The sequence below is a fragment of the Apodemus sylvaticus genome, chromosome X (assembly GCF_947179515.1).
Source record: "Apodemus sylvaticus chromosome X, mApoSyl1.1, whole genome shotgun sequence".
NCBI classification, from domain to species: Eukaryota; Metazoa; Chordata; class Mammalia; order Rodentia; family Muridae; genus Apodemus; species Apodemus sylvaticus.
The window spans coordinates 90,681,022-90,825,200 of NC_067495.1; the positions used below are offsets into that span (position 1 = coordinate 90,681,022).

At 38.4% G+C, this 144,179-nt stretch overlaps 1 protein-coding gene across 2 annotated transcripts; it reads right to left on the bottom strand.

Moving 5' to 3' along the window:
- Window positions 1–15,443: 15,443 nt before the first annotated feature.
- On the bottom strand, window positions 15,444–113,728 carry Pcdh19 (protocadherin 19). Of its 2 annotated transcripts, XM_052171722.1 has the most exons (6): window positions 111,473–113,728; window positions 108,438–108,578; window positions 107,436–107,763; window positions 59,082–59,140; window positions 51,508–51,677; window positions 15,444–16,377 (listed from the first exon to the last, which is right to left on the bottom strand). In XM_052171722.1, exons 1-6 carry the CDS (start codon window positions 113,617–113,619, stop codon window positions 15,788–15,790), a joined length of 3,435 nt encoding a protein of 1,144 aa, XP_052027682.1. In that variant the 5' UTR covers window positions 113,620–113,728; the 3' UTR covers window positions 15,444–15,787. The 2 variants fall into 2 exon arrangements, with proteins under 2 accessions (XP_052027682.1, XP_052027681.1); XM_052171721.1 differs by lacking the exon at window positions 108,438–108,578.
- Window positions 113,729–144,179: the final 30,451 nt, after the last annotated feature.

Below are 144,179 nucleotides of genomic sequence, written 5' to 3' on the forward strand. Positions count from 1 at the left end.
TCTTCTGACTAGGGTGTCCTTGGTTTTCTTTCTCTCCCTATGATAAACATGATGGACAAAAGCAATTTGGGGAAGTTTATGTCACATTACATCTTATAGTTCATCATGAAGGGAATCCAGTACAGGAACTGAAGACAGGGACCTGGAGACAGGAACTGAATCAGAGTTCATAGAGGAACACTGCTTAATGGATTGCCCTTCATGACTCACTCCCTCAACTTACATTTTTTAAAAATGCAACCCTAAAATGTCTCCCCAGGGGTAGCAACATCACAGTAAATTTGACTCTATCGCATCAATTATTAATCATAAAAAACTCACAAGCTTTTCCTATAGATCAATCTTGTGGGACAGTGGACGATACAAATCTGATAGAGGTGTGTTCTCAACTGAGGTTCCCTTCACCCAGTTGGATCTATCCTGAGTCACATTGACAAATCAGTAACCAGCACACAGGGAGATCAAAATGTCAGAAACACAAAAGGCCATCTTACCCAAAGAGTCCTCTTCCCCCCATTTCTCTGTGACAGTCAAGATTCTTAAGTATACTGAAAATTAGTAACTCTATGTGTGGATGCATTACATGCATTATACCATTCTTTTGAAATATATTATTCTTTACACAGACCTTTTCAAAATAAACTTTAAAAGCTTAAGGCCCAGTTTTCAGAATCTACTTGACTTTTGCTAGCCTTCTAATAATGGAAAGAAATTCTAGTCCGCCATCTACCAGTAGATACTTTAGCCTCACAGACGGGTGTCCCACCCTTGGTAATCAGAAAACAGACCAGAGATGAGACTTGCCCATGTTCCACACATGTGGATAGTGCTATTCCAAATGTGGACAGGGCTGTGCTAACCAATTAATTATTTACCCAGAACCAATTAGAATTCCCTTTTGCCTCATTGAGCTTGAAGAAGAACAAGCATTTTTCTACTCCAGAAATATAAAAGAGAACAAGTTCATTATTCAAATACTGAAAATCAAGTTATCTTACATGATTTCAAGTAAAGAGGAAGGCACAGTGACTGTCTGATCTATGTTATCAGAAAGACTTGACTCTGAAAAATGGATTTAAAACATTCTGTAATTCACAGTCTTTATCTACATATAGGCCTCTTACCATTTCTCACCATATCTTTTATCACCTCCCAATTATCTATTTTTGCTTAACACACCAGGACATTGAGCCTCCATAGTAGTTTACTACTAACCACCTCTGTCTCTCCCTTCCTTTCTCCCTCCCTTCTTGTCTCTCTAGAGCTGCCTATCACATGCTACTCAGCCTCCTCTCAAACTCCTAGCTTCAAGACATTCTCCTGCTGCAAGGGCCTGATAAGTTATACAATAAGGGCAAGTCATCATCTAATATCTTATCTGTATTTCTACAGATAGTAGATACTAATATCAGCATCCATGGTTACAAAGAGGTCGTGAAATATAACTACCTTGGACCCCTTCCTATCCCCCAACAGGCGTCACCTTGGTTCAGCTTCCCATCATATCTGCCTAGAGTATTGTAATGTTCCCTGATTTGTCTTCCCACTTTTACATTGCATTAGAGAGACACAGGCAAAAGTCTGCATCATGCCACTGCCGTGCTGACAACATGAAGGTTCCTCCTTTTTCTTGACCTCAGACTCAACTCAGGTTCTCACACAGAAATTATTTTGTCAAGATATAGCATCTGGTTTAGTGATGATAATGACACTTATGGGAATAAGCAATAACTTTCTGATGGGGTTTGAAGTTTACTCCCTAAGAGAGAATACATGCCTATTACTGTAATCTGAGTTAAATAGTTGGAGAGGTCATAGGCCCATGAGGAAACACGCTATCATTTTGCTAAGTGAGCTTGTTGTCAAACTGCCTTCTAAATATCTGTGTTTATATCCAAAGCCCTCATCTAAGAAGCTTCATATTGCAGGGGACAAAAGGCATTGCAGACATTCAAAACTAGTAAAATGGCCAAATATAAATGAGCATGAATTACTTGGCCCTAAGTTAGACATTAATCTCATGGACTCCAAGATTTAGAGAATATCATGAAAGAAGGGGCAAAAAGAATGTAAGAGCCAAAAAACAGCAAAGATATCTCTTCTGTATATAACAGCCTTTTTACTCACTGCAGCTGTGGTTATCTGTACAAGACTTGTCTGTATAAAATGGGCCCATCAACATTTCCTCTTGGATGGAGGAGAGGCAAATGGAAACTCTACCCCTTTCTGAGGGATCTTGGCAACTAATTGCTTCTCGAAGGTGTCATTTTGTTCAGTGGTATAGCCATTGATCAGGTGTTAATGCTTCAATAAACAATCCATACTTAAACAAAACTCTAATATCAATGTCTCAAGTATCAAAAGGAAATATCAAAATAGACAGGGTATTTATGGGTGAAAGTTTTCATCAAGGAACAGAGGGATATGAGAGGGAGCCATGGGGCATAGAAAAGGATTACAATTCATTATTAATGTGTGAACTTGATACAAAAATTTAATTAAATTAAGAAAAGAAGTTATCTTGCCAGTCAGGCCTTCCTTAGAAACCCTAGCTAAAGAGTCAGCAACCCTTCAGACATTTAATATTCCTATTTTCTGATTGTTTATTTTCCTTTCCTTAGCATATATCACAATATGACATAATGTATTCTATTCTTTTATCTTCTTTATTGTATGCTTTTTTCTACCACTAAAATATAAACTCCACGAGGACAAAGAACTACATATTTGATCAATATTTGTTGAATGAATGAATAAATGAATGAATGAATTAGAAGCTACTATAAGTATGAATATTGGGTATGTATACACAAGCACATTGTGTGTGTGTGTGTATGAGTATATGTGGTGGGGAGAGCCGGTGTATTGTTATTGTAGAACTGTAAGTAAAGAAGATTGATGGGAATTGAACTCAGGATCTCTAGAAGAGCAGCCAGTACTCTTTACCACTGAGGCATTTCTCCAGCCCCTGGGAAAGAAACAACATATCATTAATTCAAACCATGAATTCTCCTACTCATAGTTTTTCAACTTCTCTTCAAATCAAGTAACACAATCTGTGTGTTTAAGATTTTTTTTAATGTTTATAAGTGGTTTGCCTAAACTCATTTATGTTCATGGCATGTGTTTGTGAGGTGCTGGAACAGACCAGAAAAATGGTGTCAGATGCCCTGTGTGAGGCATCATGTGGGTGCTAGGAACAGAACCCAGGTCCTCTGTAAGAACAGCAAGTGCTCTCAACCACTAACCCATCTCTCCAGTTTGGATTTTTAAATATCAGTATTATTGTCCTACTTCAAGACCTCATTTTTTATACATGGATTATAGAAAAACGTATTCAGTTATCCATAGTGTCCACCCTATGGAGATCCATTCTTCAAAAAACCTGTCATGGAGAACTGGCATTTTCTTCCACGTCCTCAAAGTTTGCAATACTTGCAATAAGTTCATGACTAAGGAGGTCAAATTAGGGCATATAAGATCAGAGTAGAATGAGGCTGGGCACAGCTATATTGCTTGTGAAGGTTAGAGACTCATGCTTACAGATAGAAGAAATGTCAAATGAAGAGAAAAGTAATTGGCTTGACATCCCAGATGTAATGCTAAATATCAGTGTGAAAAGATTCATGAAGGAAAATGTTTTTTGTAAAATAAAAAAAAAAGCAAAAGAGAAAGATTCAAACTACAACATTCTCTTTCAAAAGGTATAAGGTAAGGATAATAAGATCTAAAAATGTCATGCTAATGTGCTATGAAATGTGAGTATTTTCTCCTTCTGGGTTGTGTTATTAGAAAAGGTTAGTCTTGTGAAGTGTGGATAGAGATTGCATTTTGTGTTAAATTGTGCTCTAACTGATATACATATTTATATGGATTCATGTAAATGTTATCTATATTAAGAAAGAAAAAGAGAGACACACAATTTGTTTGGTGACTCACTGATTTTCTCCCCATTTTAGTGACTGGAAACATTCTTTCATAGCTCATGGCACTCAAATCCATGTAAAATGCTTCATTTGTATTTCAAGGCCAAACAGTTAAAATAAGAGTATATTTATCTATATAAAAGGGATGTTGATGTGAAAGTGCCCACTATCTGGACCTTAGAATAAGGCACTGACTGCCACTGACTTGTCTCTGAAGCATTCACCACCCAGGGTGGAGGATAGGGTGCTCTCTACTGTGAGAGGCACTGTTTCATGGAGAAACAATGCTTCCTTGGAGGGTTTACAAAGTCCTTGAAGTTATAAGCAACAATGTGATGAAGCCTAGTAGCAGCAACAGAGACCAGGTATCCAGAAAGCCTAATAGATTTACTATCTGGCCCATTCCAAGAAAAGCTGACCCTTGGCGTTCAGAGTTGAAGAGAATTTCCTGTAACAGAGGTAAGTATTTGTGAAATTTCATTTTAGTTGCAAATGTGGTGCAAAATGAATTTCTTACTATAGGATACAGACGAAATAATTGAGAATCACTCTTATAAACCATGTTAAGGAAATTAGATTTCATCTTAGCAAAATCATTGACAGATCTCAGGCAAAGGTGTGATTTAACGGGTGCTGTATTTTGGCAAAATCCCTCTTGCTGCAGTGTGAACAAGTGACAGAGGGAGACAAGGAGAATGAGAAGAGACGAGTTAGGAATCATTTCCATTACCCAGATGAGGAATGTTGATGCCTGGGATAGAGTAAAGTTACAGTGATAGTGAAGAAAGTAAATTGATAGATACTTTGAGGAAGGTTGCTGGTGTTGATTTGGAGGCATAACTTACCTGCAACTTAGTCTCTGACATTATCCATATTTTTTCTGGTATATATTAAAAAGGAAGAGGAAAGAAAGAAAGAAAGAAAGAGAGAGAGAGAGAGAGAGAGAGAGAGAGAGAGAGAGAGAGAGAGAGAGAAAGAAAGAAAGAAAGAAAGAAAGAAAGAAAGAAAGAAAGAAAGAAAGAAAGAAAGAAAGAAAGAAAGAAAGAAAGAAAGAAAGAAACTTGTAATATCATGTACAAAGCATCTCAGTGCTTAGCATTTTGTGTCAGCTGGGAACGGCCGCATTCTTAGGCTATTCAATACTGAGGAAATGATGGAGTGCTGAGGCAAGCTGGACACGGACACATCAATAACAGGAACTATTAAATGAGGTTGTTTTTACTCTTTCTATGCAAGCTCTTTTTACGAAGGTCTGTTAAGGAAGCTGCTCTAGTCATCCCAAAAGCTTGTAAAGTTCTCTTCCCACCTACCTTTGTCTGAGCTCATTTCCTAGTTTAGATGTGTATCAGGATCCCGGATGACTTGCAAGAGCCAGACAAAAGAACCTTGGAGACTCGTAAATACCTCTTCAATTCCACATGAACTGCAAAGCATGTATGGAAATGAACTTGTGTTTCTGATGATCCAGTGCTCACAACTGAATTATCCATTGTTTCCTACTAATTTTTCTATTTTACTATGCCATTTCTTGTAATATCCAGTGATTTCAATTCCTTATTCAAATATGCCTTCTTTCTCAATTACTGCTAGCACTCTGCTTTAGCATTTAAACTTCTCTCATCTTCTGCCAACTTTCTGCATCTAAAAAACTAATCCAGGCATGTTGTGAACATATATTGGGATTGACTCCAGCTGTGCTGACCTGTAACACACATGAATACATCTTTGACAGATTGCTTGAAATCCAGAGGGACAGAAGAATATAGGGTTACCAGACCTTCATTTCAAGGGTTGTTGACTAGCTAGAGTGCACAGACTTTAAAAAGAGCCACAGTCCTGTCATGCATGACTAATGCAACTTGAAAGGGAGGAACTGAGTAGCAAAGAAGTAGGGAGATGCCTGGGAGGCTGATCAAAAGAACCCTGGCCTGAAATTCCCACTGTGACAATCACTTCTTAAAGCTATGACATAGGCTTCCCAAAGATTTGTTAAAACTTCTTTATTTTTTTCCCTAGGCTGAACAAATAAATGTCTTAAGACATCCGACATCAGTACCCACTATTAAAATCTCAAGCCAGAAAAAAACTAGCAGGATGTTTGTTGGTCCCAAAAGAATAGTTGAAGGGAATATTACCTTCGCAGTAGACAGGCATGGCTTTGAATCTTAGCACTGCTATTTAGTATTCATGTCACTCTCAGCAACCTCCCATAAGTACTCTGAGCCACAATTGGTTTGTATATAGTATAGAGATATCATCATCTCCCCTACAAGATTGGTTTGAGGACAAGATGAGAACTGAGAGTGGGGAAATGGTGCAGTAGATAAAGGTGATTTTACCACCAAGTGTGAGGACCTAAGCTCAAGCCCCAAGACAAACACAGCAGAAGGAAAAAATGAAACCCACAATTTTCCTCTGAACTTTACATGCCAACTGCAGTATCCACTCTTGCAATTACACACATACACATGCACGCATGCACTCTCTCTCTCTCTCTCTCTCTCTCTCTCTCACACACACACACACACACACACACACACACACACACACATATATGCATACCAAACAAATGATTAAGCAACTGAGAAGTTAATGCTTGTATACTGTCTAACACACAGTAGTTCTATGCTGGTCCTTGGAGCACATCCATACATACCTAAACTTTAGAGAGTAGAAGAAAAGACAACAATGTAAAGGCACATAAGAAAGGGAAAGCCCTGGTTTGGGGCTTTCAAACAAAAATCCATACTAGAAGACTTGGAAGAGTCAAGGTTTTGGGTATCTGGAGGAAGTTAAGATTCTAAAATGCAAGATAATCTAGTACACTAAGAACTGTGGTAACTGAAGAATCTTATCTTACCACTTTCCATCCATCTTTCTTCTCCACATTAAAGTTGATATTAGCCCAGAAGCTTGGAATACCCAAGACACATTTCATATATTAAATGATGCCCAAGAAGGAGGAAGAACAAAGTATGGATACTCTGGTCCTTCTTAGAAGGGGGAACAAGATACCCATAGAAGGAGATACAGAGACAAAATATGGAGCAGACTCTGGGGGAAAGACCATCCAGAGACCACACCACCTAGGGATCCATCCCATATATACTTACAAAACACAGACAACATTATCAATTCCCACAAGTGCTTGCTGACTGGAGCTGGATATAGCTTTCACCTGGGAGGCTCTGCTAGTGCTTGACAAATACAGAGGGGGACACTCTCAGCCAGCCATTGAACTGAGCACAGGGTCCCCAATGGAGAAGCTAGAGAAAGAACCCAAGGAGCTGAAGGGGTTTGCAGCACCATAGGAGGAACAACAATATGAGCCACCAAGTACTCCCAGAGCTCCCAGGGACAAAACCATCAGCCAAAGAGTACACATGGAGGGACCATGGCTCCACACATAGGCAGCAGAGGATGGCCTTGTTAGACACCAAAGGGAGGAGAGGCCTTTGGACCTGGAAAGGCTCAATGCCACAGTGTAGAGGAATACCAGGACAGGGAAGTGGGAGGGGTTGATTAGGGAACAGGGCGAGGGGAGATGGCTTATGGGATTTTCCACTGGTGGGAGAAACCAGGAAAGGGAACAACATTTGAAATGTAAATAAAGAATATATCTAATAAAAAAAGAAAAGTTATAATGAAGTATGTTGTTTTATATAATTGATTTGCAGATAAAATACAAAGGAAGAATAGGTAATTAAAGTGTCAGGCAGGTTTAAGAGCCATTGCCAATATACAGGAGGATATACAAAGAACTCAAGAAGTTAGACTCCAGAGAATCAAATAACTCTATTTTTTAAAAAATGGGGTACAGAGTTAAACAAATTATTCTCAACTGAGAAATCTTGAATGGCCAAGAGGCACCCAAAGAAATGTTCAACATCCTTAGTCATCAAGGAACTGCAAATCAAAACAACCCTGAGATTCCACCTCACACCAGACAGAATGGCTAAGATCAAAAACTCGGTAGACAGCAGGCGCTGGTGAGGATGTGGAAAAAGAGGAACACTACTCCACTGCTGGTGGAATTGTAAGCTGGTACAACCACTCTGGAAATCAGTTTGGTGGTTCCTCAGAAAATTGGACATAGTACTACTTGAGGACCAAGATATACCACTCCTGGGCATATACCCAGAAGATTCTCCAACATTTAACAAAGACACATGCTCCACTATGTTCATAACAGCCTTATTTATAATATCCAGAAGCTGGAATGAACCCAGATGTCCTTTGATAGAGGAATGGATACAGAAAATGTGATACATTTACACAAGGGAGTTCTACTCAGCTATTAAAAACAATGAAATTCTTAGGCAAATAAATGAAACTATAAAATATCATCCTGAATTAGGTAACCCAGTCACAAAAGAACGCACATGGTATGTACTCACTGGTAAGTGGATATTGGCCAAAAGAAGTTCAGAATACCCACAGTACAACTCACAGGCCATATGAAACCCAAGAAGAAAGACCGAAGTGTGAATGCTTCAGTCCTATTCAGAAGGGGGAAGAAAATAACCATAGGAGGTAGAGGGTGGGAGAAACTTGGGAGGAAGAAAGGATGGGGAGGGGGAAAGGGGGGAAGGATCAGGAATGGGCTGAGACAGGGATGATATACAGAGTCAGGAAATTGAATGGAGGTGTGTATTCATGGGGGATGGGGAACTGGGGGTAGCCACTAGAAAATTCCATATGCCACTAACCCATGTTCCCAGGACCCAACATGGATGACATTAACTGAAATACCCAACAAAGGGAGAGAAAACCTGTAGAAACCATTTCCAGTGGATAGGCATGGCCCCTGGTTGAGGGATGTGGCCACATACTCATCCCAAAAGTTTTAATCCAGAATTGCTCCTGTCAAAAGGAAATGCAGGACAGAGTGGAACAGAGACTGCCCCACCTAGGAATCCATCCCATTTGCAGACACCAAACCCATATGCAATTATCAATGCCAAGAAGCACTTGCTGACAGGATCCTGGTATAGCTGTCCTGTGAGAGGTTCTGACAGAGTCTGACCAATATTAATGTGGATGCTCATAGCCAAACTTTGGACTACGTGCAGGGATCCCAATGGACAAGTTGGGGGAAAGACTGAAGGAGCTGAAGGGGTTTGCAACCCCATAGGAAGAACAACAATATCAACCTACTAGACCCCCCAGAGCTACCCACCAACCAAAGAGTACACATGGAAGGACCCATGGCTCCAGCCACATATGTAGCAGAGGATGGCCTTATTGATATGGGATGGGATGGGATGGAGGCTTGATGACCCAGTGTAGGGGAATGCTAGGGCACTGAGGCAGGAGGGGGACATGGGGGAGCACTATCATAGAAGCAATAGTTTGTTTTGGATTGGTTTATAAACTTGAATATATTTGTTTGTGCTTATATAATATTGCCAGTTTCCCATAGGCAATGGACAAGGTTATGACCTTGAGTGTGTCTTATATATGTGACGACTCTTCATATGAGAAATTTCTCTTTTTTGTTCCTAAAAAGGAATTGACTCTTTTTGTTCTATCCCTCTCCCTGACTCTATCTATCTATCTATCTATCCATCTATGTATCTATGTATCTATGAATCTATGTATCTATCTATCCATTTATCTATCCATCTATCTATCTACCTATCTATCTTGATGGAAAACACTCTAGAAAACTTACTCTGTGTTTTTGATGCAGGCTAACCCAGAAACATTTCTTTGACCTGCTATGTCTTAATAGTTTCCAGGCCAGTGACAGAGCACCCTCTTTTCAATATGTCTGTCCATCTGTGAGGCCATGTGAACATCTGTACATATACCAGTGTATGGAATCCCAGTGCCCCAGCATGTCTGTTTGCATTCTGATAAAACACCTATTAAAATGCAGTACCAAATCTTTTGCTATTGCTTTGACTCTAGGGCTAATTCTGGGGAATAAGATACAATCTCAATTTAATACAGGTGAGCAGAGATAATAGGAAGATGGAGATCCAGGAAGACAGTGGATTTCCTTGAGATCACTTTTAATTGTCTGGAAAGAATAGGTCATGCTGAAGCAATTTAGCCTTTAACCACTAAAGGCACTATTTGTAATAGTCTGATGTGCACGCCCTTCCTCTATTCACCCCCTCCAGCTGCAACCAGAATGAATACCCAAATGTTAAATTCTACAGAGTAATTGTTTGAATAAAGAGTGCTTTTCGGGGTTTTCTCTGCAGCCTCGGTATGTACAAACCAGAATCTCTCCTGATACTTCATTTTCAAACCTGAAGGCATCACGGGGCAGCCAGGTCATCTTTGTTTTACACTCTCTTTTTCCCTACTGACAGCCCAAGCTATAGCTTGCCCTTTAAAAAATTAATTCTACCGAGAAGTCCCACTGTGCAGTTGCCCCTGAAATGATTTAAGGAATAATTTTAGTGTGGTTGTTTAAAGTGGCACATGGGAAAATATTTTGCATCCCCAATGTGAAATGGGTCTCCTTCCTTCTGTAATGGTATTGATGGGGCTGGCAGGAGGAGGGGTTCCAATGTAAATAACTAGATTTGCTGGATCCAGGAAGAAGTCCTCCGTTAGCAAGTTGAATGTTGTATAAAATAGGAATGGCAAATGAAAATCTTTGCCTGAATATCAGTAACTTCACCAAGAACTGGTTAATTCCAAGTTCTGAGATGCTTCCACTTCCGGTCAACGAACAAAAAAAACACTCTCCAAGACACATTTCACCAAAACCTCGTTACTTTTTCCATAATAGCCTTTAATACTAAAATGCATTAAACTTTTGAAGCAGAGAAAACACATTTAAGAGGAAAACAGGGAACCACCAGATAAAAGGAAACAATGTGGCAGGTAACACCATTTAAAACAGAACTGTAATAATTTAATAAAGCTGCTTTATCATCTTCATAAAATAGACAGAGTGGTGATTCTTTTTTGTCTTTTTTGTTTTTACAATGATTCAATCACTGTGAAAATGTACATAACATACAGATCAGCATATACAACCATTTCATCTTCATATAATCAGCAACAGAGACTGCTTAATGAGACATACTGCACTTGCATCCTTCTAAATTGCCACCCTGGTTTGACAGGTAAACAGTAATAGTGTCATCAGGCTCATTCCCCTCACTAGAGGAGCGAAGGCTTAAGCCTTTTGCAACTAATACCTTAGCGTTCAAATAGCACAAGGAGGTATTTGTTGCTGAATTTCTAGCTAGACCTAGTCCAGCTCTTGGTCCTTAGTCTGTATCTTAGCCTTCCTCAGCTGAATGCCAACCAGTGCCAGTAAACATCTACTTAACTGGTGCTGTAAAGAGGTTAGCTGGTTTGTTTGCTAAAGTTGACAGCAACGTTCAGTTAGTAACAAGGTCATCTTTAATTGCTAACACAGCTGGAACACCAGTCAGCCTCATCAGATTTCCCTAATGACCTACAATGCCTTCCAATCAAGGTCAGGTGTTTCTGGGTTGTTCCTTACCAAGAGTGCCTTACAATGTATATTTCAGACAAGGTGGTTGATTTTCTTTGTTTTACAAAAGCAATGTGATTCCTATTTGAAATTAATTCACTTTTGCACAACAAGTGGCCCACAGGCCAATTCCAGCTTCACAAGAAAACAAAGAAAGCTGTAACGACTTCATTAGGACAATGTGTTTTGCTCTGGAATATTTCAATATCAATATAAAGCCACCCAGTCCCAGTCCCACCCCCATACATCCCCTTTGAATATTACTTTGATACATACTTAAACTAAAGAACAACATCTCAATACACTTTAGTGTCAGCAGATACAATTTGACTCATGAAATGACATCCTTAAAATGTAATTTTACCAAGAAGGCAAACACTAGGACTGTATACAATGGACTTCTTCAGCTCATTTATGCCAGTTTGTCAAAGTCAGAAGGGTTTTATTACCCTGTGAAAAGAGCCAAGTGGACCAAACTTGCTGAGAGTGCCTTGGGGGAACATTTGTCATCAAAATGATCCCCATAAAATGGATTATGTACAGTAATAATCCTTTCTCCAACTTGAATGCCCAAAAAAGCTATCCCTTCCATTCCTGCCTCTCCCCAAACTGCCCCTTGTCTTTGCTACTTCAAGTGGACCATTTGTGTTTGCTTTTGAGTGAAATGGTAGGTGTAGAGGAAAAGTCATCTGAATTCCCCTCTACCAGCCATTTGCTGAGATGACTGGATCTGGAAGATACTCTGGGTACTTTCCAGTTTCAGAGTTCAGAGTTACATCTTTCATTAGTGATCAGCTGATCACCACATCAACAAATTTGTATAAATGGCCACTTTAGATGCAGTTAGTCCTATGAGGCAAGTTTCCTCTGGAGCATTGTCTCCTCACTATCTCCTAGGCATCTGTAGATAGGAAAAGAGATCCTACCTCAAAACAACTGAATAATAAACTCTAAGGATTAGGCTCTACAAACCTGTGCTTTAACAAGCCCTCAAACTTGAATGGGCCTCTGAGTCATATGGATTTCCGGGCCAGCTCCTTAGTATTTCTTATACAGTCATTCTAGGCAGGGATAGAGAATTATCATTTCTAACAAGTTCCTAAGTGATGTTGCTCTGAGACAGTATTTCAAGAACCACTGTTCTGCAGGAAGTACTGAATTCCAAAGTCCACTATCTATTCAGTACCACGCTTAACCTTCACTTTTTCTACTGACTTCAGAGGATCAATGGAACACTAAGTTTCATTCTGAACAGGTTCATTTACTAGTCTGCATTGGGAAAAGAAAAGTTTCCACAGAGCACTGTGGATCACTTCTCCCTATTTCTTACTGAATAGCATGTTCCTATGTTTGTGAGAAAGCAATCAATCAATGCAAACTAGATTCCCTATACTGAATAAAGACAATTACCTGGCCAGAGAATTTTTAAGCATGTTACACTTCAAGACCAAGGGACATCAGAATAAGTAGAATAGAACTCCTCCCTAGGAATTGGGAACTAAAATTGCTCCCACTTGTTGAAGTGTGTAACATGTTTGTAGGAAAAAAAAGGAAAAGATATTTGCCCCATTGGCCTAGGTAGCCTTTCATCACATGTGTTAAAAGGGGAGGGGAAGAATCCCAATTTGATGGGAAATTTAAGACCCTTGTGCAAAAGTCCTAGTTGCAAGCACAGCCTGCCTGTAGAACCTGCCTACAAAGCCCTCCTAGGATGCACTTGCACTTCCATCAGACAATTTGAGGGTGGGGGATGCGGGGGTGGGGGGAGATTTCCTTGATGAGAAAAATTCTCTGAACATACTAATTAAAGAGTTTAGAAACCAAAAGAAATCTGACTGCCCACTACAACCAATGTTTTAGATAGTGTAAAAGGATGAATCTAAAGCTTGAAAGTAAATTCTGGGGGTAAAATTTAAGAAATTTAGTTGCTTTTAAAAAAGGTAATAAAAAAGGTCAATGCCACTGCTACTATTTTGAAATGGCTGGTAAGACTCTTGCAGGCAGTGGCTGCTCTATATTTCAACCTTCCATTTCCATCTTCCACAAGCTTTCAAACTCCCTAGTAAAAAATACACCTGTAGAAAACTGTACAGTCTGACTACAAAGTGACCTTGAGGCACTAGCTAACAAGATACTATCAGATGGATCATGGTGAAGAGCAGTCAAAATTCTATAGGCAGTCTTCCTAACTTAAAGGACACTTGTCAAAAGCTGAATGTGTTAATTAAATAGGCATCTGGAAGAACAAAAATAAATACCTAATTCATAATCTACTACACTAAAATAAAGTAAATCAGAATAAGAGAAAATAGATGAGAGAAAATTAACTGAAGCAAGAAGATGGAAGAGCAACTGATCTCTAAGTGTCTGTGTCAGGGGGAAATTTGCAGCCACGCCAATATTTTGCATGAGGTAGTATTCAGTACAGAATAGGAAATAAGGATGGATTTGTAGCTTTATTATAGGTGTCTTTTTTTCCAGAAATCTTCTCCCCTACCTAACCCCATACCCAGTGCCTTCCCCACCCCCACCCTTAAAACCCTCCCACCACCCCCAAAAGAAAGTATTCCTAGTAATGTATAAAGCTAGGAACTCAGGTAAAAATAATGAAAACATTTCAAAAAGCTGACTGTAACTACTAAACTTAAGAAAATAAATTCTCTTTTGAATTCTAGCGCTCTAACTCCTAGCCTTTCTTTCTAAGTATCTGGAATTACAAAAGAGAGAAGAACCAAAAAAAAACTTGTTCCTTTAGAAACAATTCTTTTAAGACAAAGGTAGAGGAAAGGTGACATGTTTCTTTAGTTTATTTTAAATAATGAACTCTTAGGCTGCAAGAATACTATGTTGGCTAGTGAATATTAATAGACATGATAAAATAGGGGCATTTGTGCAGTGTTAAAACAATAACAAAAAAGAATGGACAGTTTTTTAGTGTTAAAAGGCATATTCCTAGCCTACAGAAAAAAAGAGCTAAATCTAAAGAAGTTTTGTCTTAATAATTTCTTGTTCACATTTTTAATCAAAAAAGTATTAGTCATAAAAAGACGAGTTCAAGTGTCTGAGTGTCTCCGTGTAGAAGGCACAGTAATTAGATTAGTGATGTTATTACCTGTCTTTTCCTATGTGTACACTTCATACTGCTTACTCTATCATTATTTATAAGCCTAAGATAAAGAGCAATATGGAGCCCTTGATTCCAGCCCATGATGCACTTTACCATCTAATTCCAATCATGATTGGGAAAACACTGAATCAGAAAGTGTGTGTCTAAAGAGATGGTAATTTAGATCTCAAAATAGACTCAGTCATGTTGCATGAGTTTTAGGTGATTGGAGACAGGGAATTTCTCAGCCTGAAAACTGAGAACTTTGGGAGTAACTTTCCTGTGCAGGGCCTGAAAATTAGAAAAAAAAAAAATATATATATATATATAATGCATCTCATAAAATTTTCAGCACAGTATTTCTGACAACTGCAAATTAGATAGCAGCAAATCCAAAAATGACTTTCTACAATGATCTAGCAACAAACCGAGGCAGAAGACTGAAAGGCAGGAGAAATCCTCTGCAAGGTGGTGAGAAATCACTCCATGGAATAAACCATGCGAGCACCCACCAAGTCCTTGACCTCTCGGTATGGTGTCGCTAACTCATTTGCTGCCTCCATTGTTCACATTTTTTTTTGTCTGTATTTTTATTATTTTTTTAAGAAAAGAAAACATCAACCTTTAAAAGCCTTTTTGCCATCACCACACACATAGCAATTTGCAATATCAAATACAACAACAGCACAGCTAGCAAAAGGGTTCTTAAAGCAGGGGCATCCACAGCAAAGTAGCGGCATTGGAAAGTACTCGAGCTTCAGAAACAACCTTTTAGGGGGCTCGATTTCACATCACTGAATCAATGAATAGTACACAATAAATGACTTGTCTACACTACAAAAAACAGTGGCGAGCTTCTTAAAGGTGTCCAGAGCTTTGTTTGTTTGGGTTTTTTTTTTTTTTGTCTTTTTTTTCTTTTTGCTTTTTTTAAATGTAATTCTTCACAAACAATGGTAATTTATATTATCATTTTCACATATAAAAATATATAAATTCAAACACTTCATACATAATACTTTTTCACAACTGAATTTGCCTCTGTTTCCCCAACATCAAGGCCCCATGAACAACTCAAGCCAAAGCTAATTTGCTCCAACTGAACACCCCTACTGCCTGTTGAAACGAGAGGGATTGTCACAGAATGATAGTCACTTATACACAATACATTTAGGGAAAGCTCTGAAATGCAGCTACTCAAGAACCAACCATTGTAAGCAATTAGAACGAGCAGCTGCTACATCTTCACTAGCCAGTGTGGTTTCGTTCTCTCTTCTTCAAACCCAGATGGGCTTAGAGAATGATATCCTTCAGACGCTTCACGCCAGGAGATTCCTTGTCACGACCTTCCTTCAGAATAGGGTTGACCTCATGCATGACTTTCTCACTGTCGGCTCCACGGGGCTCAGCTTCAGAAGGACGAGAGGCGCCATTGTTGGCATGGTGCTCCAGATCATGGGCTGGAGGAGCCAGGGCAACGGTGTAAGACATGGAAGGCTTGGTGGGCAGAGGGCTCTTCAGATGGAGTGGGGAGGTGACAGGGCTAATAGCTTCACACCCATTGCCCGCCTCCCGGATAGCGCTGTTGACTTTGGGGCTGCAGATGGTTACATCGACAGTGCGCTTGCCTTTCAGGATGGACCGCTCCTCAACCCGGTGGCTACTGACATCTTTTCCAAAGGTCGCGAAAGTCCGCTTGGTGGGGCCGCAGTCGTCATAAGCCTCAACATCAGCAGCAGTAGCTTCAATGGACAGAGCGATGATGTTCCTCACGTGCTCAGGGGACTTGGAGCGGGTGGGCATGGGATTCCGGGGCATCCAGCATCTATCAGAGTGGCCAAGAATCCGGCATTCTTCCCTGCAATGAAATCCTTCATTCTGGTCTGTAAGAAGAAAAGGAAGATGTTAATTTTATCAGCTTTTCCCAGGAATCACAGCAACAACCCAGTTCTGGTTTCTCAAAATACACAGGTCCTTTTGAGAAATAGCACTTTGGATAGTCCTATGTTGTCTATTAGGACAGGTGTGGAAAAAATGGATTTTAAAAAGCTATAGGTCTTCTAAACACTCCCTTTCTGTCCATGCTTGCTGTTCCCACTGCTGACAAAACAAAAGTCCTAAAGAGAAACAAGTTATGATGAAAAAATATTTTTAAATGTCTGTCCTAAGTGCTAAGGTGTGGAGAGTCAGCAATTTAATCAACATTTCCTGCTGAAATTCACCTGTGTTTGAAACTGCATTCAGCAGAAGCGTGGAAGAAGCAGTGGAGGGAATCCAATGCTCACTTAATCAAAGAAACTTGCCCATAATTTTTTAGGGAACACTGTCAACCACTTTTCCACCTTATCCAGTGATACACGCACATTAATTGAGATTGCTATGCATTCTCTTTGAAAATCTAATACATGATTTCTTTCTTACCATCAGTTACCTCCAACAGTCACTTCATTGTGACATCTCTATGACTAGATTTCCCAACAGAAACAATACAGTATGACCCCTTCCTTTCCAGAGAACTCATGAGCTTCAATTAGCCCCACCCACCCACGTTTTATATGTTGGGAATCATTTAATTAGCCACAAATAAGCTATTTCTCCCTATTTGCTTTAATCTTCACTTTTATTAAAGACCTGCTTACTAATGAAATACATATAGCTCGTAAGAATACAAATTATAACAGTTATTAGAGAGAAAAATAGAATATTCCTAAGAAATAAATTAAAAACAGAAAAAAACCCCTCTAATCTAGCTCTCATTTCTGGACATATATTCAGAGAAAATAAAATCATAAGAACCCTGAAAAACCAAGTACATTATTTTAGTATGACATTAGCCAAGACACAGAATCACCTTAGTTACCCATCAACAGATGAATGAAGAAAGCATGGTGTGTATGCTTACTGGAATACTGGAATTACATAGCCATCAACAAAAATGATATTCTATCCTTTGAGACAAAGTAAATGAAATTGAAGTACTACACTGAGCAAAATAAGCTAAAACGGGAAAACCACGTGCTATATGTTGTCCTTCATATATGGAAACTACAAAAAGAGAAAAGTAGCCATTAGAAACCAGGAAAGGCAAGGATGAGGAATGATAGAAGTAGGCAAAGAAGCATGACAAGTGGGACTACAATGTACAACCACCTATTGTATATTTTAGAGGCTCTGGAAGAGACAGAGGAAATGAAAGCTCTAAGGAACGAGTATATCAAAATGCTTATATTGATTTAAATAATACAGATATTAAAATATCACAGTTCACACTCAAAATATGTACAGTCCATCTTATGATACTAAAAAATGAAGATTTTGTTGACTGCTTTAATCCTACCATAGAAGATCTCAATAGTTAGAATTCACAATTATTAGAATAACATATTTTTATCTTTTCAGCTCAGATATATTAAGGGTCAAGTTTTTCCTTTGGCTCTCACAGTTTTCTATAAAAATTGTTTTAGCAAAGCATGGATGCAGGGTTAACATCTGCCTAACCACTGAACAAACGTGTACTAAAATGGTTTGTTTATAGCCTTAGTTTTCCAGTTTAATTGATGCTTAAGATGGCATTCTTGTGTAAGGATGACCTAATAAAATTTTTCATTACATTGCACAGTGCTTCACAATATGATCAGCCTAACGTTTACAAAAGGAAAACCTTGGGGTAGGATTGGAGGAAGTAAGGAGACTAGAAGAAATGCAAAAGCAAAAGGTATTTATATGTGAATGCATATAAATTAAATATAAGGTGTGTCTATGAGAGAGAGACAGACAGACAGACAGACAGACACACACACACACACACAGAGAGAGAGAGAGAGAGAGAGAGAGAGAGAGAGAGAATTAGAACTGTATGCTCTGGGTCCACTTTTGTAACATATAAGGAGCTTGCCTGAAATGAGTCTATGGATAACATACCTGCCTATGTACTTGTATATGTATGTGCATGTATATGCATGTGTGTGTGTGTTTCTTTAATGTTTTAAAAGTCAAATAAAAAGGCATAGGAGAGAAAAGCCACTAGAAGAAGTTAGATGACAAAGACTTTAATCTGTGCTAAGTCCAGATTTGAAGACAACTGTGGACATAGCACATAACTTCATTGAAGCTAGTTAAAAATCAGACTAAAGAAAAAACCTTGGTAAAAATATTACCAACATCTTTAATATGGGTATTTTATGAACTACTTCAGTACTTAAGAATGAAGCACTCAGAATTTTGCATATTTGAAAGCCAATAACAACTGAGCATCATCACCAACAAGAAAAGTGCCTTAGCCAGGGAGAGGACAACTCTTCAGATGCAAGCACAGTTTTAGCATGAATAGCCATGCGTGTGAAATTGTGAAGGCTTTATCAAACCCCTTTCTCTGCCTCTTCCTTATAAGTTCCAAAGGTTGCCATCTAATACCCTAGCACACTCAACATGCATATGTTCATGGGGAGGCATAAAATATAAAAGGTAATGGTAATGTGCCTGTACATGCAAAGAAGGCACGTTGTGTAAACCCAAATACAGGAAAGAGATAGCGGCTATGCCTCATGTCAGTTTCATTTAAATCTGTGCTTTCATATATAGGATTGTAATAGTACTACCCAATTTACAGCTTCTGAGTTTACTTAATAATAAAACTTTATCTCATAACTGTTCAGATAATACCTATAAAAATGACTGTCATATTTTGGGGGATGGGAAACATGGGGCAAAGAAGTGAAAAAACAGTTTAATAATTGACTTCCATTTGTATAAATCAAACCAAGTATCTCCAGAAGCCATCAGGAAAAAAAAATCCTGAATGATATGGACATTCTATTATTTTTGTTCCTAAATCAATACTTTTAAATGTGTCAAAATTATTAAAATAAAGTCTACCAGAGCTTAAAATATTCATACCTATTTTCTATAGATCATGATTTATACTGACAGATTAAATGTACTACAAATCATAATTTAATTTTAGAAAAGAAATTCAATGTAATATCAAACAGGAGAACAGCACAACAAAATGACCCCCTATTGATACCAACAAAGATGGATTGCATAAGAAAAAGAAGAAAACAAATAAAAGGAATGAAAAAAAGGCTAATGTGGGAAAAGATTATGTACAGACAATTACAACAACTGGGTGTAAGACTGAGTTATGAAAGTAGAAAGGAGCCATTTTGTATCACCCATTCACAAATAGGCAGAACACTGACTCTTGCTTAAACACCCTAATGACTTACCAATTCTCTCTTAGGGTTCCCCTAAAAAATTTATATGTGTCTTGATATTTTCACTAATCTTTATCTGAAAGTATTGGCCTAAAAGTAGGGAAAAGTGTAAAATTCTAAAATATACACATATTTGTGATAATTCAAACACATTGTCATGTGCAAATGAGTGAAGGTAGGTGGCATTTTTTCATATTTTTATTGGAATATTCTTTATTTACATTTCAAATGATTTCCCCTTTCCTGGATTCCCCCCTCCCCGAAAGTCCCATGAGCCCTCTTCCCTCCTCCTGTTCCCCAATCAATCCCCTCCCACTTCCCTCTCCTGGTATTCCCCTACACTGCAGCACTGAGCCTTTCCAGGACCAGGGGACTCTTCTTCCTTCTTCTTGGTCATCATTTGATATGTGAATTGTGTCTTGGGTATTCAGAGCTTCTGGGCTAATATCCACTTAAATGAGTCAAGATAGGTGGTGTTTTTTAAAAGATGGATTTCTGTTTATGTTACATGTTTGAATATTTTGCTTCTCTGTATGTAGTGAATTGTGTGCATGCTTGGAACCTGAGGAGGCCAAAAGAAGGTTCCAGGCTAGCCCCTGCAACTTGGATTACAAATGACTTGAAGGTACCCTGCGGGTGCTGCAAGTTAAATGTGGAGCAACTGCTCTTAACCACTGAGCTATCTCTCTAGCCCTAAGGCAAGTGGTTTTAATTCAAACATAGACATGACAGTTTACTGATAAGTTTGTCTGCTAGTTCTCCCTACTCCTGAATTTATCCCCAGGACTTACAAATTTCTCTCTCTCTCTCTCTCTCTCTCTCTCTCTCTCTCTCTCTCTCTCTCTCTCTCCCTCTGTCTCTCTCTCTCACACACACACACATACACAGACACACACACACAGACACACACACACAAACACACACAAAGAATCAAAGTGTGTGAAGAAATTTGGAAGAGGGACATAAATCATGATGTCAGAGACGTCTTTACTTGAAAACTTAATTGCTTTAAGCAAAGAAGGAGGAGGAGGAGAAGGAGGAAGAGGAAAGTAAGAGATAAAGTTCCTGAAATCTACATAGTAATCAATAATTATGTTATTATTTTTGTCAGGACTTTGATGAGAGAATTTTCAAGCAGCTGGCAGCAAATAAATAAACAATAAATAAATATCCAAACATCAGTCTTGCAAAGTTGCAGGAGGCATAACAGACAACAATAATTATATTGAGATGTATAAATAAGTAATTCAAATAGAAAAAGACCAGAATATGTTGTTTTATACAAACAGTAAAAGTTTGTACAGCAATAGCTATTGTCTTTGAGACATAAAACAGCTGTCCTTTTAAATAAAGACAAACAATGTGCTTCAAAAATAGTCTATCCATGGTCTCATCCAAAGTAATAAAAGCCAACTCAGGCTTTGCTAAAAGTTTCAGAGTTCTGGAACACTAGAGGAGATGAGAGGTCCTGTTGGATTTCTATAAGTGTCTAATCACAATGAATGTGGCCAACAACACCATTAGTTCTTTATTATGATTCAAAGTTTGAGTGCATTATTTCAAATATCTTAATGATCAAAGACTTCAACACTAAAGTAGTTTAAGGCTATAGTTGCAAGAGCATTTTGTTACCTCTTCAGAAGTGATTTTCAAATAGGAAAACATGAGTTCCACCTACCACAAGTTCTAAGTAGCAACAGTAATTCAACATATAAGCAAGTGATCTGTTAATCAGAAAAGCTCCCCCACATAACTCTTCATCAGTCCATGAGCAAGACAATCTACAACCAAAACACGGTCAGTTTCTGGAAAGTATAATGGAGAATACTGTTGCAAAGATTATGAAGAAGGTAAATGTCATTAAAATTCGTCACATTTCCTTAATCAAGAATGCACAATTTGGAGTGGACAAGAGAGATGGACCAGTAGTAAAAAAACATTCACTGATCTTCCAGGGGATGGAAGTTTGGCTCCCAGCACCCATACCAGGTGTTTAGAAGTGACTGTGACTTCAGCACAAGGGAATCTGATGCCTCCTTCTGTCTCTATAAGACCCTGAAAACCTGTGGCATATACTCCTTCACATACACCCAAATAAAAAGTGGCTTTAAATGAAACACAATTTTTGATAATTGTCACCACTTAAGTAACTTCTATTTATCTGATGCAGAGATTTAAAAAACTGCTTACACATAACTTTACCGATTTTTATCATTAGAAACAGAGTCCCACTTTCATTAGGAATGACAAGGTGCTTCATTAAAAAAATCACTGCATTTCCTTCTAGACAGGCATGGTCATATACCTAAGATCAAACCCAACCTTATAAAGGAGGATACTATGAAAACTTGAAAGAGAACTGGTTTATCTGTGATATTATATGTCCTTATTTTTTCCTGCTTTATCCTATCTGGAACAGAATAGTGACTACATAGTGACTACAGCTCCAATATCTATCTTAATAACAATGAAGTAACTCTAAGGATGAAAATCATGAGCCTATGGTTGTAAAACAGGAAAATATAAGGACCTCAGGATGCTACAAGTATATAGCTATTGTATCTGAGCTGAGCTCCCCTTATGTAAGAGGCAAAATAAACTCCCCTTTATTTAGGCCATTTATTTTCTTTGTTTGAGTCCTTATTTCCAATAGATGAACACAACTCATGAGGGATAATATTATTCCTGAAGTCACAACTAGAATTTCACTTTCTTAAGGAATCAATCAATGATCTGGTAGACTAAGATAGGGTTCATAGAAGCTCTCTGTCATAGCATTCATCCCACTTGTAATTACTTATGTCATGTGTGTTTTGCTTGCTTTTTAAAGCTCTGGATAAGCAAAAATTATGGTAGTCTGGTTTTTCTGCTACCTACTAAAACTAGCAAAAAAAAAGAAAAAAAAAAAAAACGCCACTACAGAGTAATTGTGGATAACAGTTTAACTTAATGGAATGATTAAAAAGTGCAGACAGAACAAAGAAATCTAGATTGATTCTCAAGATACCAGACCACTGATGCAACTCCTGAAATTGGAAATAAATGTTCTAGCTAATAGAAACAGTTTAGAAACCTGTGAAATATTCTGTGTCACTTTGTCAAAGGCAATAAAAAATGGAACTTGAGAAGCATTAGTCAAGTTACAAGTGGTTTGGGGTAGTTTTAAAGTCATCTAATATGCATTTGATATCCAATTGAAAATATAATTGCTTCAACATGGAAGCTTTCTATCCTGAAAATAGTTAGCAGGGACCAGACTGTGATAAATTAAAATTTTTAACATAGTTTAAAAGTGTTTTCTCTGAATTGAATGTGTTGTTTAAATATCAAAAGCTGTTTTCTTACAAGTCAGCCATTGGATTGAGCCTGGGGATACCAATGGAAGAGATAGGGATGAACTGAAGGAGCTGAAGGAACTTGCAGCCCCATAGGAGGAAGAACAATACGTACCAACCAGTACCCCCCAGAGTTCCCAGGGACTAAACCACCAACCAAAGAGTACACATGGAGGGACCCATGGCTCCAGCTGCATATGTAGCAGAGGATGACCTCATCTGGCGTTAGTGGGAGGGGAAGCCCTTGGTCCTGTGGAGGCTGGATGTCCCAGAGAAGGGGGATGCTATATGGGTGAGGCTGAAGTGGGTGGATAGAGGAGCACCCTCTTAGAGGCAAAGGGTAAGGGTATGGGATGGTGGACTCATGGAGGGGAGATGGGAAAGGGGTATAACATTTGAATTGTAATCAAATGAAATGATTAAACAGTAAAAAAAGAAAAAGTCATTGATTCCCATAAAATAGAGACTAATATGACCTAAGATAAGCCTTTCATGTCGATAAGAGAAACTGATTTACTCTGGCAAAATTGATTTAGATATTACTGAAAAAATATTACAAGACTTCATAATGAAGTTCACATGCCAATTTATTCTGTGGGAGAATTACCAAAAGGAAAATTTTTTTTCAAGAAAGAATTCCTGAAGCACTTTCAAGGCCTTCAGAATCTAAAGAAAGGACATCAATCCTGTGTCTATAACTCGACAAAGCACTCAGAGTACTAATGAGCCCAATGGAAAAAGGAAGCCAGGACAGGAATGTTGAAAAGGGGATATGAGCAGGAACCACTGTGAGGGACTAGGATACTCTGTGTTTGTTTAGATCTGATTGATATTTTGAGAATTGGCTTTCCTTGGATGTCAAGATACAAGGAGCAAAGTACTTCTTCTAATTATCTAGCAAAAACTTCAATGAAGACTTAAGAAAAACTCAAAGCCATAAGGGAATGGAATTACAATTATTTCATAAAGTAGAAATTTAGCCATACAAGACAATATTCCTTCATAACAACATGCATCTGATATGCGTAAAGACAGAAACAGTTTTCCAGACTTAGGAACCAGTAATACTAACCCATCCTGCAGTCAGTCTAATTCTGATACAACAGCTATTTGTATCTTACTCTCTTCTTCCTTTATTCCTTTAAATCATTCATTTTTGTTCTCCACTTACCTAGCCTCCTACTTCTTAGAGGCTCTTCCCCTAGCACTATACTCAGATACACAGCAGACAATCAGTAGGGTGGCAGAACTGCGACTGACATTTGAAAATACTGATGTGTTATCATTTAGTAGATATCAAAATGTGCTCCTCACAAACCAGTTCTTAGGACATTGAGACCATTCTCTACTAATTTTCATTTATCTAAGAATGCATATTAAGAAATTCGGGGTAATAAGAGGCTCCTTTGTCAAACTAAGACAATCTTTTTCCTTTTGTAATTTTGCAGAGCATGCAGAAAAGGGACCTAAATATGGAGTAAGGAAGAATAGACACGGCTTCTGATGGAGAAGGATCAGGGTGGGAACAGGGTATCAAAACAAACTTACTGAACATGGCAAAGTGATGCTGCCCCCAAACAGTGACAAAAAGGGGAAATAAGACAGTCGTAACTATCCTAGCTTAGCATTTTCAGGATGGTTAATATACATTGAGAATTCTCGAAAGATTAGTTTTGGCTTTACACAGGAAGGCAGCTGAAAAGACTGATGAAGCCCAACCTTGCCCCCAGACAATTTGACAGATCAGCACTAGTTATCAAGTGCCACCCAACAGACAACCTTTGGTGCCAAATGGTACATAAACTCTCTCTCCTCATTCATGGTCTGTTCACCTGGAATTCACTTACCACCAATGGAACAGAGAAATGGATTTAGAAGATGGACCTTTCAAAATGCAAAGCAATTGAATCATCTTCAATGGAATCTTTAGTGCTGAGCTGGTTGAAGAGACAGAGTTAAACATATTGAAGGATAAGTGCTTGAGAATTTAATATTTATGATAGATGACAGTGTGGCATGCGCAGTTCATACAATTTAAGTTGCAATTTTGGCAGTCACAATAGTTCCTGGCATTTTCATTTTTGTACTGGTGCTCAGTTCAATTCCGTCCATAAAGAACAGATATTGAGATGCGTATAAATATAAATCATTTATGCTGATTCATGGGGAGCAAGAAACTGGAGTAAAAGGCTACCCAGAAAACAGAGACAGAGAAATAAGAAGTGGTGACAGTGACTGAGATAAGCAGAGACTGAGCAGACTGGGATCTTTGTGTTTGTCTTCTATGATGGAAAAAATTATGTGACAAAGTGCTGGCCATCATCTAAATGCCTAGACACCATTTAAAAAGGCATTTTTGAAGATAAAATATGAAATGACACAGAAGGTCACTGAACTATCCCTTACAATGTGAAGCACTGAGATGCTGCAACTCTGAATAACATGAGGCTATTTTCAAGGGGTTTGCTGTAAGGTTCTCACAGAATTAAGCCCCTTAGCCCTTGCCAGTGAGAATCTTACACCTAGTCAGGTCTCTGAAGAATTCAATCCATTTGTTTGATTTTGTGTAGATTAAACACAGTCAGATCATTTCACACATTCAGAAAGCAGTTATGCTCTTGGCAAAGTGAAATCTTTACATCATGCTCACCAGGAGCTCTGAGCCTAAACTTGGCTGTAATTTGGTTTCATTGGTTTGCAGAAAAATAGAAAAACTACTAGTATATGATGAAGTTGGGCAAAAGCTATATTGGAAGCTTGAGACAAAAAGCACATAGTAAGAATAGCATAAGTAATGTTGGCAGATGAAGCAAGAAAAAATAGGGTTGTTAACCAGGAGAAAAACAATTACCCCATTGCAGTTTGGGATATAGCTTAATGATGACAGTGCTTGCCTAGCATAGAGAAGATGTGGGTTTTACTTCCAGCACTTAAAAAAAAAAAAAACACTTCAATTTTTAAATGAAAATTTAATTTGAACGTGAGGGGGAATATCCAACAACAGTGTTCCCCTTAACAGGAACTGACACTCCCTTTAGTTAAGTCCCAGGACACCAAGTTTTGTGGAAAGTACAATACTGGCCATGAGTCAATAAACATATTGCAATTTTAACTTCAGATTCCTTAAAGTTTTCTTTTACTGCCAGTTTGTGGGACTGACTAGGGAAGTTAAAAGACTGCATTAGTAATTATCCAATCACTCATTCAACTTTGAAAATAAAATGTTCAGTAAACCAATCATTGTCTTTTGCAATGATTCAAAGGGCTAGTGTGCCATGCCTTTAGCTGCATAGCAGCCACTGGAAATGGTCACTGGAAGGAGGCAGAAATGCTGAGGTATTGGTGGCTGTTAGCTACCAAGGGTGGTATCTGTTTATCTGTTACCAACAGAAGCCTGTAGAAAACATTAGCATTATCTTGATGGTTCAATGTGACTTCAGCTACCATCTGGAATGCTATAGTATGATGACACTGCTTCTGGGTACAGCAAACAGCAAAATCATTAAAAAATTCATTTCAGATATCTTCCTGCAAGCTAATCAATTTTATAGCAGTTTCAATCCTTCTTTCTTGCAACAAAGAAAAGCTTAGTTCCAGACAAATTAAAAGTAAATTGATTGCCTTAGGGAAATATATTCAAATATTACTTTTCTGTGTTGGAAATAATTTGGGGGGGAATCTTGGGTAGAATAGTGAAATAGATGGTATAGATGATAATGTAAAAGACACAGAAGCAAGTGTATGAAAATGATAAGCAACAAAGGAAGAGCACCCAACTCATGAAATCTTTGTTTGCACAACTAAGTGGAAGTCAACTTTAAATAAAATGCAAATGTGTCACTGGGGTGCAGACCTAACATTTGTGCTAGAATTTATGAATAATAACTATGAATAATGAATAGTAAAATTGGAGGGATCAAACATCACCTTCTGTTTACTTGCCATTATCTAGCTCTTATGGACAATGCTCATTTTTGTTCTTTTGCACTCTTCTTTAAAACTACACAGAATTATTCTTTGAGGGTTGTCCACTTAATTACTCAAGTTAGAGGAAAGCAGACTGTATGTTAGTAAGTGCTGTCTTGAAAGCAATTACACAAATTCAGAAGAGAAACCAATTAAGCTATTCTTTGAAGAAGTTTGAAAGTGTGAGGGTCTCTTGCATCTCTCCCATGATCTTATCTGGAAAGAAATAACCCTTATACCTTTAATGCATGTATGCTTCACTATGACCTCCCTTACCATCATCACCTTTGTCAACTCCTCACTAATGCAGAGAATGGAGTTCCATAGAGCATGAGAGAAGCCTTGCTATCTATTTGAGCCACAGTTAATGGGAGTCTTTTCTGAGTTAACTCACACCTGTACCCACACTAACACAGTACCAGAAAGATGTAGGTAGGAACTGATGCATAGCAAGTCTAGATTATAGAAACAAATCTACCCCTCCATTTCTCTTCACTCACACTCGCTCCACACTACCACCTATATCTCTACTAGTCCTTAACCATTACTTGTACTCACAAATTAAAATAATAAAACAAATCAAATGTACCCAATTGTAGATACCCTGGGAATAATATCATTTTTCTGAAACATTGTGGCTACTAAACTCCAGTCTTACTGCATTTTTCCCTTTTGTAAATCTGTATCTTTCATGACTGGATCTGTGAAACATGGGGCTAATGAGGAAATACTATGCAGTGGTAAGAGAAGCCCTAAGCAATCTGTGCTGAAAACAAGATAGCAATGGGAGTAGAGAACTGGAAGATTCGTTGAAACCTGCATGATTTCCATTCTCTGATATTCCAATTTGGCAGCTGGAAGCTGGGAGGCACAGAAGTATTTAACACGAAATGTTGGACTTTAGCATATAAATACTCTAAGAGTAAATTGAAATTATTAATTACAGAAAAAGCTTATTTGGCCCTAGAGCTTCCTTATCTCTTAACATAACTTTGAATTTTTTTATTTTGTTTCTGTCAGTTGACAGAAAACAAATTGCCTTATTGTTAAAAATGCAGATGAAATAATCAGCTTTGAAAATGCAAATGGTAGTGAGTTAAAGGGCTAAAGACAATCACTTGCTCACATATTAACACATGTCCTAAGTGTCATATAATATATATATATACATATATATATATATAATACACATACATATCCATCCATCTATCTATCCATCTCTATCTTAATAGCCATGAATGAATCCATTGGGCTGGAGAACTGAGAAACAAGACTGGGGTGGGAAAAATAATATCCAGAAGACTTCAGGAGGCAGTAAAAATACTCTGAATATGTGTATGCACACAAACACACACAACATAGGAAGGTTGTACTCAGAGTTGCAATGCTGACATAACTTTATGGACAAGATGCTTATAGAACACTAACAAAGGTGCTAACAAATAATTTTCTTCTCTTGGGAATCTTTGAGCACAAAGTTTTGAACAGAGTTTATACAAACTGAAAAGTTTACATTTTAACATGCTATTGCCCATTTCTATATAGCAGATCCATGGTAGTTGAACAAATGAGTAATCATTTTACCAAGGCAAAAGTGGACAAACATTTTGAAATAGAGCTAATTCCTTGTGTAATGCCTGTTAAAAAAAAAAAAAAAAGACACCTGTGAACCCAGGGCTTAAGAAGTATTTTTGTGCTGTTGTTCAACAGGCTGAAATGAAAGATTGTTTTCTGGTCTGCATGACAATTAAAATCAGCTTTTCCTTCTGGACATGTCTGTTTATAAGGGGAATGAAGACTGAGCTGGCCTTCCTTCTGTACCTCCCAACTAGACACAGGAGATCCAGAAAAATAAAACCTTTAACACTGACTAATATTTAAAATTAAAAATAATCACAGCATCTAAATGTTTCAGTGGTTGCCCAGAAGCTTTGATGAAGCCATAAAAATTTAACGAGAGCTATCAGATTGCACAGAAAGTAGATATGACTGGTTGTGCTGGTATACATCTATCATCCAGCATTTGAGAGGTAGTGGCAGGAGGGACAGGATTTCAAGGCCAGCCTCTACTACAGAGAAACTAAATGTGGCTGGCTGTGGTAGTGCTCACTTATAATGAGTGATATCACTGGAGTAAGAGGATGCTGGGTGCTGGCAAGTTTAAAGCTATCTATGCTAAACAGTGGGACTCTATCAAGACAAAACAAAAACTAACAGTAGACGTTAAAAAAAAGAATGCTCACATCTCCCCTTTGTTTAAGAAAGCTCTAGAACTTGCACCAGAGGCAATCACCCATCTGTAGTGTTTACTTTCTTTTGACCACATCCCACAGATTATCAGGAAGAGGGAATAGTAGACTGATTACGCACTATACAGAACAACCCTGTGAATCATACACTGTCAGCTCCCCTAGTGCATTTAAGACTGAACTGCCTTTAGAAAACTTCATCATATTAATAGATATTGCATGAAAGAAGATTCTTCTGCTCAATGAACCTCTTCATCAAACCTGGAAATATTAAGTACTTTCGTGGATTAATTCCCATTGCCTGTCCTCATCTCGTCTTCCTTAGCTCCATTCCACAGCATTCAGCTCCTTTCTGCAGTGACCAAAATAGCCTCTCATCTTCCAGGCTCCCTTCAGATTGTACTTCTCTTCCTTCAGTTTTGTGGCTTTTTCTCATCATAGCAAGACTTTCTACTAAAAAACCTCATACCATGATTAGCTACAGGGATGCAATGATAGGCAATAGCAATGGGTGAGTGTCTGCCAGGAAAGCCACAGATAATGGAAACCGTCCATTTTCTGAACACATTTCCTCCTTTCCACTGAAGCCCCTTCAGAGTATGCCTGACATTTCTATGGGGCCCCTCCTATTATCAGAAACAGCTGTGTCTGGAATGCCCTTAGTAGGATATGTTAGCAGCAACACATACAAGATAAAACTTTAAGGACAGGAAAATTAACTATTAAATTACATAGTCTACATACCCTATGAAAAAGCTCACATTTCCCTATAAGGAAAATTAATGGTCAATATTTGCTATACAACAAACATTTTAAATCTAAGAAGAGTCTTCAATTTCTAAAAATGTGCTATAAACTTTACATTTTCCCAAAAGGGGAAAAATAGACTATTCAATAAACAAGTCAACTATTTGCTCATTGGAGACTTGCAACTTAATGTAACACTGGCTCTCTCTTGCCCTTCACATTAAGATCATTGGGCCATCAGCCAAAGCCTAGAGAAGTTTCATCTCAGTGAATTGGAATCCTTAGTGTCAGACACAGTCAGGCTGACTAATGGGAGCCACAGCTTGCCAAAACCCACAGCCTCCCTGTCTGTTCCACCCATCAAATATGTTTAGAAGTCCATGGCACAAACCCAGCATGCTACAGATCCCAATCAACTATCAATAGCTTAAGTGTAAGTGATTGTAGATGAAGTACAAGCCAAATGTGTTTCCCTTTTAGTTGCAGGAATTCCAATGCTGTTATGGCACCCATAATGCTCACACTTAATGATTCAGACAGGCATACGCCAGCTAAATGTTATGGGATGCTCTGCATATGCTACAATTACAGCATGCAGCACACTCTTAATAGGTGTCCCAGTTTGAAGCTCTAGAGGCAACACATGGCTAATATTGACAAGACTTCCCCCATGCCAGTTGAATATGATGGAAGATGGAGCCATCCATATATTTCCTGCTGGGTGCTCTGCAGGCATGTTTCCATCTCTTTGCTATCCCACAGCTATTGAAAAAAAGAATCTGTGTGTGTGTGTAGTGAGTCTCTGATTTCCCCCAACATTCCAATATTTATCTTCAACAGTAATTTACTAAACTTTCTTCACCTTTCTACCTTTTAACACTTGCAGAATGACTCAAACTTGGTGCTCTATCAACTCAGCATTTTTTCTCAATTCATAGCCTCCAATCCTGTAAATATTTTGAGAGACACTGATTTAAAGTGAATGGCTCAGGAAAATGATCATGCTTTTATCTAAATATATGACAAGAGCCTATGTGTATGCAATGAATTGTGGTCAGGTCCATCCCCATTACTGTCTTATTCACCCTTCCCACTTCTGCTGACTCCTGTCTTCCCAACCAGCTTCTTCCTGCTTTCATGCATTTTTGGTATGTGAAGGTCTTGTGAATGTAGTCACAGTTATTGGGTGTTCAAAACTGTAATAGCCTTGTCATGTCACAAGAGACCATGTCATAGCACTGTTCCCCACTCTATGCCATTTATCATCTCTTCCCCACCTTTTTGTTGATGTTCCCTGGGGTTTGGAGGGGTGGTACAGATATCCTGTTTAGGGATGAGTATTCCACATGACTTATTCTCAGGACTTTGACCAGTAATAAGTCACTGCACTTACCCACTACAAAAAGAAGCTTCTCTGACTAAGGCAGAGAGGATCAGTAATCGATGGGTATAAATAGAAATACCTCAATGAGAATTTGTCCATTTAGCAAAGCATCAGTAGTATGTAACACCACCAACCCAGAGCCTGTGACCTCTTCCTCCATAGGCTCTTAACCAAGTTTGTAACACCAGCCATTAGTTTCTTCTCATAGAGCAAGCTCAGATCAAATCATAAAGAAATCCTTCAAAATCCAGTTGTATCAAGAATGAAGATCACCAACTGGCTCATGCCACATGAGTGCACTGAAAAAAGTAATGTTTTCCTTCTTCCCTGACCACAAATGTGTCCTAAAATCCACACCTGTTAGGAATCCAGCTATTATTGCTTTACCTGCTGATTGCATCCCCCGAATAACAAGATGGAAAGTTTAGGTCATTAAAGCTACCATATCCTCAGAAAGTTCAGGAATACGTATGCCTATGCGCCTCTTCAATGACTAGAACTTAGACTACTGAAGTGAGCAGAGCCAACTCCCTATGCAATTGGGGAGAGAGGCATGGATTAAGGATTACAGGTCATATAATATTTGTATTTATTTTGAAGAAATCACATTTATTTCATAATGATAATGCCCAGATATTAGATATCTGTAAGATTATATACTGATTCATAATTTAAACAACATATCTAATTCCAAATACTGGGTACAACAAGTACATTTCTCCTATCCACTAAATATTAAACAGCCTTCATTCCAGTGACCTCAAAGAACAAATGTAGTGTAAATTCAACTGCAGTTTTAACTGGCATTTTTAGATTTTCTTGTGGTATTTAATATTTTACATTTTCTTAGTTTGACCAATGTCTGCCATTTCTTTGTTTCCTACTGTTGTAAGTGCAGCATCATAAGGATATGATTTTAGATTTTCCTAACCCTAGCCTAGTTCTCATCCCCTACTGATATGAAGCTATAAAGCAGTATAATTAACTCCAGCTGCCCCATCTTCACTTCTGACTCCAGGAGCTGAGCAAGCCGACCCCGCAGGGTGTGGACTAAAGTGGGTGGAAGAATGTCTGGCTCCATCCCAGCCATGGTGTGCCTCACCCAAATTGCAGTCCTCCCCCACTAGACAATACCTAAGTTCTGCAATCATGTTTACACAGCTGGAACTGCACAGCCCTCGAAAATCATGCAAAGAAGAATAAGGCTGCTCCTTGCTCCATTTGGAATTTAATCCCATTTCTTGAAAGAAGAATAAATGAATGTATTAAATTCCCAGTGTCATGATAAGGACTACTGGGAAAGAGTCTGAATGCTCCCCTTCTGAACAGAATGTTCATTATCATGATTGCAGCAGCCCACAGGCGTGAAGCTTTCTATCTGCTCCTAAATAAGCAGCAGTCAATGATAACTTCCTCCAGATGGAACACCAGTATAGTACCAGAAAACACGACCACCCACTTCAAAGTTCATTTTATCATTATCTTTAAAATGACAGAGTAAATGGCTTTACTGAAGCAGGGTTTCTTGCCAGCCTGACACTTGAGAGTATAGATGAGTCTGTTCTCCCCTTCATAGAACCCCTACCTGAAATCTGTCATATTCTTGCTCACCAATGCCAAGAAGCGCCCTCCCCCAGCCCCACCCATCCCTAAGGTAAAGAAAAGAGAAGGGATAAATTTGATCATAGTTTGACAGTATGTCTATTGAGAGCCTGAAGCCACAGAAAGTACTGAAGATTGCAAACTGCTTAGCTACAAAAAAAAAAAAAGGCAAACATTTCTGTTCTAACCCTTTGTCCAAAGGCAAGTTTCTCTCAAGAAAGAAAGAGCCATGAACCATATTTACTGGAGCAGCTCATGACATAACCTGATTCATACCTAGAGGAAGTTTACACCTCCACATAACATCAGAAGGCAGTTTTTCTCAGTCAAAGTGACTGGAGCAAAGGAAAACCTGCTTCTTCCTAAGGGCAGTCTAGCAAAGGGTCTAAAGAATGTGGGCTTAGGAGGAAATGTGCCTCTCAGTCCAAGCTCTAAAACTTTATGTTACTCTCCTGAAAGTTACTTAAAATAACCATGGCTTCTTGGAATTAGTTTTTCCAATCTGGAATAAAAGACTAATAAGACTGAGCTTTGGGGGGTAGGTAGAATAATTAAAAAAAGAAAAGAAAAGTAACTTGAGCTAAAAAGAGTATCTAGCAGTGTGGAAGAATTCAATACACCTTAGGTATGATTATAGACATGTAGAGAAAACCCTAACTCTTTGGCACCAGTGGAGCCCAAGCTTCTTCCATCCTTTACTATGTACCCAAGTACTAGTGGAATACAAAGAAAAGAAAGACCACCTCTAAAGACATTATCACATTAGGCTACACTGATGACACAAATGCCACCAAGGTTATTTGTTTGAGTTGTATTCACATTACAACGCAAGTGCTACTTGCAAAGGGGAGAGTAGTTTGTTTAACAAGTCCCTAGAAACAGAGCATTAAACAGTAAGTTTTTTAGTGGCTAATAGGAAATAATCAAGTAAAGGAGATGAGTACAGGGAGGACTCTGAGTAGAAGGGCCAGTAGAAGGAAGAAGGATGAAAACTTAAGCAGGACGAACAGTATTTGATGCTCGAGCTGCCAAATGTAGTCATAATGCAGGAAGACAGATACAGTTACACTGTGCACACAACTGTTTCAAACGCTGGGCCTTGCATCCCCCAGAGACCATGAGCAATGCTCTTTCACGTGTTCTGTCCTTTCTTCCTGAGCACAGAGCTAATATCTTTGTTACAGATCTCATCATTTAAGGGAGGGAAACACATACACCAAGAATGTGTTCAAATTCAAAAAATACACTTCAGACAGGAAATATGGACAAAATGCCTAAGATGCTAAGTATGCAGAATTAAATTGAATGAGGCACTTGGGATAAGAAAACAAAAGAGGCTGCATCACATGCACTTATAAAGACAGTACTAAGTTGGAAGTATAGAATGTTTTCCCATTGATTAGCCCAGAGCATACACTCTGGGAAGAGAGGTGGGAAGGAACAGGAAAGTTGACTTTATATTGTGAATGCAAGAGAAAGGCATGATAAGTGGATATCCCAATAATGAAAGTGAAAACATAAATTAAAGGCCAGTAAGATAGGTAAAGTCAAAATGCCTATCGAAAAACAGCAATCACTTTCTTAAATAGTGGTACATATAACTAAAACAGAAAGATGGATAGGGAAGAGTGCCCTTTAAAATAAAAGAAGAGAGCCTGTGACAAATAAGGCCCATTTAATTCAAGGACAAAATATATTTATGATGTCTTATCCTCTATTTATCCAATAGGCTAAGTTATCCACATAGATAACTATCTCAAAAGGCTAAGCAATGTAATCACTGGGAATAGTAACAAATGCAGTCCCGAAAGACTGATAAAGCCCAGATACCATATGTATTAAACTCCCAGAAGACTGAAAGACCCCCAAGATAAATTGGAGCAACTCTGGCCATAGAATTTTGATAGGTATAACATACAGGAAATGGGCTAGGAGTCCTGAACCAATGGCCACTTAATAAATCAAAGGAAGGAGCTAATCATTCCATTTTGGGAAAGGCAGCTGCCAAAGCATCAGAGGGGAAACAGCTGCATGCTTCACTTAGGGGAAAGACCTAATTAAGTTGAAAATTGAGAACTATTCAGAAATGGTGGAGGAAGATGAGAACATGAATTGGATGTATAAAAGAAAGAGGACCACTTCCACAAAAATACACACATTTGACAGCTAAACACATGCAAACAAAAGCCAAAGAGGAGCAAGAATCTCACAATGTTTAGTTAACACAAGTTAACACAACTTAAACTGACCGATTTTCACCCCATGTCCCTTACAATATAATGGAAGGATTTTTATATACTAATGGCCCATAACTAAGAGTTGGATTTCCTGACATGTCTTCTTCTTTAGAAACAGAAAAGCTCAGCCTTAGAGCTTTATAATGTTTTAATGCTAAATAAACTATTATATGCTAAATAGGACATTAGCAACAGTGAGCCCCTCTAAATCACTGCAGTAAGGATCCTGCAGTACACATAAAGGAATGAGGGGCTCAAAGACAGAAAGAAGTGCTGGAGATCGTATAGGGAGTTAGTACAGATCCAGGATTTCAATCTATGTGCTTCAATCGGGCTTTCTCTCTATCTCCACAGCTACAACAGCAGCAGAAGGCAAAGCAAAGCAAAACAAAACTAAAACAAACAAAAAACAAAGAAAACACAAATAGAAGGGGGGAATAACACAATAATGATGATTTACAAATTCAAGATGACTGTTGTATGTTTTAACAATGTGAAAAGTAATTTCATATTGTCATTGAGAAATAGTCATTTCCAAGTTACCAATATATACACTATTGCATACAAATAAAGCCCACATGGTAGTCCATGCCTGTATTCATAGCTTTAAAGAGGCTGATACAAAAATCATCCTGAGCTATACAGAACAAGATCTTTTATCAATAAAACAAAAGGAAATCTAGAATGACTATCCCTCAGAAAACCTGTACTCCAATAAGTCAAAAAGAAAGAAAAAGAAAAAAGAAAGGAAGGAAGGAAGGAAGGAAGGAAGGAAGGAAGGAAGGAAGGAAGGAAGGAAGGAAGGATCCAACCAAAAATATAAGAAAGTGAAAGGCCAGGAAATGGTAAATCTGTAGATATGCCTAGTCCTATCAAGCATGCCCCTTGGGGTACTTAAAGCACACCCATTCTTTCCTTCATTTCATAGCAACAGTTCTTATTCCCTGATCTTTCTAGCATCAGTAAAGTTCTGCTGTATTTTCCTGAAGCAAAATGTCTTCCAAACTAGAGGAGTCCCTTCATACCAATAATGAAAGCTTCCTGCCAACACAGTAGACGTTGAGAATTCAAGTGGCAAAACAATTCCCTGGAGTCACATATGTAGGAAGCAGAAACTTTCTTCTAATCTGTGTTTTCTTACAGTAAATCATTTCACAACTAGCATCTCTAGAATAAGGGCATAAATGAGAATTTCCCTGAGGAATGAACCTTGATAGATGACTTACATTGTTGAGTAGTGTTTAGAGAATGGATTGATGAATACTTGATCATTTCTGATCACCTATGACCTGTATGGGAAACTGGAAGCAGTAGTAAGGAAGTGAACTCTATGGTCTGAAGAAAGCCACAGAAATGTTCAATAAAGGACAAAATATAACTAAATCAGGAAAACTGATCAAAAATTTCAATGTCATTGACTGTATCTCTGTTTCCTATAAATGTAAAGTATATGGAGTTGTTCTTCAAAGGAAAGAGCACAGAACAAGGCTAATCTGTAGAGAGGGTGCTTGGATGAAGACCTAAACAAGATATGTCAGGGTAAAAGTGCAAAGGAGAGGGGAGAGAGAGACTTCAGTTAAGACAGCAGTGGCCCCATAGAAGAAAAGGCTTGGAGTATTAGTTTCAGAAGAACAGATGAACTGTAAGAGGTGAGACCTGCTAAGCAAGCAGGAGTTGTCTTAATCTTTAAGGAAAACAGAAACAGTTAACAACTAGGAAAGAGGGAATGAACTGACAATTAAGTCCATTGTACCCTTAAGACTTATTTGCTCCCTAATACCAGGGTTAAAAGCCTCCTCTTTGGTAGACCTTCGACAGTTTTTAGTTTAACTGTATTTTTTGATAGACAAGTAACCTGCTACTTCAATTTGAATTTTACCCCAAGCTTTATGACATTGCCATTGAGCTGCTTCCAACAAATGAATGCCAAAGGGAGGAAATTAAGATGAAAGAACAATTACCCCTCAAAGCAAGCACACCATACCATCTGTTAACTTGAATATGGCACTCATTACAGACCCACTGGCAAATGGCTATGTGCTCAGGAATCTGAAAAGGTTGTGCCCTGAACCCAAAATCAGATAAAAGAAAGCTCAGCAATGGAAGGACCTTATCAATTATCAACCCCCCTCTCTCTTCCTGCATTAGAAAAACACAGGCAAGCCAAGAATTAGCATGGCAAAAAAAAATCATGCACTTAAGTACTGAAAGAGAGGATCAGGTAAAGAAGAAATCAGCACAGCCTGCTAGTCAAGCAAGGCTACTCATAGGACTTCTATTTTACCCATATTATAAAGTGCAATATGATAAGAGGAATGACCCAACAGGATCATTTTGGGTATCTACTAAAGAATAGGTACTGTGTTAAATGTTTGCCATATACTACCATCTCATTCAATTCTCACCACCTAGCTCCCTGGCAAATTCTACCAATACCCTGCATTATACAGATGTGAAATCCAGGCAGGCAAATTGTATGTTTATAGTCACACAGCTATTAATTTTTGGAATGTAATGAGAACCTGAAGCCCCCGATTCTTAGGTCAACCAGTGCCCTCCTTGGTAAATGAGATCACACCGAGATGAAAGCACTCAGGCCAACAGGACATGAAAGAGAAGGGCCCAAAGGGGAGGCAACCTAGCAATCTGATTCATAATTATAGTGTAGCAGCAAGAGGTATGATACATATAAAGGTCACCATGGTTATTGATCCTAGCCATACTGCTCATCATCCCACCGTACAAACATATAAGCTGAAATTTTGAGAGACTATTGACTTAGCCAAGGCAACATGGTAAACAAATGCTACTATGGTGATTTCAAGTCCTTGCTCTCACTGAATCACATGCTATAAAATTAGATTAGGTACTACTTTTAATATTTTCCATATAGCATATAGATTTAGACTTTTAGGTCCAGAGAAGTTATGTACTTTCAGATACATTTATTAGGGGATGTCAAATTATGAAAGGAACATGATTTTCGCAATGAATCAGCCTTTTTAAAAACCATGGTGCTGACCGCTGCGTTTTAAGCTCTTTGTGCAGAGCCTTAATTGTACACAGTTCTCTTTTGTCCCTCCTTTCAATTTGCATATTGACAAATGAAAATACATCATAAGATCTTTCACAGGCTAAAATACTTTATGCTGCAAAATTGCAGCCTGCTAGCTAGATTCAGTAGCATAGAACCAGTAAGGATGAGCCAACTAACTGAAAGTAATACATGACAAGCAACTCTAAGAAAAGCAAGGGTGGAATTATTTTTTCATTTATTGTTTCATTGATACAAATGGCTCTCTCCTGAGATTTTAAGAGCCCGTGTTTGAAGGTTTTCTTTTTTCAATCATTAACAAATTCACTTTTTTACACTACAAAAAAAGGGCAAAAAATCCAGAGAAACATAAATCCCCATCATTTCTCAGATGACAGTATCGCCATAGACCTGCTGTCAGCTCATTCATACGGCAAGAAGATATGACCTTTCAGGTAGGAGCTGGGCATTTTTCAGTGCATTCATAGAATAGAAAAAGAACAGAAGGTATTATTTATATTCTTTATTTGTGGAGTGACTTTTTAGAGGAAAACTAGAAATGAAAAATGTATTTTCTTTTTCTTTCCTTTTTTTGTGAAAGTCTGACCATGATGTACGAACAGCAATAACAGCAGAATCACAATGATATCTGCCACTTAGCAGCCTTTTAAGAGCAATGAGGCACGAGTAATATAGATGATCCTAGGAATTGAGCTGTGCATTGTTTGACCCAGGGAAGGCTAAGTAGAATCAGCACTATCAAAAAAAAAGATAAAGATAAAAAAAAAAACAGATATTTACTTACCTCACAAGGGTTCCAGAATATATGTATTTTTATTTTAATTTTTATTTACATTAGCCCGGACTTCACTTCATATCATTTATGGATATCTTACAATCTCTTTATATCTCAAGAGGGATGATTCGCAAAAATGACTGAATAGGGAATGGAGCTTTCAGACATCTACACATTTCACAATAAGTAAATCATATAATAACTATCAAATGTCCGACACTGTTAACACTGAGCAAACTTGTGAGGTTGTGTGGCCTCCCTTTTCTATGCAGTTCCATCCTCTAAGACTGTATACAGTATCTAGAAAGTCATCTTCTGTTCATTTCTCCATAATCTCCAGTTTGGAACAATATCTAATAAAATTCATTTACAACTTAATATGAATTTGAAGACATATCTTCACTCTCCTTCGGTCTGGTGCCTGTAATTTGAACTATCGTCATGAAATGCAATGCCCACAAAGGATCACAGATATGGAGTTTGGGATAATAGAAATTCTGAGATCAAACAGAAAGGAAAGGCTAGGTCACTGACTCAATCTTCTGTTTATGTTTTGGGTACTTACTATTTGTCAGAAAATAGTCAAAGTGAGTCATCTCGTAGCTACCTTGACAAGTAATTCCTGTCATTCTCCCATTTTGCAAATGAGAAAAAAATGAGTGACTAAACTGAGGACCACAGTCATCAATTATCAAAGCTTAACCTGGGACTTAGACTTGTCCTATTCCATAAAGTCTGTACTCTTTTTTCCTGCTGTGTGGCAAGACTGGCAATGTTGATCTTGAGTATTATAGAGTAGTATTAAAGTATTTGGATTTCATTAGAGCCAGATCATAATGGCTACACCCTATATTTATAGGGCACTGTGTATCTAGAAGACTCCAAAGAGAAGCAGAATTCTCAGGCTTACCTATGAGGGTTACTTATATCAGGCATATCAAAGGAAGTCTTGATTATATCTCATTATATCCCTGTCGATCTTAGTTTCAACCACAGATATGTGGAGCTTATGCCATTGCTCTGGCATCAACTCATTCTAATTTTCTGTACAATTCTTAGTCTACTGAAAGTCTGACTTTATTCCTCACTTCAAGTGACTTTCATTCTTTGGATTTATTTTATTAATTCTATGTTTATCTACCACTTAGAATTGCTGTAAAGAATAAATAATACATTATAGTATCCATTGCTTATCACAATAATTCTAAGAGACTGTAAGGTTTCAAATCTTCCATACTAATGGCAATGGAAATTTAGGATGCCAGAATGACTCAATAATGCTATGGGTTAAGCTCTAAAGGATCCTAGATGATGATTAATATTGTTCCACTCAAAGATGCTCTCTTTTTCAAAATCATGTAAGACACTCTCTGGCTTTGTAAATCTCATTCCTCATCTAGAGATTCAGTCCTCCCACAGGATCTGTAAATAATTTGTTTTAGATAATTCTTATTTAGAATACAAAAGAAAAACCTCTAAGAGGTGCTAAAGAAGGATAAGCAAAGGATAGGGTGCAACACACTTCAAATTCTCACAATGATATTTCCTTAATGATATAGTTACTCCCAAGTGTTGGGCTTACCAAACAGAGAGTGGAATGGGGAACTAACATGGATAAAGAATGCTGCTTCTCAATCTTCTTTATGAAAATGCAGTATTTTCAATAGTGGGCTGGACCACCTGACAACCTATCATTTTGAGTTAAGGAGCACTTGTTTGAAGATGATTCCTCCTTTCAAAAAAACAACACTCATCTTTGGCTCATTATCACACAGGAATCAAAACAGAATTTTAACTTTACTCAAAATTCAGTCCAAAACACTAGGGTAGACAGGCTCTAGCAGGCTCACTGCAGCTGTAGCCTGGGAATAGGACCTGCAGACCATCAACAGATACATGTGTTGATGTCAGATGTAGACATGGTAGAGACTATCAAAGTCCACTTCCATACTATCAGAATTTAGAAAACATTGTAAATTATATGATTACAGAACTTTTCTGGCATTTCACTTGCCAGAAAAATACAGATCAGTCACTCAAATTTTACTTAAATGGCCAGTCATTTTCCTTCACGATGGGAAACAGTATACTAACACAATCCTTAGAGTAAACTGTGTTTCTTTGAAAAAGCCTGAAGGGTTACTACTTGGCATCACAAAGGAAACACCAAAAGAGAAATAGGAGATGATGAGTTTGAAGTGTTGGTTTCTTGGTGCCTGCTCTGGTAGTTCAGGCTCTGTTCAGACTGAATAGATTGATTAGCAGCTGAGTTCAGAAAGTGCTTAGTTGCCATGTTAGGATTTGATACTCCTACCCTGGATTCAACTAGGGCCCAAGGAACTGCTTTCTACAATCAAAAAAAAAATCAAATGGAAGCTTTTCATTCCATTAAATTTCAGCTTAAGTAAATTATAAATCTGAAAATGTTTGGTGAAACTTAGACAGGTACAAGAAAACCGTCTACATTGACAGTCCGCACAAAGGCCTCGATGTAGGTCTCTGAAATCCACTTGGTGCCTAGGCATTGTATTTCTGAGTTCTCATTTTGCCACTAAGCAAAATTACCCAATATACAAAAACTCAGGCTTAAATAGAGAACTCGCAGATAATCACTCAACTTTTTTGAAATGTACAAACACTTTGATGAGCATTGAGTCCAGAGAAATAATTTGTACTTTGTGCTGCACTCTGGACTTTGTCATCAATTTGTATTCTGACATTAATACAGCTGTTCAACTGTTTTGTACATCAGTTTTTCTCCCAGAAAGAAAAAAAATGGAACAGATATTTATATGCAGCGTGTCTGTGGGATGCAATCAATGCTCGAATTAAAAGAACTAAATTTTCTGGCTAGTCATGGCAACAACAAAAGTTGCCTGAGTTTAAAATAATTTGCTTTTGCATATCAGTAAGTTTGGTTTTGTTGCTAGCTTGCCTTGCTTTATCAGCAGGATACAACCTGACTCTTCGAAGCTGGAGGCAGGTTTTTTTTTGTTGTTGTTTCAATAAGTTCTTTTTTAAATTAAATTAAAATCAAAACCATTCTTTTGGTTCATCTCCCAGATTAAAGCTAACTGACAGCCTCATTAATGATTAAAAACAGCAGGTGGTGATGGCTTGGAACAGTTTGACCAGTCTAAATATCTTGGAACCTACATCTCTCCCCTTCTCCCTCTTCCCATGTATTAAAGTGGAAAGAGTCTGTTGTTCACACAGGTTGGTAATTCTACAGACTTAAGAGCAGAGAGCAAAGCAAGTCATCCAACATCTACTGAAGGGAAGAAAAAATATAGAGATTGAGAGAATGTCAGCAAAGAAGTTGGAAAGTAGCTTTCTGGCACAGAATTAGAATCTGCAAACTAATGCCTGGGTAGCTGCCGCGCTATAATCAATTAGGGCTACCAAGTTTTCCCAGGTAATTAGAGCAACGTATGCTTGCAGATTTTCACTTTAAAGAAACAGCATTATAAATTATCCTTTCAGTCAAACCAGATTTCAATTATACTCCCGCAAGACTTGGAGACTAGGTTCTAGGCCCCAGTTCAGAAAGCCACTAGAGCTTAGCCAGTTGATGAAGAGCCCATAAGCTTATGTATAGAGCTCTAACTTCAACCCTGTGGAAACTTTTCCAGTTAAGTTGAGACAGGAATCCAAGGAGTCTCACTTGCTTTGAAGTGGGTATTACTTAGATTAAAAACAAGAAAGCTTACAATTAAATGATGTCTATTTTTTTTATTTAGCAGCCTGCCTGTTACCAAACCTTGTGAAAGGATAATCAAGTAGAAGTATTATTTCTGATTATAGGGATTCTTAAGAGACAGTCTCTCAAGAAGCCTCTTCAATGTGGCAGTGTGAATTCAGAGTTCAATTTCTGATAAACTCCTTTAGCACCTCCTGGATCCAGTGCCTTTTAAGGCACCTCTGCTACATGCCAGCTTGAACATACCTCTAGGCACACAGAGGATCTCTGACCTGCCTATTTCTAAATGGTGTCCAAAGGTCATCATAAAACCTTAAATCTCCCACAATGCCCTTTTGAATTTGTCACCTACAACATATGTGGCTATCCGTAAAAGATATGCTTGATAACTCTAGAGACCATTTCATTGACATTTTTTTCTGTTTTCTTTATTTAATTTCTCTCTCTTGGGGGTGTTTGTGCATACATGTGTGAGAAGGGATGTGTGTACATGTACACAGAGACAAGAGAAGGATTTCAGATGTTCTGTGCCTTGTTCCCTTGAGACAGGGTCTTAAGGTAAACCTTGAGTTTGGCTGGTGACCAGCAAGCTTCAACCATTTTCTGAGTTTCTGCAACTTCCCACCACCGACAGTGCTGCAGGTTTGGGAAATCATACCCAAATTGTTAAATAGGTTCGGATGATTTAAAGTCAGGCCACCATGCTTGAACACAGTGTTCTTGACTGCTGAGTCATCTCCCCCGCCCCCTACTGTGAAGAACAATTTTATATTCTATTCACTTAGCAGAATAATTGGTTTTTGAGATACTATTCTTCCAAGTTACAAAAAAAAAAGTGTTATTTTCACCCACCTTGAGTTTTAGAAGGCCGTGTATGACCAACTTCTAGATGATTTAGGACCTCTGAAAACATCTCTATAAGGGACTGTGGATAGATAGTACCTTAACAAGCAACGTTTCTCATTGCCTTAGAGGCCAACTTAAACACTGTCTGACCTGGTGTTTGGTGCTGTTATTTTTTTTCCTAAGCTGGAGATTTATTATGAAGCCTTACATAAAGAAAAAGTAAAAATATTTCCTTGTAGAAAATTTACTTTTTCAGTGTGGCTATATCAAGTATGCTTCCCCTGGCTTGATGTGTACTAGACACATGATGCAGACAGAGATATAAAACACCAGTGGAAAAACTAAATCTTGATGACTGAAAAACAGGTATGACAAAAGAAAAAAACATCTTGCAAGTGCCTACATACTAAATGATGCTGTATAATTCTGGTATTCTTTAAATTGCTTCTTAAACTGTTAGTATACTTAATTCCCCATATTTATTTCATAGTAAATGTACTAAAGGAGAAAGATTCAAAAATACAAATATTTAAGCACTGTGTTTAGACTTGTGCTTCTCTATCCTAATGAGTTATAATGGTTCATAGTTTTATAACTGTAGACAGAAATAAGTTTATATAAAAGCAGAGTTTCAAAAAGAATAATGATCATCCTATTTTAGTGCATCTTTTAAGCATGTGAAGCCTGCTATGGCCTCTTCAGTTATGGGTCACAATCCCATATAGAATCATGTAACTGAATGTGGTAACTAGAAAAATGACACCAGTTAAATATCTCTGGACCCACCACAACCACAAATTAATTTGAATCAGAGACATGCTGAATCTGAGGTGTTCCGAGTAGTGTTAGTTAATGGTGAATCCTGCAATACTATTGCAGCTCTGGTTCTTCCAACACAACATGCATACTTTGCATTGTGCATACCATGGCACCACATAATACCAAATAACACAACCTGAAGCCTTGGTCAGAATATTGAATGATAGAAAATTCCGTGGTTTTTTTTTTTTTTTTTTTTGCACTGTTGTTACAGAAAACAACAGGACTTAATCACACAAAACAAAGGTTATTATTATTTTTCTTGCTTAATTCCTCAGTATATATTAAATTAGTATATTTTAATTATATTGTCTTAGAATGCTTTATTTTTATATTGTGATATTTGAGTTGCTGACTCAACTTTCATTTTTAAAAAAAATTAAAGAATTCTGTCTTGGGATTAGGATATGATACTGAAGAATTATAATACTTTTTGCCATTTTGTGCTGTGTATTTGTACAAAGCAGTGTTCTCTTCATTGATGGTTATAAAAATCATAGTATTTGTAAACTAAATTTAAAAAAATTAAGTTTCTATAGCCTGCAGTATAAACTATGCATCCAATATTTAACTCTTTATGCAAAAATAAATTAGCAAATTCTCATTATTCATATACAAATTTTCTTTCATATTTAATACATGGTAGAGGTATGCATATACAAAGATATATTTTTAAAATAAGTTTCACTATGATTTATTATTAGGAAATGATTTACTTATATATGTATTTGGTGCACATATATACTTCAAGTACTTGAAACATTTTTACAGGAGAAATAAATCAAGAGTGGAAAAAATTAAGAAGCCATCATTTTGATTTTGCTCTTGTCTGTTACCCTAATGGCAATATATGTATTCATCCTAGCCTACAGAACTTCCTTTTGCATGCAACATCTGGAAAAGATTCACCTAGCAAATCACCCAAATAGAGCATAATTTTATCTAGCATACAATCTTGGGCTTCCTGCTATTTTTCCAATGGGATCCTATTTCACCAAAGTATCTTTTAAAATGCATTTTGCTTTCCAGTTCAAATAATCTTAATTGATTTCTTCACTGATCATATGGCAGTCTATTCCATACTGGACCATTTATGCTACTGGTTCATAAACTTCTACAGACTCAAACTCTAAATTGTTCATTGTGCTCCCTCCTATATCTTACAGTGCTTAAAAACATTGAAATTCATAATGTGATCTAATCAAGATAGCACATGGCATTCTTTGGATGAATACTCAATATTTTAACTGGTATTAATAGTAAATTCACAAATGACCTTGAATATGAAACAACTAAAACTTCCAAACGGATATAAAAATACTATGGTATTACACACACACACACACACACACACACACACACATCTACTTTTCCTATTTGAAAGAAGATAATCAGTTGGTTTTACTCCAAATGTCTTACATGAAGAAAAACTGATGATAAAGCGTAAAAAAGTGAATAACTGCAAATGTCAAAGATATTTCACTAGTTATAGCAAATGTCTATGGAAATCAATGACTGTCTTAATAAAATATAAATAATGCTTCATAGAAATCCTATTATCTAATACAACAATGTAGTTGACAAAAAGATAAGCTCCACCTCTCACCTCTCTCTCTCTCTAGCTTCAAAGTTAAAAATAACTTTTTAACACAGGGAATTAGAAAAAGAGTTGAAGCAGTCATTAAATAGCCATTAACAGCAAAGTAAGAATCCTATCATCCTATGGTGAAATTTAAGATGAACAGGAAATTCAACCTCAGAACAAGTATGTTTTAAAATGTTTTCTGATATTGTTGTTCAAATTAAATCAATAGATATTTTCATAAAGTAATATTTTTATCAGTCTTTTGTATTGGTATAATATTAATAATTTTATTGCTTAGTCATCTCAGTAGACCCTAAATAAGGCAAAGTAAAAACATGGTACTTTAGCAGGTCAGTAACAGCAGAGTTAAGACATTCATTTTCCAGAGCCATACACATGAGCCCTCAAAAATATTGTTACATGAGGAATGGAAGATGGGTCAGTATAGGCTTTTACAATTCAATCTCCAGGACCCATATGGTGGAAAAGAGAACCAATTTTCCCCAAGTTGTCCTCCTCTGACATAAACATGTTTGTAACTGCTTGAACACTCTTTCTCTCTCTCTCTCTCTCTCTCTCTCTCTCTCTCTCTCTCTCTCTCTCTCTCTTTCTCTCTCTCTCTCTCTCTCTTTCCCTCCCTCTCTCTCTCTCTCTCTCTCTCTCTCTCTCTCTCTCACACACACACACACACACACAGAGGGAAAGACAGACACATACAGATACAGATACCCACATACATATATGCAAATTAATAAATGTAACATTATTTTTTAAATTTTTGAATGAAGAATTAGTGTGTTTGTGTATATCTTATGCCTACATAATACTTAATATCAAAATACTATACTGCCTGGGGCAACATTGTAAACCTGATTCTATGTTCAAGTAATTAAACATTTCACTGTGTATATTTGTAAGAAGATTAAGATATTTTTAAAAGTTTCTATATGAACAAAACTAGGAAAGAAATAACCACATGAATTGCAAAACAGTATATCTAGCCTCAAAGATGCTAATTCAGGTCCAGGGGGATCTAATCAACCTCTTTGTTGAAGTAAAGATAAAACTTTTTGACAGCAAATGCTATTCTGATAAAATGGAATTTTCAATTACTCTATGAACATCTGGTCAGAGAAACAATATCTGGAGCCCAGCAGTATACTGCTTTGCAATGTCACAAAATATTCTCCACTGAGAACTCCCTGTTTTGCCAAGAGATTAATTGAAATGAGTGTTTGGAAATTTAGTGAGGTGAAAGGTAAGTCAGGGGGGATAGATAAGGAGATAAAAAGATGTTCAGTCACTGAATCCTAATTTTATTGAAAGACTAGAGACAATGAAATTCCATACTGTTGGTAGACTGTTGAGTATAAACATCTTACTATATTTGTGGTTGAGAGACACTAGTCTATGTATGGAATGAAGACTATGGGACATTTTCATAGCAATGGTGTAGCAGCAGTCACAGTAGGTGCACACCAAGTTCTTCTGATCCATATTTTACACAAAAAATACATTAAGCAATATTTAGGTGACAAGCTTTGTAAATAAATAAATTATGCAAAATATAGAACTTAACACTTCCCTGTTAAAACTTCTTCCCTAAATGAAGCAATGATTATCTTGCACTGGGTGTGCGTGGATGTGAAAAGCAGATCAACATCACTGTAAGTTTCTGTGTATTGCTTCTATTTCGTACCAATTAGTATGGGAAGGAAACCAACTCAGTGTTGTAGTGAACTCCAAATTAGGTGCATATTAGAGCAATTACAGTCAGCTTTTCAGTAGATGAATTTATAATCAATAATTAAAATCATAAGTAAATTGAGTTTGATTTGAAACAAATTACTTGGAACTAGTATGCAGTTCTAAGCTATGATCCCCATAAACTTTAGTTTCATATCTATATTATACATTTAAGCATAATGAAATATCCACATCCCCATAAATGGCTTTGCAAAAAAAAGTAAGAGGGAAGCAAGATATCTACTAAGGCCAGCACTACTCAGCTCAGAGAAAGAAATTGGCTAAGGAGAGATTCAATCTGCTAATATCCTCAATTATGCAACAAAATCAGGAGCCTCAGCCATCGCTCGCTACCCTATTGCCAATTTTAGGCATTAAGGAGTCAATATTCTTATCTTCTCAGGAAAATGGTAAACTTGCTGAATAAAATCAGATAGGGAATGAATTGGTTAAGAGGCGTGATTGTGTCCAATTGATGTCCAAGCTCAGTATCAAAGCACCCCTGGAGCCAAGTCAGAAAAGAAGGTTGCCAAATATGGTAACACTTGTTCTCAAGGTGCTCTGAGACCAATTGAGAGATAATATTCTAAACAGTATAGTGAGTCAAGAGAAAGCTTAGGTTAAAGAACATCTTCTTTTCCAGGAAATCACAAGATTCACAGGACTGGGGACAAACCTACACAAGCCATATTAATTTATGGGCATGATGGACAGCAAATAAAGCTGGAGTTCTGTGGCAACCAGGGAATTAAGCTCAACAAGTATACCTACCTACTGACCTGGTTTCAAACTTGTTAAGAGAGATGCCATGGTTTAGAGTGATGTAGAAAGCAGAGAAGCTCTTCATCCCTTCGTTGGCATTCTGACCCAGATCACAGATATATTTTTGTGAAGTAATCAAAACACAATCCAAACTCTCCAGTGACTAAACATCTGGGTTTTGTCCTTTGAATTTGAAAGTCTTTTAAATAGTCTCCTTCCTTCACTGAACATAGTAATTCTAGAGTTTCTGTGCCTAGGAGGACTTTCACAGAAAAGCTACTAAAAACTAAAACATTGGGCCTTTAACTCAAGACAGAAAATCCCCTTGTCATTCACACTGAGCATTCACATGCTGTAGCAAAGTTATAAAAACAAATACTGAAGGTACTTAAGGCAGTTCAATGAAGCCTAGGACTCCAGTGTCTCTCAAAGGGAGTGAACCAAATATAATCTGCACCATCTTAAATGCTGACAATACAATGAGGTCATATAACAAGCCATTTCTGCCAGCACAAGGCAAAAAAATGGGTACATAAAAATCCTTTTTATTTTGACATTCCTGGGATTTCCCACCAAATACACATTCCCACATGGACAGAGAAAGGAGTTATGCTAATGCTGAAAGTAGAAATGTCATAAGAAAGACCCATAGTTACAACATCTAAGATGAGCCAAACTCCCCCACTACAGGGGCCTTTATACCCTCCGTGGGTTGTATTTGGCATATTGTTACAATGGTTCTCACAAATAAAAAGAAGTATCAGATTCAGAGTTCTGTCTGAAGAGTTCAAGATCACGAATGTATGGTAAATTCTTCTAGTGAGTATATTTTAACTAGTGAGCCTTAGCATAAAATACACATACATGAATGCAGTTTTGAGACAATAAATACTATAAAATGTAAATGGTTGGAATCATTGGTTGTTTTGTTGTTTTTCTTTAGTTGTTTGGTTGGTTTGGGTTTGGGTTTGGGTTTTTTTTCTTGTTATTTTGAGTACTAATAATCAATCCAAGTTAGCAGGTGGAACACTCTTCCAAAAAACCTGACGTTGGCTTAGAATACACAGTTATGTATTATTATAAAATCATCAGAAGTTGTTGGTATCACAAGGCAAAGATTAAGATTTAAACAAGAGTACAATTTCTTTTGTCACTCAAACTCAAAAGGACAAGCTTAAGTGCTGGTTCAAAGTTTAACCATTGCAGAAACAATAAAAAATAAAATTGTAAGCTTGTAAATCAAATACACAAAATAAAGATGTTGCCAAAATGCTATAGCAAGGAAAAATGTGTCTATGTGCATGAGTATGTGTAAAATCATCAATTTTTATGTAAGAGAGTCTTTGGATACTGTCACATATTCATTTTCTAATATTCTTGCTGTTATTCAATCTACACAGTACGTAAGGCAACCCATTTGTAAGAAATATCCAGAACATCTAGCTGCAACCCACTGATACTATTTTCCTAGAGAAATGTGACAAAAAATTAAAACAGATGTTGGTCTATCCAGGCATAAAGTGAGAATCAATTACAGCGATTTTCTTTCCTGAAGTAATTTCATTTTAGAGAGCATCTAAGAGAAAACCTTTCTGATCTAAATGAAGAAAGCCTTTCTTTGAGATACACATGAGTAGGAAATGATATATATCTGTCTGCATCCTCTGAGAATTAAATTGCCTCTGTTTCAGCTATATAAATGTTTAATTTTTTTCATCCTCAGTCATATAGTAAGGTTTCCCAGAAAGTATATTATCTCTGCAGATGTCACCACTCGCCAATTAAGGAAAGAAGCAGGGTACAATTGGAAGTGACCTCTCTATATTACAGTCTTTGACACTTGAATCTCCTGAGGAGGGAATGGATTAGACAATTTAATAGAATTTACACTGGCTAAATTTTTTTCCATGAAAAACATTTTGTTTTTTGAATCAGGCATTTTTTGGATTCAGTTAGAAAACCAAAACAAAAGAGTTTAATGATGTTTACAGTAAAATGAGACAGCTGAAGACCAGCACATAATCACCATATTTTGTTTTCTCATCTTTAAGACTTTTAGCAGTAGGGCTTCCAGCTGAGCATGAGACTAGCTTTTCTCAAGACATAGCCAAGCATCCTGAAGCTTCACTGAGCCTAAACACCAAATTGAATTCATACTTCTTAATTGGAAAAGACAGGCTGGTTGCATACCATGTTTGCATCAGTAAAATATTGAAAATGACATTTGTGCCCAAGTCCATATGAACAATCTGCCTCAGCTAAACTCTGCTAGTGTTTTAATACCCTGGTTTCTGCCTAGCACAGTTTTAAAGAGCACATCTTCCTAAAAAGTACTTGTATAGTGGTTCATAAAAACAGACTGTCTTCATACATGAGGATGTGGCTCCTCACATGGGCTTTGAGACTCATTTCACAATAACATAAGGGTTTACATTGAGTCAGTCACATTCTCTTAGCCTGCCTCCCCTGTAACCAATGAGATAGACTTCTGCAGTAGCTCCGTGGCTTTGAAATAGCAACCCTGTTGGCAAAATGGAAATTCTAGCACTTTGTATCCCCAGGAAAGACTACATAATCTGTGAGCAGAGAACAGACTCTGGGGTAAGTTAACCAGACTAGTAGAGAAAGCAACCCCACCACTCTGGTCTCATTGGAGCTATGTTCTATGCAATTTAATTGATCAGCTGAATCCAAGCGCTATAGCATAAACAGTCATTTATTCCTGGTGAGAAAGCATCTGCTTACTTCCTATGTGTTCAGTGCAGTTATTATTAAAGAGAATGTGGATGCAGTTAGCTTATAAAATTCGCCAATGTTATACAAGGAGATCGACTTATCCCAATAAATGTACATCTCAAAACTCTATAGATGCTGCTAACAGGTGAACAAACTAATAACATACAAGGCAGTAAAGTAGTACATGATTCTAGAAAGACTCTGTGTTCTCTGGAGCACATAGTTTCAACTTAAAATTGTCCAGCTCTCTTACCATGGTCAGGCATCTGAGATCCCATGGAGGTCACACTGGTGTTCAGAACATCATTCACAGCAGTATCGCAGTACAGGCTCCTCTGGACATCATGCTCACTGTCAGTCTGGTCACTCTCCTCATGCCCACTATCCTTCAGGCTGTTGCCCTCTAGGTCCTTGAAGGTGGAGCTGCTGGGTTGAAGAAAGTATGTTAATTTACAATTCTGATAGATCTGACTTTTAAAATCTTTCCTAGCCAGGATGATGTCAGCTCTGTAAGGAGGCCAGAAGTGGCTAGATTGTCCAAAAGAGTAGAAATATGAAGAAGAGACATTTCTGTTAGAAGGTAATAGAATTTAACAGTAAAAAGAGGTTCTCAATATTGTATGCTGATACAGCTAATATGTTCATTTGCTTATTTTTAGTGCTTCACCGCAGGCAAGGTGGCAGGAGATCGAAATCTAAAAACATTTCTAGAGAATATCACGATTTAGGGTTTTTTTCCCATTCTTATACAAGTAAAGTCAAATAGAAATAGTTAATGTTTCCTGAGAAATTACTGTTCATGAGTTACTGTTTTAAAAGATCAACATTAACTTTTTAAGTCATATTGGCTGTATAAAGAAAAGATGCTAATAATATTCTTATTTATACACGAGACGACAGAGTTTTATAAAAGTTAAATAACTTGCACAAGGTCACACTGATGACAAAACGAAACAAAACAAAACAAGTGTAGCACATGTAAGACCAAACTGAGGTTGTCAAATGTCAGTGGTTAAAATTGTTTCTCTAGAGATATCTACTAATCATCAACTATAAAAAGCAAAAATGGCAGAAATTGAGGTAGTATAATTAAAATTAAATGGATGATCAGGGTTGAAGAAAACCAGGTCAGTCTCCTGCTTCTTTGATTGCTTACAGAGTCTCATTCTGTACCCCAGGCTGACCAGGACCTTGATATGTAGTCAACAGTGGCCTTTGAACTTGTGATAAGTCCCCTCTTCAGGCTTCTCCTGCATCTTGGGATTACAAGCCTTAAATACCACATCTGGCTCCCCTGTCAGTTTTGAGTAAAAATAACAAAGGGACCAATTCAAAGAAAAGGATGACTGGCTGGAGCTGAGGATATCATTGATGCACAGAATGGGTTTGGTCTAATTTTATGTGTCTATTTGACTAGGCAAAGGGTGATCCAGGTAGCTAGTTACGCCTTATTTCAGAATATGTCTTTGAGTGTGTTAGCTGAAGAGATTAGCATTTAGATTGAAGAACTGAGTAAAGCATGTATCTTTCCCCAGTGTTGGTAGGATTCATCCAATCCATTGAAGACGTCCTGAAAAGAACAATAAGCAAAAGGTTGAATATCCTTACTACTTGAACTGGGACATCAATATTCTCCCATATTCAGAACTCCTCATTTTCAGGCTTCCAGGCTCAGACTGAAATCTCTACAACTAGGTTTCTAATTCTCAGGCTTTCAAATTATACCATCAGCTGCTCTAGTCTTCTAGTTTATTGGTGACCAAGCACAAAATTTTTGAAAACTCCACAACTACATGAATCAATGTTTTAAACTTTGAATATTCACAGGCCTGCTTCTCAGAGACATTAAAAAGTACACTGCATATGGTGAGCGCTATGCCATGGACCAAGGCATGGACAAATGTCACCCTGTACATTTGTCCGAGAGAAAGCCTCTATGACCAACCAAAATGTCCAGTGCTTGGTGACATAAACATAAAAACTGAAAGATTGAGAAAGAATCTGGAAAGAAGTAACTGGAAAGCCATGGTTATGAGAAAATGAGGAGTCTGGTGATGTAATGCATTGTCCTGTTAGTTAACTATTTCAGAAAATATATCTGAGCATCAAAGTCATTAAAATCCAAATTACTCAACAGGCTAGTTTACTCAGCTCCTTCAAATTATGTCACAATCAACCTATCAGGATTTAAGTATTTAAGAAAATCCTTTAATTCTTTAATGCTCGAAAAGACCAATTGGAAACTCATGATTTAAAGATTTTGTTTTTTACCATCCCTAGCTTCATGGCACAGATTCAATGGTTTCCCATACATACTAATCCAAAATTTAAATAGATTCCAAGTTTGTATTTTAGAAATAAAAATTGGCCCTGCCTACAAGCACTCATAATACCTCAAAAGAGAACCAATGACCTGACTGCATGTTATTACAGACTGTTCCATTTTTATGATAAATATTAGCTTTCAATCTATATTATCTAGTTGTGAAACATAATGAAAAGTTCTTTAATTCTTTAGCACAACAACTGTCATGTTAAGCCAAAGAACTCAAGACTAAATTGAATGCATATCAGTAGTTGCCAAAATTTGCTTGAGTTATATGATAGTGAATGAAATAGTCTAAAGACAAATGTAATTGGCCATCCCTTAGAGTAGGGCTTCTTAATCTTAGTACTATTGAATTTTTAGGTCACATAATTCTTTGTTGTGCGCATCCTGTGCATTATGAGATGTTTAATGGGTCTTTTGGCCTTTGCCCATTAGTTGTCAGTGATGACCACCATGAAGTTTAACAATTAAAAATCTCTCCAAGGAGACACTGCAAATCACCCTCAGTTGAGAGCAACTGTTCTATATTCTTTCACCAATATTTCTGTAACATGATGGGTAGAAAAAAAGCATCAAAGTTGAAGTCATTAGGACAAGTGATAACCTGCAATCTGTCACTTTGTTTGTGTGGCTCTAGGCTCCACATCTAATCCTTGATTTCCTTGCCTTGATAAATGCACTTGGTAAAGTCTCCCTCACAAGACCATCCTGAAGACTCAATAAGATACTTTGCATGAAAAGCCAGATAGAAATAGAAGTCCAAAGAAATTAGCATTATTTAATATGTTCACTATTATGTATTATAATGTTTCATTCACATTACAATTAAATAATATGGCCATGGTATTTTTATGGGATTATTATAAGATTTTTATATTTATTTAATGAATTTTCCTATCTTCTGTAAACACTTGCCAGCCATTGTCCATTATGCCATTTCTCCTAAAATTCAGAAACAGAAAAATATATCTCCTATCAAATATTTGTTCTTACTTTATTGAATGATAAAAACTATATGACCTGATGCACTTTTCATTTTGGCTTGGCTTCTCAAAAGCTTCAAGGTAAGCATAATGTTAATTGCACTGAGTTATCGCCCTGGAAGCTGGTGATCTCTATCTCACTTCTAATTGGTTTTAAATCTGGCTTTTAGAATTTTTGTCATCCATTTTATATGCATCAGAATGCTGCAATCTACCTTGGGGCTTCTGGGGATGGGGGTTCCAGGTTAAAACAAAAGATAGAAATATCAATACTTGGAAAGATTAGCTACTATGGTCTAAGGAACTGCTGGTGTGAGCAAAAGAAGAAAAAGCACAAAGGCATAACCACTACCCCTTCAAACCTCAGGATAGTTAACTCATTTAAAGATCAGTTTGCCCATCTGACAAACTAAGTACCACTTACTGTGATCTTGTAGGGACATTTAGTGGCTTAATGAATGGATTTGTGTAAGGCAGTTTAAGAACCAGTGAGCAAGAAGCTGCAAACAGTAAAACAGCCTGGTAAATGGCTACTCACCCAAAACAAATAACAATTTATGCCCTAGCATAAAAATGCTGATTTCACTTGCTTTATTACCTGTGTACCTCTTGGGAGATGAGACACTTGTAAAACAACTTTTGTGGGACAATAAATTAGGGGCACCTGTTTTCAATGGTATTGTAAATGCAAATGTTTCTATCACTGCTCTGGTGGCCAGCAGAGGGACAAGTTCATCTTAAAATACCTACAACAGAGTTCTATACATGTGGTTGATGAAAGAACATTATACAAATACTAACCTGTATGTGTCCTTTAAAGTATTACTTTGGCAAAAGACAGGAGAATCTGAAAGGATAGAGGTCAAATCTCCACTAGGTGATCCCACATACCTAAAGAATGTCATTTATGTCTAAGAGTCAAAAAGAGTACTGTGACTGACTGGCTTTAAGGAAGTATAATTCAGAGGGCTTTCCAGACCACTTCTGTCACTCATCACCTCTGTTAAATATATGTTAATATTTGGAACTTCTCTAAAAATGGAGCAACAGACTGCCTTTACTATTGTTCAGAAATTGCTGATTTAAATGATAATTTTTAATGGAAAAAATATGTGTCCTTCTGCTCCTTTCTCCTATTTACCTGAAATATATGCACCAAGTCGTGACCACATACATGGAACCATGCCAGATGCTGCAGAACTCTGCTTCTATTTTGGTAGTAAAAGAAAACTACCATGCATAGCTTAGAAGCCAGGGTTCATTTCTTTTCTAAACTGCTTCTGATGTGTTGCTCAATTACTGTTGTGTTTTCTTTGAGCTACAACCTCATGCTCTACTTGATATGGCTCCAAAAGCACTCCAGGAGTTGATATTAGCCAGCAGTGCAGAGAACAGGCTTGAGGAAAGAACGTCGCAGCTGTGGAAAAAAAGTAGCACAGCTGGCCTTCCTTACTTTGAGGAGACAGAAGGGATGCGAACATAGTGGTACTAAAATCCATCAAGAAAAAGTAAATAAAAAAATAAACCCAACTCGCTTAGTTTGCTAATCTAGGTTTCTCTTAGAAACCAACTTGGGTATATTCTCAGATTAAAGATAATGTTACAGGAAAGTATCTAACTTCAGAGATGATATTGTAAATGCAAATGTTTCTATTACTGCTCTGGTGGCCAACAGAGAGACAAGTTCATCTTAAAACACCTAGAACGGGGTTTTGGAGATGTAATGTTGGAATTCTTCCATCCAGAAAATTATGGGGACTGCTAGCTTCAGCAGCACATATACAGAGAATTATGGGGAATATGCCATAGACCTTCTTTGTCCCTTCTGACCCATTCTTCATGGCTTTTCATTGTTAAGTCATGTCTATGAAACATTTTCCCCTTTGGATTTCTATTGAGATTGCCCCCATAGTGGTAAAACAGAAATTTTGACAGTGGGAAAAGATTGATATTAAGGTGCTAACTGCCCTGTGGAATCACCTTATTTTGACCAAAACCCTCAACTGGCCAGAAGGTATTATTATTCCTCCCATGTTTCTCCTAATGAGTTTTTTCTGTAATATTTTCAACTCCTTTGTCCTTATACCAGAAGAATGAAATGCATGTTGTCCCATCTATTTTATTGTTTCATATGGGAACCATGACTGCTACAAGAAGGGACCAGATATGGCCAGTTCTCAACTAGCAAATGCAGACAGGAGTGAAAGAATAAAAAGTAACTGTGTATAAATAGTCTGGCCAGGAAAGCCCAAGACAGCATTCCAAGAAATGACCTTGGATAACTAGAAAGTAAATGTAAGATGAGAAAGATGTATAGGAAAACAAATTCTAAGAACTAGGCTGAACTTCGCTTGACATTTTAGAAATTCTAAGATTTCCTAATAAAATTAAGACTGAGAACAAGATTTGGAATTTCCTGTCCAGGAAACTTTTTTTCAAATAAACATGGGTCTTAAACGTCTTGGTGGACAGTTCATGACTTTTCCCATGGCTTGATACCCTTGGGGACAGTGTTAATATTAGTCATCACTGTGGTTTCCTACCAACTTTACACTTGTAGCAGTTATTCTGCAGAAAAGGATAGCGCATCAAACATCCTGTTTCTTTCTGGGTATTGGAATTTGTTTAAATGCAACTGACCCCAGAAAAACCTTCATGTTTTCCCCCAAACCATCACAGTTCTCTTAAAATGAAACTTACAAAAATGTGTGTGTGTGTGTGTGTTTCCTAGGAATCATGTGCTCACTGGTAAATAAACTACTGTTTATTAGGCCACATCTAGAAATATTTCCTCCAGGAACCCATTCAGTCCCAGGATGTAATTTGTGCACATGTGTGTATAAAACTACATGTAAAGTAATTAATCAAAATCAGAGGCTTCTAGTGAGTCTCAAAGCTGCTGTGGAAATCCATGTATCTCCAAAGCTAAATGCTTTAACAAAAGTCTTTATCTCACAAGTCAGTCTTGTAAGTTGGATATTTGAAGCTGATCTAAGATTTGCAGGTCCCCAGGAGTCTTAGCTTTCTAGTAGGCTATGAAAATCAGGCTTGTATTATCTATTTAACCTAGTCAGAGAATTTCCAAGTACCCAGAATGAGCTAGCTCCAGAGACCTGTAAGGATCAACCAAGCCATTCTTTTTACCAGTTCAAAAAAGAAGCTTTGAAAATAACAGTCCTGGAGCAGAAAACAAAGCCGTGTTTTCCTGCAAAGCCCCTCTAATCAGTACATATAAAGAGGCTTTTTCGTTCTTCCTAAAAGAAATTACTTAGACAGTTTTCCATGGCTTACCTTTTGTTCAGGGATTCTCCCCAACAACTCCAAAATTTTCCAAATTATACTATGACAGGTAATACAAGTGTAATCATTTTTAAGATGACTGATGATCATCACTGAAGGTCACAAGCTATCCCAAGCCAATACAGATAAATCTACCATAGTTTTGGGGGCCAGTCTGCATCATAAATTAGATTAGATTTGAATTTGAGCTTCTTTTTCAATGAGAAAGGATTTTGTTTTCCCTTTGAATCCCACTCTTGCAATGATAGAAATTTATGGGATTACAGCCAACAAAATAATAGAATTTTCAGATCTTCTCCACTGCAGCTCTAATATACTGTTTGCTCATCTGCTTTATTGCTATTATTTTAACAAACATACTCAGTGTTCAATTTTAGCTGCAGAATAACCACTGGACCATTCAAAAGGCTATTTACATGAAACAGCAATAAAGGCATCATCTGAATGGTCAAGTGATATGCTACTTTTGGACATGACGTTCTCTCCTTTGCTTAGTTCTGTCTCTTTAAAGGTTTTCCTAATCTCTTTTTTCTCCCCATTGCAAGAATTTAGGGCATATTATATCAATACAATCTTCTCAATCTTCACCTCTACTCTGTACTCACAATATAGCTAAGTTGCAACCAGCCAATCATACAAATTTCAGATTTCATCTAAAACATTTCAAAGTGTCTTGACAAGTATTAAATTAGAAAATTTTCTTTTCCTCTCTCATCTGAAAAGCATTATAAAAGACATTTCATCTGTCATTTAAATATCTTTTAAATTTTCACAACTGTCAAAATAATAACAATTGCAGAACATACTACAAACTCCATAGGAGAACAAAAAAGTTGAGGCTGCTTATTATTTAAACAGGGTAGCAACAAAAATTTAGATATCAGTTTGATTTTGAAAGTTTTCTATTCTTTCTTATATGAATTCCAAAATTACAAGTAAAATATCTCACATCATCCCGATTTCAGTTTAATTTTGTATATATTTTGAGCGAAATAAATATGATGCAAGGCCAATAGTGACTATCCTTGTGTGATGTAACTGAGAGTGATTCTTACTTTCTATATTTTCTCTAAATCTCCCACACTTCGTAGCAAAGTACAAAGGCATTTGTCACAACATCTAAAAGGACATAGGTCTTGAGAATTAATGTTTTGGGTTTTTTTAAATATATTAAAGCCAGTTCAGAAAAAGGAATGTGAAGGCAAACCAACCTACCTTTTGATTAAATGGGCACGGCTATTCACGTAGTTAGAGTCAAAGGAATAGTTTTCAGTCTGCAATGAAAAAGAAAAAGATTAAAAATGACTCATAATAAGAAGCCAAGTGTTCTACTTAAAAGAATTGTTTGTTGTTTTTTTATTGTGCAAAAAACAATGAATGAACCCAAAGCAAAGCCATTGTTGGGCAGCAGCTTGATGAATGCCTTCTTTGGGGGTCCCCAAGTTCCCTCCAAAAGAAGCAACGTATTCTTGGAGACCTGGGTGGAATTGATACAAACTTCTTGAGAATATGGCTGGCTACTGACCATGTAACCACTTAGAGAGAAGAAAGAGTATGACTCACAATCATTACAGAAACTAATTGCTTCCCATTCCCCAGTAGAGACCATTTTATGCCCATCAAATTGACTATAAGTTCAAAGGTATTTTTATTAGAAGTAGATAATTAACATGTTAAAATATTTATTCCAAAGATATGGAAATGCAACAAGGTAATCCCCTACTGTGGGTTTAAACGCTGCACTTTCCTTTGTTTTAAGACATTTGCTCAGCATCCTTTACACAGGATGGCTTTCCTTTTATCACAGGTATAAAGGCAAACAAGTATTATGCCCAAACCAGGGTGAAGGGCAGTCCACAGGGGGTACAAAAGTCTTTCATGTGAAACATGAAGTTTGCAAGCAAACCTCTGTCTTGGCTCCCATCATTAAAACACCACAGCCTAATCCAGTTACAGTATCTGGCTGCAGCAAGGGCTTTATAAAAGCAAATGCAGGGCACCTGCTAGATGAAAGAGGTGGGAAAACAGCGTGTGAGCACTGGGAATCATGGTAGACTGAAGGGGAACAGCCTGAGAATGGGCAGAAGCCAAGGAAGCATCTAAAGTAAAGTCAGTATCCTAGAAAATGTGATCTTACATCCAATGTTTAAAACGCAGCACTTGTTGAACCTTTGTATGAACTCCAAATGCTCAAACACCCTTCTTCCCCCATCCTGCAGTTCAGCCTTCCCCACCATTCTTTAGAGGCCTTCTGTAATCGCTTCAACTGAAAGTGCCTAGAAATGGAAATATAATAGCTGTCTACAGAACAAAATAGCAGATTCTTTTCAGATGACTACCTGTCAGACATTGCCTGTTCTAGGCTGTTAGATGCAGTCCTGGAATTCAAAGACTCACAGTTTCATAGAGGAGAAAATGAGGCAAGTAACAGCAGATCCAGCTACCACATGGACACTATACAGCCAAAAGGCAGGGTAAGGGCCCTAGAGTAGGTAGGTAGTTGACACTGAATAGTTGGAAGGGGGAAAGGGAAGAGAGAATTGGAAAGGAAACAAAGCTCCACCAGTGTCCTGTAGTTACTCACAGGTGTCCATATTCCCTATACAGCTCTCACTTGAAGACACACTGTGCAACATCTACTTACACCGTTTTTATCTAACTATTTAGATACCCTCTAGCATAAGCACAAGTTTTGATGATATTGGAAGAAATGCCTTTCAAGAATAAAAATAAAAATTGTCAGTACATTTCTACTTTATCGATTGGTAAGTGAATGCTGAGGTTGTGACAACAGTCATTGGTAGAGGACAAGGCAAGCGTGAAACTGTTGGGAATATGACCTTAGTGTTTGATGTGGTAAGTCATTCGGCAGAAACATTTGAGCAAATTCATTTTACCAGCCGGGCAGTGGTGGCACACACCTGTAATCCCAGCACTTGGGAGACATAGGCAGGTGGATTTCTAAGTCCGAGGCTAGCCTGATCTACAGAGTGAGTTCCAGGACAGCCAGGGCTACACAGAGAAACCCTGTCTTGAAAAACCAAAATAAAATTTATTTTACCAACACAATGGGCAAAATGGTGTTGCTTAGGTATGTTTTATTTTTGTTTTATGACAGTGCAATATACAATTTAACAAAAAGTTATCAGCTACTCAAAATCATGCTACCCCTGTGACAACAGAGAACAGACTAAGCTCTGTGATTCACGTCGCTGTTTCACTGTTGTCAAACGACTTAAGTTTTCTGTGCCTCAGTTTTCTTTTTTTTAAAAAAGATGTATTAATTTTATGTATATGACTTCACTGTTGCTGTCTTCAGACACACCAGAAGAGGGAGTCAGATCTCATTACGGATAGTTATGAGCCACCATGTGGTTGCTGGGAATTGAACTCAGGACCTCTGGAAGAGCAGTCAGTGCTCTTAACCGCTGAGTCATCTCTCCAGCCGGTGCCTCAGTTTTCTACTATGAGAAATACAAACCATGAGAACCAAGATTATTCCCTTAGGAGTTAATACTAGTACTAGCAACATTTGCAAAATTATTCTTCTCTGCTCAAAAATGACAAAAGTATGTCTATGGACGTTTTCTTTTGGTTTTGGTTTGCTTGTTTGTTTTCACTTTCCCTGTAAATTTGAACAGATTTTTTTTTTACTTGAATGAAGTAAATTTCCTAAGGGAATAATCTATACCACCATGAGGTATCCCATTTGTGGTCAATGAGTTAGTAGTAGAGAAAATTCTAGAAGTCCTGGTTATAATGACTTTCACAATTCTCCCTTCTCACCAAGTTTCACAGATTGGCTAACCATTGACAGATGCATTAGCTATGATATGCCACTCATGATAGAGAAATGCCATTGTATTTTATCATCTTTCTCTACCTTCCTTCTTCTTTACACTTACTGAGTAAACATCCCAGTGTGAATCCTGAACTTCAAATATAAGTGTTTCATTATTCAAACCACCATATGGACTGTGCTATATTCTAATAAAACACATTGTAGAACCAACTTTCTCAGAATGAATGGGGCTCCAATTCATCCATCATCCATCGTCTTTTACCTTTAACTTCCATTTAATCCCTAAACTAGCTGGGTTGTAATTGCAGGAACACAGCAGAATCATTCACATGAAAACAGAATCCATGATTCTGGTTTCAGTAGTACATTCAGAATAACTGAATTAACTAGACTTATTTTATTATGGGTCTATTTATGCACCAAGAATTATAGCTCAGGACGAGGAGATGCCTTAGCAGGTAAATCATTTACTGCATAAGCATGAAGACTGAATTCTATATGTCCTGAGCCCACCCAAAAGCAAAGTGGGCCAAGCAGCTTATCTGTAATCCTTTGGGGGTTGGATACAGAGACTACCCAGATTGTGCTAACTAGCCAGCCTAGCTGAAACCATCATCTTTATGTTCCATGAGGAGCATGCCTCTATGTGGAGGAGAATGACTGAGGAAGACAACTGACATCAAAGTCAAGACTACACACACATGCAAACATACCACACATACATGTACAAAGAAAGAAGTACTGGATCCAGGTATATTCTCAAATCTAATTCTTGTAAACTGAAAGAATCAATTTGTCCTCATCTGGTGGAGTATAGAGTAATTGGTAGAGAAACCCGAGAAAGAGCCATCTTGTGGTAATGAACTGTAACACCTTGCACATCTGAAAGAGTGTTTCTCAGCTCCCAGTGCACATCAGTATCACTTTGGGAACGTTTTTAAAAGTACCATCTCCCAAAGATGCTGAGATAATTGGTCTGGAATTCATACTACTTTTAAAGTTTCTCCAGCAAATTGAACGTATCTCCATGGTGAAGTCCAAGGGTCATGAACAAGGAACTAGATATAGGCTTTGGCCAAATGTCCCATGTTCGCTAATACAAGATCAACTGATCATATGAGAGCACTTCTGTAAGTTTATTAGTCAAAGTGATCTCAATGTAGAATAAAGAACCACAGAAGAAACAGAATTTTCAAGAAATAATAACAGAGATTTCCTTTTTGTGTGAATATATTAGCTCCTGGTTAGCCTTATTTAATCAAAATTTGCTTGATATTATTCCAGTCCCATCTCTAAGTATTCTAAATGGCAAATAACATGAAACATTTGAGAGAGAAAATTTTCTCTAAATGTCACATTAATTTAACTAGAAAATGTCCCCATCTCTAATGAGACAGCCAGGTTAACACAGAAACGCAGCAAAGAGACAAGAACAACATTTGTTTCTGAAAACGTAATTTTGACATTAAAAATGGGTCAAGAGCAAACTTTTATTTCTGGTCTTGATGGGAAATATGTCACATTTAAAGTCACCCAATACATTCACAAATTCTTTCCCTAGCCAGAAGCCTTTTTCCCTTAGGAATTTATCAAAGACAGACTTCTTAGTTGGTCTTGATTTAGTAAAACCTTGGTTTTTCTACAGTATATAAAGAATGAATATTTCAGGCTAGCTAAGATGTTTAGAGGTTTGGATTTTTTCCCCTTTTATAACTGAAACAACCATACTTCTTTCTTACTTGTTTCTGAAATGTATCACCAAACTGCCCTCTTTGGAGTATAAAATCATAATAATTTAACCTTTCATTTGTTATTTGTGGGTACCCTTCTATACATAAAAATACTAAGAAATGGTGGGTTTAACCTGTAACTTCAGTGAGCCCAAAGCACTGTTTGTAGGTGGCTCTCAGCTTTAACTTAAGAGGAACCCTACATGTTGCTGTCTCTCAAGACCCTTCTGCCATTTTATACATGATGCGTTTACTTCGTTGTGTTCTTGGAAACTATAAAATTATATGCATGAGCACAGTCTAGAAAATAAGTTAATACTTTGTATTTTTAATTTTTTTATTTTTTAATTTTTCGAGACAGGGTTTCTCTGTGTAGCCCTGGCTGTCCTGGAACTCACTCTATAGACCAGGCTGGCCTCAAACTCAGAAATCCACCTGCCTCTGTCTCCCAGAGTGCTGGGATTACAGGCATGTGCCACCACCGCCTGGCTAAGTTAATACTTTGTGAGTAGTGAGCGTGAAAATGTGGTTCTATAATAGAAATTACACTGTCTTCAATGCATGGAGTTTGTGTAGTGGTCTGGGTTTTGTGGATTTTTTTTTTTTTTTTTTTTTTTTTTTTTTTTTGTATTTCGGCTGCTTAGGTACCTTCTTTGTTTGCTACTTTCTATCCTCAGCATCCTTCTGGATATATGAAACTTGGAGTGAGACTTTAGGGTGGGTGATATGTTATGTTTCTATGTTAATAAGTCTGGCACATCCGAAGTCAAATACTTCCACTTTGTCAGGCCCTCGAGGTAGCAGAGGATGCCCTACTTTAATTGTCATTTTGTATTACTTTTACAGTTCACTGAGTTGTGCCCTAGTCTCTGCAAGACTGACTGCAGCTCTCTCAGCACCGCATTTATCACTAGAAGAGACTTAAACCCTAAGGAGAAAGAAGCCCAATAAATGCAAATATCCAGGACTAGACTCTTTGCCCAGTGGCACAAATCCCCAGGCCACTACACAAGCTATAAAAAGGTTTCAGACCTGGGATTAAAACAGAGATTTTTCAGACCTAAAGGTTTGTATTTGAAAAATGAACAATCTTTTAAATTGCACTTTAAAATTCCCACCAAACTGAAGAGCATTACAACTGCAGTTTGCTCCTTTTAAATGGTTAACTCTTAACTCACTTTGCAATATAAACTATGAAACTGAAGCCCCAAATCAGATGCACAGCAAAGTGATTTTTAATTGCTGCTTATTATCTTAACAGCTAACTCCCAATAATAATAATTGTGTCCATTGATCAATGACGAAAAGACCCAGAACCTTTTCCCAAACTGAATACTCCTTGTGATATTCAAAAGACCATCATTTCACAGTGTTTTTTTTAATGAAGTGACAAATGAGCTTTTTCCTGCTTCCTATGCCTAACACATAAAAATGAAAATGTAAGTTCTGCATAGCAGTAAAGCCAAAATGCCTCCAGCTAGAATGTATATTCAAAGACTCATCCATCCACACAGCAACAGATAAAATAGGAATTACTTGCATCAGAATAAAAGGTAGCATACCAGAGTTCCTACCACTAAGAAAGACAACCAGTAACCACAAGCTGTAAATCTGATGCTTTCTATACACTCAAGCCCCAGTTCTGAAAAACAAATGCACATATTTTCAAGCAGACAGGTATGTGTGCATGCACATACCTCAGTTTTCTACACATGGTTGTCACTCACTCCCAGATGACCTTGGATCATTTTACTCCTAAAGAATTTATGTCATCCATCTTCAAAGTGAGATTAACCAAAAAGATCTTAGGGCTTCCTTCCTAGTTCAAAATGTCCTTTTCCATCAAAGGTCTTCTTAAACAAACCTTATAGTTTTCTACAGGAATCTGTACAATTCTAATGCAAAAGTCATACTGAAAGCAGGGGTTAAACTTGATACCATCAGGCAAGCAAATACAAGTCCTTGGACCTGTCACTAAGTCTTTGATAGGACATAATATTATCTGATACAGAATGTTCTCTGGAGCCATTAAATGTCTATTGTTTGTGAAAATACAAAATCAATAAGGCCACAGTATGAGTAAATGCAGGTTAAGAGTAAACAAAATGAAGTCATGGAAGGCAAACTACCTCATTCCCCATAAACAAAACTCAACTCAAGGATTAAGTAGCTATCAAACACATGTGAGCAAATCCCTGAATCGAAGCTCCACCCCAAATATGAAGCTACAACACATTAAGGCTATTTTGCAGGCAGGCACTAGCACAGCGTGCTTTCATCTCCATATATCAAAGCACTTTACAAGCAGGTGCCAACTGTTACCCCTCATCCCTCTATGAGCCAAGAAAACAAACACAGGAATTAAATACTACAGCCAGGTTAAATACTAACTCAGCTGAAACAGGTCTTAACAACAAGGACCACATGAAAACTACCAGGAACACTGTTCCTGGCATTACCTACTACTGAAATGGAAAACAAATACAAGACTCATAACATCAACGGTGAAGTAATTAGCCTCTTTCATGCTTGTTTTTACTCAGAGTGACATTTCTTGGCTGCTTGTAATGAAGGGGTGAGTAGAGTGTAGTCTAGCAGTTAGACAAAGGAAAAAAGGAAAACCTGGCACACCAACTAACGATAGTTCCCCAGAACTAGATGGAGGACCCAGTCATCTGAGCTAAGGGATCCAGGAAGGAGTGATTTCCTTCCTTGGAAAGTTGGTGAGCATTTCAATTGTCATTTAGAGGCAATGGCAACCATCTTTAGAACATGAAGTAAGATAACTTGTGAAAATGTATGCAGTGGTTTCCATTTCAGAAGCTGTGCTGTGATAAAAACTGATATGAGAAATCAATTTGATCCTCAATAAACAGAAAGAAAACAAAATTCATCTCAGACCTGCCATCAGCAATGACAGTGATCCGCAGTAGGAGTTACCCTAGATCCGTCTGATCTTCAAGCACTCTTAGAACCTGTGGTGGTCCATTCTTTTCCATTAAGTTATACTTTACCAGTTCCTCAATTCCTTCCTATTTAGCAGCTATAGAGCCCTGGCTGCCTGCAGAGTACAGTTTCTATTGAGCCAGCCTAGTCAGCTGAAAAGACTTTCAAAATATTTGCAGGATAAGTGGCAGGTGGCCCTGTGCCTGTGCGCCAAAACAACACCCCCAAATTCAGTTCCAACCCCAATCCCATTATTTAGATTATACATCATTTAAAACCCAATTGCTTCCACAAGCTTATTTAAAAGTAAAAAAAAAAAATAAGTCTTTGGCACAGCACTCTAAATCCATGTCCCTTGTCCCAGCTTGTTGCTCAAGCCTACACTATGTGAACATGCTGGCAAAGACAACGGAACAGTCTCCCATCTTAGAAATAGTGAGTGCATTAGCTTCTCATATTGATATTTTCTAATTAGATACAATACAATAGATCATTTCCATGTTTGCGGTCAATAAGACCTCCATGGTCCTCTTTCGCTGAAGATATTTTGACTTCTGCTGTAGCAGAGTAGGCTCTCAGCATCCTGGGATGAATGGAGAGAAACATGGACACACAGAGCGTTCACATGTATTTCCTATCACAAGCAAGTTCATAGATTAATTTTACCTTTTAAGTACTAGTTTAAGGTCTCATGAGGCACAATAAACATTTCTCAAAATTGGGGCTCCACGGTTACTTAACATTGGCAACCTCCTAATTATGAGTGTAGTTGAAATAAAGAGTACTTCCCTCTATGCAAATTATTAGGTACTGAATGAAACCCACAGTAGTGTATCCTCCAGTTCTTAGTGACAAAAGAAGGCATTGCAGGAATTAGAATTAGAGAGAGAAACTTATGAGCCATAAGTGAGAAGAAATAAGAGCATGCAAAAGTTGTGATGGAAATATTAACTCATTCTGTATGGTAGACGGATGAAGAGGAGGGCATATAGAATTTGACACATGTTGAAGACAGCAATTCAAAGCAAAAGGCTACTGTCTGCTGTGGAATACTGGCAGCCATGAACGTGAAGGCCATTATTGCACCTCACAAAATAGCTAAATGTTATCAGCAGCTTGAAATTGTCAAAGCATTAGCAATCTGTAATGCAGTTATGGAAAGAACCAACAGTGCAACAATTACTAAAGTACCTTGTATTTATATGGAACCATTTATCACAAGATTTCCAGAAGGTTTAATGGGCTCTTATAGAAAGGGATCATTTCCCCCCACAGCTGAGACACAATAGTCATTCTGCAACCAGTAACAGTAAATATAAAGGGTTGCTGGAGAGAGGGGAATTACTAAACCTTACAGAAACCATGAAGGAGAGGAATTATTTTTAGACAGGCAGAAAACACATACCCAAGTTGGAAACTACGGCTGACAGTAGCTACATTTTCTACAGAGCTCGTGGCACAGAATTGAAGAATTTTGCTTATCATTCAGCCAGCAAGACTTCTGTGAGGTGCTTAATGACTGTAATAGAGCAGGTGCCTCCTATTAATAAGAATTAGCATTTGAAAATGAACACACTGCACAAAAGTTGCCATTCTTTTCTAGAAAGCCTTTTAGCTAACATGAGCTAGCTAAACCTCCTGCTACCATTATGAACTAAATAAATATTATTAGCTCTCCTAATGGCATGACAGAGGAGGTGAAGGGATTTATCCTCTACTCGAAAGGGGCGTCAAGCATCTGCAAATAGAATTTGAGACTGTTCACACCAGGTCCTATGCTCACACCACCAAAACCACACCTCATTAGGATTCTGGGAAACTCAATGAAATGGAAGTAATTAGGACTGGCTGACTGAGTATACTACTTGGGAGAGGAAAAAAATGTCCCCAGCCTGCTTAAACATGACAAGTCCAAGGGCAGTGAGCACAACGACAGCAATTTACTCCTGAAGGAAGATTAAGAAATAATGAGGGGGAACTCCTCAAAGTCCTTCTACCATCAGAGGTTCTCCCAGCCCAGCAAAACCCAGAATGAATTCCAAACTCAACTGTCAAAAACAGAAAACAAAAACCAAAAAATAGCCTACTGTCAGAAACACAATGCCATGCTGTGTCAGAAAGCACAGCCCTTCAACCTGAGTCAGTTATATCTCCCTTCCTTTCCACCATTCTACTAGCACTCCCCAGCTCTTCCCTGACCCGTGTTTTAAGTACAGCTCCATCTGTTTCATGCATTCATAAGTAGTACTCCTCATTCTCGACAGCCCAATATTTGTGCTTACTTGATTCTATTTTGTTTTGTTAGTTGGTTGGTTGGTTTTGTTTGTTTGTTTGTTTGTTTGAGACATAGTCTCATGTAATCAAAACATACCTTGAACTCATTTTCCTCCTGCCTTCTAAATGCCTGGATAGCAAATATGCTATATTGTACCCAGGTCCTGTGTCCACTTAAAAACAGACATTTGGTCTGGGCTTAAATCAGTAAAAATAGATGTGGCGGTTCTTTCTTTCTCTTTTTTTATTCAATATATTTTTTATTTACATTTCAAATGATTTCCCCTTTTCTGGCTCCCCACTCCCCAAAAGTCCCATAAGCCCTCTTGCCTGCCCCTGTTCTCCCATCCACCCCTTCCCACTTCCCTGTTCTGGTTTTGCCCTATACTGCTACACTGAGTCTTTCCAGAACCAGGGGCCACTCCTCCGTTCTTCTTGAACCTCATTTGATGTGTGGATTATGTTTTGGGTATTCCAATTTTCTAGGCTAATATCCGCTTATTAATGAGTGCATACCGTGATTGATCTTTTGAGACTCGGTTACCTCACTTAGTATGATGTTCTCCAACTCCATCCATTTGTCTAAGAACTTCATGAATTCATTGTTTCTAATGGCTGAATAGTACTCCATTGTGTAGATATACCACATTTTCTGTATCCATTCCTCCGTTGAGGGAAACCTGGGTTCTTTCCAGCTTCTGACTATTATAAATAGGGCTGCTATGAACATAGTGGAGTTCATATCATTATTACATGCTGGAGAATCCTAATACATACACATACACACATACACACACACACAAACACACACACACACACACACACGTTTTTTCATAAAGGAAAGAACAGTATATGTTTTTTTTTATATGTTTAAATGTCTTTTCTTTAGTATAAAAGGTAAAAGGTACCCTGGAGACAGTTTACAGAGATCGTTCTAAGCTTACAAAAAATCATAAAACATTTTTTAATTCCCAGAAAGCTTTTGAAAAAAGTTAGAGAAGGTTCTGTCTACATGTTAGGCCTGCTAACGTCATGGGACCTCCCTGACTCTCAATTTCCTGATTTATTAATATATAAGCTTGGAAAAGAAAATGCCTGTCCTCACCACCTCGAAGGTGCTATTAGGGTCAAACGGAACAATGTCTGTATCAATGCTTTCTAAAACTGACTCCACAGACATGTGACATGTCTTAGCATCAGCTTGGAAACTTGCTTTTTCTTCCATATTTATTTGTATTTCTAACTAAAATTTCACTGAGCATTGTGAATACATTTTATTCCTACATTTTCTTGCTGATATGTATTTTCTTATTCTGGTGCTATTTGTTTTATCAACAAAAACAGTATAAACAATCTTTCTTCTGTCACATAGGATTATGTGTGTATGTATTTATATGTATATACACATACACATATATACACATATACATATATATACATATATATATATATATACACATATACACACACATACACATACACATAGAGAATGTGAGAACTACCTTAGTGTAGAAATGGCCACATACTGTCAAAAATCAAGGCAGGATTTGAGATGTTTTAAAAGCCTTTATAAACTAGTTTTCTTTCGCCCCATTTCATTTCTTTGTTATGATTGAACTGTCACAGAATATCTTTTCCTTAAAAAAAAAAAGTCATCTCAGGGTTAAGTAAAGCACATTAGCATGCATAATTCAGAGCTGTCAGCTGGAAATGAGCTATCATTGCAAGGCTAGTTTAGTCTGTGAGTAGGAAAACAGGATTAAAGAACTGGACAGTGTCACCAAAGCCCACTCAGAACCAATTCTGGGCACCCTCCTTCAGAGTCACACTATCCAATAGCATAGATATATGCAGCAATTTGCATTTAAATTGTCAAAATCACAATTAAGTTTACCTTGTTCTCTTTCATTGGTCATAGTAACCAGGTTTCAAAAGCTCAATGGTCACATGCAGCCAGTGGCTACAGTTTTGTTTCTAGACCATTTGTATCACCACAGAAATTTTTAGTGGCAGCAATAATGTGGAAGAAAGCTGTTGGCTTGTGACTCAGCATTCTCCAGTATTGAAATGTAACACAAAGAATATACTCACCTCTGTCATATCACAAGATACCTTATATTGCTTATTTATGTACTACAGACTGGGCCAAACACTTTTCAAGGCTATATAGAACTATATCTTCATGGTTTATCACTGTTACATGTACAGAGAAGGTACTCAAAGACTGGTGTCAGCTGATTGACCACCATCTTGTATAGGACTATCTCTGACCTGTCTCTTCCTGAGACTGAATCAGGAATTCCAAGTGGAATATGCTCTTTCAAGACTGATGTGTATGTGAACATTGCTCAAGAATTTAAACAGAAGAGACTAATGGCTTGAGTCTAACCATAGATTTTGTATATCTTTATTCTTACTTTTCCATTCTTTTCATTTGTTCAAAATACCATTTATTAACCTAAAAAGAAAAGGAAACTGGTACTCTCTATTTCTATCAACATGCCAGTATGCAACACAAATGATTTTAAATACAAAATAATTCCTCAAAGGGGGCACTTGACAACTTAACAATTTAAAACACTTTTTGGGCTATGGATCTCATTAACTCAATTAAAAATGTTTTCTCATCAAACACCTATATTGATATGGCAATTGTTTTTACAAAATATTATATCAAAGAATAAGTCTTCATTCAGTGAAGAACAAAAAGTACTATTCTCAGTTTTAAGTTGCTGGGGGAAAGTGGGGTTCACAGGGTTTCTGAATACATGATTGGTAGCCATGAGTCATCAAGTGAAAGAGTTTTAGGCAAGAGCCTAAACTCTCTTGCTCCCAAATAAGGGGCGCATATTGGAAATTTGGAAAGAATCGAAAATAGAAGCCCATTTGGTGGAGTTACTGCTTTTGTTTTTGTTCTGCAGTCCCTTTTGAATCCTATCCTTCATAAATTAAAGAAATATATTCTTTAATGCAGTATTAATTATTCTTCATCTCACAATGGAGCCTTCAGTTGCTTGATTGTCAAATGTGATCATTTGGAAAGATTTTAAAATCTTCACTGAATCCATACAATTATGCAATGTGCTGCACAGTGTGGTCTTTGAAGAATTCCTTTTTGGTCTCTGAACCACCACAAAATCACATTATTCAAAGACAACTAAAATTCAGTATAACTTTAACAATTATCTTATCCCCTGCTTCCCTCTTTTCTCCCTGTCCATACCCTCACTTTATCCCCCACCCTCAGCATCTAAATAAATAATAAATAATAAATAATAATAATAATTCCTCTGAGGATCTTCCAACTGCACCAATGCAGCTCCCCTAGTTATTAGAACCCCAGACATGGGATCAAAGCTCATCTCTTCCAACACTGAGGTCATCGCTCATCTCTTCCCACTTGCATCTCTCTCTCTCTCTCTCTCTCTCTCTCTCTCTCTCTCTCTCTCTCTCTCTCTCTCTCTTTCTCTCTTGTTATTTCTCCAAAAGAGCCTCAGAAGAATAAAACCCAATGCTCAAAAATACTCTCAGCTAAATTTCTCATGGGAAAAAGTAAAATTTAGTGCAAATGATATTTATAAATCACATTCTGTCAATTTTCTGTTGTTTAAGAAAACTAATTGTGCCTTAGTAAACTGTAGAGAGAGAATATATGATCCACCCAAGGAAACAAACTGTCTTTAGCTAAGTGATCAGGAGATGTGGAATGACAAAGTCCTCTGAAATACAGCCTCATTCTAGCAAATGACTTGCTTGGTTGCCACTTAAATTGCCCATCTATAATTGCTAGAAATAAACTGCAATCAAAATATAGTATCTTCTATTAGTTTGGCCCACTGGGGATTGTTTGATCAGGGGGAATTTATCCAAAAGGTAAATTTTCTCATTTTTACTGCCTCAGTGGAAACTCTGGCATTAGATGGCTGAAGGGTCTGAACTGGTGGTGAGGGTTGCATTCAGGAAGCCCTTTTTCTTTTCAGAAGAGAACTGGGTGGGTAACTCTATGGGTAACCAACAACTAAGTGGGAAAGAAGTCTGTTTTACCCACTTCCTAATAGCTTATTTGAATCACCATATTAGAGTCCCACCTTTGTGGCTGGGTCCTCATTCATTCATATTTGATGATCCTTCAGATAGAAACAGGCTGCCTTATATAATTTTTAGAATGTTTGCTGGGTAAATTGCGATATAAACAAGATTACATGGGAAGTGTTTAAACTACTTAAGAGAATAAATTAAAGTACTTTAGAAGCAATTTACAAATAATAAATATGTTAATTGCACATCACTCTTATTTATTCATTAAAACAGGTCCAAGGACTTCTACTTGGCAAAATGTCCTGGCAAGGACTTTGCTAGTCTACTTCTTATTACTCTGAACTTGAGAGAAATAAAATTGCATTTCCTTTCTATCTATATTTCCTACTGGCCTTCCCCCAAGTTAGTCTAGTCTCGATTAATCAGATTTGATGTCCTATAGAAAACAAAGTACAATGACAAAGCCATCAGCCTACGTCAAAAGATATAAAAGTCATAGATGTTCCTTCACCGTGTTTAAGGTCTTCATTTGTACAAACTAAAGGCATCCACTGCTACAAAAGGGTAGATGGAAGCAATCAGAGGACTGGAAGGGAAACAAAAGGAGATCAATCATTCCAAGATCTCACGACTGAAAAGCTTTGCTTCATGCTCTCTGACTGCCCTTGATTATTGCACAACAAATGGGAGCTAGGTCAGACTGATGCTGAAAATTTCTATGCAACTTAATAGATCCTGGTGACAGTAGGTGCGGGCTCCGGAGTCAGTACTATGAAGCATCCTTTTCCACTCCTGCCCTCAAAGAGCATACTTGTCCTGTGGCTGAGAGGAAACGAAGAAGCAATAGCAGTGTGATGCTGTGGGTGCTTCTGTGGGTGGCATCTGAGTCTATTTGTACTGCTATAACTAAAGGCCTAAGATCAAATAATCCACAAAGGGCAGATATTTGTTTTCCACAGGTTTTGAGTCCAGAAAAATCTAGTGGCAAGGTGCCAGTAAGGCACATCTGGTGAGAGCTAGTCTCTACTTCGCAAATGGCACCTTGTTTCATCCTCCAAAAAAGATAACTACTGCATCTCCATGCCATGGAAAGTGGAAAGGCAGGAAAGAATAATTAATCCTTTAAGCCTTCTAATAAGTGCACTAATTCCATTCATAAAGGCATGAATTTTACCTCCTAAAAGTGCCACTTGTTAACACTATTGTATAAGGTCTTAGGTTCAAACATGTGAGAAGGGAGCAGGAGAAACACAAACATTTAATCCACAGTTTACAGTATATGCAGAGAAGAAAGAAACAGAGAAGCCCTTGCCCCTAGGAAGCATGTGTCATGGGAACTGTCTTCAAATATGTGCAACCTATGGGAGGACTGAACTGGGAATGACCTTTGATTTGAAAGAAGAGTGTATGTTTGCTCTAGCTCTAATTCTTGTTTTTGCCAGTTTCATATCAGTATGGACGAAAAAGAAAGACCATAAGCCATGCTTAACAAAACCAAGCAACCTCTCTATAGCCACAAATCCAGCTGGATTTCGGTTGGCTCTTCTCTAAAGTTTGGAGAACAAGTTAAACTTTATACTAGTGGTGAAAAAAAATCAGTGTCCAAAGGGGTAGCTAATTAAACCACAGAGATTTATATTTGAGCCAGTAAAGGTTTTCTCTGGTGGTCAAAATGTTCATGACTTTCAAATTCTTTTTCCAGCCTTTGCATAAGGATGAGTCCTGAGACAAGTAGACCCTAGCTTGAATAATCTCTTTGAAAACTGCCTCTAGCCCACAAGTCATAGAAAGAGAGGCATCGAGCCCTTTCTGTCAGTAGGTGGAGACCTTCAGTTTCCTCAGCAGGTCAGAGTGGATGTTAGTTCTACTAGTTAAGACCGCTGTGACTTTGACTCCTTTGCTGCGAAAGAGAGACAGCAGTTTCCTTTCTCTTTATATATGGTTTAGGGATGTGGATGTTATGCTTCCTTTTTTTCTATTTTTCTCGTCATTGGCTAGGTCTGTGTCTTTCCTCCCAAGGAAACTCCAGTGCTATTGAGCCACCCTCATGCACTCCATGCATTGATGGAGCCTTAATCCTGGCCATTGAAGTGTGTATCACATCTACAATCCTCATCCTAAAGCAAAGGAAAGGCACAAGAAGCAAGAGAAATTGTGGCTCACTGGCAAAAACAATCTCTACTCACATGGGTATCTTTGTGTCTTTTCTGCATGAATAGCCTAGTCTGGAAGATTCTGAAGAGATTCTTTATGACCATTAGAAGTCTTAGGCCAACAATATACATACTATGTTGCTGTGTAAACATGGGTTACTTTTGTTTCTTCTTTCCCCCAAGTTTTTATCCTGTGCTTACAAAGACATGAGAAGATAGAGAAGGAATAAATAAAACTATGTGTGACTGTGCATTGTTCTATGATTTCTAAAACAAATAAGGACTCTGTGGCAATTAACTATTCTATTTCATAAAATTTGCTTTTTGAAATTTTAATTTCATAGATTAACATTTCTTCTGTCATTCAGATCTATTAATATTACAACTACAAGTGCATTTTGGAAAGGAACCTATAACACTAAAAAAATCTCAAAATTTCCCCCATAGCGCTACTAGGGAGGTGGAAAAGGAATGTGAAAAGGGTAGAAAAATAAGAAAGAGAATTAAAGGACTCTGAACATGATCAAATACTATCATGTTCATGCATAAAATGAAAACTACTATGTTGTACAGTTAATATACCCTAATAAGAATTGGCACCAGATGTTCATGTTCTTTTTATCTCTAGAAGGAAAATAAGCCAACATCTGAGGTTTTCCTAAGTCGTTACATCACTCCTAGCCCCAAAAGGATACCAGTCTGCAGAGGGTGTTAATCTTACTTTGTTTTATATACCTGAATACCTGAGAATAGGAAATTGTATAAAGATCAGGATTTTTTTATAATTCTGGCAGCAGAAACATCTAAGAACAGAAGGACAGCATCTGCTTATGGTTTCCTTGCTGTACCATAATATGATGGAAGGTATCACATGAAAACAGACAGCAATAGGAGGCAAGTCCATCCTTCTGTAAGAAAATAATTCTTGTGGCAACAAACCCACTTCCACAATAAAGGCATAGATCTACTTACAATAGCTTCACCCTCCCCTTGTGATTTAAAAACTTCTCAAATGCCCCACCTCATAGGACTGCAATGAGGATTATATTTCCAGAACATTAATTTTGAAGAATACATTCAACCTATAGAAGGTGTCAAGAAGATGGAAGATAGTATAACTACCATCAGTCCTATTCCACTAAAACCCTTTTTATTCTCAGTAGTGAATGCTGTTTTTTTAATAAAGAAGTATGATATAGAGCACTTTACAATAGAAGAATAACCCCCCATCACCCAAGGAACAGAAGCTAAGATTTCCAGACTCTTTATCCATTTCTTGACCTTGTTTAAAGTTCTTTCTAGTCCTTGGGTGATCTACTTAAGAGGAAGCATCCAGAAATGAACATCATCCTTTAGATGCATCCTGATCAGGAAAGACTTCAAAGGGACTGATGTCTTCCATAAACACAAGTATATATTTCATTAATGAGACTTAAGACTACATTTGTCTTAGCTGCCCCATCCCTTATAGCATATATACATTTCTAAAAAGCATCATTATCTCCACTCTAAATTGGTATCATAGGCTAATCCCAAAGAAGATCACCAGACAGGCAAGTAGAGACACTGAGGTAACCAATCTCTCAAGCAGAAGAAATGCTACAAAAAAAAATGGGAAAATCAGATCTATTTTCACTTATACACAATTAATTACTCCTGCTCACAAATGTGATTCCATATCACAATAAAAATAAAAATCAGCAAAACTAGTCTATTGCCTACTTAAAAATAAATTGAAAGAAAAAGGGCAGTTGAACTATATTCCACAGTCACCCATGTAGTTGGCCTTTACTGAAAGTCAAAACTCCCCATATGCATGTCCTTTGGCCATGCCTTTTGTTCTTTTATCTCGCCCACTCGCCTCTCTGCACTATTAAGAATTCAGTAAATATAGTCAATTATTCTAAAGGTGCCAAAACTCTCATTTCAACTGGTTTCCCAGTTAATGTACCATAGCAGAGACTGAATTGCTATTACAAGGAACTAAAAATAAAAATGTTTCAGAGTCCATAATTGGCTTGTCTGGTTGGACTTTTTAGGGAGCCAAAGTACCAGTTCCAGACTATTAGCCCTTGGTTTGTAGGAGAATAATATATTTCCTCATTAAAATATTTTGCTCTCCACAGTTTAAATTTTTTTTTAAAAAAGTTGCATTTTGTCCTGTAATTCTTCATTTTTAGGGGGGTTTGAAGCTTTGGAGGCACAGGAAAGAAGAAGAAGAAAAAAGTCACTCTTCTGTGAAAATCAGCCATTACCTTCATTAATGCTTGCCCTCCTCCTAAGTCTGTTTTTTAGCAACTCCAACATTCACCATATCCAAAGGTTTTTTATTTGTATCAAACACAGGCTATGTGTTTGTATAGAGATGCATATGTTTAAAATTAAATGTCAATGATTAGCTGTGTTAGAGGGCTAAGGTAACTATGTGCAATTATGGTAGCCAGACAACTGAAATAACAAAGTCCTAGTTCTTCCCTTCAGCCTTATCTGGTTGGAGCTTGCTGCTTTGCAATCATTATCATGTGACAGTCCTCCCACTGGAGTCCAGTGAACTCAAACATCTGGTGGTCTACCTGTGGCCTTCTGCTGGCCTCGATGTGCTATGTGATAGCACTGTGTGTGGCTTTTTAATCACACTTAGCATGATTGCAAGCAATTATCTGTGTGATCATTTCTAACGTTTTCTGGCTAGTTCTCTGGATCTCTTTTGTACTTAAACAGGCTTAGTGAGGTATAAGAATATATAGGAGCAACACTAATAAGCAAGGAAATCATCATCCTAACTGAAGGAAATAGTTTGTATAAAGTGAGAAGAAACAAAAATAACACTTACTAAAGACTAACCTTTAGTTAGTCCATTTAAATTGACAAAATTTCTCCACTCCTCCCTATCACTTTCTTTTTTGCTATATTTTTCTCCATAGCACTCATTTTACAAAATGTTTCCCTTACTGATTATACTATCCCTGTGTTTCCACTACAACATTTCTATGATGATAAAAATCATTGTTGATTTATTTCTTGCACGCAGAGCCCTGAGAAGGGCTCCTCACACAAATGAAGCATTCCGTAAATATTTATCAAATGAATGAGTATCCTTTATGCACTAGGCAAATGGTTGTGTTTAATTTTTAAATGTTAAATGCACAATATAATTGCCCACTTTTAATTGGATGACAATACATCATAAAAATGGGTCTAGAAATCCCTCCCCATATTTTTCTTGTTTTCAGCTTTCTAAGTTCTAAGATGAACCTGAAGCCAGATTTACTGGGACAGGGAAAGTCAGACAGAACCTAGCCACCTCCACATTTTCTATATCCTGTACAGTCTTACTGCCAAGACACTCTTTGCAACACCTTGTCTTTTCCAACAGGGTGCCTATATGTAAAATAGAAAGATGGACTGCCTTTTCCTGCTCATGAGATTTTAACATGAGGCTGAAAGTGCATTGGCTTATTTCTAAGGCATTAACTTGGAGCCCTTGATAAAAAGCTGGTTAGTAGAATTGCCTCCAAACTTGATTTTTATGGGTCAGCCAGAACACCATTTTCTGGCCTAGAAGTCTCAACTGCCAAACTGGGATAGGGAAAAAGTGGAGAAGGGAGGCAGAAGGAGTAGAAGAGGATATGTGAGGGGTGAATGGGAGGGAGAGAGGGAGGGAGAGAGGGAGGGAGGGAGGAGAAAGACAGAGAGAGACAGAGAAATAGAGAACAAAGAATGCAACTTCCATTCAATGGAAGTTCAATTCACAAGCAAATCATCTGGAATTTGCAAAATCCTAAAAGCTTCTGGTGAGTTGTGTTCAAGCTGGTACAGACAAAGAACTCTAGATCAAAGACTTGTACTCAAGTCCTGTTCATGTGAGACCTCAGAAAAATTACACAATTTACATATATTTTAGTTTCTTTAAATATAAAACTAAGATACTAGTAGTTTCTGGGCTCTTAGGGTCATTGTAAGGATTAATTTTGATAATAGGTGAGAAAAAATTCAAACATCCACTAAGTAACACAGGCTAGGTACTAAAATAAATGTCTTAAGCTCTCTTTGCTTGTCATAACCCTTATTATTTTAGGCAAGGAATAGGAAATAAATTTGCTATTTAAAACCACTACCAGAAGTCTCTAATTCCTTCTATGAACAATAGCATCCTCTGAAAGGATGACCTCATTAAGGGAAACTGATTTCCTTTTTAATCTCCCTTCCTCTTGTCTTTGTACTAATAGAAGGAAAACATCTTAACATGCGGAGATGTACAGAGAAGAAACAGACTTTATAGTCTACTTGGTGTGCAGGAAACAGAAAAAGAAAGATCTTCATAGACACCTCCTGTTTGTTTCTTAGGAGCAAACCCATCATCAAGCAACAGTGGATGACCCATCCCCCAAGGCATTAAATATAAAAGGCCTCCAACAAAATTCAAACTTAGAAAGATTCAGAGGGGCAGAAACCCATGTGAGAAAAATCCACAACTTTCTTGTGAGAAAAAAGAAGAGGGGGGCTGAGGCTGCAAAGAAAGGCAGGACAGTTCCAGATGAGGCCAGAACAAAATAAGACTATGATAAAAGTGGGAGCCAGAGGGATGGTCCCTTGAGAGCCCTCACAGGTGATTGAAAGGAAAGCAGCGGCCTGGGGAACTGACAGTTGAGCTCCTTTTCTTAACTCCATCCCTTTTCAGTGTGGCTTGTGCTTGCTGACTCTGAAACATCCAAAAGTACAAAGAGATCCAACAAAATAAGGCTTTCTCTAGGGGAGCCACTTCTGAAGGGTGAGCAGATTTCATTCATTTCAAAAGTACCTTCCATAGAATGATTCAAACTTTTGTTCAAACTTTATGTCCCCCCTTTTGATAACGTTTAGGCAATACCTTGGGAAAAGGGGGCCAAATAACAGATATTAATTACCCTAATTAACCCAATTCAAAAGACATATTTGTATGGCTGTCATGACAACTGCTTTGACTAACTTGCCAAGAATAGCTTAGCTGTCCATTCAAATAAATCCCTGATAATTACCAGTCTAGTTTACTGGGCTTCGGTGATAATAATAATTAGTGCTACTGTGCAAAAGGTCCCACTAAACAATTTATGAATGATGCATTTTGCATGGTGATTATGTTAGTCTCAGGCAATGTACAGAATGTTCGCCATTATGCTATTAATGTGAAAGGGGGGTTTGGGTTTGAAGTGGTGACTGACTCTATGGTCTTTATAGCTAAAAATGAGCAGGAGAAGAAAAGTGGGAAATTCTGCTGTTAAAGAAGGCATGTCCAAGAAACAGTGGAGGTACTTTGCAACTAAATAATTCTTTCAATCTATAGTCCATGTGTTAGGATCACAAGTCTTGGATTCAAAAGGGAATTAAATATGAAACATGTGAGAGAACATGTCTTGGCAGGAGTATTTGAGAGGTTAAGAAGACACAGCGTTGTACAAAAGGAGCTCAGGGAAAGTATAAGGAAAGGATAAGGTCTGTGTTGAGATGTTCATGTGACGCCTACACAATAAAGCAAGTATCAGAAAAGAAAATCTCCATACCTTACTGGTGATAATTATGGTTAAATGAAAGGGCATTTCATTTGAAGATAAACATGTTATTCTAATGAAACAGTGATATGGTCCAAATGCACCAAATTGTAGCAGACCTTTGGAAAATGAGTTCTGAATGTTGCTGTCATGTTTTATCCTAGCAAAGTCTCTTTATGCTAAACAAAATAGATTAGGAAATATGAACATTATACTCTGTGTTTTGGACATGGACTCAATCAGAGTATTTATAAAAGCTACCTATATTGAAAAAGTGATTGCTTTCTATTTTGTGGTATTTTCTGGTGCCTTTCTTTCCAAGGATTTTTAAAAGATAGCACAGCAGCCTGGGGAGGAATGCTATGGCGAAATATCTTCTGAACTTGTGTACCTATCATACTTGTGAATGCACAGCAATTGTGAACAAACCGGCCAGAATTCTTGCACAGATGGGGGAGGCGGTCCTCGGGCCATACCTATTAACGAGGAGCTATTGGCAATTTAAAACTGTTGGGAGAGTGAAAGAATCATTCTCTTTTGAGGATGTGACCACTGGTAGGTTGCCCATACTAGAGTGGATGGCCCCATACAAATGTGCATATGGACAGCACTCAATGGACTCAGTGGGTTATCAAAAAAGAAATGGAGATGAACTTGGGAGGAATCCTCTTGGGATACAGAAGAGTTGCAGTAGAAAAGAAGGGAGAAGATATGATTCCATTCCATTGTATATATGTATATATAAAGTTCTCAAGAATAAAGAAAAACATTTTAAATCTTTCAAAAAATTAATAAACTGGGTGGTCATCAGTGCCTTAAATCTCAACACTCAAGAGACAGAAGTAGACAAATATCTGAGCTCAAGACCAGTCTAGTCAACATAAGAGTTCCAGACCAATATACATACATATGTGTGTGTGTGTTTTCTGTGTGTGTATGTTCGTGTGTGTATATGTATATGTTTGTGTGTATGTATGTATATATATATATATATATATTATGTATGTAATATTATATATTAGGGGCTTTAGGGGCTGGAGAGATAGTTCAGATGTTAAGAACTGGGTTCAATTGCCACTATTCACATGTCAGTTCACAATTGTAACTCCAGTTCCAGGAAATCTGACACCCTCACATAGACATGCATGCAGGCAAAACATCAATGCACATAAAATAAAAATAAAACACTAATAATAAACAAATGCAACAGATATCCAACCAGTATCTGTGTTTTTATTTAATGTCTATGTCAAATAATTTTAATTATTGCTATGTTTCTTTATAAATCACTATTTTTCATTTCAAGTTCCAGACTAGGCTATGAGCACAGTTCATGTGAAATTAGAAATTTGACATTCATGAAGCACTCCAGTTGAGTTGGCAGAAAGAGACACAAAACACGTCCCTTTGTTGCCAGTAAACTTGGGTGTTTTTTTTAAACTACAGCAAATGCAGAAAAAGGAAGTTTCATGTATGGCAATGACCAGAATGCTACACAATAAACCACCTGGAACAAGATCTGACCCAGAGGTCAAGGAATGTGAAGCAACATGAGGAAGGAATTAGACAATCACCACACTACTCTGAAAGGTGAGATTGTGAATTTACCCCCAAGTTGAGACTCTTGAGTGCTAAAATTACAACTGCTGATGTTTCTTCCACTCCGGGGTGCCCTGTGAAACCGCGACTCACCCTGTTTTGTATGAGTTTTGGATCCTTAACTTCCAGGGATGAATAAAATTGCTCAATATTGTATGTCAAACCATGTCAAGGCATGTTAGAGAAGAGCACATACATGAATTAGTTCTCTCTGCCAGATAACTCTCTTTTAGAGTTCTTAAGGGGTATAAAGTCCTTGAGAAAGTAAGACTATTAGGAGAGTATTTTAAACGACCCACGAGTTTAATCTCAACTCTGTCAGTAACTTCAGTGGACTCTCCTAGATGGTTCGTTTTTTCTTTTATTTAGGGTTTTTTTTATTTTTTGTTTGTTTGTTTGTTTTACTCAATTGTACTACTTAACTTCTTTTCATTACAAGACAAAATGTTGTCATTATAATAAACAAGCTGCCTTCACAAGGGCTTTATGCCAAATACCAAATGGGTTCTAGCAAAGGAATAAGGCCATCGCTTACCCTTCATGGAAGAGTCCTTCGTCTTATGCACTGCTGTGCCCTGGACTCACTCCAGGAGTTTGCACTCCTTGAGGAGTTTAGTCTGCATTCCTTTGTAAATGCTGCAGTCCTCAGCTTGGACCCTGGTGCACAGATGCATGATTCATGCACAGATGCATGATTCCACACAGCTGAAGTAAACAGAATCTGGGAGCAGACAAAACTGCCTGAGGCACTGAAGTGTGAGGTCAGAGCTTGTGGAGAGCTGCACACCAGAGAATGTACAAGAGAAGTGAATGTGCAAGTGTGTAATTAGCAACCCGGTGACTGTTGATGAGATAAAGAATTCGATACTATGCGGCACCAAACACAACTTAACAAGCAGTAAGCCATGTAAACGAACCTAATACCCTACACATTATGGAGAGAAAAATCCTGCTAGGCAGTGAGGTGTAAGGGAATCTAATCTACTATGAATGGAAGACAGCCTAATAGAGTTTGATGTGATTGGAAATGCAATGTACTGGAGTAGAAGGAAACCCAATACAAACTAGTAGTGAAGAAGGAAAAAGCTTTGGTGATTGACCAGACTGACCAGTGGAAGTTTCCTTTGTTCCAAAAGCATAAAACCAAGCAGGATAAGTATTCAGCACAGGACTGCAAGTCTTTTGAGAAAGGCCAAAATGACTCTGACTATACAAACACTTTCTGAAGTTGTTCATTTAGACCAAGGAGCAGACTGGGCCCAGCTCCCAATGCTGCTCCCATCATGTAGAAGCCATCCAAAAGGGAGCAAGCCGGCAGCACCACTTACTCCATCACAAACAGTTACTTGGTAAATGCCCGTTGTGTTTACAGTATTAGCATTTTGCTGGCACACACAGCAATAGTGTTTCTGCTGGGTGCAGAATTTAACATGTGTTTGGCCCAAGAAGATCTCTGAGAAAAAGAAACAGATACCTTAAAGCCCCAAGGGAAAAGTCAAAAGACATAGTGGGAAATAATTGTGATTTTTTTTAACAAAAGAAAAATAGCTTGCCCTGCAATACAACTCTTTTCCAAGCTTGGTCATGATAAGAAAATTTACATGAAAAAAATAGCTTTAGATGACATGACCATTATTTAGGAGAAGCCATGACTATGTTTCACACACACACACACACACACACACACACACACACACACACACACAAAATCTTACCTGTTCATCATATATAACTATCATTATGAAACAGCTAGTTATAAAGCACCCTGTGTTTATATTAATATGCTAGACAGTATAGCAACCAGGCAATTCTTTGTGGTAGCAAACCATTTGAGCAAACTTGAACAAAATTCAGGTTAAGACATCAAAAGGAGATTGGCACTTGGGGCAGAGAGATTTGAAGTGTAGGGGCTTTTGTCAGAACCCTGGACTGAGCTGCATCCCTCCCTACTCTCTGAAGCTGGCCTCTGGGTGTCTTGTCTGATTATGTCATTGACACAAACAAGTCTCCACTTTCATCAGTACTGCCATGCCAAGACATCCTTGTACAGGCTTAAACTAGCTTTCCTCTGCTTCTCACACATCACCCATAGACTTGGCAAAGATGTATGCAGATTGTTCTCGTGGCTAGGGATGTTGGACACGGACAGACCACAGCTGGATACTCTGACCTTGGGCAGAGTGAAAAGGGAACACTGTTAAGAGGAGGCAATCCTCTGTGGACTACAGCAAGGGGCAGATTCAATGAGGAAGTCATACTGGGAAGAAACTGAATCTCCCCCTGGCCACATCATCCTCATTATTAGGATATGTCAGGAAGCAGGGCAGCTGCTAGCAGGACAACAGCCGGGGGAAAGCAAAGAGGAACCCAGACTGTGTCTGCTTTGCTACTGGCAAAAAAAAAAAAAAAAAAAGAGTCCTTTCCAAAGCAGTCACATAGGGTACTAGCAAATCCCAAGATCTCTCTCTCTCTCTCTCTCTCTCTCTCTCTCTCTCTCTCTCTCTCTCTCTCTCTCTCTCTCTCCTCTGTGTGTGTGTGAGATCTGTCATCTGTCTCTCTCTGTCTCTCTCTCCCTCCCTCCCTCCATTCCTCCCTCTCTCTCTCTGTCTGTCGTCTGTATCTCTCTGTCTCTCTCTCTCTCTCTCTCCTCCCTTCCTCCTTCCCTCCCTCCCTCCCTCCCTCCCTCTCTCCTTGTGTGTGACAGGAGGAGGGGGGGCACACACAGAGTTCATTACAGATCTCAGGAACAGATTTTTTTTTTCTGATTATCTATACAGTAGTAGCCTTTACCCACCCTTACAAAACAAGTGGAAATTGCTTTTCCTTGATGAAAATATTACAAAGAGAAAGAGAGGGGGGGCTAGTGTAGATGCATTCTTGTCTCTGCAGAATGTAAAGATGAGATAAAGATGATAAAATTACTGTGGCCAGGGGAATAGAGGTTGGGTTTTTGTGCATCTGGGCGCCCTCTGCTGACTTTCAGGCAGAATTTCACAGAAAAAAAAGTTAAGGGAGGAAAGAAACTGAGACTGGAAACAAAAAACCGAGGGAAAGAAAGACACCTTATTTCTCCAGAGTCTGCTGTTGGTGTTGGTGTGTCTGGGTGGAAGGGGGTGGATTGAAAACTAGTTTATCCAGTTAATATCAAGACTAGCCAAGAAAAATAAAGATTCATAAATCCTGCCTTGCCCCTTTCTGATTCCACATCACTAATGTGTCTTGCTAAGCCTTGCATGCATCACAAATACCTTTCCATGGAGGTCCATACACACAAACATGTTGGGGTGAGGGGAAGTGTCCATACCAAAGACAACTGAGCAGGGAGTGGAAGGCTTGTAGCTACAAATCAGCCAACTGAAGCTGTCTGCAGGCTGCTTCCTTGTCTTGAAATAGATTTGTTGCATGGCTGCTTTTCAGGAATAAATTTGCTTTTTGCAGAATTTGTGATAGACTCTGGCGTTAGCACCACAACCTTCCTGCCTCAGCTCCTTTCCACTTTCATAACCAATGTGTTAGATTCAAGATATCAGCACTCAGATTGAGACACAGGAGGAGAGAATAGCTTCCTAAGGTTGAGCCAAAGCACAACACTACTCCACCTCAGCTAAGGGTGAGCTTAGATATTACTTACTTAATTCCCTAGACCTTTTCCCTTTCATAAGAATTTATACTTTTCTCCCATGCTATTGAAATGTTTTTATTGGTGGTGTTTCAGTGTCCTGTTGCAGGAAGTCAGAGCCATATCAGTTTTGCTTACCACTGTTTAACCGGTATCTAGATTCTAAAAGAATAAAATTAACAATGAAAAAGAGAGGCATAGAATTAGAAGATGAGTATACCCATGCTAAGCAAAAATAACACAATCATCATAAAAGATTCACTGGAATCGATTCAACCCTTAAGAAAGCTTTGTGAAACATTTCCCCCCTAAGTCTCTGCTTTCTGGGTGTCCTTCCTCTCAAATACCCAGATATACTTAGTCATTTTAAGACACGCTGGCAGAAATCTTATACCACAGTCTGCTTTCTGCTTCATTCACCTCTAATTTTGTTTTAAAATTCCAAATCAAAACATCTTTCTCTGTCACAACTTATTACTGCAAGTGTTTATGCTATGTTTCTTTAATTTCACAAGCCAAGAAAGTGATAAAACATTATATTGATAACAGTTTCACTGTATCCTGCAAACAGGCTATCGGTTGATACTGAACCAATTAATCTTGAGCTCCAGGTCCTCTCATTTGGTCTAATAGGGCACATGCAGTATTTATAAAGACTAATTTGCAGCAATAAGAAGGATCAGAATTATATAATCTATCTATATCTGATCTTTAGGTTTTAAGCAATCTTCTCCTTTTCCCCACTTTGAATTCTTATCTCTAAGACAGCTGTCCACACTGGGCTCTGTGTGCAATTTCTAAAGCTCAAGGCCAAAGATAAATATTATTATTTTAAAATTCATCTTCTAGGTTAGTAAATATGTGATATTACTCAGCCTGCAAATGCTTAACAAGCATAAGACAGAACTAAAAGGTCTAAGCATCATATACCCGACTTTAAAATGGGCTACCACACTCTAGCAATGAAGACATTTAAAAACCTTTTGCACACCCTGCATCTACCATCAGAAAAGACAACAAAAACTGTCAAACTTTGAAACACCAGGAAGACCAAAATTCTTCTAGTCCCTAAAAATAGATTTTTTTCCCTCCAATATTCAAGACAGCAATATTAAACTTGATTTGGGTTTGTGTTAACTTGATTTACTCTAAAAGGAGTTTTTCTCCCCTTGGCACTTTGCTTTCACTAAGAGAAAACATAGCCCATGGAACATTTTAGGTAGACTGCCAGTGTTACAGTACACAATGTATATGATCCACTTCTCTCTTGGTACATCATTATCAATCACTAAATTACCTTTGTCCTGAACAAGAAAACAAGAAACAAGTGGAGTGATCTGTTTATTGTAAGGAACTGATTATAAATGGACTTGCAAAAGGAGCTATCCACCTGGTGTGAATCATTAGATAAGCTTTGCATTTTGTACATTTCACAATAGTTAGGATGATGTAATATGGGCAATTACACACAAGCAACTAGAAAGTTGTCGTCGAAAATAGCTACAGCACAGCTGAGGTTTACTCTGGGCCTGTGGTTTAGAGCAAAGCAACAACGTACCTAGTGAACAAAGCCAGTACAAATGCAAAAGAAACCTGGAACTGCATTTGGATAGCATTTTAATCGTATGTGCACAGATTACAACTCTGTAAGCTAGAGACAAAGGGAAAGGCTACCTGTACTTAAATTAACAGAAAGTAGTTAGTGGTACTCAGCAGCTGGATTTGATTAGGAAAATATCTAGTCATTTAAAAGAGAAAAAATTGTATATTAGGACTATGACAAAGCTGATTAGAAAATGATTGCAACAAGCTACCTAACTCTTAAGGTCTTTTAGAAACATTTTATATTTCCTTTTAAAATCTACTAAAGCAAGCTAACCTAAAACTCAATTTGCTCAGATTTCATTTTAGATAATAATTCATGTCTTAAGAATAATTTTCAATTCTATAGCCTCCTTAATTCTCTTTTGGACTAGAATATCTTAAAAGAAACCAAAATCATATTTTACCTTAAAATACTTTGGTATTTCTGATACATTAAAGCCTTCCTTTCTTCTCCTTCAAACACATTTAAATTTATCAAAAAATTAAGATAACATGAAGAGTCTCTTTGTGTGTGGTGCCTAGTGTTATTAGCATCTTCCATTAGTATTGTGCATGTGTTAAAACTAATGAAGTGAACAATATTGACAAATTATTATTCAGCTACCTGTTACTTCATTGGCAGTGATCCATTTACAGTAAAAATGTTTTTCTTTCAGCATTCATACACATTATCCAATGTAAACATTGTAGAAAACAGTCAACATTTTGCTCTTCTCCCTTCACCAAGCATCCTAGCCTTTCCCTAAAGTATAAAGTGGTCCCCAAATGGCCTCACTGGAATTTGAATCCCTGTTCTTGGCCACTGCCATATTTTATCCTGGAACTAAGAACATGATATAAAATATATTTCTAGTAGGAACTCATGTCCTGGGGTGAAGAAAGATGTGTCTGGGAACAGAAGTTCAAAAGGTTTTACCATGAACTAGCTATTTAAAATTCATTTGTAAGTCACTTGCATGAAAGCAAGAAAGAAAAAAAAAAACCAGTGGCCCTGAAACAGAACCCAGGTCTGCAGAAGCAGCAGGTCACAGGAGAAGAAAGGTTTGGAGGCAGTATTTATTAAAGTGCAGGTCACAACCCCAAGCCAGTGGTCCATGAAATTGCCATCTCCAGAGCTTCCTAGCTAATGGAGATGCCCAGGACTGAGTCACATAGGAGAAAGGTTGAAAATGCCATATTAAGGCCTAAATTGATATCCACTGACTCTAGAAAGAAAATACAAGGGTGATAACATCAGAGAAGGGCCTTTGGTTCTCTCACCAGCCCATCTAGCTAACTCTAATTCATGTAGGACCTTCTCCAACTTTAAACTGAGTTATCAAAAAGCATCACAGTAAAGAACAATGAGAAACCATCAAGGAGCCAGTGTGAGCACAATAAATACTGTTATTTCAAAAGGAATTAATCTACCTAATATACAAAGGTATACTGGAATGGAATTTATCTACAGTATCATAAAGGAAGAAAATGGAATTATTTCATAAGTGGATGGTGTCACCCCATTACTGTACATTACTAGGGGATGTACACATTACCTCATTTCAGATTGAGAGTTATATCCTGGATACCCTCTTAAGGAAAAAAGAGATGTTTTAAGACCAGGTACTTATTGAAGACTTACAGAAAGTATATTGCTTCAACACTTACACTGAATGCTCACAAAAAATAGTCTTTGGATCTGCAAGGTAGCAACTACTGTTCTTATTTTATAACTGAGGAAGCTGAGGCAGGGAGAATACAGTTTCTGTTTCACTCGACTACTGATTTTAACTTCTAAAAACAGACATGCAATAAACCACAATAACTATTACATGAACACCTAAAGGGACAAGCAATGTCTAAAAGCAAGAACTGCTTAAGACAAAACGTAGGTGCGTAAGTTAAGACTTCTGCTATAGACTCTGCCACCACCATCTGAGGAAAACATGGCAGGTAAAAGTAGCTGCTCAACAGACCAAACAAAAAATCTTAACAGAAAACATAAATACAACTGTGTAAATATACCAACGCCATTAGAACTGAACATGGCTAAGAAAAATGATCCAATGTCCCCAATTATTCATTTGTCAGACATTTTTAGTCATTAATGCAATAATTTGTAAAATTTAACATTATGACAAATTCTACCTGAGACAATTAAACAAAAAAAAAACTAAAATATATTTTAAAGGACAAAGAATGAAAACTTTCCCCATATGACTTATTAAAATTTGTTATGAAGTATTAATAATTAAAACAGTATGGTGACAGTACAGGGATAAGGATAAAGTATAATAAATCAAAATGAATCAACCCAGTGATAAGTCACAAATAGCTGCAACTGTTAACAATAAATTTCATAAAAGCACTTAAAGAAACACTATATATGGGTTGAGTTTGTGGCATAAAAGCAACAGAAGAAACCACAGATCAAAAGATAAAATTTTCCCTATGTATTCATTCTAAAAGGGTTTAGCTCTCTGAGTGATGGCTCACATCTTTAATCCCAGCATTCACTGAGATAGGGGCAGGGTAGGTGTGTCTCTGTGAATTTGAGGCCAGCCTGCTCTACAAGGAGAGTTCCAGGACAACTAGGGCTACATAGAAAAATCCTGTCTCAGAAAATCAAAAATAAATAAATAAATAAATAAAAATGTGTAACTATATTGGTAACATGGTCTGTACTTTGGGTTCAACTCATAATAAAAAGGCACATAAAAGATTTGCTATTAAACAAGACAAATGATTTACCTTAAATATATGCATATGTGTATATATGAGTTATTACACATTGGTGTGTTTTTAGAAATAGCAAACAAAGCAAAAATTTTAAACAAAAATGAAATCCAAATTGAGACTAAAATTAGATGCACATTTTTTTGTTTTTACTTCTCTTATTGGAAATAGATTATTTTTTCTTATACTATACCTGGTTTCTCCTCCCTCCGTTAGTCCTAGTTTCTCCCTACCTCCCCTCCCCTCTGGATCCACTCCCTTTCTGTCTCTCATCAGAAAATAACAAGATTCTAAGAGACAACAACCAAACACTACAAAAGAGCAATAACTGTCATATCCAAGTCGGACACAGCAAACTGTCAGGAGAAAAAAGAGTCTCAGGAGCAAGCAAAAGATCCTGAGATCCACTCATTCTCACACTCAGGAGTCCCATAAAAACCCTGAGGTAATAGCTATAATGTAGACATAGAGGATCTAGTGCAGACCCATGTATTCCCTGTGCTTGCTGTTTCAGTCTCTTTATGCCTATGTGAGCCTTGCTTAGTTGATTCAGAAGGCTTTGTTCTCCTGGTGTCCTCCATCCCTCTGGCTCTTAGAATCTTTCTGCATCCTCTTCCCTGGATTCCCTGAGCTTTAATGGGAGCAAGTTGGTGTAGACCTCCAATTTAGGCTCTCTCTCTCTCTCTCTCTCTCTCTCTCTCTCTCTCTCTCCCTCTCCCTCTCCCTCTCCCTCTCCCTCTCCCTCTCCCTCTCCCTCTCCCTCTCCCTCTCCCTCTCCCTCTCCCTCTCCCTCTCCCTCTCCCTCTCCCCCTCTCTCTCTGTCTCTCTATCTATCTCTATCTCTCTCTTTCTCTCTCTAATTTTCTCTCTGTGAATAATTTTTAGCTGTGGGTCTCTGCATCTGTTCTCATTTTCTGCAGGAAGGAGGCCTCTCTGATGTTACTTACAGATTTTCATCTATGAATTTAATCATTCCCCCTCCAACTCTTACCTCCTTCTCTTCATTGTTAAACTTTCAACAGGTACCTACTCTAATTAATTGTCCATTTATCATTACATATATTTTCATAGATATGCAAACAAATAAAATATCTTTTCCTACCACTCATTTTACATAAATTTAATTACACTGTATACTACTTAATCTTTTAGTCTTTATATTTAGAAAGCTTTGTATATCAATATGTGATACGCTGTCCTTTTATTTTTTCTACTTCCAGACACAAAGTTTCTATTTCTTATTTCAAATTTTATATACATATATATACATAAAATCATATATTCATACATTATATATTATATACATATTATGCTACACATGGTCAAGCATTTTTGTGTAACGAATTCCCTAAACATAAAATATCTAGGTTAAAGGGTATGTGTGTTTGCAGTTTTGAGTGAGATTGACAAATTGCTTTCCACTGGAACTCATACCAGTTTAACTTCCACCAAGAATGTGTAAAGCTTCCTCTTTCCCAGCTCCCCACACTGGCACTACTACTTACAATAAAATGATGTGACTCGGGGGTATGTAGATGTGCTAGAATGTTTGCTTTGCATGCCCTAGGCTCTGGGTTTGATCCCTTACACTGAAAAATAAAGATGGTAGTAATGCTTTATGATTATAATAAAATCAGATCATAGACATTTCTTCGGGAATAACCATAACTCTTTAAACCTTGAGATCCAAACAACTTCTCTTCTATGGAATTTAGTCTAAGGAAACAACTACAGTATGAAACATGATTTAGGTATAAGGATTTTTATCATGGTTTTATTTACGTAATGCCAATTTTAAAAAAAAACTAAATCTCCTCAAGGTTAAATGTATAAAAGTTATTAACAGAAATTTTTCTAGTTAAATACAAAAGTATATTCAATGTGCACTACAGAACTCACAGTTTTGCTTTGACCTTTGGAAAGGATGAGTAAGAATTCTTGGTTTCCATATTTTAGCAAAGTTAACTTTTCCCTGTTCTTGCAATCTGCATTTTTAAAAACCACATGTGTATTTTAAAAAATTTACAACTCTGTATAAAATGATTTCTCAACAATTAAAACATATGTTTAATGGTTTTACACAAAAAAATTGGTAAATTAATACAACCTACCCTCGAAAGAGAGTTTATATTCTAAGGCAGTGATAAAAGGAACCGATGTCAATATTAAAAGCACTGAAGTTTTCTTATTAATTAAACAAACATTTGCTGAACATTTGTTTTGTCTCAGGAACTGAACGGAATGTAAGTGTGTCTATTCTGGAATAACAGAAGAATGGATGACTTAACAAGGTCACCACATATTACTGAATTTTGCATTTTATTTCACAATTGACATGAATTGATTTCATATTGAAGAACCAATAAAAACAATCATAAAGGATGCTAGGATCTAACCCACTTTCCCCCAAGAGAGCAACATATTCCTTAGTAATTGTTAAGTAAAAACTAGAAACTACAATGTATTCCCTCCCTCGTGATATTAACAGATGTGTCTTCAAAGATGTCAACACATTAAAAATCATCATTTGTTGAAAGAGGCTCTTGTGGATTCATAATTTCTTGCATGCTTCTATCTCCCTTATGTTAGCACTAGTGAACAAAAATCTCTTAGATAGAACATGTAATCACATCTGTTCTTGGGCAACAGCAGCCATGCAGGGTAGCAGATAGATGATGGTGTGGTGAGGCTTTTTGACCTATCCAGGAACCATAAACAGTTTAGAAGTGAGCCTTCATCAACATTATATAGTTATTAACATCTAAGTAACAAATGTAAATAGAATCAAAATCAATAAAATCTTCTTACTTTTTGAGTTTTATATTGACTTAGTGGTGAAACTAATTTACATAATATTACAGGTTTTAGCTGCTGCTTTGCTATATTAAATTCTTCCAAATCCAGGCTTAAAAGCAATTAAATATTTTAATTTCCTGGAAATTCTCTTCTTCTAATCCAAAATCTTTCATCACCCCATCACAAAGAAAAAAAATGTTAATCTTCTCTTTAAGAGAATCTTTAAGAATCAACTTTAAACATTCTCAATATTTCTTCCAAAGAAGAATAATTTTACATTAAGAACTTACAAACAGGGAAGGGTTCGCCTTCAATTTATAGATCCTTCTGTGCTATCACATATGAACATGCAATAATAGATCACTATTTCTATAAAATGCATCTTGTCATAACAAGAACAAACTTAAAATTCAAATCTAAAATCATTTACTTAAATTATGCACATAAAAGCAATAGAGTTCTAATGAAGGCTCTAGTCCCCACTTATGTAATGGGCAGTCTACAGCTTTAGGCTGCAGGTGTTTTCCAGTTTAACAAAATAAAAGGAAATGCTTCATTCATAATCAGAGTGATCCCTTGCAGGCTTCTTTTCTAGCTATGATCTAATGGGTGCAGGATCTGTATGTGGTTTCTTTGTTCCATGATATTTTTTTCACAATATCTCCACATTTTGATGTTCATCTATACAGATCCAATGAAATAGTTTACATTTAAACACAGAGCTTGCCAGGTGACAAAACAAAACCAGTGTTCAAAAGGAAACTGTGCTTTGAATTTCTGGTGTTCAAAACTTCACTGTTAGGGAAGCACTCAAGTGATTTTACTTTTCTTGAAAAGGCTGAACCCATTTTACCTTACTGAAAAGTAGTTGAATTCTTAATTAATTTTCACCATTTTTAGTGATGACTAATTTAATAACCCCCTCTTTTTGGTAAGAAAATGTTGGGCTACCAAGTTATACCAAAGTAATGTGCAAGTCTCAGAAGTAAGGAGCACGGGCATGAAATCAACCAGTACAGAATACAAAAGTTAAAAAAAAAATCTGCAAACTGTCCACTCAGTACTAAAAGGATTGCCGACAAATACTTTGCCTAAAGTGCAAAGTCTATGGTATTAAAAATTTGTACAGGTTGCAGTTAGCAGTTACTATTTTAAAGCTCCTCGTCCTAAAAATAAGACTTAAAGCTTTTAAAGCAGATATCTAAAGATGATGAGAGCAATCTACTTTTACAAGAATATACAGGTGAAGAACAGTATTTTTCCTAACACTATTTCTTACATTTTGAAGGTGAACGTTAAAAGAAAGTATTAGTTTTAAATGCAATACTTCATGCCTGTTATTAATTGGAAGAAAACTCCAAGACAAGAAATATAAGAGGAAAACTGCCAAAATTTGATTGAAAATGAAAATAAGAAATGTATTTGTTCTAGGCCTCCTCAAAATAACTTATGCAATCTGTGTATGTCATCTCTTTGGGCCTTTATACTCACTGTACAGTCTAGCAGTTATTTTTTTTTTAAGTAATTGGCTTTTTCCCAAAAAATTGCATATTCAAATAAATGTAGAAAATTTGGAAAATCAGAAGACTGTGTGTGTGTGTGTGTGTGTGTGTGTGTGTGTGTGTGTGTGTGTGTATGTGTGTGTGTAACCTAACATGATTTCTGGTATCCTATAATATATACCTGTATATTCAGAAAAATTAAAATATGTGGTAATGCCCTTTAGTTTTCTCTCTCAATCTCCCTCAGCCTTAAAACAAATGGGATAATCAATGTGTATGTGCTGATCTCTTTTTATTCTTTTTCTCCAGTTAATATACATTATGAACATTTTTCTCTATCACTAAATATTCTTCAGAAAACTATTTTATAACTTTACACTATTCTAACATATGTGTATACATTTAATCATTCATGTAAGATGATACTTGGATATTTCTAATGTCTTAGTTCTAAGTTATACTGAGATTAACACTGTAACACCACAGATTCCAATGCAAATCTAAAATTCTCCCCTTATGATAAGTTCCAAAAGTAGAAATAGATACTATAGGGCTATTAATGTGCATTGTCATGCATTATATTGATTATACTCTATGTAGCTGTATATCCTATCACACCCTTTGCACCCCCGAGCATTGTTTTCTATAGAGTAAAGTCTGAAATCTTGCTTATCAAATTACTGTCTGCAACTGTTTAAGTTGGTAGAGATACAGTTATGGAGACTTTAGCTTATATTTTATACACTTCTGTATTGTTTGATCTCTTAAGTAATAAGCATGCATAATTTTTGCAATTAAAAATTAAAGTGTCATTCCATTTCTATTACCTGATCAACTTGACTGAAATATTTTCATATGCCATGGCTATTATCTGATTGCTAAAACTGAAATATTTTCACATCTATTAACAGCTTATAGATTCTCTATGAATTCCCTTTTTGTGTCCATCTTACATTTATATGTTAATATTTGCCTTTCTATTGCTTTGTAATAGTTATTCTTATATAAGGGTATTTTGCATTGTCCCTTTAGCTGAGGTATCTTCCCTGACCTTCCTAAAATAGTCCTGCTTCCTGGCACAACACATATGACTTATGCTTTCTTATTTTTAGGCATCACCATCGAAATTTTTATTTATTTATTTATTTATTTATTTATCTATTTACTTCCACTCATAAAATGCACATTCAGTGGGAGCTGGAGATGTCTTTTGCTCACATTTATAGCTCCAGTGCTTTGAGTAGTAATCAGAGTGTAGTATGCATTCTACAAATATTTGAAGGATTAATGAATTAATAAAATGAGGTTTTAGTTCATAGAAGCAAAATAGAATGGTAGTTGCTTGAGGTTGGGATTGGCAAAAGCAGGAAGAAATTGACCAAAGAGTACCAAGTTTTGACTATAAAAATGTTCTCTGTCTGATATGCAGAAGAGTCACTATAGGTGACAATGCTGTATTGTGCTCTTAATGTTTGCCAGGAGCTTAAGACTTAAGTGTTCTCACTATTTTTAAAGTGATAAGTATATGAGATGGTGGATACATTAATTAGAATGATTATGGAAATTATTTCACAATGTACATACACACCAAAATACGAACTCCTGGACCTTACATGTAAAACAAAGTGAATAAATATATTTCATTTAATTGCTGTATAAATATAAAATCTTTTCTCAACATGTGTGTTTTTAAAAATATTTTTCTAATTATCAATCAGCTACATAGCACCATCTAGTAAAGTTTGAACATCTAAGATATGAGGGTAAGCACTTCCTATCCTTTCTCTCTATTTCTCCAAGTTGAGTAGAGGACTGGTAAGGAAAAATGTTTGTAAATATTTAGATTTTTACTGGAGAATTTTGGCTGGAGAATGGATACATGTTTTCAAGACAAATATTAAAAAATATCTTGACTACTAAACAGTACTTCCATTCACTAAACTGTACAAGCAAATCATCATAGCAGGCCACATTTTATCTAAAACAAGTGAATATCCTGTAAAAGTAGGGATCTTTAACCACTAAAGTACTAAACTCATCAGGAACAAAAGATAAATAATAAACATCTGACATTGTACAAATGGAATGATATACAACTGACTTGTCTCTCAAAAGACTACTGAAAATGGTTCTTTAGAGGTTTTCAGTAGAACACCACTTCCCAAATTGCTATCCACTGACTTCCCTAACCCCTGAAGTAGCCACTGACTCTTGGAAAGAGGCTGTCTTATTGCAAACAATGCCACAAGTCCTGCAGAATGCAATCTACCAGCCTCTGACATGTACTGGTTTTAATAATTCTGGAATAATATCCAGTTTGAAAGAAAATCTACCTCATATTTTGGCTCCCAAGTAAACCCCAAGTGTCCCATATTGATTCTGAAAGGCTAAGTTAGCCTCTTCCTAAGGACTGAAATTAAAAATAACACCACAAAAATACATTTTTATTGAATTCTGGCTCTTTGCTGATAATCTATAGAAAACAACAAAATGAGCAAAGCCAAGCTGAACTGCCCATCATGCCAACGATTCCCACAAAGAATGACAATCGGGGAGACATATTGTTAAACCCACACTATGTAGCTAAAATATTTATCTCAGCTGTAAGGTATTAAAATGAGAAAATTTCCCAAGTGGAAGCTTCAAACAAGTATATTAGAAGTTGCATAATTTGGTTAGATTGACCTTAGAATGGGATAAAAGCTGCTTATTTCCATACTCTTGGTTTTTTTGGTATAAAAGGTTAGATATTTTATCAATCAACACAAAAAAACTTTCTCAGGAATAGCTAGCTTTAAAAGGAAAGCTCACTGACTTCCAGCTTATGAATTTTTAGGTAGGGTGATAAGCATCAACAGAATTTATAGATACAAGAATCTGTCCTCTCCGCAAAGTCCTATTTGATCAGGCAAGAGGAATCCATCTCTGATTCATTTCTAGAACAAGTACACGCTAAGTAAAAGAAGATGGGGACACTCATTGCTGCCTTTATGGAAGAACTGGAATTGGACTGAAAGACATACTTAAATGATATTCTCACCAACAATTATATAGAATATGCTATCTTCATTTAAATGCTACAGAGTCATGCCTACACTGTCACTGGCCATAGCTAAGCCCCTTTCCCTCAATACAACTGGCAAAATTAACATTAACATCTATAGATTCAAACCTTGGTGAAATCAGTTTTATGAAGCTCTTCAAACCATTGCTGCAAAACTCCATACAATTGCCCTGAGATGAGGTATATGAAGAGACTGGAGATTCACCAGTGAAGTCCCTTTTCATTTTATTTCAGGTTTGGTGTAAGTTGGTATTTGTTTGGGTTCTTAAAATTCCTGATTCTTAATTCCTCACTTTAAAAACAAGTTTCAAAAAAGTCCTTTTTGTGAGAATTTTAATTTTGTTTCACCTGTTTTACTAGTGAAGTAGTCCCTATTACAGGACTGTAGATTGCTACATTGTCATCGTTGGGGATACAGTGATTCAGGGTCAGTCACATTCTAGAAAGACCTATACTGATGGAGTTTTCCAGGCTCACAGAGTTAGGCAGGCAAAGTGTTATAAGTTTCCAAATGCATTTTTATCAGGTGCCCCCAACTATGAGAGTGTATATTCACAAACCTTTGCAGTTCCAGATTTTTCTTCACTTACCACCATCTGGTCTTGAGGGTACCTGATGATCAGATGTAGATGCCAAGCAATAATTCCCAACATCCCAGCCTTGATAGTGTGCCAGCTTCTAACAACTTTTCTCTAACATGTCACCAAACGGATGCATAGTTTGTGAAAAAGCAATTTCATTTTCTTTCCACTTCAAGCATCCCCATATTACACTGTTGCTGCAATGAAGTACACCCCCTTTTTCCATTTCTAAAGAATTACCAGTAGAGGTGAAATTCAAAAGAGTTATCTTGGGGTATAAGAACACACTAATAGCAAGCAAGGAAATTGGTGTCTCTTCTGTAAAATTTGATATTTGTTTCTAAAAACACAGTAGCTACTTTAAATTGTTTTGTAACTTTAAAAAAATCAGGTAAAATCCCACTCTGAAAGGGAAACATCATTATTTAATACTGATGTCAACATGTTCTCAGTCCTAAACTCTTAGAAACAAACATGACCATCAACATACTCTATCACTTGAGAAATCTATCCTTGAGAAAATGAAAATGCTCTGATCAGTGCAGCAAAATTACAGTTAATGCCAGTCCTATGAGCACAGTGTACCCAGGTCTTCACCACCGTCTCTGTGATTGGCAACACCAAGAAGGAGTTGAGTCTTCCAATAAATCATTAAGCATTACCTGTAGCCAAATGCATCCACTGCTCTCCCAGGTGTCAAATTTCAAATATTAATGTTATAGCACAGAGATTTTTACTTATTAAAAAAAAATTGCTCAAGGGTTAAACCAATCCCTCTGACTGCAGGCAGTCTCCCTACCCTCACGCATCCTCATCAGAAATGGTTTTATAGCAAATTACCTATGCATATTGGCAGTCTAAACCAGTCAGACTTTTTCAAATCAAACTATGGGAATTAATGAGAGGAAGGTATTAAATAAAGATAAACTCAAAAAAGGACAAAATGAAAAACAGTCCTCAGGAAATAATTTCCAAAGAATTAAACAGAGTCACTCTAGGATATACTTTAGCTGAGCTTCGCATTCGCATGCAACAGTGATTATTTGACAGCTTCTCACTCAGAATTCTGAATTAAAAGTCATTGTGGAAAGGTCTGCTCGTGGCCTTACATTAAGGCAATTGCATTGACTTTCTCACATAGGCAACTAGCAGAGGGTACGAGAATGACGAAGAGGGCTCTGATGATGTAAAAATCAAAGATGTGTCTCTTAGCACAGGTACAAACACACACACACACACACACACACACACACAGAGAGAGAGAGAGAGAGAGAGAGAGAGAGTAAAGAAGGATCTAACATTTCTATTAAATTTTTCTCCCTGCCAGCTTACACAGGGAATCCATTTTGTCCAGAAGAACAAACTACAATCTGCAAAGAGGTGCCCTTCATGCTCTGGAAATCAGATTTAGGAGCAAACAATCTAGAAATGTGAGGCCGCCAAGGCCAGTTACTGGTGGTGCTGAAGGAAAGCAGCTTGCCACAGAACAACAGCCAGATGGGGCCCAGTGGGAGAAGCTGAAAACTGGCCACCCTGGCACTCAGAGGCTTAATGGAGCATCAGAAGACTATGCACATGAAGACAGTGTTTAAGCATCCGAGATTAAGGAACTCTGGTCCAGTTCACTAATGCCAGGCTCACGGAGCACACAGGCCTGACACCAAACTTCATGTCTGTTTAAGTCTCAAATATGCACAAGTCTCATGGTGGCTGCTCCTAACACTTGTTTGTCAGTGTGCCAGTCTCCCTTCATCTGAAAATCCATCCTCTCCCTTCCCAAATACTCAATTTAAACAAAAATTATGAAGGAATTCTTTCATATTTCAATGTAATTTCTAGGCTGTACTCAATCCAGGAAATCCTCATTGACCTGAGGAACTTTTACATCCTACATCAAAAAGGGGGATTGAACTCTAGAAGAGACAGTAGGAAGAACTAAAAACATTCCTGGCATTTTTATGCCATAGGCTTAGGAAGAGTATAGTGGGGGTGGGGGGGGGAGAGGAGGCAGGTTTCTATTGGGAAAGCTACCCATTTTTTATTTCAGTGGTTTAGATCTGTAGCAAATAAAAATATTAACAATTGTTAAATCTAAATGACATGAATCTTTCTGATCTGGACTCTCTATATTTTTACTGTTACACAATGGGATTTTTAATTAAATGAAAATCAACCAGAAATTAGCCAGTGAGAATTCTAGAGTCAGTTACCTTCCAAGGGAATAAGGAATTGACCCCAGCTTTAAACACTTATGTAAATCTTACCAGGGTAATGAGCCCCACTTTAAACAAACAAAATATGTAAAACTCCAGACTTCCAAAGAAAATCATTTAAGAGCTCCTGTTCATAGTCTGTTAGGATGCTTCCAGTAAGAAGGAATCCACCGCAGGTTTCTTGAAATATACAGGCCACCAGGATTAGCTAACAAAGGGTCTAATTTGCAAAAACAAACACTATCAGCTTTTCAGGAATCCCTCTACCAACAAAGGTTTGTCTATAGATCCTCCCAAAGACTGATGGGTTTTCTATTCTAAGGGAGAATGCATGAGGATGCTGAAGGGCCACTGCCAAGCTACCTGGAGTCTATTTTGGCCATAAATGTATGAACGTGGGCAAATTATTTGCTTTGGGGTGGGAGACACTTTTCATTGAAGAGAGGATCTCACGTGTGCCCGTGGACTACATACTCAGACACTTTGTTTTGCTTTTTATTTTGACATGAGGGTTCAGCAAGTTGCTTACGGTGGGTCTTTAATTCATACTCCAGGCCAGACTGGCCTTAAATTTGGAATTATTCTTCATCAGGCTCCCTGGAGCCATGATGACACAGCTGCACACCAAATCCTGGACATTTGCTTTTCTATAACCACATTTTCATGATCATAGAGTCCCTTCTAAGAACTATTTCAAGAATTCTATGGTACTTTGTGGTCACAGCCAATGTTTTAAGCAAAACACTAAATGAAAACCAAAACAGCTTCTTCATGGGAAGCCAGTGACAAGCCTGTTGTTCATCATTCCTCTGGGGGACACAAGCAAGCATTAGTAGACTATAAGCTGGTGACTCCACTAAGCAACCCACACAAAAATCACTCCTCATACTCAACAGGAAATAAAACTTGAAGAGCATTTCCCTCTGCAAACAACTGACCCTCTGGGACTTTCACTTCAAACCTCTCAATTGTTTGAAGTAAATGAAGCACACATTAAAGGCCAACCAGTCACACATCAAGATATCCAGCCTCCTCTCAGTGGGGAGAAAGGGCTACTCCAGCACCAGCCTCCCACCTATCAGACACAGAACACTTATAAAGATGCCTTTATTTATCCACATCTGAGACACTATCCAACCGGGCTTGGCCTTCCCTAAGCCACAGAAAGTAAGACTCATAAGCAGAGGTGTCAACATCTGAAAGTTGAAGCAAGTACCTTAGGTCTACTGCAGGGCCATAAATGAAAGACTCTATCTAGTTTTTGCCAGGAGGTAATTCAATCTTTTTTTTTTCATTCCTTTAACTCCTGGTAAGCTATCTGCTACATGTCAAGTTTCAACAGCTGGGTCCAGTATGTAGAGCAGGGCAAGTTAAGGAGGAAAGGGGACTGCCCTTTCACTTGGTAAACCTGACTAACAAAAGAAAAGCAGGTTGGACCACAATGGTCCTGTGATAAGAGGCATTCCAAAGCCCCAGAGCTTTCTCTGGAAAATGTCCTGCCTCCAGATCCCCGGGGAGAAAAATCTCAGGATCATTAGCAAGCACTCTGGCTAAGCTCAACTTTAGTGAAGGTGTACAGGGAGAGAGATGATCTCTCAGGTAACCAGTTAATTGCCAATAAGGAATGATAATAATAAATTAGCAAATACTAATGTAAACTAACTCAGTTCTGCAGCAGTTGCGTGGAGACGACAGAGGAATAGTTTATTCTGGAACACATCTTGCTAGCTGATGCCCGCTGGGAGACGCACTACCTCAGCTAGATGTGAAACAAACGGGCCCAGTAAACATACAGCAGGCAATGGGTGGCCCAAGATTACCCACTAGTAAAAGTAGAGCCCTTGAGATTTGAAAAAAGCCAAAGGTGGTACCGGAATGCATTGTTTTCTACTGCTTCTTTCTGCAGCCTCGGGATTTCTTTTGACCTTTATAGATATGACTTCAGTGAGTCCAAGATCCCATAATAACAAGGAAATGTCTTTTTTTAAACTAAGATCACTGAAGGAAATGTTTGTTGGTTTTAGCATTAGTGATGTAAATTTAGAATTTAGTGATCTAAAACTGCAAGTGGTACTGTGTGGTATTCATACTAGCCAAGCTCCCTCCATCATAGTTACTAGGTTTCTATCACTTTCTGCATCTCTTGTCTGCCTGATTAGCTTGTGGTTATCCACATCCAAAATTTTCTCAAGTCATTGCAAATCCCTAACTTGTTTGTTTTAAGTAAAAAAGAATGCTGAGCTATTTCCTTATTTTTTTTAATTTTTCTTCAAGACCTAAATGATGTGTTTTTTGTTTTTTTTTTTCTGTATCTGCCATAACACGGACATGAACTCAAACATTTTGTAGGACAACTGGAAGCATTCATTATTATACTTCCTGCCACAAATATCGTTGTTCTGTAGATGTTTTTCTTTGCTACATTACTACTTAAAAATATGTTTCACAAACAACTGGAGTAAAATAAGCAAGCACACACACACACACACACACATGCATGCATGCATGCACACACACACACATGCCCACGCGCATCGATGTTTCACATCAAAGATGCTATAGTTTGTCAGCAAATGATTTCAAGTGAAAAAGAAAAAGGAAATTCAACTAATAAGTGGATATTAACCTAGAAAACTGGAATACCCAAAACATAATCCACACATCAAATGAGGTACAAGAAGAAAGGAGGAGTGGCCCCTGGTTCTGGAAAGACTCAGTGAAACAGTATTCGGCAAAACCAGAATGGGGAAGTGGGAAGGGGTGGGTGGGAGGACAGGGGAAGAGAAGGGGGCTTATGGGACTTTCGGGGAGTGGGGGGGCTAGAAAAGGGAAATCATTTGAAATGTAAATAAATTATATCGAATAAAAAAATAAATAAATAAAAGCTTTCACAGTAAAAAAAAAAAAAAAAAGAAAGAAAGAAAAAAAGAAAAAGGAAATTCAAGATTGAGGACAAGCCAAAACAGAAATCCCTTGCGTCTCTATAGGCATCCTGGCCCTTTCTGCCTACTATCCCCTCATGCAGAATTGTCAGCCTCAAATTATTCAGCATCTGAAACTAAAATTTGAAAATGCCTCACAAAACATTAAATGTATTTGGACCATTTACACATGCTGAATGTGAAAAGAGACACACTGTACCCAAATCTCAATTCTTCATAGGAAAAACGAGTTCTATTTGCTCCTTTAATGACCAGAGCCCCTGCTGAGCAAAAGGGCAATACAAGAATGCTAATGTGCAAATGAGTAACATACTTTAGCACCCAGAAGCACCCACTATTCCTGCTTCCATTTATATAACATCAGAAGGAATTAAAAAACATGGCATACTAAGGGGTTCTCAGAAAAAATTCACATATTTTTAGAAAAATATTAGCAAACTAAAACAAAAATCTAAGATATTTCTTCTCCTTTTCAATTACCTTTCTTTTTTCGTCTGTTCTCTTTATCTCTCTGTGTATCTCTGTCTCTCTCTCTCTCTGCCTCTCTCTCCTGTCTCTCTCTTTCATACACACACACACACACAAACACACACACAATCTCATTCACAAATAAACTCTATAAGCTATATAAACTAGGATGCCAAAGAATGTGAACCTTACCTTTGAAGTTAAAATATTTAAAAGGTACAAGGCATCACTAATTCTACAAAAGCCTTCTGCAAACAGTAAAGACACCTTCCACCTTACCTCCTCACATTTGTATACAAAAATCTTAAAATTGCTGTGGTTGACATCCCAAGCAACAGCAGAGGATAGGAAAATATTCATTTCTGGTTCTATAGGACGCTATCTCTGCAGCACAAGAAATTCCAATTTTCTAGACCAGTGCTCCACTCCCTTTACCTAACCCCATCTAAGCACATTCAAAGCCATGTTCCCAGGTTCTTATACCTGACACCATTCAAAGGTAACTAGGTTTACAGATTAAAAAAAAGGGAGTCACCCTCAAGGATAAGGATAATTAGTGGTAGAGCACTTGACTAACATGCACAGAGCTCTTGGTTTGAGCCACACCACCTAAACAAAAGCCACCTTTATTCAATTCAGCGCCAAGCCCAGATAGCTCAGCAGCAAATTTACATAAAAATGATATCAGGGTTGCCTTGGAAGGAGAAATACTAAGTAGCATACAAAGGAAAGAGTGATTAATGCTATCTTTGTGTTGCTTCCTTAGCAGTTGAATCCTTTGAATGATCTTGGCTCCCCAGCTAGACTGTGAACACTCTAAAAGCAGGAGTTTCTTTCCTCTTAAACATATTTGGAATCTCCAAGCTTTCTTCTATATAGCTGGGGACATTGAACATTAAAAATGTACTTAGTAATTTACTTAGTAATTTAGTGATTTATTATAGTGGTGATCCATTTCAAAGTGAAGTGGAGTTGGAAGCAGCAAGGGGCAAGCACAGTGGTTCTGAGTCTTACTTGTGTAATTGCTATTTCAAATAAGCCTTATCACTGTTCAAATAATAAAGAGTGTGTGTCCTAAAAGGTAACACAGCAGAAGAATCTAATGGTTCCAATCTGAAGAGAAAGAATGTCAAACATCATATACTTAGGAAAGAAACACCATTCAGAATTAAAACTGTGTTATCTTTTTCTTTTAAGTTCTCTGATGTTAAAGATCAAGTGTTTTATCTTTGCATCACTAGCAAACAGAAGATGCAATATCTGGCATATTCTATACATGCAATAAATGCATGTATAACAAATAAAAATGGTCTCATGAAAGGATAATTTTAATGTCATAATATAACTTAAGAGAAATTTCCATAGAATCATCTACTTACTACATCAGAGCAGGTATCATTCTGTACTATTTTGCTTCATAAGTGAATTGTTTCTTGGATAGATTAGTTAATTAATGGGAAAATTATAAAGGTAGGAAATACATCAGAGCATTATTATTCTAGGAATTCCACAGCACGAAAGAGTAACATTTAACATCCCACAATGAAAACTACCTGTTTAAATGTTGACCTCTTTAGACTGTGCATTCATTGTATCTTTTATTTATTTTTTTTATTTTTATTTGTCTCTGGAGCTACAGAACATAGAGAAGTACCTTATAAGGAACACACACTCAACAAATGTCAATTGAATAAAACCTCAGGGGCTTCTAGAATGAAAGAAAAAGAAAATTACTGTTTTCTCTATTTAGAACTTCATGATCGATACAGGTTAAATATCTTGGTGAATGCTTGACTATGAACTTTCCAGGACTATGTACTGGTAATACACATAAAACCTAAGCCTAACCCTATACACCAGATCAGTGCACCTTTGTTGGACAAAGTCAGGGAAAGCATCAGAAACTAAGACTAGCTTCCTGAAATTCTTTGTTTTCTTGCCCTTAGAAGAAACTCAGAAATGACACCAAGATATTAGGTGAACCAAGAAATCATAGTTACTATCTCCTGTTTCTCCCACATATTCAATAGATAGCATAGCTCTCTTTTCTCAGGACTTTGAATTGATTGTAAAATGATCATAAAATCTTTAGGATTAAATACTTTGTCCACCTCCCTGAACAATATCAAACCAGCAACAGAATACACAAGGTTAGCATTTTTCAACTTCATTGTTCAAGGATTACTATAAATCAATAGTCTGGTTACAGCATTGTGTATTTATTATCTACATAGAACCAGCCTAAGTTCCTCTTTGGTCCTAGAGACTGGTGAGACATACTCAAGTGAATAGTCCATTGCCAATGGTAATTATCCAATTTTTGATTAAAACAAAATTCTACCTTTTTAGGGACAGTTATAAATCACACCCATTCTTTACAATTCATGTTTTATTTTTCCTTTGAATCTTTCCAAAATAGATTTACTCATTGTTTTAGATGAAGAAACAGGGGACCCAAAAGGGTTCCATAGTAAAAGGTGACTCCTGAATTCAATCATGATCTATTTGATTCCACTACAAACTCTTACCTCTCCATCTCCATTGCTGAACTATTAGAGGTTCATGGTATCTCTCCAAGTAGTATATGAGACTGTAGCAGTAATAAGTGTCATTAATACTTAGAACTGAATTTACCTGACATAACACAAGACTTTCAATAACTCTTTGTTTATAGAGTTATATACTCAAAATGAAATGCTGGTGCTTTTGCCGAGTTGTTCATTAAAGAAAATTATTTTTCCATGCTTTTAATTCTAGTAGTAATTATTTTCCAGGAACTAGGAGATACAATGAAACAACGTAAATGGTTCTAAGCACTGTTTGCCCTACAAAACTGGTACAAACAATATGAGTTCATCTTCTGTTCCCAGGATTGCCTAACTATTTCAGTCTGAATCATTTCTAAAAGCAGGAAGTACACTACTCAAACACTTAAGTACAGAGCAAGATGATCTACTCCTTCCGTTCTGTGTAATCCGCTTTCTGGGTCTGAGCAAGTTCCTCAGCATCTCTAAACCTTTGTTTTGTCTTCCACTGAGAAATCTATCAAGATATCCAATTGTCAGCTTCTAATGAGATGATGCCTATACAAGTACCCTGAAAAACTGTTGAAGTCCACTTGAAATCTACAGAATAGCTTTCATAGTGACTAGAAAGAGCATGTCTCCCAGTATATCAAATTTCCAACCAAAGAGGGACTTAAGGATTTCACAGAAAATGAAACCAACTTAAGGACGTGTTTATAGCCTTCTACACAGTCTCCTCTTCCCCCATCCTCACCACCATCACTTGCATTTCACCCTATTCTCCTAAATTATTTCAATAACCAACAACCATTTGGCCATATTGTATTTGTAAAAACAATACCTCCAGGAAAACACCCACACTGAAGTTAATTCAAATGCATGGCTACTTCATACAATATTCAGGCTAGGGTCAGTTTCAACCTCCTCAACTGTCAAACATTACCAAAACTGCAAAGAACCAGCAATGTGACTTTTCAAACTTTATTGCTTGTATCCTATTGACCACAGTCTCAGCAGAATAGATGGTAGAGAACAAAGAAGCAAAGTGTTGAATGCCTTTAAGATTCTGAACCACAGGAGGAAAATGAAATTGAAACATTACAGGGATTCATTCATTTTCAATACTGCTTGGCAACCCTAAACTGCTTTAGTCTCCAAGCTGATAGCACTGGCTTTTGAGCATGTGTATCTGCAACAGGTGAAGCCATCTTTTTCTATGTTGGGACATTATGAAGGCACATCAAGGATAAGATCATTTGAGTTCAGACTCCCCACCATCACCCCGTACACAAAAGCCCTCTATGTTAAATCACTGTTTGTCCCAAAAGCACTATTAGCAAATGCTGAGTGTGAAAATGGACTCCGACACGGGATGCGCCTCCAGAGTGCCCCATGGTATAGTAAGCAACTCTAGAAGGAGATCTCGATCGATTGGGTTAGACCCCTCAGAACCATGTAGCTGCACTCACCTCAGGCAGGGGCACACCATTGATGATCAGGTCTGGCTGCTGTGGGCCCTGGCTGTTGAAGGAGTGATGGTAGATGTGGCTGGCAGTGGTGTTGCGGGTATTCTGGTTCTCCACATTCAGGAAAGTGCTCTCAGAGCGACGACAGCCCAGGGGCAGTGTCTGCTGGTGGTAGTCGAAATAGTTGAGGGACGAAGTAAGGGAGGAGCAACTGACAACATTCATCTTGTCTGTCTCCTCCACGTCCCGAGGTACAAGGCGGATGTCATTCTTACTAATTTTTTTCTTCTTACTTGATTTCTTTTGATGCCCATAGGAGTACTCAGCGATTCTATGTGACAGAAAAGGCAGCACGAATAGATAACACCTTCCCAGACCATGTACTGACGAATAAACATTAAGCACCCCAGAGGGTTGCACCCCATCTCTGCTCCAGCTCCTTATTCTGGTGCATTACATCATCGTGTTTCTCCCTGTGCTTTTTGCATGCGGAAAACAAGCTGAGGGCCATGAAGTGTTCATGTGAAACATACTAACCTCCCACCTCCCACCAACCCTTCCCAAAGAAAATTTCGTATTTCAATTTGAAATTTTTCATTATGAGTGGCCAGTAAGCAGGGGTGAGGGTGGGGAAAGTTGAGCCTATGGGGGAGAACATGAAAATACTCAAATCTGATGCTTCCCTGGAACCTAAAGGAAGTACTGGGTAAGGTAAAAAGTAAGTGCCAATTTAACAATAAAAGGACATGGAGGGACTTAAGAAAAGCCCTTGCCAATGCCTCCAGGAATTTGCAATGTGGAACACCAGGATCAGCTTCCTCAGTGATTAAACTGATCACTTCTAGACTAGAGTTCAGACCCTGTCCTCCAACAGCACCTAACTCTGTTCATCCACACCCTCCTCCCTGCCCTAGCCCAGCTCCCTTCTACTTTCCACCCTTCCCCCTCCTCTCCTAGAAAAGCTGATAGCCAAACCCATTTGAAAGAGGGGAAATGCCTTTTTACCTCTTTCCCCTTAGGCTCAATTTCTCCTCTGCCTTTTTGTCTTGCTCCTCGCTAATGGGAGAAACCGAGATGCAATGCAGACACTTGCTGTTTTGTCCTTTTATAAAACAGCCGAGGAGACAAGTGATGGTTAAACAATTACTGCAAAGGAATTTAAAGGTTAGTGCATTCAGCATCCTTCTCCATTCAGGTGTACCTAAAAGCAGCTGTGCTGCAACTGGAACATAAAAAGCTCAATTTAATTAACAGTGACACAGACCCAGGAACGTGCACCAAAGACACCAAGCATTAAGAGACTTGTCAAAAGAAATACATTAAAATGTAGTCAGACTTTCAATGTCATGTATTACTTTGCACATAATGATTTCAGCTTATTGCTTAAGAATTCAATCTCTGAGTAATAATCAGCAAAACAACAAGGTTAATAAATAATACAGGTTGGACTTTACAAGTGAAAGTCGGTGTCTGCATTCTCTCACTTGACAAAGGTAAAGTGTCAGAATACAAAAAAAAAGGGAGCCCAATTCAAGCAGCAATTGCAGATCATCTCACAACTCTCATGAATGAATGCATTTCAAGAGGAGGTCCTGCAGAAGAAAAAAACCTAGAAAACCTCCTGCCTAATTACACAGAAGCATAGGCTTCTCCTGAACTTTAGGATTCTAAGAAGTCTGAGTAGATGGTGAGTTTGCATATGTACCTACCAAGGCAAATTATTGTTCTGCCCCCGGGATCTACCTAGAGATAAGCAATTCATTTCACCTCACCCTTCTACTCTCTGCCCAGCCTGTCTTGAAATGATGGCAAATTGATGATACAGAGGCTGAGGGACAGATAAAATTCCCCCAAACTTCAGGACTAGGGTTACATTTCTTTTCTAATCTGTTTACTGAGTCAATGGGAAGTTGTAATCATTTTGTTTACCCATGATGGGCAAATTTGGCAATGCCCCATCCAATTATTCATCAGAGGCATTCAAAGCATGGCCCATTCTGTATTGACCAATGATTTAATTAAACTGTACTTCACTAATCACAAGCCATCACAGGGAAGAGTGCTTTACAAAATACACATTTGGGTGAAGTTGGAGAGTACTGAGATTTGCACTTTTTTTCTCAGTTCAAATGCTCTTCCTTGTTTAATGATGTCCCTGGCAAGCTCTCAGAAAGAGTTCTTACTTCTAGTCATATATCACCAAGAAGTGGCAAAGCCTTCAATATCTTTACTTCAACCTGATTTCTTTTTCATCATGGGAAGGGTCTTATGCATTTACTTAATGCTCAGAAAATGGCTTAAAAAGAGTCCCCTCTGTCATTATCTCCAGATAAATAAAAATTTTATTGAGCCTGCATTTTTCTCCTATAAAAATCGCCACTGGCTGTCACAGGTTTCAAAGGTAAGAGCAATGTTAATTTCCATTTCTCGCATCTGAAGTGACTTGGTTCTGAAGGAAAGAAAAGTCATGGCCATTTCACTAGTAACAGGATTAAAGCATTTATGAGGCATTGCAGCTGCTCTTTTATGGCACCTGATTGATATTCATGTGTGGTTAGCATTTGTCTACTAACTTGTGTAATGCAGAGAATAGTAAAAGGGAAACAATAATTGCATGGCTGTTACATATTCAGGGAAGCTCTGATTCACAGAAGTGTGTATCTCAGATGGTGTCAGATACAAATCGGACCTACAGGAACATATTTTGACTGATTAACATGCAAGCACAGATGGTATGAGATACAGTGGATGTGTAGGTGTGTTGAAAGTACACACAAGCACACACACCTTGGCTGGAAATAGCAGCATCATTCATTTTCAGCAAAATAAAAATAGTAAATAAAAATAACTTTTTTCAACTGTTTCGATGAGACACTGCTGGAAAAAAATACGTGCATTATCCTAAGTAGGATTCTAGAAATTCTTAGACTTATTTCTTCTATCATTGCAATCTTCTATCAAATTGCAACGAAGTCTTCAGCAACAACCTCTAATGTGTTAATCAAGACTTTAAAAATGCTACATTGCATACCATTCAAGTTTCTACTTCTCTTTTTTCCTCTCTTGTTTCCCCACCCCCACACACATCCTACACACACTTCAGAGAAACTGTAACACAATAGCCCATAGTGACATCCACTGGTAGGGACCAGATCTTAATGCCACAGCACAGTTCCACATTAAAGGAAAGTGTAGCCAACTCCAGAAGATTGCTATTTTTACTGAAACATCTGGAAGCAAAGTCTTGTTCTCATTGCGATGTTTGGTCTTCACACACCAACCAAGCAGATATTTGAAAACATACAGATGACTGACAGAATTTTACTTTGTATAGCCATATGTCTGGGGACTAGATACAAAACAAGCCAAGAATACATGCAAATCCACTAATGACCTGCTTCCCTGCCCCCCCACACACACACACACACAAACACTGCTTTCTCTCTCCCTCCTCTTCTCTGTTTCCTATAATAAGCTCTCACTCAGAGCTCTCTCTGGACTGTAACCCTACAGCAAGACAAGACAGCTGCCAGTGCACCATCCCCTTTCAGCTCTTGTCTGCAAAGCACAATGCTCCAGGGAACCAAGCCCTCCAACCATGATCCCATAGAACTTTTGCTATAAATATGAAAATCTGTCTCTCTTGGGTTGTCCCTCTTTCCTCTCCCTCCCTCCCTCCCTCCCTCCTCTCACTCCTTGATTCTCCTTCCCTCCTCCCTCCTCCCTCCCCCTCATTTTTTCTACCTTAACTTCACTGGAGACAGCTGTGCAAATTTTAAAATGATAATTGCTTTTCTGCTCATCATCATTATGTGACAAAATCCATTCAAACAGTAAATGATTGTCTTCCAGCAAATTGTCAGATCAAAAGAATTGATCAACTTGGACTGTCACAAACTTCTCACCCTCCACAAAGAAGCATTGTGGGTATGCTGCATGCATTTAAATGGGAAACAAAAAGCACTGGGGGTTTGACATCACAAATACACACATCTTACTCATTCAAAACACAGAAGAAAAGAAAGAAAACTTGGCTCTACCTGCAATTGTAGGTCCGGATCTCTTTGTTGTCACGCTTGCACTTGATTGCCACGAAGATCATAGTGACAAAGAGAATGCCAGCAATGGAGCCCAGAGCAATAATGAAAATCAAGGATAAGTTCACAGAGCCCATGGACTCTTGGGCATCAAGGGCTGGGGACAGGTATATTAGGATGAGGGCAGAGGCAGAAAGAGATGTCTTGCCATGGTCATGGGCCACCACTATAAGCTCATAGGAAGCCTTGGAGTTCTCATTAAAGGTGCGAGTGGTTCTGACTTCTCCATTGACCTGGTCTATTTCGAAGAAACCCCGGTCACCTTCTGTCATGTCATAGGTGACTCGGCCATTTTCTCCCTCATCATAATCATCTGCCTTAACTATAGTCACCAAATAGCCTATGCCGGCGTTTCGAGGAATGTAGACCTCAGCAGTGCCATTGATCAGAGGTGGGGCGGTGATGACTGGGGTATTGTCATTGACATCGAGGACAATGACCCTCACAGTGGCGTTGCTTTGCAGTGAGGGCAAGCCGCCATCCTTGGCCACGACCTTGAATTCAAATGCCTTGGTCTGCTCATGGTTAAAGGAACGTAGCGCATAGATGTCACCAGAGTTGGGATTGATAGAGACATAGGTGAAGACTGGCATGTCTCGCACCTGTGATGGCACAATTTGGTAGGAGACACTGCCATTAAGGCCCATGTCAGGGTCGCGGGCAGACACTGAGAGCAGATAGGCGCCAGGAGTGTTGTTCTCCTGCACAATGACTTGATAGTAAGGCTTGGAGAAGTGTGGGTGGTTGTCATTCTCGTCTGTGATTTGCACAGTAAAAGACTTGGCACTTTGCAGCATAGGCACACCACTGTCTCGAGCCTGAATAGTAAGGTTGTACTGGTCGTGTTGCTCTCGATCCAGCCGCCCATCAACAAGAATAGTGGAGAAGCTCTCATACTCCTGCAGTCGAAAGGGGACATTACCCAGCAAGCGGCACTGCACACGTCCATTGAGACCAGAGTCGCGATCAGACACCCGAACCAGGGCAATCACGTAGCCCGGGGGGGCGCTCTCGCTCACCTCCACAAGCTCGCTATTGACCGAAAGCAGGTTGATAATTGGCGGGTTGTCATTAGTGTCTAGCACGCTGACAGTGACTTTGCAGTGTGCAGGGATAGAATTGGGCCCTAGGTCTTTGGCTTGCACATCCAGTTCGTACACGTGGCCCTCTTCATAGTCGAGCGCACCGGTGACAGTGACCAGGCCGCTGTGTGGGTCAATTTGGAAGAGTTCACGCGTGCGGTCATTGACATATCCGTAGAAGGAGTAGACCACTTGGCCGTTGGTGCCCTCATCTGGATCGCTGGCATTGAGGCGGATGACTGGTGTATTGGGAGGTGAGTTTTCGGGCACACTCACTGAGTAGGTGGACTCGCCAAACACTGGGTTGTTGTCATTCGAGTCGGTCACCTTGATGTTGAGGCCAACTGTGCCCATGTGTGGTGGGTCACCTCCGTCGAGCGCCGTAATACGAAAGCTGTAATGTGACTGTGTCTCACGGTCCAGGCTCTTCTCCACCACTAGTTCAGCAAAGCGCGAACCGTCACCCCGCGTCTTTATTTCCAGGCCAAACAGCTCGTTGGGCGTGAGTTCGTAGGTCTGCACACCAAAGCTGCCTGAGTCCGGGTCATATGCACTGTCCAGTGGGATGCGCGTACCTGGGCTGGCTGCCTCGGAGATCTCTAGTTCAATCTGTGCGGCCGGAAAACTGGGAGCATTGTCATTCAGGTCTTTGATCTCTACCTTAATCACACAGATCTCCATTGAGCTGGACATGACCTCTAGGGAGATGATACACTTGGGGCTCTGGCGGCACAGCAGGTCTCGGTCAATCTTCTGCTTAGTGACCAAGAGGCCGGAGCTGGGGTTGATGTCCACCAGGTGAGGAGCAGAGTTGGACACCACGCGGAAAGCAGAAGCCTGTCGGGGATCCAGCGCGAAGCCTGCCTCCCGCGCGTCCTTGGCCACATTAGCGATCACTGTCCCGGCGCGCTGCTCCTCTTCGACTGAGTATTTGAGATTAATCAGGGCGGCCGCCTGCGTCCATAGTACAGCCAGCAGCAATAGCACCGGCAGCAGGAGAGACTCCATGGCTGCGCGGGGCTCTGCCTGGCCTCGCCTCTCCACACCCCTCCGAGACCGACGCCGCCGGCGCTCCAGCTTCCCGCCGGCTCGGGCCGCCTGTTGCGCGCGCCCCGTGGCCCCGGAGGCCGCGGGAGGAGTCCCGCCCAGGGCTGCCCGGCGGCGCGCGGGATGAACCCGCGCAGGCTCCAATGCTGAGGTTGCAGTGGTCTCAGCAGGAACTGTCTGGGGGCCCGGGGGCTCCAGGGTGCCCAGGGAGCGCCTCGCAGCCCCGAGCCCCCTCCCTCCAGCCCGGCTACTCAGTTTTCCCCTTTCAAAGTTAGCCAGGCGGGACTGGCTGCACCGGCGCAGGGTTGCGGTTCGAGCAGCGCTCGCGCGCCTCAGACGGCCACAAGCCGCAGAGTCGGTAGTGTACTTGGGGCGCGGACGTGGAAGGCTTTCGGGGCGCAGCCTCTCAGGCACTGCCCGACCCGCCGCAGCGCACAGGCACTGGGGCAGGCGAGCGCGCAGTCTGTGCACCTGGCATGCGCAAGGACCTCCCCCCAGCGCACCCAGCTCACTGCGGAGGGAGCTGCTGCCTGGAGCGCACCCTCCGGGATGGGGGGGTGTCACTCTGGCCTCTTTGAGGCCTGTTGGAGAGAAAGGGGGGATCGCAGGCAGAAGTCTGAGTTGCTGGCGAGATCCGTGGGCTCCCGGGGATTTGGCAGAGCTGGAGGGCTGTCCCGGGGCGGGCAGAGGAAGGGGGAGGGGAGAGATGCGAGAGCGCTCTCTCGGGCGCTGAGGTTGGTGTCCGAGGGCGTGTGGGGGGGGGGGGGTGCCTAGGATCCGAGGTGGCGCCGGGTTCCTCCCACAGAGCAGTTTTGGGTTTGCGGGCGTTTATATCTAGGAAATCAAAGTTACCAACGCAGCCCAGGCCTCCACCTTAAGTTTATAAAAATGGGAAGATAGCAATTTGTCCAAGAAAATCAAAGTCCTGCTCTTTCCAATTGCCCCAGGGAAGGGGGAGGGGACACAGGGAATGGGAAGGTGAAGAAAGGAAGCTACTACAGTACCGGCCAGGAGAGGCGGGGCTGCAGTCGCGGGTACACCGGGCTTCTTCGCCTTCCTGGGTTTGGGCTGGGGTGTAGCTTCAAGGACCGCAGCAGCCGCCGCCGCCGTCGCTGCCGCCGCCGCCGCCGCCGCCGCCGCTGGTGCTGCCGCCGCTGCCAAAGAAAGCCCTCCTTAGTTCAGCCGCATGTCGCTGGGGTCCGCCTGGGCAGCTGCCAGGGTCGAGGGTTTCTGTCGGCTCCAAAGTTTACTTGCCGGAGCGTCTGGATCCCATCCTCCAGGAAAAGCGCTATCCGCCCTGCTTAGGGCTTCCTCCCTCCCCGGCGCTCGCGCGCTAGGGAGGTCTGTCCGTGGATGTTCGAAAAGGAGGAAGAGTGAGTGTGTGGATGGGAAATGCGAGTGTGGAGTATGAGAGAGAAAGAGAGCAGGAAGAAATGGGTTTGGGGTGGGAGGTTTCGGATCTCAGATGAATTGGCTCAGCTGGAAAGCCAGGGAGGACACTGCTCCGCAGCCCGCGAGGGGCTAGGGAAGTGAGTGTCCGTGCCCTCCGGGCAAGCCAGGCATGGTGAGCGGTAGCTAGTGCTGCCGTCTGCACCCGCTCGACCGTCTCCCCTCTCTGCCAGCCGCCGCCGCTACTGCTGCTGTTGCTGCTCCTCCTCCCGATGCCGCAAACTACTGGCCACAGAGTCTGGAGAGAGCTGGAGAGAGCCCGAGCTGCCGAGCCCGGCTACGCCAGGCACTAGCCAATCAGCGCGCAGCCCAGCGGCTCCGGTCTTGGGGCGGGACCAAGGCGAGAGGAGGGGGGTGGGGGAGGTGGAGGGAGGCGGGGCCAAACGGAAACTTACACACCGGCCCAAGTGAGTGGAGTACCCTGGCCTGCAGAGCCCCTGCGGGAGTGTTGGGGGGGTGGGAGGTGGATACCTGACTGGCATGGAACAAGCAAAGTAGGGAAGGGAGAGTGGGCCAGAATTGAGGTGTGCTGCCACTGAAGCTCAGTCTACCTCGAAACTGAGCCCTTCTTGCTTGTCTTGTTTGCAAAGATTACAAAAAAGATGAGGGTTTGGTTTTTCTTTTCTTGTTGTTTATCTCCCTCACGTATCTTCATATCTTAAATGCACTATTCTCTGTCTGTCTCTCTCTCTCTCCCTCCCTCTCTCTCATCTCTATCTCTCCTTTGTCTCACTCTTCAGCATTTCTGTTTCCTCTTATTCTAGGGTAGTGGAAGAAAGAGGAATAAGCGTCCCTGCTACGGTCATTCATCATGCTCTTGGCCAGTGTATCTTCACTTTTGCCAAGAGTAAGGCCGCCACCCACCCAAACCATTATCCCTATCCTTCCTCATTGGGAAGATGATACACTCCTGGGGACACCCCAGGACACGCGCATGCACACACACACACACACACACACACACACAGAGAGAGAGAGAGAGAGAGAGAGAGAGAGAGAGAGAGAGAGAGAGAGAGAGAGAGCTGCTGCAGAGCTGCTGGTCCAGTCTGGCTCACTCAGGTCTCTAGTTAATCAAAAGGGATCGGTGGCTTAAGGACTTAGCCTCAAAGGGCTCTGGCTACATTTTCTCACCCCTCACCCAACCCTTTTGGATAATTTAGCTTCCTATAAATAAACTACGTTTGAGAAAAGCCAGCGGAGCAGAGCGGACGCCACCGCGCCGCGCCTAGAGAGCCCAGATCCGGACAGAAGCTACAGAGTAGGCGCGCCGAGAGATCCCTGGCCGCTGTAAGCCGGCTATGGCGCGGTGGTCGCTCAGCGTTCCCCGGGGCCTCTTCTGTCTGGGGGCTTCCACTTTTCCTTGGGGGACGGTGGCAGCTGTGGCCTTTGCCAATTCTAGGAAGGCAGAGGCCGGCGTGGCCAGGGTTGACATCAAGCTTAATCTGCCCTCTGGACCAAAGGCACCCTAGAGACAGAAGTGGACTCTTCCCAGCCCAGATCTAAGGCACTTAGGTTCTTAATTAAGATCGCGAGCAGAAAGAATCCAATGCGCACTCGATGAACATTTCTCCTGGTTTTGTTTGTTTGTTTGTTTGCTTGGTTTTTTTTTGTTTTTGTTTTTGAGGATGGGGAAGATTGAGGATGGGGAACAGCTTCTGAATTCACAATTCTTGGATAGAGCAAACCTCCTTTCTGAGTTATTATATTAGTCTCTGTTATTTAGGAGTCTTGGTTGAAGAAACTCATAATTAGCTCAGCGACTCTGGGCTGAACCTGTACTCTCAAAATGAGATTCGCTTTTGCCCTTCAAAAAAATTAAATAAGGAAATGAAAAACACATTTGGACACATAATGGGTTCCCCACCAGTACCACTAAAACTGCCATCTTCTTGCGAAGAGCAACCCAGCTGCTTAAAAGAATACATCATCCAAATACTTTGGTGGTGGGAGTACGAAGACAGCCTCCTCCCACCAAAAAAAGGGGGGGATTATTTTGCTTGCAAGGTTGAGACTGGACCTTCTGAAAGTGTAGCCAAGGCCAAGGAGAAAGTGCCTGATCCGCTTGGCTCAAAGGGGTTGTTTCACATTAGAATGCAATTCAGCCCAGAACATCACGGAGAAAACCGAGGCGTCTGCAGTGAGAATCATTTCATTTTGATCATTTAGAGCTGCGGGTAGACTGCTGAAAGGGTGGCTTCAGGGAGTCGCTCCCGTGGCCCGCCCGGTTTGGTTTTTTATTTTTTTCAGACACTGTTAGAGAAATGGGCAAGTAGTGGAAGAACAGAACATGGCAGGCAGCGCGGGCGTACCTCGGGATGCTAAAGGAAGGCTTCCATTTGATTTATCATAGTTATTTACCTTTGATGTCAGCGAGTGGGGGCGAAGCGCAGCTTGGTCTAATTAAAAAGGTCTAAAAAGGCATTTGAAATGGGTTTGCTATCTGATCACGGGATGTGAGTTCCGTGTTTGGCAGCTTTCTAAAATATGGCTGGGACTATTTAAACACAACAATTAGCAGCATGCTAAAATGTTTGCATGCTATGCTTAGAAGCTCTTAGCTGTAAACTTTAAGGCGATCTGTTCCCCTTTAAGTTAAAAAAGGATGATGCTGCTTCCTTGTGGCGAAGGCTGTCAGGAACCCGCTGATCAATAAAAGTAAACTGGCGCCTCCACGGCTTGATTGAGCGGGAGCAAAGAGTCTGAGAAGTAGTCTCGGCCATTACTAATCCCCCAGGTACTGAGAAATGGAAGAATTACTCAGGTAAAATGATTAACATTGCCGTGGCATCTGAAAAGATGCACACAACAAGGTAAGAAGACGGCGGACCTCTTACCTTAGGGAGTGCTAATAGAATGTCTATATTCTGCTGTCTTTTAAAAGATAAATAGGAGAATTCAATTCATGTAGAATGGCATTACCTTTGTAATTGCAATCGCATTGTAAAGACATGTTCTGTCTTTGCAAAGACAACCCTCTTCCCTAACGCAAAGGCACCATTTCTCACTGCTCACATTCCAGGCACCCCTCTTATTCCAAGCAGAGCACCAAAGTACTTTCAGTTACCAAACTGCTTTTACAGAAGGCCAAATGCTGAGAGAAGCAGGGGGCGTATGTATCTGCTTCCATTCTTTCCCATCACCTCCCCCACCCCCAAGCTCACAGTGACAGTTACAACCCCCTGCACACACAATAGTTCTTCCATCCCCCAGTGTATGTCTATAGATAATCCTAACACCCTTTCCTTTCTGACGCCTTTTTCCCCCAAATATGTACCGGAGATTATTGCATTCCAACAAAACCACTAACTAAATGAGGGGCCCCAACCCACCTTCATTATCTGGAATTTATTAGCTAGCTGACTAAAAGCGTCTGCATGTAGATAATAAAAACAAAAAGAAAGTTCTGTTCCTTTTAGTTTCCCTTTACTTCAATCCTGAGGGGAGCCCCGCCCCCTCAGCCTCTTTAGAGACACAAGAGGGCCATCTAGTGACCATCTCTAGTATTTTTCCACCTAGCAGGAAATAGGCTCTAGCTGTACAGCCTGCTGCAGCTTTCTAGGCCAAGTCAGTTCCTTAGGCAACAAAGGCCAGAATCAAAATTGATAAAAATAAAAAAATGTGGTTTTGTCCTTTGAATTTTATGCACACCACTAAAATAGTCCAGGATGTCAACAAAAGAAACAAAAATGGGGAAATCCTTACCTTTAAATCAAGCTGATACACTAGTCTAATTTTTGCCACCCCAACACTCAGAAGGGAAGATTTGACTCAGAAAAGCTTAAATTTATGGTAGGGACTAAGACACCATTGTATGAGAGACTGTAGACCTAGAAAAATTTAAGGGAGCTTTCTGAGACATGCTTACAAATTTATTTGTTTCAACCCTTCCTAAAAGAATAACATTCAAGGGATTCCAGCTTCCCTGGCTCTCCACCTCCATACCTATTTATTCTTTTCATCTCTGACATTGCTGCAGAAAACCAGATTCTTCTAGCTTGAGTTTTGCTGCGTCTCATGAGCATCCCTGTCCCCAAATAATTTGACCAGTGGTCTGGCAACATTCTCTTAGAAAGAAAGGCTTGATTTAAAAACTAGCTAAAGTCAATCTCACTTTATTTGACTACATATCTTCTTCTGGCTTGAGGTTCAATGTTTAGAATACACAGACTAAAAGAAGGAAAGAGACAGACAGGACAGTGTCATCATCTCACTTCAGCTCTACAGTAACCGTGGGAGGGAACACTTCCTTGAAGATGTGCAAGCACAGTTGCACGGCAGCTCAATGAGTCGCCAAGATGACCTCATTACACAAAACTCAAACACCAAGGTCCTTGTGAAGTCAACAAGTGCTGGCTGTGTGCCCAGCATTGTGTTAGGGAGTACGGAGTTTTCTAAAGATGGACCTTGTCCTTGTGAAGATTAAAATTCAGTTCACTAATTAGTTTCTATACACTATAAATATTCCTTGAGAAAGAACAAAACCGGGGTTTGGTATGTTGACAGCTTCCTGAAATTCTAATCCCTTTTACCCTAAAGGATGACCCAAGTTGTACTGACTTCCCCTCCTCCACCCTCATTGACCCAGTCAGTTGAGGTAAAGGCAGCAAGAGGAACAGTCAGAGATGTGGGCCTGTGGAGAAGGAATGAGGTGTGGTTTCCACTATGATGCATGCCTGTTTCTGACTTTTTTTTTTTTTTTTTTGGAACACCAGGAAAACTAGACAGGGGGGCAGGAGCAACAAAAGATGTTGAGGTCAGTTGTACTTTTTCCTTTCTCTTCCTGCCAAGCCCCACCCACCCTTGCCCTGTTACAGAGGAAAACAGTGACAGCGGGAGTTGCAGCACATCAACAAAATACAGAAAATATTCTGAAATGCTAAAACTGCTCACTGTGGTCCCAATGCCTGCCTGTTCCAAGAAATACAGAAAAGGTCATGGACAGTGGAGAAAAAGTGGCGATTAATCACTCCAAGTCGTCATATTTTGACAATGCCAACATCCCTGAAGAAGTTCAATCCAACCCTGACTCCAAACCTTATGCCCTCTCTCTTTAGGAATTCTGTTTCCCACAGGACCAACCCCTGCTGCTGCCAGACTCATAACTGTCCCTAAATAAACACACATCACGAGGACCATTTAATTAGCAAGGCCTAAATCAGCAGATACATTTCAATAAATGACACTGTTCTCTAACACCTTCTGCACTGCCCTGCAGTGATCACCTGGGAAGTTTTGACAGTGCCATTTGTGCTCTCTCGACATTACAGCCTCTGTCTTTTCATGTGAATTCTCTCCAAGTGGATCCCAAATGCCAGTTTCCTAGGTGCAACCTCATGCCAAATGTTATTTCCACCACCACCACCACATTTAAAAACAAACAGCTTTCCCTTCAAAGGCACTGTGATCAAATCCTGCCTGGATTTCCCACTGTTGCCTCTCTCATCCCTAAGAAGGAGGATAGGAGTGACATTCCACAGCTTTCCAGAGAAGGCTTTTGGCACCTTGAAAATGGGATGTCCCCAAATTAGAGACTTTCAAAAAACAATTGAAAAGGGGACAACCATGTTTACAAAGAGAGATTAAAACTGGGATGCTTTCTTTGAAGATAAACATGTTTTTATTTTTATTTATCATTTTTCATCATTGTTACCGAGCCATAATGCCATAACACAGTTAGAGAATCCCAGGGACTCAGTACTTATGTAACTCTCTTAGATTAGAGCTTCTTATGGGAACAGAGCTTTTGATTCTCAACCTAGACTTCTTTACCTTTCAGCCAATTCTGCTTCTTCTAGGGTGGTTCAAGTATGGACTGAAGCAGAAATTCTAAATAAAGGAATGGTTTTGAGTGCTGAAAGACACCTGGTCAAAACATCAGCTCTACAGAATGTGCCCTGAAGATTAGCTTTCCAAATGTCTGTGTGTGTGTGTGTGTGTGTGTGTGTGTGTGTATTTGGAAAACCATATATACATATATGCCCATTCTTCTACTTTGTTTTTGAAAAATGCTAACATGACTGGAGAAAACAAATCTTTTAAAGACTTGCAGGATCTGAAAGAGTGTGTGGATCATATCCCATAGCACTTGGCTGCATTGAATTCAAATGAGTGGGAATTAAAAAAAAATTAGAAGAAAAATAAGAAAGTCAAACTGATGAGCCAACACCCTGAGCTTCTTTACATATCTTGGGTGAAAGATGATTTCAGCAAGGTACTAAGGTTATTGTATACTTTTTGATTCTAGATAGCCAGGTTGCCACTAGATGTTCTCAGTATTTTTCCAAAGCTTCTCCTAGACCCCAGACCTCACAAGTGGCTTTATGTAGCCCCCCCCCAGGAGTTCCAGCTGCTCCATTAACTGATTTTTTTCCTCTAAACTAGGAAACTTAGTAGTTGACTAATGTCAATGTAAGAAGGAAAGGAAGGGAAAAAACTAATAAACATGAAGAACTGTCAGTTTGACAGCTGCAGTTACATTACCCAGGCTAGCAATGTAAGTACCAAAGGCATGTCACGTATGCCACTAACAGAACCATGCACAATATCTGTTCAGGCTGACAAGCCCTGGGGCAGTGGTAAGTAAACTGAAAGAGGGAGATCCCAGAAGGAGGCAGAGGGAGCACCATAAAGGGGACAAACAGAACAAAAGTGACAGAAAAATCATTGCCGCCATCAGGAAGTTATGCGCCTTTTTGTTGAGTTCTCAAGAAAACAATACCTTGCCAGCTGGGAAAGCATTTCCATTTTAGGTCCAAGAGTTTGCATACTGGTGGGTTAAGGGAAAAGGCATATTAATTTGTATCTATTTCTTGCAACTGGATCCAGAACCAGGCATAGAGGGGTTAAAGACCTTTCTTTTAAAAGCTGGGAGCTAGGAGGAGAAGGCAGAATGTCTGGTAACACAGAAGACAGCAGCTGCACTGAGCTTGGCTGGTCTCTTTCAGAAAAGACCACAAAATGTAGCTACTTGAGTACCAGACAATATCTACTCAGAGATGGCAGCCTAGGCAGCAGTGGCCTCAAGAAGGGTTTGTAAGAGAACTACTGATCACAGAGGGGAGTGGGCTCAGCTTGAGGCCTGCTAAGCTCTCTATGTTCTCTGCCCTGGGAAACTGTGGAATGGAACTTCAGAAATCCTTGCTGTCTGGGCTGTTCAGTTTCATTTGGGAACCATGCAATCAGCTCTGGAAGGCTTGCTGAATAGAGTAGACAGAATGATAGCTCAAAATGAGACCCATCAATGACTTCTTTGCAGCCCTGGCCAAACAATCAAAAGCAAATAGTCAGCTTCTAAAATCAATGTTTCAAGAGATGATGAGCCAACCAGTGGAGTTCACATGAGTTAGGATGGGAAGGAGAATTGAGAGGGAAAGCAGAAACATTTCTTTCATACTACCTACCAAAGTCAGCAGTTGCAGTTCCTTGCAACAGTAGATTTGGTTCCTAGCAAAATCAGAATGGCAGTCTCCTAGCAGAACAAAACAAAGGAGCAGGGGCAAGACATTTTTGAAAACAGGAAGGCGTTTTGGCAACAGTCACAGGAGGGCTGGTAAGCCATTGTGCTCTAGGGATCCATCTGCTGAGCTCCAGAACATCCTCTTCTCTCTCCACCCCCATCTAGCTCTCAGATTGCAAACACAGGGTCAAGAGCTGGGTCACTTGTGAAGAAACAGTAAAGTGGAAAAGACGGACTCAGCCCGAAGTTGAGGAGAAGAGCCCGGATCCAATTTGTTCCACTCATGAAGGATGTGGTGTAAGAGACAGGAAGCCCTTCTTATTCTGCCAGGGCAAGATAGTAAGAGTAGGCTTAATTAAATTAATGGGAAATGCACTTAAAAATTAAAACTGGTGTGCAACTTCTAATCAGCCTAAAATCCACTACTGTGCAGGACCCTATATAAGAAGATAGTGACTGTATCTTTAAGGACCTGAATAATTTCATAGCTATTAATAATTTTGTTAGTCATGCAATAAAAGCAAACACTAGCAAGGTAATCAAATTGTGTTCTCTATAGTGGAGATCAGGGCAATCTTCAGGAAAAAAAAAACAGTTTTTCTTCAGTGAAGTGTATATGAATGATCTTCTGTAGACTTTTCTTCTTAATATGGACAGAATAGAAATTATTTCATTAAACATTATATAGATATGTAGACTTATATATAACTGAGAAGTTCTTTGTTTGTTTTAAATGAAAAAGCATACTTAATCTGGTAATCTGAACTCACCAGAGTAAGACCTCAGCCCTGGGGGGTCTTAAGACTCAAAAGAATTCATAATGTCAAACTTAACATCTTTATATATATATATATATATATATATATATATATATGTCTGTATATATATATATATATATATGTCTGTGTATATATATGTCTGTGTATATATATGTCTGTGTGTATATATATATATGTCTGTGTATATATATATATGTCTGTGTACATATATATATGTCTGTGTATATATATATGTCTGTGTATATATATATGTCTATGTGTATATATATATATGTCTATGTACATATATGTGTACAGGAGCTCCATATATAGTCTAGGCTGTCCTTAAAAGTGTCATTTTCCTGCCTCATGTCCCCAGACACTTGTATCACATATGTCACTATGCCTCTTTCAAATCTTTCTTTGTTCATTTCAGGCAACACTCAACTTTACAACTCAAGACTCTGTATGTTACTTAGTGGACCTGTTCCTATATGGATTTAGATTTTTCTAGCTAAGGAAAGTAAAATAAAGATACTTCATTTAGTTTTCTCTTTCCTGATAAATAAATAGCTATCAGCATCCAAGACAGCAGGGTTCATGAACAGCTTTGGAACTTGGAGATCAACGACATCTGATCCTCTCATGAGACATAGTGCACCTCTTAGAGTTTAACCAATGATTTCCTACCAGAGGCAATCCCTTCTTGTCAGGAAGCCTTTGAAAACCCTAGCAGGTTTCCTGTTATGTGGTGTTTGATCTCTGGTGGACATGGGATTATTGTAAAGCCACTTTTTATAAACAAAATTTACTCTATAAATGCAAAATAATTTTGTTTAGCCTAGGCAAATAATTCTTGATTTTTGCAAGTTCCCATGAAGTAGTATAAGATAGAAGTAGACATGGAATGTCTACTTTCAGTCTCTGAAAAAGATTTCTTTGTTACAATGATGGTTATAATGGTAACTACCTATTTCTTTCCTGTTCCTTCAAATGTTCATTCCAATTCTGAATCACTAAAGGGTTGTCCTATTTTGATATTTGGGTATGTGATGTAGAGTCCTGACCAATTGCAATTATTTATAAATTTAAATTCAGTTATCTCCATTTTAAGCAAGATTCATCTGAAAATATTAATTGATCTGCCTACACTGAGTACCACAAACTCACATATTAGTTGGAGACATGGGTCCTTCTTTCCACATGATTCAAGTCTGCCTCCCAACATTACAAAAAGAAGAACTACATCCACAATGATGACTCAAGCACCAATGTTCAGTATTGATGCACAGGGGGGATTAGTAACAGAGAAGCTGTGGGTGCGACTTTCCAATGAGTTAAAGGCTGCAAGTGAGCTACAATAAGCCATGTCTTGAAGAAACAATGAAGAATATAATTTGTCTCTAGCTTTTAATGTACTAACATTATTGAAGTGTTACAGTATAGTTATTAATGATACAAGCTCTGTGGCTACAAATATCAGGATTCATGGGTCAGTTTCTGCCCTATCTCTGAGTGGCATTAGAAAATTTAATACAGTACCTATTTCACAAAATTGTGGGAATTACATGAGATGATACTTATAAAATTATTCCTATAAAGTATTTCATATTTCGCATGTTTAGTATAAAGCATAAAATTATTGAACTTTATCTGTTTTATTCATAGAACAACATGATGCAATATTACACAGGTACAATTTCAAAATATCAGAATACTAGTAAAGAAGAAGAAGCCCCTGCCCTCTTGGAAAGTTTATATAACAGAAAATGAAAAGTGAGCTTGTAGGAGCAGGTGCAAGCTATTATACAGATTTGATTGCTATGATGAAGAATTAGAACTTATTCTGGAAGCTAGTGATGTCATCAAAGACTTGTGCTGTGAAATAACTAAGTTATCATTTCTGTGATTTGTGGTTAATGTCAAAGGATTAAGGTGGGCTTCTTCAACCTCTGACTGCTTAGCTCACAAATTAGGCTAGCCTACCAATTCTATTACAAGTCAAATTCCAGTACACTGTCCACCAATCCAGCATCACTTGAGTATGGGCCACTGAGATTCAGGAGCAATCCTGACATCCAGATATTCTAAGGCCCAGCTTTTAAAGCTTGTTTCTGACCCTAAATGGACTTCTGTGACTGAATGCAAGTGGCATGAAATATTTAACAGCAGTTCGAGATTTTTTTTTAACTCATAACAACCTAAAATTAATTGAGAATAAAATGTGTAGTAAATTTAAGGTGTTTCAGACAGCACATGCCTCAGGCTATATCATGTGATTTTACTGGAGCTTTGGCATCTGATACACATCATGTATACATTAAACATATGCTACCAATGCAATGGACTACCAAAGAATGCTTCCTAAAACACAGAAGCTCACATTTAGGACCACTGTGCTTATGAACTGGATTTAGATTTATAATACGTAGAACATTTTACTCATTTTAAAAACATAATGATTTATAGAATACAAAGAAATATTTTTCTACCATAATTCCTTAGCATTTATAAAAGTGGTACCTTTGAATTGGATTGTACTGTTATGATAAAATACATTCATTTCTGAGACAAGGTCTCACAGTGTAATCTTCACTAGCCTTCAACTAACTACTTGGTCTCAGTTGATCTCAAACTGTAGTAATCATCTTGCCTCAGCTTCCAAAGTACTAGGATTACAGATAGCAAACTTGGCTAGAAAGTTTAATATTAAGAATTGTTATAGCAGTCCTGACTTGAATGCCATAAAATTATTAAACTAATCATTGTTTGTGATCAGAACTGAATTTTCAACAATTTCTGAAATTTCCCTAAATGTATTTCTGCTCTCGTGTACTATATATTTATGTAATAGTATCCTCAACACAGATGACTATAAAATAAAAATATCAGTGAATTCTGAAAAATGTTGCAGAAGCATAAATGAAAAGCTATAAATGCATTAAATATATAGCCATTGGAATCAAATATGTAGTTAAGGTTTTATTAGATTTAATTCTTTTTGTTTACTTGTTTGTTCTTTGTGTATAAGTTTTGAGAGAGGAACTCAGGAAGCCGAGCCTGGCCTTTAACAGTTGAATCAGGGATGGATTTGAATTTACCTTTATTCTTTTACCAAGATTTAATTCCTTATGTTAAAATAAACAAGTACACCCACAAACTTGCTTTCATCTTTAAGAAATGGTAAAATTATCTATCAATTATTTTTAAATAAATAGCTTTGTAATTTACTATTAGTAACTGATTACCATGCCTATATGAAACCTATATACCCAATGTCACATAGAAATTTCTTAGATAAAAAGGGATCACAAGCCAAAAAACTTTAAGGCTCCCAGACATGAGGTGCAAGGAGCAAATACCAACAATGGTAGCGGGACATCTAATGCATTGTTTCCAAGAAATTAAGTTTCAGAATGTTTCATGAAGGTAGAGAGCAGGGTAGGGCAACAGAAGAATGATTCATAGAGATTTGGTAGAAATTGGAGGTTGTACTATCATGTACTATAAAGTTCACACTAAGGGAAGAGCCTTGGCAGTTTATACATAGCATTTAAATCAGTTAATATGTCAGGAAGTTCATAATTTTGTACTCTAGTCTAAGTCTTCCATCATCCTGCCTTAGATATAGTTAGACAATTGGCTGCTGATCTCAGCCTGGGCCTAGAGCTGAGTCACACTAGTAGACTTAGCTGAAAATAGCTGGGGCAGACAAATACAGGAGTGAAGAAGGAAGCGCTGACACAGAAGACTTGAGAGAATTGCCCTGGCATTTTGTTTATAGCAAATCTTCCTTAGAGTAAAATGTTTATTTGGTTGAGATCTGGAAGTCATTTTTGAATGAGGGAGATTTTTATGGTACTAGGAGCTGGACAACATTTTATAATATGTATTATGTGTTGGAAAATTTCCTTAAGTAATCATTCATTTATTTGTCAGTGAATGTTCATTGACTTCTTATTGTGTGCTAACTACTATGGAAAGAATGACAAAGCAACTATGCTTTCTGTTCTAAGGCAACATTCAGAAGAGTAAAGCAAAGACAGAAACAATGACAAACCTACAGAAATTTCAAGTTCTAATAAGTGATATGAAAGCCATGGACTAAATACAAATGATGATGACGGTGGTGGTGGTGGTGGCGGTGGTGGCGGTGGTGGTGGTGGTGACAATAATGATGATGAAGACAATGATGATGGAGAGGGGAAGAAGGTAGAGGGGAAAGATGTCAGTCAGATACTGTCCTGAGACTTCTTACACTTTATTCCTCAGGCTAATACTCTGGAAAGCATATTGTATATAAATTAGACAGGTAAAGAAATTGAGATGTAGAAGGCCCAAGTACCTTGTTTTGAGGAGCATAGCTTAATGCTAGCCAAAGCCAGAGAAATGATATGTGGTTCTAGAGTGTGCTTTCTTAACTGTTACACCAAGAATGAGGTTGTAGAAATGAATTATTGGGTACATGATCAGTAAAGGCCCCTCTGAGGAAGTAACATTTAATAATGGATCTACAGACCATCTAAGGCTGGCTGCATGGATAAACATTTATAAATGCCAAGAGATGACCTATCAAACAAACCTCATTTTCTTCAGAATGTTTGCTGGAGATTAGACTAGGAAGGTTCTAGAGAAAAAATAAGAATACTTGAAGGATTATACAATATAAGGAAAAAATCATGAGGCATCGATCAGTATAAGGCCTAGTGGTAACAAAGAGAAATTAATAACTCTGGGAACTACAACAGTATATCTATAAAACCATGTGTCACAAGGATTTACATAGTATTGGGAACTGAGGATCCTGCCTTGAATAGAATTCTTCTGTGGACTTCCACAATTTCTATCTGTGTCAGATTTTATGACTCCATCAGATATATGTTTTGTTCCAAGCCTGCCTTATCTCATTTTAGGCCTTACTTTGGCATAATGAAAATTAAATATATGTCTAAGAGAAACCAAAATGACCAACACTGACAACCAATCCTCCATGTAAACTCAAGCAATGCTTGATTGAAGAATGGGTCTAAAAATGATAACATCTTGGTGCTGTACACACGTTTGCTTTACTGTTGACAGGTGGACCAACTTCAAAATTTAGAAAAGGATCACTCCTTTCTATAATTCTGTCATATATATATATATATATATATATATATATATATATATGACATGTCAGAAGAACTAGATGGGTCTTTAGAAAGTGATTTAATTGACAAGAACAAAAGTATCGCAAATGTGATCAGCAAGTTTACAAAAAAATCATATCTTTTAAACAGTAATTTTGCCTATCCACCCTTTCCTTTCAGCTATATGGTTTGACAACCTTCATCTCCACTAAAGACAAACAGCATCGCACTATCTATGAAGCAGACAGTAACCTTCAACAGGTAGTGAACCTATCACACCTTGGTCTTGAACTTCCCAGTGGACAGACTGGGAGATATATTGCTATTTTTAATATTTCTAAATTGTCGTGGGCCAGGTATTTTGTCATAGTAGTACAAATGACTTAAAATAAATTACCTTCCCACCTTGCATTAGAAATCAGTTATCTATAATAGGGAATCATGATTTTCCTGATCCTAAAGAACATAGCAGACTAAACAAGTAAATACACTTTTTATCTTCTGCCATGACTCATAACTAAATTCTGCTATGAAGAAAGACTATAGTTGCCCCAAACCAGTTGCTAAGAGAGTAGACAGAACACAAGAAGGTATGTAGCAAGACTGTCAGTGCAGGAAAATGACAGGAAGATGAAAGCCAACTTCCTTCAAAAACCCTAGGTTTTACGAAGTTTACCAACTATGGATTCTGGAAATAATTATCACAGATGTTTTTAATCTCCTTTGATTTCTACAGGTTTTCAGACAAGAAGTTAACAATAAGAGATGAACTGTCACTGGGCCACTAGATTATACATTCCCTAGCATTGATCAGACCTAGGTTACTTAATGCACTGCTTAATTAATCACAATGGAGCTTTATAAATGGTAAAGAGTACAGAACATCTGCGTAAGGATTCACTACTGTCAACTTGCACATACTTTGTATTCAGTACCTGAGAAACCAAACCCCATTCCATTAATACAGTATCCCTCCCACAAAGCAGCAAGCTTTTAAATAAGAAGATTTTTTTTGTTCAGGTGAGAAAATAAACCTAGCATTCTGTCTGTGGGTGACTGACTCTGGGGAGGAAAATGAGAACAGTCCCTATGGCCACACCCCCAGCCCTAGCTCAACTCTGTTTCTAGAAGTAGAGACTAAGTGCCAAGCCTTAGAGCAGCTCGTCAGCTTTTACAAAAGCCTGGTATCATTGAAGCAGTGTGAAGTCACATCATGTGTCTCAGTCAATTATATTTGGGGCTGTAACAGCCTCCATCAATCTTATCCCCAATGTTGTCCATTAGCTCCACCAGGAGGGGTGATCTAGACATCCATTCTGCAGCTGGTATCTGCACTATGGTCTCAGAATGCTTTCTTGTCACTAAAAGAACCAGAAGTGCTTCAGACCTACTCTTTTGTGATTTTGTTTCTGATCTTCTTCAAAAATGTTTCCCCCACTGGAAAACTGAAAGAATAATCTTAAAGTAATTATTTGGAGGTGGGGAATTTTAGATGAACTTGGGTCATGAAAATAGAGCCTTAATAATAAAGTTAGCACCCTTATGAGAAATTTGATCTCATTCTCTCCTGAGACTTAACAAGAAGCTAGCCCCATGCTAACTAGAAACATGACACCTACAGGCCATGGAATATTCCAGAGTTTTCAGTCATGTCCAATCTGTAGTTCATGGCCATCTTTACATGTGCATTCCAGGATAACTATGAATGTAGCCCAATATAATACCATAAACTTAAAAAAGTTCATAAACATTAAAAAACGTGATTTTTGCAAATAGTTTAGTAATTCTATTTTATGATTTTCAAATGATAATGTCATGTCACAATTTTAAAAATTTGAACATACCTGTTAGTATTTTCTAGGCTCTAAAAATAAGAGAAATAAATCCCCATTGTTTAAGATACTTACTTCAAACAAAGACACTAATGATCACCAATCTTCATGAATGTCTAGACCTCTTTCCTATCAAAATACTTCAGACTCCCACAACACAATATTTGTTCTTCTAGAGGCCAACGATTTAATAAAATGAATAATTATCAACTACTCATAACTGAATAATGTTTTTAATGATTTAGAGTTTGTTTAATCAAAGAACACTATTATTCATTTAACAGTGTTAGTTAAGTATTCTTTTAGATAATATTTTCAGCCCCTGAACTGTGCTTCAAAAATACTAAACTACCAAGGTAGGAGAACTTGATTCATTATAACAATATAATATGATGATTAAACACTTAGGACTGGAATAAAACCTTAAAGACTGATAACATACACTGAGATAGAGATACCTGGTTTAAGAGACAAGCAACACTACATTAGGTAAGCTACTTAATATTTATGTCTCCATTCCTTCTTCTCTAAACTAATAATAATATCTACTTCATAAAGGTATTGTAGAATTAAATTAGGATATATATATATATATATATATATATATATATATATAACATTTGACAAATTGCCTGACAAAAAATCAATTAAAATAATGGATATTATCTTCTATTAGTCTGTCTTAATTACTTTTTCTATTGCTATGAAGTGACACTATGACTAAGGCAACTTATAGAAGAAAGAATTTAATGGGATGTACAGTTTTGGATGGTGAGTCTATGAAACATTATGGCAGGGAGCGTGACAACAGGCAGGCAAACATGCCACTGGAGAGGTAGCTGAGAGCTTACATTTTATCCACAAGCACAAGGTACAATATAGGTAGGTAGGTAGGTAGGTAGGTAGGTAGGTCGGTAGGAAGGTAGATAGGAAGAACTAAGAGACTTTTAAGACTTCAAAGCCCATCCCTAGCAACACACCTCCAAAGCCACATCTAATCCATCCCAAATAGTCCCAAGCATTCACATATAGATAGATAGATAGATAGATAGATAGATAGATAGATAGATAGATAGATAGATTTATGGGAGCCATTTTCATTCAAACCACAACATAACCAAATATATTTATTCCACTTCAGAGATCTTTTTTGTTTACTTTTAGCTTTCTGAGACAATGAAACTGACATGAATTTCACTATGTAGTGGAGGATAATCTTGAATTCCTGATTTTCTTGCCTCCACTACCTGAGTGTTGTGGATTAGAAGTTAGTCATGTTGTTTTGAGACAGTGACTATCTATGTGGCCCAGAGGCAGAGTAGCCTCAAATGCATGATTCTCCTGCTTCAACTTCCCAAGGAGCTGTGATTACAGACATGTGCCACTGTTCCTAGCAGGTATATGGTTCTAAGATTATCAGTGGCATTTTTTTAAACATCAAAACTACTACTAGCTTCAAGGAATCATTGCAGAAAATTTTACAACTGTAGTAATTCAGAACAACAAACCTGGTATGATATATGTTTGCAAAGTTCCTATTTCCAGTTAAGATCAGATCTGAAGGTTTGGGGTGGACAAGAGGGTCACTGTTCAACCCACCACAATGAGAATGTCTATAATCTTCTGCTTCAATTTCATTATTAGTAAACCAATTGTGAGCGCAATATATTATGGTGTATCCAAATATCTCAATCCATAATTTTTACACTTTCTAATCAAATTATAATCATGATATACTAATACATAATAGTTCATAGAATAAAGGTAGAAGTGTCTAGGTTTGCTGTTAAAGCAGATCAGTTAAAAACATTAACAGGCTATAAACTGCCAACTCCTTTTCTGTGCCAGTACTAGTATAAATACTATGACAGTGGGGATTGAGTCATCCATGTATTTTGAATAAGTAATACCTTGCACTGTGGGTGCTTAATAAATGTTTGTCATCATCATTATCATAATTGTATCATAGGTTGCCAGCAGAGATAGATACTGTTCATTACTGCTCTGTTAGAGGCAGTCTCAGTGGGGGAAGTCAAAGAAGAAGAATGTTCTCCACTTGTCATAGATTGCTCTTGCCATCAAATGCTTGATACAGCAAATTTTGCCTCTGGACAGTATCTATGGGAGTTTTACACTGCTTACCTCTTAACATTCCAGCATGTTACCTGCTATCACACAATTCCCATAGCCTAAAAACACAAAATAATATAAATACTTAGAATAATGATTATTTTTTTCACTTATGAGAATAAGCAGAAATGAAGAAAAGCATTCATAAGGTGGCATTAGATTATCTTGGAGGACAAAGACTGCAAAGTGTTCAGACAATGACAAGCTTAATTCGTGAATATACTATATGTGAAGTCTTGATGAACTAGCTTCACAGGGTATACCAAGTTTTACGGGCTGGGTAATTTAAAACAACAAAATTATCTTATAAATTTGTAAGCTAGAAAGCTAAACTCAAATTGTTGCAAAGGCCGTGCTCGCTCTGAAGGTTCTGGAGAAGGGCCTGCTCCATGTTGCTCTCGTAACCTCTGGTCCTTGCCATAGTCCTTAATGGCATTCTTGTAGTTGAATCACTCCAGTCTCTACACAGCTGTCACATGAACTCCTTTCCATCATAGGCTTTCTTTGTGTCTTCAAAACTCCTTTTCTTCATAAAAACACTAGTTCTTGTCTTTAGGATCTATCCTAATCTAATATTTGACTTTAATCAACTTAATTGCATCTCCAAAGATGTCACTTCCCAATAATGCTTAATTCACAGATTCTGAGTAGGTATAGATTTTTATAGCAGAAGGTATGATTCAACATCCTTACCAATAAATTGACAGCCACACATTTGTCCATGTCTGTACCTTTGGGGAAAACAACAAAAGTTACCTGTGAAATTGTGCACTCATATTTAGAATCCTAGAAGCTGTTTGAGAAGTAGAGAAACATTGTATTTTCTCCCTCTAAAGTGCAAGCCAATGGGGCTAGGAAAAATGGCTCAGTTTTTAAGAGTACTTACTGCTCTTGCAGGGAACCCTGTTTAGGTTCCCAGTATCCTTATGGTGCCTAACAACTGTCTGTAAATCCCCTTTTAGAGGATATGATGTTCTCTTCTGGCCTCCACAAGCAGCAGGCACATACACATGCATGAAGACACGATAAACATGTATGTATGCAAGCAAACATTCATATATATATATAATAGAAATAATAGATATTTTAAAAAATACAGTTGCTTGTCATAGGAAGAGCAGTTGCAAAGAATCAAAAACATAGGATGCTACCAGAACTATCCTTCCATCAAACAATGACATATAGTCTACATAAATTAACTTAAACATGTTTTGGAAATAATTATTTGTGAAAAATAAAATTGCTATCTTAGAAATGACCTTACCAAACCCCAATAACCAAGCATAGAGTTTGAGGTATTTCCCACACCGCAAATCATCCAAGTGCCCTCCCCTTCAAAGCCTCTATAGAACAGAGATAAATAAACCTAAGGCTACTGGAAGATTAGTCTCTGGACATTTCAAGTGGCTGCCTGAACATTCCAGGCTTATTTAAAAACTGGACAATGTACCGGTCAACTTCCCTGGATCGTAGAGAAGTTCGCCAACAAGTTTATTACTATTTAGAGCTAATCAACAATGAGCGTTAAGGTCAAGTTGAATAAGTGGAATGTTCTTTGCTATACTTTCCTTCTGCTGGAGGCGTCCTTTCTACTTGGTTCAGTGAGACTTGTTGGTGTTCCATGTGCTCATGTGGAAGAAGTGTACATCCCATCAACTTTGCTTTCGTCTACACTAAAAATGAAGAGACACAGAGCACAAAAAAAAAAAAAAAAAAAAATCAAGAATTCTCCCTTTGGGCGAATCCTTGAATAGTTTCCCCTGTTCCCTCTGTGTCCTTAATGACAGATCTGCCATAACACAAGCCCCAAACACCTACACTTCAGTAAAGGCTTCACTCAGATTAGGAGGATTGTTTCCTATGAACATTAGGCAGACAAGTAAAAATTCTAGTAGAAGTTTCTCCAAACAACAGCTGGGCATCAAAGCCCTACTTCATGTTTTAATTTTTTTTCACTATTTTTGAGGTTTTAATACATGTAAACGATGAAATATGATCCTCATTTCGATCCTTCATCTGCCACTATATTTTCCTCCAATATATTCTCCCTCCTGTCTTCAGGTCTTTTTTTATATAACCAAGTTCAGTTAGTGCCGTTCATGTTTGTGTATGGGTGTGGAGCCATTTACTAGAGCATGGGAAACCTATTAGTGGTCATACCCTCAATAAAGAACTAACTATTCTACCTCCTCCAGCAACTATCCACTGCCAATAGCTCCTTAGAATGAGATGGGGCCCGAGGATCATCTACTTAGCTGTCGGGATTCTGGCTGGCCAAGCCACACTTTTAAGGAAATATGTAAATCTGATAACTTGGGGGGATATCAGAATAGTCTATTTCTTTGGTTAATCAGTCTGATTTCACCACTTAAGCATTGAAAGGGAACCAAGTAGCTTAGTGGATTTGGATCGGTCTTTGCAGTTGGGATCTCATTAGTTTCTTCCAAAAAGGATACAGATACCTTGAATAAGGTACTCAGACTCCCTTATTTATTTGACTGGGGTTGAACTGGAGCCCAGATAGGGATATTTGATGGATAAAATCTCTAAAATATCTTGGAGAAGGTAGTTATGAGCTCTGGAATACAGAATCTCTTACAGAGGTAATTTAGATAGCCTTTATACAAAAGTAGCATATCCCCTCCCCCAATCCTGCTATAGTTAGGGCCAATCTGGAAGCATGTATGAATTATCTGAATATGCCAAAATGTTAATTTCATATTTGCTATTTTAAAAGCAAACTAAGATTTTTAAGCTTTATACTCTTGTTTTACAGTTTAGTATGCCTTCTATTTTGGAACTAGATTTAGTGCTTAGCACCTTTAAATGCCAGCCTCACCATGATACAGATATGACTTGGGCCATTGTTAAAAGATGTTGGAGGAAGAAAATACAAACTTTGGAGGTTTAGAGTTGAATAATTATCTATACAGTCCCATTCCCATTCTCGCTGACCCTATCAGAAGCTGAGTATCTATTTGCAGCAGGTTAGTTGGGGAACCGACATAAAACTCTCAGACTAGTTTCCAGAGAGCAGATGCTAGCTGGTGAGCCCTGTTTATCAGGCCATGGCAGGTCTGCCAAGCAGAAAGATCCTGTGGAGAGGCTGTGGGCTGGAGGCTCGTGACTTAGCTGTTATGAGATGGTCCAAGGCTTCAGAACTGCCAGACAGGCACCTGCTCCCAGCATTCAGATTAGCAGAGAAACCAAGCAAACAAACATTCCCATCAACCAGTATTTAACCTCCTGTTGCTCAGAGTTGAGCTTTCTTGATTCACTGGGGATGATGGGAAAAGTACAAAATCAGTAGGGCATGAGTCCTATGTAGGCTAATGCCAAACAGGTTAAAGTTCACTCCCTGAGAATTGCCAGCACAAATCATATTCAACCTCACAATGTGATTAGGGGGTCACATTTCAACCACTCCATCATGACAATGAAGTTCATTGAAATTCTGCTTGCCTCCTTAAACAAACAGAGGCTTCAATTTTTACTCCAGGCTCTTGCCTGTCTCCATGTTAGACAAATATGAAAATCCAGTTCAGGATTTTACTTCCACTGCCGTGGACTGAAGTATTAACTCCAGAGTTGGCCCAGCCAGACAACTCATCCATACTTGAATCAAGGCATTCACTTGAAATAATAATAATAATTTAGTAGCAGGGGTTTTCACCACCAGCCAGCACAGGTAAATCCTGGATTAGTGGTCCTTGTCATTCCTAAATGGACTGCACACCTCCTGCTGCTGGGCCTTCATTAACAAATCTCAGAAGGAAAAAAAAAATTAAAGGAAATAAACAAGCCACTCACTGATCACCAAACTCCTCCTCCTCTGCTTCTCTTGCTTACTGGGATTCTCAGCTCATGCTGGGGGGCTTTGAGCAGTGTTTCCTCAGCGCCCTTTCAGACTGACAACATGCCCACTTCTTTTCAGCTCCTCTCTTTTCCACTCCTCTCTGCCTTCCAGCAGCACAATGTCATCATCTCCCACAGATTTCTTTTTGCATGCTCTGTCTACAGATACAATTCATGTTAAAAAAAAAATAGAGCTCTTCCATCCCCTGCCTTTTGCCCTTCCCTCCCAACATGAGCAGCCCCCAATAACAATTCACACCATTATAGGCATGGAGATCAAGGCATGTGTGTTTCACAATGCCATAATCAGATTGAAAGAACTAACCAGCTCCATTTCAAAAAGGATCCTGCAGAAGGAATTGACATAGGCAGGTGTGCAAGGAGTGCTGAGCTTGGTACCAGCAGTGTGACTTTGACAATTCCATGATAGTTCACTGTACTTCTGTGTTCCCATCTGTTTAAAAACATATATAGACATATTGAAATGCTAGGTACCTACTCATTTTACAGTACACTTAATGATCAGTTTAGCCAACAGAAAACTTCTACCAAAAGTATAATTGGCCCTGTAAATCTCCTTCGAAAAGCAGGAAGAGTCTTGGTTACAGAAGAAGACTGACAAGCTGTGCTTCTGTGATACAAGCTTGGCTGTCTTCTCACCCCATTCTTTCTCCACAAGTACTGTAGTCTGGATGTGTGTACTTCCCCCAAAATTATATTAAAACAGTTCCCCCATGTGTGACAACGTTAACTAGCAAGGACTTTGGGAGATGATGAGAAAGCAGAGCTAACGCCTTTATGAATAGGATTAGTGTTGCTTTAGAGGGGACCCAAGGAACCCTGTTTATACATTCCACCCTTTGAGGATATGCTGATGAGAACAAGGCTCTCAGCAGACACCAAATGTGCTAGCACCCCCCAGAACCATGAGAAATAGAGTAAGCTATCTAATTGCCGCAATCATTTTACCAAAGCTTTTAAAGTATGTATCTCTAGGTCTGATTCTCTTTTTTTTCCTTTTTTTATATCTTTTATTAGATATTTGCTCAATTTACATTTCAAATGTTAACCCCTTTCCACGTTACCCCAACAAAAGACCTCCTATCCCATGTGCCCTCCCCCTGTTCACCTCCACACCTGATTCTCTACTCAGCTCTACTCAGCTCTATTCTCATATATCCAATTCCCTGTTTATTGTGTATCTCATACACACGTAAATGTCCCACAGATATTTCACATGTAATTTATTTCAAATCACCTTCTCTTGCTCCTTAATTCATGAGAAGTACCATTAACTGTTGAATTATCATAGTAAGAAACATGGAGCTGCAGATTTTCCTTATTTCCATCTCTATCTACTCTACTGTTATAACATAAGTTTCTGTCCTGTCCTCTCCATCCCCACTTCGTTCTTGAAGGCCATCATTTTTCACTTCTATTACTGCAGCAGTCTCCTAATGGCTAATATATCTTCAGTGTTGTTAATCACCCTTTGTACACTTGTCAGTGGGCTTTCCTCTACCAGCACTATGCCTGCCTTTATTACTATAACTAAGTACCAACTAATGCCAGGCACTGAGCTAGGATCTCAATCTTATTTCACCCAAACAATAACCCATTGAGTTACATTGCTATTAATATCACTATTTACAGAGGAGGGAGATAAATTTAACAGCTAGTTTCAACTCAATTGCAAATCCACCAACTCGATAGGCTATGTCCTTCCCAATGTATTACACTGCTTCCCTTTGTCTATTAGCACCTCTAAGATTCTTCATTGGAATTATTTGGTCTTTCTGTTCTTTCTAAACTACATCTTTAAATTTTTGTTTTTTGTTTTTTTTATGTTTTTGCATTGGTTTGGTAGTTTTGAGGCAGGGTGTCACATGTATCTCTGGCTAGTATAAAACTCAATGTATCAAATAGGCTGGCCTTGAACTCAGAGATCTGCCTGCCTCTGTCTCCCAGGGACTGGTCTTAAAGGAGTAGCTACTACCTCCATCTCTACACTGTTTCGAACACAGGCAACATAAATGCTGCAGTTCACTCCTACATCTCCAGAACTAAGCATAATGTCTATTGTCTTCTGCATAAGTACTAAATGACAATATTGATCAACTTAAATCCATCAATAAATATTCTCTAGGAGTTCACATATCTCTGTCTTTCTTATTTCATATTCTTACTAGGGTAATAGTTTACAAATCTTGACCAAGATGAGTTGTATTTTGTCTCTATAACTTGGGAGAAAAGTGTCAGACTTGTTTTGCTGACTCTTTCTCCATTTCTGCAGTGATAGTCCAAGATTATTTTCAAGTAGATGGATTTTCTTGCCTAGTAAAAGTCTAACTAAGTTCCAGCATACCAAGAATGTGACTGAGATTACTTGAGTCCTAGTAATCACTAAGGTGAAAGACTGACCAATGAACTAACCAATGTAAGACGCTACTCAGAGAAAACAAGACTCCCCAAATATTATACATTTTAACCAATAGAATTTGGCCTCAAGGCACCATTTCGTTTAATGATGCATGACATGCTCTTGGCACTTGAACTCTAATAAGGACTGTACATGCGCTTGGCAGCAAACATTCTATCAAGGGGTTTTGACAGTTAGAAAGCAAACAAAAGGACAATTTAAATGTAAAATCACATCTACTCAGGCTGTCACTCAAGTATCTACCAGCAATCTGACACCAAATCAATAGTATTATGGTTCATTGAAGTTGGATCAATGACTTCACGAAGTTTCAGAGCAGCAGCAGCACAATAGCAAACTTCATGTCTCCTGTCTATTATTACAAAGGATGCAATCACTGTCTGGCATCTCTGAGTGCCGGAGCCTTAGCCAACTTCGGCCTGAAGACTCTGGGAATCATGGCATATGCCAGGTCATATTCTTTATATTTCTTCCTTCTGTCCTGTCTCCTCCTCCTTCAGGCACTAACTTGGGAAACATTTCACCCATCTCTACATAGGAGCCAGGATAACCCATCTTACAGAAGCTCTGTGAGGAACCATGGCCAGAGTGCAAGAGTCCAGAGAAAACACCATTTGGTTTTTCACGTTTTGAGACCCAGTCTTGCTCTATAGCTTTGACTTGCCTGAAATCCCCTATGGAGACCATGTAGTCTTTAACTCCCAGAGATGTGCCAACACTGCTTCACATTTGGGGACTCTCAAGTGTTTCTCAGTCCCATAAATAGTTATGATTTTAATTTTTCTTGACCCTGTGACCAACTGATAGGCTTATCATTTCAACAGATAGAGGGTATACCTGAAGCAGCCACTTTCCATTCCCTCATGACCCCCAAAGTTTATACATTCATGTCACTTTTCAGACATTTTTACAGCAGAATTTGGGTTTGTTTTTTTTTTTTTTTACCTCATAAGGACTAAACAAATTTAATATCCCAAGAAAGCTAAATGATGAAAAAGGATCATTTTCAAATGCCCTGCCCCCTGCCAGTAGCCTGGAAAAAGGTACCCAGGAGTCTAATAAAGTTGAAAACCATCGAGTCACAAGCCAGAGCAGCATTAGATGGGTGCCTCAGACAGGGGATCCATTGATTTCAAGGCTCAAATGAATTTCTCCCCCGTGCCAGAGCACCTATTGCACTCACCAACCTAGCCAAAGGCCTGCGCATCAATGAGATGAGGATGAATTATTGAAAAGCTTCTGTATAAAATGCTGCACTCTGCCATTTCCTACAAATCAAATTATCGAGGGAGATATTTGATTGTAAACATATTTAGAAAATGATTTCATTGTCGTTAGGTTGGTTTTGCTTGCTGCCTTCCCCTCTTTAAATTTCGTTTGCATTCAAGTGCTACAAAGTTAAAAAGGTCACACATACACACACATACACACACACACACACACACACACATCCAAGCACACACATGCACCATTCCCAAACAGGAGCTTGCACACTAGCTATAAAAGCAAAGAAATTCAATCAGCAAAAATGAAAACCTATTATAAGCAATAGAAAATCCTTTAAATCATACCTAACATCCTTAAAACAGAATTGCCTCCTCCTTACCCAGGCCACTAACACACAGTGATTCTGAAAACAGATGAACTTTTTGTCTGTTTGTTTCTTTGTTTTTTTTTTTTAACATGAAGAGACCTAAATTCTATTTATAGTTCCCAAACTGCAGACCTAACATTTTTAAACAGGTTCCCCTGTTACTGCAAGAAAGTTCTCAGTTTCAGTCCCAGCACTTCTCAGAGATGGACATGTGGCTCCTCCCTGCTGTATGATCTACCTACAGGCACAAAAGCGCTCTCAGCTAAGGCTGAGCAGCTTCTGTTTCTTGCTGCCTTGGGCAGAATAGTCATCAGAAAATGAGGCATCAGATGACCTAAAGGCCAAAGTGCTTCTATTGAGAGACTTGTTTAATGGCATTCAACTGGGATGCCATTGTCTAAAGGAGCCTCTCAGCAATGCCTTTGGCTCTAAGCACTTAAAAAACAAAGAAAGGATGTGGACTTGCCTGCTGAGAAATTGGTATCAAGGAGAAGACTCTAGTAGGAAGAGTGAAAGGAACATTAATTCAATAACCATTCTTTATTTTCAATTACATATTTAGTGCTTGCTATATAGCAGACACTGAACCTATCACAGAGCTATGAAGTCCCATCATCAGATTTCCATAGACCTCAGACTCAATGTCCCCTTTGTAGAATAATAGTAAAGCACTTGTGAGTTGTTGCTATATCTTGGAATTTGATCTATTGGAAGGCTCGGTGGTTAAATTACCTGCTGGGCAAGCAAGAGGACCTGACATCAGATCCCCAGCACCAATGTAAAACTCTGGGCATAGTAATAAGTTTCCATAATGCCAGAACGTGGGTAGGGTAGGGTGGGTGGAGCCTGCAGAGACAAACAGATCCCAGGGTCTTACTGCCCTGCTAGTCCAGCTGAAATAGCCAACTATAGGTTCAGTAACAGACTGTCTCACAAAGTGAGGCAGATTGCTGTGGAGGAATTGATCTCTGACTGGCCTATATACATGCATACATACATATGGATGCCACACATATAATCAAGCCTACACTGAGAAATTAATACAAAATAAACAATTACAATTTTAAATGAACCTTTATACAAATTAATTGTCATCTGCATTGGTACATACTTATTGACTGTTCAGTCTGTCCAAAAATTTTAACCAAGCACAATGACCAATTAGAATTGGGATAAGACAGGGACCAAAAGCAGGACAAATTACACTTTTTCCAAGTCATGTAACTAAGATGACAATGAGGGTATTAGAAGACCAAAACAGACATGAAGCCCATTGTTGTTCACCAAGGTGTTTTAATTACAATTAAGTATTACTACATGATATATCAAGTGTAGTTATTAATTTCCCTTTTTAAAACAGTTGTATTGGGCTGGAGAGATGGCTCAGAGGTTAAGAGCACTGACTGCTCTTCCAAAGGTCCTGAGTTCAAATCCCAGAAACCACATGGAGGCTCACAACCATCTGTAATGAGATCTGATGCCCTCTTCTGGTGTGTCTGAAGACTGCTACAGTGTACTTACATATAATAAATAAATAAATCTTTAAAAAAATAGTTGTCTCTCTTCATGCACTCAATTCAGTACTGAGCAATAGTGGAAAGTAGAAATAATGGCTTATTTGATAATAACAATTAATTGAGGACCTATGGTATGTCAGGTTCTGTGCTAAGTAAGTATTTTTTTATAGCTTTTCAATTGAACTCTCACAAGAACACTGCATCTCAAATGGTCTGGTATATAATAATTTACAGAAGTCATTTTATATACAGGAAGTGCTATTATCTAATAGCTAATAGCTAACAATGCCTTATATGAAACTTGAACAACTTGCAGATAAGTACAACCTTAGGAAGCATTACTATTTTGTATTGTTTATCCTAATTGTTTTCACATTCTTGGTAATTGTATCAAGTGTGAGTACCTATTAAAGTTCCACAAGGGTGTGGAGAGATAATTCAATGGTTAAGAGTCCTTGCTGCTCTGGCAGATTAGGTCTTGCTTCCCATATCCGTATAGCAGTTCATCACTTTCCAAAACTCCAATTCCACGGTATCTGCCACCCCTTTCTGGTCACCAGGAACACCTGATATGCACACAGTGCTTGCACATGCATGCAGGCAAAACATTTATACATATTAAATAAAATAATACCAATATTTAGAATCGGAGAGATGGTGGCTCAGCAGTTAAGAAGAATTGCTGTTTTGTCAGAGAACTTGAGATCACTCCCCAGCACCCAGGTGGCAGCTCATAAATAAGTCAGTAACTTCAGTGCCAGGGGATCAAATGGCTTCTTCTGGCTTCCATGAACACTGCATGCACATGCGGCACATGCATACACACATGCAAGCAAACACTAACATGCACAAATAATACACACATAAAATAAAAATTAAATTAAATTAAAAAATATTTAAAAGGGGGAATCTGGAGAGATGGCTTAGTAGTTAAAAATGCTAGCTTCTCTCCCAGAAGACCCAGGTTCAACCCTGAGCATCCATATAGCAACTCACAATGGTCTGTAAGTCCAGCTCCAGAGGATCTGATATCCTCACAGTAATGCACATGGAATAAAAATAGATAAAGGAAAAAACATGAAAAAGTACTAAATGGTATGACTTGTCATGCACCATTGATCTTATATAACAGCACCCTGTGAGGTATTACTATACCTATTTCACAAGGATAAACTGTGAAGCATAACTGATGAAATAACTTGTCCCAAAGGTAGTGAAAGACAGAGTCAGTACTCAAAATCATCTGACTAGTTCCAGAGTTCTTTCCAATACCTTTATTTCAAGGTCACTAATTTTTGACTTTCCATTCTGGTTGGAAAAACAAATAGCCATCTTGACAAAAGCAATCTACAGATTCAATGCAATCCCCATCAAAATCCCAACTCAATTCTTCATAGAGTTAGAAAGAGCAATTCTCAAATTCATCTGGAATAACAAAACACTCAGGATAGCTAAAACTATTCTCAACAGTAAAAGAACTTCTGGGGGAATCAGTATCCTGGACCTCAAACAGTACTACAGAGCAATGGTGATAAAAATTTGCATTGTATTTGTATAGAAACAGGCAAGAAAATCAATGGAACCGAATTAAAGACCCAAAAATGAACCCACACACCTTTGGTCACTTGAAATTTGACAAAGGAGCTAAAACCATCCAGTGGAAAAAAAGATAGCCTTTTCAACAAATGGTGCTGGTTCAATAGGAGGTCAGCATGCAAAAGAATGTGAATTGATCCATTCTTATCTCCTTGTACTAAGCTCAACTCCAAGTGGATCAAGGACCTCCACCACATAAAACCAGACACACTGAAACTAAGAGAAAAGAAACTGGAGAAGAGCCTCGAGCACATGGACACAGGGGAAAATTTCCTGAACAGAACACCATCAGCTTATGCTCTGAGATCATGAATTGACAAATGGAACCTCATTAAATTGCAAAGATTTTGTAAGGCAAAGGACACTGTCAATAGGACAAAATGGCAACCAACAGATTTGGGGAAAGATCTTTAGGAATCCTACATCTAATAGGGGGCCAATATCTAATGTATACAAAGAACTCAAGAAATTGGACTCCAGAGAGTCAAATAACCCTATTAAAAGATGGGGTACAGAGCTAAACAGGGAATTCTCAACTGAAGAAACTTAATGGCTCTGAAGCACCTAAAGACATGTTCAGCATCCTTAGTTATCAGGGAAATGCAAATCAAGACAACACTGAAATTCCACCTCACACCAGTCAGAATGGCTAAGATGAAAAACACAGGGGACAGCAGTTGCTGGAGAGGATGTGGGGGGAAAGGAACACTCCTCCACTGCTGTTCGGATTGCAAGCTGGTACAGCCACTCTGGAAATCAGTTTGG

Coding starts and splice junctions, on each gene's coding strand:
- Pcdh19 (XM_052171722.1), bottom strand. CDS start 113,619: ATGGAGTCTCTCCTGCTGCCGGTGCTATTGCTGCTGGCTGTACTATGG. Junction 108,579..111,472: donor ATCCGGACCTACAATTGCAG/GTAGAGCCAAGT, acceptor ATTCCTTTGCAG/TAATTGTTTAACCATCACTT. Junction 107,764..108,437: donor TTGAGCCTAAGGGGAAAGAG/GTAAAAAGGCAT, acceptor TCTGTCACATAG/AATCGCTGAGTACTCCTATG.